The sequence below is a fragment of the Rhinoderma darwinii genome, chromosome 3 (assembly GCF_050947455.1).
Source record: "Rhinoderma darwinii isolate aRhiDar2 chromosome 3, aRhiDar2.hap1, whole genome shotgun sequence".
NCBI lineage: Eukaryota > Metazoa > Chordata > Amphibia > Anura > Rhinodermatidae > Rhinoderma > Rhinoderma darwinii.
This window is the reverse complement of record NC_134689.1, coordinates 130,288,500-130,432,678: the sequence shown is the minus strand read 5'-3', so window position 1 is coordinate 130,432,678 and position 144,179 is coordinate 130,288,500. Positions and strand designations below refer to the sequence as shown.

Sequence of the window (144,179 nt, the reverse complement as noted above, 5' to 3'; positions counted from 1 at the left end):
ACTTCTTTTGACGAGGCTGTAATTTTACGCGTCGTCTTTTGACAGCGACGCGTAAAATGACAGGTCGTCGGCACAGTACATCGGCAACCCCATTGAAAGTAATGGGCAGATGTTTGCCAACATATTGGAGCCGTCTTTTCAGGCGTAATCGAGGCGTAAAACGCCTCCATTACGCCTGAAAATAGGTCGTGTGAACCCAGCCTTACATTGTAAAGAATGAAATACGTTACAATTCTGCAACATAATTGGCATGCAGCTGATTTAAAAATCAGCAGCACGTCCTAAATTTTACACAATTTTTTTCTGATGCACGTGATGAGGTTTTGAAAACCCCATTCACATGAGATAGGGCTTATTCAGACTAACGTGTTAATCGTCTGTGTGAAGGACGTTTTTTTAACAACCGTCACACGGCTGCATGTATTTCTATGGGGCTATTTACACGGTCTTTGTTTTAACGGATCATGTGCAGGGCCTGTAAAAAAAAAGGACATGTCCTATTTTTGTCCATTTTCACAGATCCCTCAATAGACTCAAGTCTGAGGGATCTGTGAAAACGTGTCCCGCATGGGTGCAAATTGGCCGTGAAAAACGGCCATTATTCATGGCTGATTTCGCACACGTTCGTCTGAATATCGCCTTATATTGTAATTTGTAGTGAATTTTCAGTGCGCAATCCGCACCAAAAATAGGAGACAAGTAAGTGACCTTATTCAGACGTCAATGTTCAGTCTGTGATATACGGACCGTGTATCGGCCATATTTCCCAGACCGACCACAGTCCAGCCTGGTTTCTAGCATCACAGTTATCTATGATCATAGGAGTCCCTCCCTTCCCGTGGGAATACTGTCCCCGGTCCTGTACTGAAAGCATCATTACAGTACGGGACAGTATTCCCACGGAGCGGCAGGGACTCCTTTCGTCATAGATAACTATGATGCTAGGAGTCTGGATCCATGAATTGTGGTCGGCCTGAGAAATACGACTGATACACGCTCCGTATATCACGGACCGAACATGGCCGTCTGAATAAGGCCTTAGTTTAGTTACACAGTGCAGTCAAATCCCATTTTTTTGCCACAATTTTTGCAAAATCACGGCAAAAACGTGATTTGACCTCACTGTGAGAATATAGCCTAACAGTACTATTTTTTCATGTTTTGTATCCTTTTTTATGAAATTTTCGCAATCACGGCACAAATCACGCGGTTTTGCCGTAATTTGTTATATAATTGTGGCAAAAAACGCTAGGGAAACAAAAAATTAAAACATTTCAACATATTCTACAAGTGTGGTCAGTAGGAATGGGAAGTAGGATGGAGAGTGGGGAAAACTCACCGGCCTGCAGGGTCCAGTCGCCTGTGTGCATCTTCCCCTTCTGTAAGTCCTCCCAGGGCCCCAGCGATAGTTACTTCAGAGTAAAGAATGGGCCCTATTCCATTGCAGGGTCCGTTCCTTTCTCCAATTGACTAACGCTGGGGCCCTCATTCAAATGTTTAAAGCAGCTGAGAATCGGGGGTGGGCCCCTATTGTTTAATCATTGTGGCCGGGCTCCTAACGGCAGTACCAGTAGTACTGCCCTGATGGCGGCCCTGAGTTGCTTTCTAAGGGCTCATTTAGACGATGGAAATGGAAATCACGTGCAGCACACAGACCCATTGGTTTCAATGGGGCCATTCACACATGCAGATGTTTTCACGCAGCGAGAGTCCGTTGCGTGAAACTCACTGCATGTCCTATATTGGTGCATTTTCACACACCTATGCGCCCATTGAATTCAATATGTGTGTAAAAACCACGCACCGCACACGGATGCACATCCGTGTGCAGTGCGTGATTTGCGCATCAATTCAATTGAAAAAATAAAATAAAAAATAAGATGTGCTTTGCGAGTGCGTGAATAACGCATGCCACTCGCAAAGCACACTGATGCATGGTGTAATACACACGGACCAGATTCACGTGCGTTTTTCACGAGCGTGAATCTGATGCGCTCGTGTGAATGTAGCCTTATCTCATAACTTGTATTTTAAGTTCAGTGGGTCTTTAATTGTTCTTTCATCTTATATAAATAAAGTTTGTTGAGCTGGGCCGTACACACAAGTAGCGCCATAGCAAAACTCAGAGTGAGCACCGTATGGCCCTGTTCACACAGAGTTTTTTTTCAGGCAGAAAAAATCTGCCCCAGAATTCCTTCAGGAATTTTGAGGCAGATTTTGAACTGCCCGTGCTTTTTTGCCACGGGTTTCGCCCATGGCAATTGAAGCTAATGCTAGAACCGCGGGGAAAAACACGCTGCAAAAAATGCTCCGAAACAAGCGCCGCAGGCGGAACCGCGGCATGAAAGGACACCCGGGAAAAAAAACGCCTCTGCCTACCAATGAAATCAACGGAGGGCAATTTCGGACGTCTTTTGGCGCTGATTCAGAAGTGGTTTCTGCGTCAAAATCAGCGCCAAAAAACTCTGTGTGAACAGGGCCAATGTGCGCATATGTGTAATATATCTTACCTAGTAATTCATAGAAATCTGTGAACACGTACTGTACCTTGTCCTGGATGCATTTGAGCTATACAAATCAGCACTAGTGGATGCAGTCCCTAGAATTCAGACCATATTGCTATGGAAGATACAGGACATTTTACATTATAGTATAGTGTAGCATTATAAACCCTTTCGTGGCTGAGACAATTTTCACACTTTTGAGAAACACAAATAAAACCTAAATTATAAAATAAAATAAAAAAAACATATTATATCCTCATATGCATATTTTTTTGAAAGTAGACACATTGCACCTTGTGAGAATGCCATCACTTCACAATCAGGGGCACCTTAATGCAATTTTGCATCAAAGCATAAGGTTTCATAAAAGTTCAGGAATTTCATACATGTCACAAAACTAAAAAGACAAAAAAACTCAGTTATCAAGATGATGGGGAAAAAGAACTGCCCTAAATTTGTCAAACAGGGAACACATATCCTTCCTGATTGGTAAGTGGGGGCACTGGCGTAGCTATAGGGGTCGCAGCGGTCGCATTTGCGACCAGGCCCCGAAGCCAGGGGGGCCCACAGCCCCCCGCACCACATCAATAAAAAGTCACTATAGTAACTCGGGCCGTGGGCCCCTGTTACTATAGTAACATACTTTACTTACCTTCCTGGTTCCGGATAGCAGGCGCTGTGCGCAGCGCATGACGTCACAGCGCTATGCGCCGCGCACAGCATCGAGACGACAGAACTCCCGCCGCGGCCGAAGAGGAAGGTAAGGTTAGCCCTGACTGGCGGGGACCGACTCCCGGGACCCGCCAATCAGCTGTTTTGAAGGGGCCGCAGCACTCGTACGAGATCTGCTCCCCTTCATTCCCGTCACTTTATTCCGGTCACACTGTGAATCCGTGTCGGCGATTCACAGTGTGGGCGAGTAGTGAAATGAAGGGGAAGCAGCTCTCGTACGAGTGCTGCGGTCCCTTCAAAACAGCTGATTTGCGGGTCCCGGGCGACACATCAGCTATTGATGGCCTATCCTGTGGATAGGCCATCAATGTTTAGGGACTGTACAACCCCTAAGCCTACGATGTATCAGGCTTAGGGGGCCCATGAGAGAGGATCACAGATTGTGTGATCCTGTCTGCTGGGCCCTGTATCTAAGCCAATCACATGGTAGGCTTAGATACATCGCCCATGTGTGATCCTGTCTGCTGGGCCCTGTATATAAGCCTACCACACTGTAGGCTTAGATACATGGCCCATGCGTGATCCTGTCTGCTGGGCCCTGTATCTAAGCCAATCACATGGTAGGCTTAGATACATGGCCCATGTGTAATCCTGTCTGCTGGGCCCTGTATCTAAGCCTACCACACTGTAGGTTTAGATACAGGGCCCCAGCACACAGTAATCTTATACTGTATAAGATTACTGTCTGCTGGACCCTGTATCTAAGCCTACGTTGTGGTAGGCTTAGTTACAGGGTCCCACAGACAGTATCACACATGGGCCCTGTATCTAAGCCTAACACATGTGTTACTAATCATTTTTTATGTGTTTTCTTACAGGTTCGGTCGTTGGACTACGTCGGATTCCAGGACTACTTCGATGACAGCTTTTTTTTTATTATCAATAAAATGGTTAATGAGGGCTGTGTGGGTTTTTTTTTTTATTTCAATAAAATATTTTTCCTATGTCTTTGTGTTTTTTTTTAAAACTATATTACTACCGCCTTAGTAATGGCCGCCGGCTGATTGACGACGTCCATTGCTAAGGCGGGGCTTAGTGTTAGCCGGTGCAGAGGCGAACACTAAACCCCCTTTATTAACCCAGGGGTGCTGGGAAGAGCCGGGTACGATCCAGTACCTGACCATCTGTAGTGATGGTCGGCCACTGGGGTGGCCGCAGGCTGGTATTATCAGGAGGGGAAAGGCCAAAAACAGTGGCCCTTCCCACCCTGGTAATGCTAGGCTGCTGCTGCTTTATTGTATCTGGCTGGTTATAAAAAATGGGGGGGACCCCACGTCATTTAAAAAAAAAATAATAATAATTGGAAAGAACGATGTGGGGTCCCCCCCAATTTTCATAACCAGCCAGATACAACACAGCAGCAGCAGGCAGCATTGCCAGGGTGGTAGGTGCCACTATTTTTGGCCTTCCCCAGCCTAATACCAGCCTGCGGCCACCCCGGTGCCTGCCCGTCACTACAGATTGTCGGGTACTGGTTCGTACTCGGCTCTTCCCAGTACCCCTGGTGGCGGTGGGTACCGGGGTAATAATGGGGGTTAGTGTTAGCTTTTGCACCGGCTAATATTAAGCCTCGCCTTAGTAATGGAGGTTGTCAATCAGCCAGCGGCCATTACTAAGGCGGTGATAATAAAGTTTAAAAAGATACAAGCACATAGAAAAAATATTTTATTGAAATAAAAAAACACAACCTTCATTAACCATTTTATTGAGAATAAAAAAAACGCCATCATAGAAGTCCTCGTATCCGAAGTCCAACAACCGAACCTGTAAAAAAACACAAACACACAAAAATAATCAGTAACACATAAAGAAGCAAAATTATTATTCTTACCTGTCCTGGGTCCAGCGCTGGAGCCGCAATGTCAGCGAGCTGGGCCCTGTATCTAATCCAATCATGTGTGATACTGTCTGCTGAGCTGTGTATCTAATCCAATCATGTGTGATACTGTCTGCTGAGCTGTGTATCTAATCCAATCATGTGTGATACTGTCTGCTGGGCCCTGTATCTAATCGTATCTTGTGTGATACTGTCTGCTGAGCTGTGTATCTAATCCTATCATGTGTGATACTTCCTTCTGAGCCACTGTATCTAATCCTATCATGTGTGATACTGTCTGCTGGGCCACTGTATCTAATCCTCTCATGTGTGATACTGCCTTCTGAGCCACTTTATCTAATCCTATCATGTGTGATACTGTCTGCTGAGCCACTGTATCTAATCCTATCCATAGTTTATAGGGTCGTAGTGCTATAGATATGCTGTACACACACTTTTTTTTGGGCGGACACATATGTATTGGGGCTATTTCCCCTGACATTTTAAGCCCTGAGGGTATGTTCACACGGCAGCGTCTGTTACGGCTGTAATTTCAGCCGTAATGGCATGTACAGGCGTCTTTCGCTGCGTCCATTACGGACGTAATTGGAGCTGTTTTTCTATGGAGTCCATGGAAAACGGCTCCATTTACGTCTGAAGAAGTGACAGGCACTTCTTTGACGTGGGCGTCTTTTTTGCGCGCCTCCTTTTGACAGCGGCGCGTAAAAAAAAATGACCGTCGGCACAGAACATCGTAAGACCCATTCAAATGAATGGGCAGATGTTTGCCAACGCTTTTGAGCCGCATTTTCGGACGTAATTCAATACTAAAACGCCCGAATTACGTCCGTAAATAGGGTGTGTGAACCCAGCCATAGTGACGCCCCCGGCTGCTAGTGCTGTATTGTTGGGTCACTTAGGAGACCCAGCGATGCAGCTGAAAGCTGCGGACCGTCGGCCATGAGAAGTTTGCGGGGGGGGGGCCCAGTAAGAATTCTTGCATCGGGGCGCATGAGCCTTTAGCTACGCCCCTGAGTGGGGGTAATAACAGGAACAAAAGTTCCTATACCACCCCTCTGGAGTCACTGATGTCTGTTTAGGGGAGAGATGACCGTGACAAGTTGTGCTCTTTCTTGCTGCTGTCATTTCCAGCTTCCCTCTCCCACCCTTTCCTTACAAAGAATAAGGAAGTAAAACTTTTCATCCTGTTTCCCAACTTCAAACTAGTGCTGCTCCCCAAATATTATACCTAGAATATTGATCCTGGTATCATTTGGGACACTAAGTGACAGACTGCTGAGATCAGTGAGGGCAGCATAATGTGAATGACAGGTTCCCTTTAAATATCAGATGTATTATACTCACCCGTTGCATGTAGGTCACATTTTCCTAGGGGCAGATCAGAACAGTGAACTGTTACTAATGTATTGTAGTATATCGTGATTCTGACAGGTAACTATTAAGCGCTCAGGGGGTCGCTCCCCTCTTTCTAACGATTTAAATGCTGCGGTCGCTATTGACCGCAGCATTTAACGAGTTAAATGAGCGGGATCGCGCTCGAGCGCAATGCCGCTCGTTACTCTGAAGTGTCGGCTGTAACTCTGAAGTGTCGGCTGTAACATACAGCCGACATCGGCATCATATGGAGCGGGTTCACTCCGTGAGCCCGTTCCATACTTCCCCTACCCGACTTTGGTGTATGGATACGTCAAATGTCGGGAAGGGGTTACAGCACGGGCATCGGCTACATCCGCTGCTCTTTCTTCTGTTGTACATACAGAGCTAAAGAACCCATTTAATAACTCTGCCTTCTCTTGATCCCCTGTGACCAACTCCCCATTATCACTATCTAAGGGTCCTACATGTTCAGACCTTGGCTTTTTTGCATTTATATATACTTGAAGAATTTTTGGGGAGTTGTTTTACTATCCTTGGCCACCTGCCTTTCATTTTGTATTTTTGCTAATTTTATAAAATTTTTACAGATTTTTTTACGCGCTTAAAAAGGCTACAGATGTACCCTCAGATTTGTATTTTTCAAATAACTTTTTTTTGTCATATATTTCCCTTTTTACAGAAGGTGTAAGCCATGTGGGGTTTAATTTTAGTCGTTTATACTGGTTACCTATAGGAATAAATTTTGCACTATAATTACCCAAAGTAGATTTGAAAATCTCCCATTTATCATTTGTACCATTATTTAACATTAGTTCTTCCCAGTCTATATCCTGAATTGCAGCCCTCATCCTGGGGAAATTGGCCTTCTTAGGGTATGTTCACACGGCCTATATACGGACGTAATTCGGGCGTTTTAACCCCCGAATTACGTCCGAAATTACGGCTTGAAAGCGTTGACAAACATCTGCCCATTGAAAGCAATGGGCTGACGTTTGTCTGTTCACACGAGGCGTATATTTATGTGTCGCTGTCAAAAGACGGCACGTAAATAGACGCCCGCGCCAAAGAAGTGTCATGTCACTTCTTCAGACGTAAATGGAGCCGTTTTCCATGGACTCCATGGAAAACCAGCTCCAGTTACGTCCGTAATGGACGCGGCGTTCAAGCGCCTGCACATGCCGTTACGGCTGAAAAGACGGGGCTCTTTTCTCCTGAAAACAGCCCCGTAATTTCAGCCGTTATGGACGCTGCCGTGTGAACATACCCTTAAAATTAAGTGTTTTTGCCGTTCCAGCCAGTGTTTATTTTTTACAGTATAGGTAAAATATAACTATATTGTGATCAATGTTACCGAGATTTTCACGAACATTGACATTCCCAACAAGCTCTGCATTATTAGAAATGACCAGATCCAACAGAGCTTCACCTCTAGTCGGGTCTTCCACAAACTGGCCCATAAAATTTTCCTGCAACAGGTTGAGGAAATGTCTCCCCTTTGCAGTTGAAGCCGAACCATGACGCCAATTAATATCCCGGTAATTATAGTCTCCCATTATCACTACAGTACCCGCCTGTGCAGCCCGCCCCATCTGTTTATATAGCTGAACTTCCATCTCCTCAGTTATATTGGGGGGTTTATAGATTACACCAAAAGTAATTTTTCCAGTGTTTACCTCCCTTTGTAATTCCACCCACAAGGTTTCAGCCTCCTCACAATCTTTACCCTATAATGTCTCTTTCACACTCACCTTCATATCACTTCTCACATACAGACATACACCACCACCTTTCCTATTTGTCCTTTCTTTCCGAAACAGTGTAAAACCCTGTAGATTTAGCATGCTAGACTTCTGGCATTTGTGAACATACACTTTAACTTGCCTTTCAGTTTTTCACTTTCATTATCAGAAATGTGATTGTTTGACATTATTTGGGCATTTTTATTTTCATTTTCATTGCTGTTTTGTAACAAAAGAAACTCCCTATCCTGTTGTCTAGTCCTCTCCCCACAGTTTGTTTCTCCCCCCACCAATATAGTCTGACCCCTCTCTAACCTGACTAGCCCTTTATTTTCTGCATTGACCTCCCTCCCGAGCCCTAGTTTAAATACTCCGCCACCCCAGCTAGAATTCTCTCCCCCAGCACAGCGGACCCCCTTCCATTTAGGTGCAAATCATCTGCAGAATACAGTTTGTACCCAAAATGAATACCACATCTAACCCCCTACTTCCCCTGGTGACTGTTTTCCTTCCCTGGTCTATAACTTTCCCTTGATATTTAAAGAGGCTCTGTCACCAGATTTTGCAACCCCTATCTGCTATTGCAGCAGATAGGCGCTGCAATGTAGATTACAGTAACGTTTTTATTTTAAAAAAACGAGCATTTTTGGCCAAGTTATGACCATTTTTGTAGTTATGCAAATGAGGCTTGCAAAAGTCCAAGTGGGTGTGTTTAAAAGTAAAAGTCCAACTGGGCGTGTATTATGTGCGTACATCGGGGCGTTTTTAATACTTTTACTAGCTGGGCGTTCTGATGAGAAGTATCATCCACTTCTCTTCAGAACGCCCAGCTTCTGGCAGTGCAGACACAGCCGTGTTCTCGAGAGATCACGCTGTGTCGTCACTCACAGGTCCTGCATCGTGTCAGACGAGCGAGGACACATCGGCACCAGAGGCTACAGATGATTCTGCAGCAGCATCGGCGTTAGCAGGTAAGTCGATGTAGCTACTTACCTGCAAACGCTGATGCTGCTGCAGAATCAACTGTAGCCTCTGGTGCCGATGTGTCCGACACGATGCAGGACCTGTGAGTGACGTCACAGATCTGCACTGCCAGAAGCTGGGTGTTCTGAAGAGAAGTGGATGATACTTCTCATCAGAACGCCCAGCTAGTAAAAGTATTAAAAACGCCCCGATGTACGCACATAATACACGCCCAGTTGTACTTTTACTTTTAAACACACCCACTTGGACTTTTGCAAGCCTCATTTGCATAACTACAAAAATGGTCATAACTTGGCCAAAAATGCTCGTTTTTTAAAAATAAAAACGTTACTGTAATCTACATTGCAGCGCCTATCTGCTGCAATAGCAGATAGGGGTTGCAAAATCTGGTGACAGAGCCTCTTTAAGACATCATGCAGGCCTGCTACACTCACTCTACATGCCCTGGACAGCAACCCTTTTAGCTACAACACCCTTTGTCCTTCCTCTTTCCCTACAGACCCTTATTGTGTAGTTACAGTTATAGTTAGAGCCAGGTGGGGGAGAGTCTATACTTAGTGAGTGAGTGCATTGCATTGTATTGTATATGTATGTTTAGGTAAATGGATGGACTATTACTAATAGTCAATACATATTAAGTTATTCTGTGTATTGGAATACACTGATACTATACTGTGATTATTTACTGTGTTCTGTGTTTGGTGTATTTTATCTCTAAGGGTATGTTCACACGGCCTATTTACGGACGTAATTCGGGCGTTTTTGCCCCGAATTACGTCTGAAAATAGCGCCTCAATAGCGCTGACAAACATCTGCCCATTGAAAGCAATGGGCAGACGTTTGTCTGTTCACACGAGGCGTATATTTACGCGCCGCTGTCAAATGACGGCGCGTAAATAGACGCCCGCGTAGAAGAAGTGACCTGTCACTTCTTTGGCCGTAATTGGAGCCGCTATTCATTGACTCCAATGAATAGCAGCGCTAATTACGGCCGTAAGTGACGCGGCGTTCAAGCGCCTGCACATGACGGTACGGCTGAAATTACGGGGATGTTTTCAGGCTGAAACATCCCCGTAATTTCAGCCGTTACGGACCCCCGCCGTGTGAACATACCCTAAGAGTGATTACTGTTTGTATTAATAAATATTACCTTTATTTACTATACAGGCATAACCCTAGTGACCCTAATATAAAGGAGGTAGTAGTAGTGGGCAACACTAGCTGGTGAACACCGCTATTATTCTAGCCCTTTAAAATTATGGCGAGCCATTACCATGAACAAGGGAGGTTGAGGGGGTAAATACAGACTGACAAACAAACACTTCCACAAATGTCATTGTCGTGTTCCCAACAACAGGGGGATTTCTAAAGGGAAGTGTTCTTTATATTTATATCTATGTACATGTGAGTGCAGATATTCCTCCAGAGAGGGGGGGCGAAGACAGTGGAGCATTCGCACTGCCTGTGATACCTTGTTTATAATACCGTGCCACATGTAGTGTCATGTATTCAATACATATTAAATTGTTATGTGTATTGGGATACACTGATACTATACTGTGATTATTTACTGTGTTCTGTGTGTGGTGTTTTATATCGAAGTGTGATTACTCTTTGTATTATTAAATATTACCTTTATTTACTATACAGTTGTATATACTTACTTAGCAGCAAAGCAATTAGATTAGCGTTAATACAGGAAAAAGGCAGGGAAGCTAGGCATAACCCTAGTGACCCTTGATATAAAGGAGGTAGTAAGAGTGGGTGACACTAGTAAGTGAACCCCACGATAATACCAGCCCCATAACAGACTCATATTTCAGAATTTCAGCCTCTGTAGTAGGAAATTAATATATCAGCTTTGCTCTACTAAGGAATGAGTGGGATTTTTTTTATCATTATTTAGAAAAGGTGTGCTATAGGCCAAGGGTCAGCAACCTGTGGCCAAGGCCCCACAGCCGGCACGTGGAGCATGGCTTGCTGGCACACTTCCCTCTCCTGGTGTCCAGTGCCGTTGTGCATGGCGGTGCTGAACTGAGGAGAGAGAGCGGTGCTACACTATGCGATTGGCGGCACCGATCACCAGGATTGAGAGCACGGTTGTTCAGCTTAGCCAAGTACATAATGAAACGCTGCTCTCTCCTGGTAATCAGCAGTGCATGGGCCGAGTTCAGAACATGCTCTGTAAAAGAAAAAGTCAGCAAAAGTTGGCAGCTCTCTCTCCTATGTGCATCCCCCCCGCTTTTAAGTTGGTGTGTAGTAGTCATGGTCTCTCCTATGTGCATCCCCAAGTTGGTGTTCAGTAGCCGTTGTCTCTCCTATGTGCACCTCCCCAAGCTGGTGTTCAGTAGCCAAGGTCTCTCCTATGTGCACCCCGAAAATCTTGTTTTCAGTTGCCACAGGCTCTCCTATGTCCATCCCCCCAAACTGGTATTCAGTAGCCGCGGCCTCTCCTGTTTGCAGTTCCACCTAGCTGGTGTTCAGTAGCAGCAGTCTCTGCTATGTGCACCCCCCCCCCCCCCTCCTAGCTGGTGTACAGTAGCCTCATATGAACCACAGATGGATCATCTTTGCAAGGACGCTTAGGGACAAGAGTCACACTAAAATGTTTAATTAACTGATTAATTGACTTATGATACATACGTGGTAACAGTTTGTCCTATATGACTTATATGACGTTTGCGTGGCACAGTGAGTATTGTATCATGGATTATTTTTTTTATCATTAGAATTCTTTTTGTGGGGCACAGGACTTATGCTGACACAGGTAAACCAGGTATGATGTTAGAAGAAATTATTCAAAATCAAAGAGGCTGTAGTGTCATCCCAATTATCAGGATGGAGAAAGGTATTTTCTGAGAACAGCTCAGTATTATTAAACATGAATTTGTATTATAGTGAGAGGGTTATCTGAGTCATCTTTGGGTTTTACAGCCACATAAATAGATTTATCTCTTGGTTCGATTTATTTTGCCAAGATTACATATCAGCAGGGGTCATACTTAAGGTAGTATCAGACGGCCCGACATGGACCGTGTAAACGAGCGCCGATCGGGACAGCTCGTTGATCAGCGCTCGTTTGCTCCTATCGCATGTAGCAAGTATGGGGACAAGCGCTCGTTACTCCGATCGCTCGTCCCCATATAGTTCTATCGTGTCGGCAGCACATCAGGGAGATGTGCTGCCAACAAGGATAAAAGTTTATGCATTTAAAATGATGCAATCAGCCGATGAACCAGCGTTTACTCGTTCATCGGCTGATCGTTGCTCTATTTACAAAGGGCAATTATTGGTAACGAGCATTCTATGAACGCTCCTTTGCCCGATAATTGGCCAGTGTAAAAGGACCTTTAGACTCCCCAATCTCTTTGTTCAAGTTGAAATCCACGCTTAATTCTATTAAGGGAAACAGCGCAGGACGTGGATAGATTAACATTCGAGGTATATAGGAGGTATGAGGAAGTCTTGCTTACGATACTCTTGGGTGTCTTGAATGAATCCTACATGATGGGTGTCCTCCCGCAATCCATGTCCATAGCTGTCATTACTTTTATTCATTAAAAAAAAAAGCAAGAAGGTATAGGTCAGAGAATTATATCACCTCATATCTCTATTAAACTTCCTGCTAAATTATTTGTGAAAAGATTGGTGGCAGTGATCTATAGTATTGATGGCGAGGATCAAAATGAGTTTTATCCCAATAATGTTTTAAGACTATACGCTAATATAGTCCGTGAAGGAGTTTGACAGGGTAAAGTGGGATTTCCTATGGAAAGTTATGGAAAAATCGGGTATTGGTCTAAATTTTTATTTAATAGGTCAAGATGTTATATTATAATCCGTATGCTCGTATTCGCATAAACAGAGAATTGACAGACTCATTTTTTTTTATCAAGGGGAGCTCGTCAAAGGTGTTACCTCGCGCCTTTATTATTCTCTATTTTAATTGAATCTTTCGCAATAATGATAATAATGGATGCTAATATAGAAGGTTTTTGAAGTAGAGGAAGTGAAGATAAACTATATTTATAAGCGGATGATTTATCTTGAAACACAAAAGGAGAAAACTTTTTTTATGGCGGTTAGCGATCACATCTAAATTTATGAACTTAGATGTGATAGATATCAGGTGTATACTGCATGTCAGAGACCCGCTGTCACCGAAGCCCTCAGTCCCGCTGACCTGACGGATTCAGCTTTGACTGCAAGGTAAAGCAAGGATACATAGAAGCTGTATCTCAAAACGTAAAAAAAAAAAATTGATAAAAAACGACTACAAAGTTGTTTCAATTACCATGATACATTGTTTTATTTTTTTCAAAAAAAAGTATTCAATTGTTTACACAGTCTTAAAGAGGCTGTGTCACCAGATTCTCAAATCCCTACCTCCTATTGCATGTGATCGGCGCTGCAATGTAGATAACAGTAACGTTTTGTTTGTTTTTTAAACGTTCATTTTTGGCCAAGTTATGAGCTATTTTATATATATATGCAAATGAGCTTTGAAATGGACAACTGGGCGTTTTTTTTTCGTTATGTCCAACTGAGCGTGTATTGTGTTTTTAACTGGGCGTGTTTACGTGTATGACGCTGACCAATCAGTGACCAGTCAGCATCATACACTCCTCTACATTCATTTACACAGCAGCGATGTGCAGCCGCATACACAGAGATTAACGTTAATCAAGTGTCCTGATAATGAATACACATGAAATCCAGCCTGGACGTCATGTGTATTCAGAATCCTGACACTTCTGAATCTTTTCTGTGAGATTCCAGCAAGCCACGCGTAATCTCGCGAGATTACGGAGGTAAACGAGATTTTGTTTCCCTTGCTGGAATCTCACAGAAAAGATTCAGAAGTGTCAGAATTCTGAGTACACATGACGTCCAGGCTGGATTTCATGTGTATTCATTATCAGGACATTTGTGTATGTGGCTGCACATCGTTCTAGTAAGAACGTGATGCTGCTGTGTAAATGAATGGAGAGGAGTGTATGACGCTGACTGGTCACTGATTGGTCAGCGTCATACACGTAAACACGCCCAGTTAAAAACACAATACACGCCCAGTTGGACATAATGTAAAAAAAAAGCCCAGTTGTCTATTTCAAAGCTCATTTGCATATATATAAAATAGCTCATAACTTGGCCAAAAGTGAACGTTTTTTTAAAAAAAAAACACGTTACTGTTATCTACATTGCAGCGCCGATCACATGCAATAGGCGATAGGGATTTGAGAATCTGGTGACAGAGCCTCTTTAAGTTCAATACCTGGCTTAGGTTTCCCCTTTTCATAGCGGACAGGATTTCCTCTGTAAAAATGGTCATTTTGCCACAATTTTTCAGTTTTTTTGTTCAAGTCCAGTCTGGGTAGACTTTACATTTTTTAAAACTATTGAGATATTATTAAATTACATAATATGGGGCAGAAGAGTGCGCATGAAACACATTTTTCTACGCATCCTGGAGGAACAAGGGGGCTTTTGTCTTTTTGCCTAATATGGAGTTATATTATATTGTATCACAATTACAGTTCTTGGTGAACTGAAGTGAATTTAGTTATTTAACCCCTTCCCGCCGCAGCCCTTTTTCAGATTTAAATTTTATTTTTTTCCTCCCCACTTTCCAAAAGCCATACCTTTTTTATTTTTCCGTCGATATAGTCCTATGAGGGCTTGACTTTTGCGGGACGAGTTGTAGTTTTTCGTAGCATCATTTATTGTGCCATATAATGTACTAGAAAACGGGGAAAAAATTATTTGTGGGGTAGAAAATGAAAAAAAACAGCGATTCCTCCATTGTTTTTTGCGCGTCGTTTTTACAGAATTCACTGTGCAATTAAAACAACATGTTAACTTTATTCTGTGGGTCAATACGATTAGGGGGATATCAAATATATATCGTTTTTTCTATATTTTACTACTTTTACAAGTAAAAACCTAAGTGTAAAAAATTACATTTATTTTGTGTCGCCAAATTCCGAGAGCCATAACTTTTTTTATTTTTCCGTTGATTAAGTGGTATGAGGCTTATTTTTTACAGGATAAGCTGTAGTTGTTAATGATACCATTTTGGGGTACATGCAAAGTTTTGATCACTTTTTATTACATTTTTTGTGGGAGATGGTGACAAAAAATAGAGATTCTGGCGTCTACAATTTTTTTTTTACGGCGTTCACCGTGCCGGTTAATGATATATTGTAATAGTTCAAACTTTTACGGACGCGGCTATACCAATTGTGTTTATTTTTTTACTATGCTCTAGGGGGAAAATGGGAAAAGGGTTTTTTTTTTTGAACGTTTAATTTTTTTTTTACGTAAAAAACCCCACTTTATTTTACTCATTTTTATTTTTTCTATTAGTCCCCCTAGGGGACTTCAACCAGCGATCGTTAGATCGCTTGCACGATATACTGCAATACTAATGTATTGCAGTATATCATGATTCTGACAGGCATCTATTAAACCTTCATTAGGCCCCCAGGCAGCCATAGTAACCATCGCCCCCCTCTAACGATTTAGATGCTGCGGTCGCTATTGACCTCGGCCTTTAATGAGTTAAACAAGCGGGATCGCGTTCAAGCTCGTTACTCTGAAGTGTCAGCTGTAACATACAGCCGACACCGGCATCGTATGGTGCGGGTTCATTCCGTCAGCCCGTTCCATACTTCCCCTACCCGACTTTGGCGTATGGATACGTCAAATGTCGGGAAGGGGTTAAAGGCTATGCATACCTTTGAAAACAATTGTTTTTATATATATATAAAACTGTGTATCAGTGTGCTTGGTGCAACTTTGTAGTTACTTTTTATTAAAAATTATTTTAACTTTTTCAGATACAGCTGCTTTGTATCCTGGATACACAGCAGCTGTATCTTGCACTAAAACCTGTATCCAGCGGTACTGACGGGTTCAGTGACAGCAGGTCTTGCGTGTCTCTGACACAAAGTATCGAGCTATTATCGATCACATCTAAGTTCACAAGTTTTCATAGGTGTACATAGGGTTTAAAAAAATAAATTCACCCCTGTTTGCCATGAACTGTAATTGTGATGAATTTTAGCTTGACCCTTGCAGACATCAGACTCTGCAGGGACGGGATAACAGTTATCTCCACAACACCACGAGACTGATCCACTCTCTACATTGCTGTGAGCACTGGTGTGCACTCCTATTTCCTTACTCTTGGATCTGGTAAGTAAGGCTTCTCTTTCTAATTGTACAGTAACTGCTTTACTGTCAATACTTCACTAGCTTTCCTTTATGCAGGACCTGCTTACAAAAGTTCACCTAGTGGCTCTACTACTGCTCGCTGCATGGAAAACTAACTCACTGATTACCACTCACACCATTGTACTGTATTGAATTCCAGGATTTCCATCTCTTCACCGTTCTGAATACAACCTCTCCCCTATAAAATGTACCAATACTCCCAGCTTGCAGCTCTGTCTAACTCCTTGCGTCCTAACAATACCTCTGATTTTGCATCTCCTACACCCTCATCCATGACTAAACACAAGAATGTCTCTCCTCAAAAGGTGATGGCATTCATCCCTCAGGTGACAGCTGGAAGTGGCTTCGAGCTTCCATTGGGTCTTCAAAGAAGCGTGTTCTCCCATTGCTGAGGATCTTAAGCTTAGCCAGATAGAAAAGCTGTAATTTGATGGTTATCATGCAGGTGACGAAATATCTGTGCAAAAGCTTTAAATTTCAAGGTCACTGAAGCAGAGAAGTTTTGAATAATAAGGGCTGTTCAATTGCCAGTATGATTTCTATATTTGCTCTTTGATGAACCAGTTGAGGAACTTAGCAATGACTGGTCAGAAACAACCTTCTCCTTTGTTTTGCGGGGGATCAATACAATACGATGAGTTGGCTCTCTCAACCGGTAGTGGATTCAGCAAAATTGTCAGTTGGAGGGCATTCAGTATATCAGTATTCTGAAATGTAATTAGATTGTCCCCCAAAATGGTTTCAGGGACACCAACAAAGCATAAGTTATTTCTTCTATCTCGATTTTTTACAGTTTTTCTCCTTTCTGTGGCTGTCTGACGGTGATTAGGTCAAGGTAGAAATGAATAGCTCACAGCCAGCTAGTTCTCCAGTTCTGTTATTTTCTGTGCGTTAGCAGTCACTTGGGCCTCTATGGATATCAAAATGTGAAAGCAGCAGTTTAGAGACATCGTGAGCAACCATACTAGCTTTTGAGATGGCTAGGAGTTGGAGAGGCAGGAGGAGTATGGCAAGGTGACATGTTGGAGGGGGGGGGGGTTATGCCCCCACTAGTGAGAAGTTCTGGTGATGCCTTCAGTTGGAGGTGGAATTAAGGAAGGATTATCCTAAGTCGGGTTCCCGGGAGTCAGACCCCGACCCATCAGCTATTGATGGCCTATCCTGAAGATAGGCCATGAATTTTTAGCGACTGGCTAACCCCTTTAAGTGACTGAGACACAGTGTAGCAGTTTACTGATAAATTAGATGGCCCAATACAGGATAGGCCGTCAATTTTTAGCGACTAGATAACCCATTTAATGAGCTAAATTTTTTTTAACCAACATTCATTTTGCTTTGCTGATAAGATTTTATAATTTCTATAATTTTTTTTTTCAATTTTCAATACAATTCGTCCTGAAAAACACAAGCCATGAAGTGGCTATGTTAACGTAAAAATAAATGAAATGTGACCATGAAAAAAACAAACCCCGCGTCCTGAAGGACAAAATAGGCTGCGTAATTAAAGTGTAGCTAAACGTTCAACAAACTAAGTTTGGATTGGTGGGGGTCCGAGCACTGAGACCCCCACCAATCGCTAGAATGAAACAGCTGAAGTGCTCGCGTGAGCGCTCAGCCGCTTCGTGTCTGTTCGGATTTTTCTGGAAATAAACGTATCGGTGTACGGACTCAATACAAAGTCTATGAGCCCGTACTCCGATACATCGGCTTTGCGGAAAAAGCCGACCAGACATGAAGCGGCAGAGCCCTCACACGAGCACTTCAGCTGCTTCGTTCTAGCGATTGGTGGGGGTCTCAGTGCTCAGACCCCGAACCAATCCAAACTTCTGACATGTCAGATGTTTGTCGAACGTTTAGCTACACTTTAAAGGGATTAATATATTAAGGTCTCTGTGTATCTGGATGCTAAAATTTCTCTGAATGACTGACTTACTAGAGCATCATGTCTATAGCCTTGATAACAGTGCTCTCTGGTGGGGATAAAAGTATCTTCAGATATAGCCAAGTTTTAACTTGACTGATAACTTGCTACAGCGTGATATCACACAACAAAAGCCATTGAAAAATAATTGAAAAAGTCAAGTTAAAGTTTCTTGCCACTGTGCATTTAATGCGTTAAAAGTCAAGATAAAGATGGCTACACCTGTAGGTTGTCTATTTGTCAATTGAAAAGTTCACAATGTATTCTTTTAAATATATATATATGAAATGCTTTACACATGTCCCTCGGACTTAATCAATTAGATCAAAGGACAGTATCGTATTTGGACTTTTGTCCGCTTTGATGACATGCAGACTTGTTATAAATGGTTACCTATAGGAATGGCCCTCCTTTTCTAGTTGTTATACGTCATCTTGTTTGTAGAGGTTCGTCAAGATTCTCGCATGCCTGCGCAGTAAATAATGTGTCGTGTAGTTGCTACGCAACAGGATACTTCCGATATGACGACACAAGCATGCGCAGTACTGCTTGGAGGACGCCATGTAGTCAGACTCCATGAACACGGATTTTTGCCCCCCCTACTCATAGGGTCACATTTCTGATTATGATATGATAGGATAACGAGGTTACAATAAGCTTGTTTTTAAATGTACGTTTATATTTACACTGGATTTTATCACTGTACACATACTTTATAATTGTAGCATGTTTTTTTATATTACTTATATCTTGTACAATATTTTGTCTGTGCACTATGTGAATGATTCCTCATTATGGTAATGAGGCACATGCCTTATATACCTGCATGTATTGCTGTGTCACTATGCTTGAAAAAGGTCCCATAGCAGGGCGGAAACGTGAATAAATCACATACTTTTTGGAACCATCGGCGTGCTGTGGGATTTCTTTCATTTATATATATATATATATATATATATATATATATATATATATATATATATATATATATATATTATATATATTCTCTAAAGCAAAAAAAAGTTATAGTATACCTTTGTTAAATAGTGCCTACATACTTGCCTTTATGTAGACAGCATATCCCTATGTTTACATTGCATAATAGTATTGCCCATAGATGTGCCCTATTCTGCAGCACCTATCGGCTAACCATAGGCAGAAGATGGTGCTAGGTCACAGACTGACCTCTGCTGCATTAAATGACCCAGCAAATTCTCTTTGAACTTCTCTATCATCCTACCCCTCTCCATTGTATACATAACGGCAGGTTACGTTGTGCATGCTATGTGATTTGGCGACGTGACCTAGTGCCATGTTTTGTCCTGGGTTCTTCAAAAGACCCCCCCCCCCCCCCATCCAGACCAGATTTTTCTGTGACAAATTTTGAATCTCCATATTTTCTGCATGTATTGTCCTCATCTTTCAGAAGACACCCCCCCCCCCCCCTCACTGCAATTTGGAGTGGTTGCCTCACTGTAAATGCTGTAGAATAGGACACATCTATGGGCTATACCATTATACAGTGCAGATATAGGTGTGCGTTGTCTTTGTACAGACAACTTTGTGAGAAATATTTTATAAACTTTTATATATTACATTTTAAAACTGGCATCCTGTTTAATAAGCTTAGACTTCGCAGTTGCTTTCATTGGTAATTTTCTTCCAACTCATCTATACCGACAGCACTCAGTAGTCGGTCGGTTCCCCGGGACATTTCAACTTTACAATAACAAGGAAAAAAAAACATATGGACAGACCTGTTGGAAAGGTGCTATCCTATGACAATGCCACATTGAACGTCACTGAGCTCTTCAGTATGACCCAATCAACTGCCGATAATTGCTTATAGCCATTGCATTGCTGTATGCTTGCGCTTGTTCGTCGCTATTAGGGGAGTCCACAATGTAACATACATACGGCCTAGGTCAGGGGTACTAAACTTCTTAAAATTAAGCCCCATTTACCTGGGTCTGCCATTAGGTGAAGGTCCAAACCGAACACCAACAGTAAGGCTTTGTTCTATGGCAAATCAGACCCGCAGCAGAAGTTAGAGGCTTATCTGCTTTCTGTAGATAGTGCCAAATAGAAACAAACTCACCTGTACCCATTCCCAGTGACGCAGGCCAGGCCTCTTCTGTACATTGAGATACTGGAAACTTACCTTTATTTACTACAGTAGGCAAGAGGCATTAGACTGAAGAGAGATTTGTGCTGCCACTTCACACACTTTCTCTCTAAACCCCCCCCCCCCCCTTCTATAAAGTGTATAAAGTAGAACCCATTAAATAACTGGAAAAGAACACCGTCCAGAAGTACACAGCGGTATCTTTTTCTTTACGCCACCTACTATTTAGGGGTTTTGAACAGATTATTAAGTCCTTACTGAAATTCGTCGTAGATTCTAGAGTTAAACAGTAAGTTCAATACAGACGGTTTTACATGGATTTATTTTTGAAAAACACAAAACACTAAGGAGTGAAGTTAAAAAATAAATAAAATGATGCTTGATTATAAAAATAAAAGGGATAGCCGATTTTAGACGTCTGAAGCTGGAGAAAGGTTTCGAATTAATTAAGTTTAATTAACCACCTGTACTATACGCCTGGGAGGTTGAAGAGAATGGGCAATTATAGGGCAGTCTGCCTGAGGGGTCAGAAGTAAACAGTGGGGACAGTACATGTTTTGGTCCCGTCCCTCTCTTGGCAATTTGTGATAAGATAAGAGAAATCACTCAATTGAATCTTACTTTGGTCTAAGGCAGGGGTCTCAAACTCGGCCGGGTAAGTGGGCCGCATATAGAAAAAATGGGAAGTGGTCGGGCCGCATTACTTTCAAATTTGATACAATACAAAATTATTGTTAATCAATTAGTTATTTGAACTACTATAACACTATATTACTAGAATAATAATACTACATTACTATAATAATAGCACTAGGTTTAAAATTTGAGATATTTCTCCACGTGCTTATTTCAACAATCCAGCTTTCCAGTTTAAGTGTCGCTAAATGCAGTCCGGCGGCTCAGTTAGCACACACGTCAAGATTGGGCAGCCCCTTTTTAGATAGTGCCACAGTGCCCTCGGTGGATGCTGCCACAGTGCCCTCTGTAGATAATGCCAGTGTCCTTTTCAGATACTGCCACACACCCACTTGTAGAGGCTGCCACAGTGCCCTCTGTAGAGGTTGCCACAGTGCCCTCTGTACATGCTGCCACAGTGATGTCAGGGGCTTGCCCAGAGCTGGAGTCCTGGAGCAGAGCCGCTTCTGGCACTCTGCCTGGGATTCCAGCTCTGCACCTGACATCACTGTCCATATATGGACAGAGATGTCAGGGGCAACCCCAGAGCTGGAGTCCCAGGCAGAGCGCTAGTAGGCTCTTCCTGGGACTCCAGCTGTGCTCTGGGGAAGCCCCTGACATCATTGTCGATGTATGGACAGCGATGTCAGAGGCTTCCCCAGAGTCCCAGAGCAGAGCCGATAATAGCACTCTGCCCGGGACTCCGCTCTGGGGAAGCCCCAGACATCGCTGTTCATATGTGGACAGCGATGCAGGGAATTCCACAGAGTCCAGGAGCAGAGCAGACACCAGCACTCTGCTCCGCTCTGGGGAAGACCTTGACACACTGTCCATATATGGGCAGCGATGTCAGGGAATTCCACAGAGTCCCGGAGCAGAGCCTGTACTAGCGCTCTGCCCGGTACTCCGGCTCTGGGGAAGCCCCAGACATCGCTGTTCATATGTGGACAGCGATGTCAGGGAATTCCAGAGTCTCGGAGCAGAGCCGATACTAGCGGCTCTGTGTCCCGCGGGCCGCAGATGACAGCCCCAGGGGCCGCATGCTGCCCGCGTGCTTGAGACCCCTGGTCTAAGGGAATGTGTTCTGGAGGTAGAACTAGGCTTCAGTACAGCTTCTAATAAGGGTATGTTCACACGGCAGCGTCCGTAACGGCTGAAATTACGGGGCTGTTTTCAGGAGGAAACAGCCCCGTAATGGCATGTTGAGGCGCTATTTCGCTGCGTCCATTACGGACGTAAATGGAGCTATTTTTTTCCATGGAGTCAATGGAAAACGGCTCCATTTACGTCTGAAGAAGTGACAGGCACTTCTTTGACGTGGGCGTCTTTTTTACGCCCCGCCTTTTGACAGCGGGGCGTAAAAAAAAAAATGACCGTCTGCACAGAACATCGTAAGACCCATTCTAATGAATGGGCAGATGTTTGCCGACGCTTTGGAGACGCTATTTCGGACGTAATTCGGGGCAAAAACGCCCAAATTACGTCCGTAAATAGTGTGTGTGAACATACCCTAAGAATATTTTAATTGATAAACTATTGTTAAGCAGACTCATTGCTAGAAATTGGAAGGAAAAAAAAATAAAAAATAAAAAGACAAACCAAAAAAGGTAGAGGAATAGATTTTTTAATATAGATACAATTTATAAATAAGGAAAAATCGATACTTAAGCCAAGAAGACATTTTAAAAAATGTATGAAAATTTTGGGAATCATGTCTGGTCTTAAAGGGGTTTTCCAGGGCTAGAAAAATATGGCGGCTTCCTTCCAAAAATACCTGTCCACGGTTTTGTGTGGTATTGCAGCTCAGACTCATTTACTTAGCCGTTATGTTTTTGTAATCCTGGACAACCCCTTTAAAAAGGACAGACAAATCAGAACATTAGACTCAAAATATTATTTTACATTTATTTGGTTTCTCTTTCCCTCTCTGCCAGAGGGTGGTGGGTGGGAGCATCAGGGGGGTATTTAATAGTTGTTGAGAAGTGTAATATTTTGATAAGCACATAAAATGTATTAACCCCTTTGGAACATTTGACATATAGATAAATCATAGCCAGGTAGGGGAAAGTATGGAGCAGGCTCATTGGCTGAGCCCTCTCCATACAATGCGCATGTCGGCTGTATATTACAGCCAATACTTCACAGTAACGAGAAGGATCGCTTTGAGCGATATCCCGCTCATTTAACCCATTTAATGCCGTGGTAAATAGAGACCACGCCATTTAAATTGTTAGAAAAAGGGGGCAACCCCCTCTCTCATCGTACCCTCCGCAATGCAATCGCGGGGTGGCGATGGTTGAAATGGCAGCCTGAGGGCCTAATTGAAGGTCCCCAGGTCTACCATCTTTGTAATCCTATTAAGCACTAAATGTTAGAAAGATTATAAACGGCATAAGATTAGTATTGCAGTATACAGTGCAAGCGATCAACCGATAACTGGTTCAAAGTACCCTATGGTGACTAATAAATTTTAAAAAACAAAAAAACTTTATTCAACGGATTTTTACTTTTCGTATGTAAAAAAAAATTACCATAAAACATTGAACATTTTCCTCCTAAAGCATTGTAAAAACAATAAAACATAATTGGTATCGCCGCATCCGTAAAAGTCTGAACTATTACAATATATGATTAGTTAACCCACACGACGTGCACCGTAAAAAACAAAAAACAAAAACGCAAGAGTCACTATTTTTTGGTCACCTCATCTCCCAGAAAAAATGGAATAAAAAGGTGATTAAAACCTCACACGCACCCCAAAATGGTAGCATTAAAAACTGCAGCTTATTCTGCAAAAAATAAGCCCTTAAGTTATGGCTCTCGGAATTTGGCGACACAAAATACATTTTTCAGTTTGTTTCTTCCTTGTAATAGTAAGGCCTTATTTACACAAACGTGTGCGTTTTGCGCGCGTTGCAGTTCCGTGTGTCATCAGTGTTTGGTGCGTGTCTGCGTTATATTCGTACGTATGCCATCCTTATGTCATGCGCTTTTTTTTGACGTTTACAAAATGAAATGAAGGTCGTTTTCTTTTTCTCACCATTTCTGTAGGAACTGTTGCGTGAATCACGCACAGCACACGGATGTGCGCCCGTGTGCGGTCCGTGATTTTCACGCTCAAGTATAGGACATGGTGAGTTTCACGCAGCGGACACACGTGGCATGAAAAACACGGAATGTCTGAATGGCCCCATTGACTTGCATAGGTCCGTGCGACATGCGTGATTTTCACGCGCGGATGATGGACGTGAAATACGCTCGTGTAAATAAGGCCTAAAATATAGAAAAATATAAATTTGGCATCACCGTAATCGTATTGACCTGCAGAAATGTCGTTTTAATTATCATATGAATTCCTAAAAAACTAAGCGCAAAAAAAACAAATGGAGGAATCGCTAAAAAAATAAAAAAAAAGTTATGGCTTTTGGAAGGTGGAGAGGAAAAAATTAAATTGAAAATCAAAAACGGCTGTGACGGGAATGGTTAAAAACAAAGAATATGTAGTGTTATACAAGGTAAATTAAAAAAAAAAAAAAAATATATATATATATATATATATATATATATATATATATATAGATCTCATTTTGGGTTATAAAAATAGAGCACTTGTATGGCAAGTGAGGCCAGAGAAAATTGTTATAGACTCGCTCCAGTCAAGTAAGTCTTTAGCAATTTTTTTTTTTTTTTTTAAACCGTCTGAGCGATTTTAAAAATACCTACTTTTTGCCTTTATAGAGTAATATGGAAATCGCTCTGGGGAAAAAAAACAAATCAAACAAAATACTAAAGCAAAACTAAAAAGCTCGTTGAGGTTTGAAATACTCTATAGAAAAAAAAGTCTTAGGGTATGTGCACACACACTAATTACGTCCGTAATTGACGGACGTATTTCGGCCGCAAGTACCGGACCGACCACAGTGCAGGGAGCCGGGCTCCTAGCATCATAGTTATGTACGATGCTAGGAGTCCCTGCCTCTCTGCAGGACAACTGTTCCGTACTGAAAACATGATTACAGTACGGGACAGTTGTCCTGCAGCGAGGCAGGGACTCCTAGCGTCGTACATAACTATGATACTAGGAGCCCGGCTCCCTGCACTGTGTTCGGTCCGGGACTTGCGGCCAAAATACGTCCGTCAATTACGGACGTAATTAGTGTGTGTGCACATACCCTAATCGCAAAATGTCTCTGTGTGGGCCTAGCATTACAAATCCCATGTCCTTTTTGAAAGACCAAATTCAAACAGATCTTAGGGTAAGTTGGTGCCTGCATTAAAGACAGCTGTCTTACATGGTCACCTGTATAAAAGACTCCTGTCCACAGACTCAATTAATCAGTCTGACTCTAACCTCTACAACATGGGCAAGACCAAAGAGCTTTCTAAGGATGTCAGGGACAAGATCATAGACCTGCACAAGGATGGAATGGGCTACAAAACCATAAGTAAGACGCTGGGTGAGAAGGAGACAACTGTTGGTGCAATAGTAAGAAAATGGAAGACATACAAAATGACTGTCAATCGACATCGATCTGGGGCTCCATGCAAAATCTCACCTCGTGGGGTATCCTTGATCCTGAGGGAGGTGAGAGCTCAGCCGAAAACTACACGGGGGGAACTTGTTAATGATCTCAAGGCAGCTGGGACCACAGTCACCAAGAAAACCATTGGTAACACATTACGTCGTAATGGATTAAAATCCTGCAGTGCCCGCAAGGTCCCACTGCTCAAGAAGGCACATGTACAGGCCCGTCTGAAGTTTGCAAATGAACATCTGGATGATTCTGAGAGTGATTGGGAGAAGGTGCTGTGGTCAGATGAGACTAAAATTGAGCTCTTTGGCATTAACTCAATTCACCGTGTTTGGAGGAAGAGAAATGCTGCCTATGACCCAAAGAACACCGTCCCCACTGTCAAGCATGGAGGTGGAAACATTATGTTTTGGGGGCGTTTCTCTGCTAAGGGCACAGGACTACTTCACCGCATCAATGGGAGAATGGATGGAGCCATGTACCGTCAAATCCTGAGTGACAACCTCCTTTCCTCCACCAGGACATTAAAAATGGCTCGTGGCTGGGTCTTCCAGCACGCCAATGACCCGAAACATACAGCCAAGGCAACAAAGGAGTGGCTCAAAAAGAAGCACATTAAGGTCATGGAGTGGCCTAGCCAGTCTCCAGACCTTAATCCCATCGAAAACTTATGGAAGGAGCTGAAGATCCGAGTTGCCAAGCGATAGCCTCGAAATCTTAATGATTTACAGATGATCTGCAAAGAGGAGTGGGCCAAAATTCCATCTAACATGTGTGCAAACCTCATCATCAACTACAAAAAACGTCTGACTGCTGTGCTTGCCAACAAGGGTTTTGCCACCGAGTATTAAGTCTTGTTTGCCAAAGGGATCAAATACTTATTTCTCTGTGCACAATGCAAATAAATATATATAATTTTGACGTGATTTTCTGTTTTTTTTTTTAAATATAATCTATCTCTCACTGGTAAAATTAACCTAGCCTAAAAATTCTAGACTGTTCATGTCTTTGACAGTGGGCAAACTTACAAAATCAGCAAGGGATCAAATATTTCCTTCACTGTATATAGTAAGAAAACAACAACTGCACCACCACAACACTATGTGAACAAGGCTATGTTTAAACCGGGACTAATTTGCTTTAGGCCTGATTTACACGAGCGTGTGCGTTTTGCGCATGCAAAAAACGCTGCGTTTTGCGTGCGCAAAAGGCACTTAACAGCTGCGTGTGTCATCAGTGTTTGATGCGCGGCTGCGAGATTTTCTCGCAGCCGCCATCATTTTGACACTCCGTTTGGATGTTTGTAAACAGAAAAGCACGTGGTGCTTTTCTGTTTACGTTCAGAGAATGACAGCTGTTGCGCGAACCACGCAGTTCGCACGGAAGTGCTTCCATGCGACCAGCGTGGTTTTCACGCACCCATTGACTTCAATGGGTGCGTGATGCGCGAACAGCGCACAAAGAAAGGACATGTCGTGAGTTTTCCTAAACGCACTCGCGCTGCGCAAAACTCACGCACGGTCTGCACTGCCCCATAGCCGAATATAGGTGCGTACGACACGCGTGAAAAGCACACGCGTATATTACGCTCGTCTAAACGATGCCTTAAGGTCATGGTAAAATCTCTGCCCTGATATTACTGCAATTATTCCCACCGCCAGACCACCACTTGTAACCTATTTTTCCGCACCGTGATGGTCAGTCATAGAAGGAAAAGAAAAAAACCTGTTAATAAATATTGCACAAGTCAATTAAGACAGCTTTCAGGAATGTAAGGGGTAGTCTAGGACTTCACAAAATGAATGCCCTATCCTTGGGGTAGACAATCAATTTAAATCGGTGGGGTTCTGACTGCTAGGACCCCAACAAAAAGCAGAACTAAGAGGCCACTGCGCTTGATAAAGCATAGAGGATCATTTTTTGCAGTACTAAGACAGTGACTCTCATTCCATGCCATAGTCTGGTACTCCATACCTCTTGCATTGAATGAGCTGCAGTACCCAACACAGCTGCACGCACATGGACGCCACTAGGTCGGATACTGCAGTAAAGGGGCCACGGTGCCCCAGGAAGTGCAGCAACCTCTTAATTCTGCTGGAAGGGGTCCCATGGGTTCTACCCTGCCATTCATAGGCCATTAATATAGAAACTTGGAAGACCCCGTTGAGCCAGTTTCTTACATTGATACACGAGAACGTGTTTTTTCCATCCATGACCTAGTACACTATAATATATAGTGACATTTAAAATGAAAGCATTTCATCTCTAGAACTGGAACACTCTTCCATTCACTAAAAATACATAGTCTAGTAATGTATGAAAGCTCTCCTCAGGATTCATGTTTTAATAATACACTGAAAATCCATTGAAAAACATTTACCTCAGCCACTTGTCTGTACATTCAATATGCACAATTATACCGTTGTAGTCAGATATATACAAAAAAATTTACTTATACTGTATCATCTGAAGTATTAACCTTCTACTGTTAAAAAAAATAACCATGTTGATTCCAGCTACACACATACTCCATATCTTTCATATTACATGGGAAGAATAAGTGTTGCTCAAGCTTTTGAACAACACCGAGTCTCCATAAAGTAAACAAAACCTTATTAAAGGGAATGTGTTGCAAAAATTTTTAGTGTATTTTTTTTTCTTCCACAAGGTGGGAAATATTAAAAATTAAAATCATAAATTTGTCATGTTTTCATATGCTGGCCACCAGAGGGAGCACTTCCCATAATTACAGCAAAGTGAATCAGGCTACAGAGCATGCGCAGTTCAGTTAGAACGGCACCAGCATAGATCAGGTCGGCCCCTGTCCCTACTCTCTTATGCCCTGTATGAGCCACATAACATCTGTGTATGTGTTGTGAGGAGAAACATACACAGGTGCTAATAAAAATGTCAGACCAGAAAAAAAAAAAGTCTAAGTATTAATAAAATAAAAATAAAATTAGGGGACGGAAGCTAGATATATATATATATATATATATATATATATATATATATATATATATATGTAAAAAAGAGGCCATAACTCCTTTCCTTTAGCTGTAATATGTCTGCATATGCAGTTGTAACATCCATGTAACGTAAGTTGTGGGGCACCATTGTCCTAAAATGTCAGATGAAGACATCTTCTGAAACGTACTGTATATAAAGTCTGTATTGAAACTTACTACAAAATACATTTACATTAAAAAAAAAACATTGGTTGCGAAGGTGGACCTTCCCTTTAAACCTTTAAATTAAAGAGGTTGCCCGACAAAGACAACCAGAAGCTGACGCGGCAATCACCTGATCCAACTTCTCTGGCCCCTGGTGAATACCTGTTGAAGCTGAGAGAAGCCACATCTGGCTATACATTTCCCCTAAAGCAGAATGTCTGTCCAGAGAGTCTCTTAGCGCTGGATCCAGAGGGGGGGTTCCCGAATCATCGGACCACCCTCTTTGATGTTCATATGCTATAATCCATTTGCCCTCATTACAGCTGAGTGGTGGTAGCTGGTGTTTGGGTGTAAAGAAATTAAAATGGAACTGGTCACCAGAAAATACATGATTTGTAGAAAGACTACACTTAAAAAGGGAGAGTCGCTCAGAAAGGCAAGTAGGCACTTTCCCCCCCACCACCATTTGCATAAAGGACCGTGTATCGTAACAAGGACCTAAAGTCATTCCCAAATGCATGCATATACAGCACATTCTTGCATTGTTTTTAATTTATATTACATGTAATAAAATTATTATACAGCAATTCATAGGAGGACATTTCACATATTCAAAATGTGGAAGTAGTCATGGTCATGTTGGAAGTAATTAAAATGGTGCAAAGTGGTCATATTCAAGTTTCTGACAATGTAGTTGAATCCTGTGCTACAGTTTCATCAACCGGGCAATTTGATCCCTTCTCTTGCGTTCTCCTGCCCAGGATTTGCTTTTTGTACGGCATTTTAATAATTCTTGATGATAATCCTGGTGATGCATTGGGCAGTAGCTTTGAGGCTCACACAAAGTCTGGAAACAAGAAAATGAATGAATTACAGATAAAAGACCAATTAGTGTCCAAAACATCCGCTAAGTAGAATATACCGTAGTATAACTGATCGGAAAAAGAAAAAAAAACAAAAAAACAACAACAGTAGCAAAGCCACTGGAGTGCTCACCACACACTTTATCCTGGGATTTGTAGTTCCTCAACGGAGTGCAGTTGGAAGGGGGGCTTGCAGGCAAACAAGGAATGTAATATAAGAAAAAAAATGTAGAAAAGATCCTCAGCATGTCCAAATTGGAAGAGACATCTTCTCAATAGGGAAGCCTTTTGGATTCTCCAAATGTACACGCATTATCCTAAGGGGTTAAACTGGAGAGGAGCTCTCCTATACCTCTATTAACTAGATTTTCTGTAAAAGCTTTTTTTCCATACATTTTTGTTACTATTACCTCATTCTATTAACAAACTAATAGTAATGATCAATAATAAATAAAGATTTACTAAGGGTAATAGTATAGCTTCAACAGTGTAAGATTACATCTGCTTACTGTAAAGTTATAGTTTATTGCAATATTACAATTAAATTTCTTTTCCTGTATAATCTTTTTTTGGGAATTTCTTGTATCAGGCCATCCATCCTGCTTATTTTTCGTTCGATACAATTTTTGTGAAACGAAAAATATTCATGGTGCAATTCTAATGCAGTATCTTCTAGCACTATTTTTATAAATTTAGTTGCATATTTCTATCTTCTCCCAATTCAGTGTTATAGACCGTGATTTCTCTTGTATTTTCTTGGCATTTTTCATATTTGATTTATTTATTTTTTCTTAAAAAAGCAATGTATAATAAGTTGTGATTTGATACTCAATGCCTTAGACTTAACTCTATACACGTTTATTTACACTATGACTTCAGTGCACAACCGCTATTCTGTGGCCAGAGCGAACAGCTTCCAGCTTGTACGTCCGATGCACGGAGGCACCGGTCCAGCTGATCTGTGTGGGGCCCGGGTGTCGGACCCCCTCAGATGACCTATTCAGTGGATAGGTCATCAGTTGTCAGAAGCTGGAAAACCCCTTTAAGCCCATCCAACACTTTTGGGATGAATTGGAACATTGATTGCGAGCCAGCCCTTCTCATCCAACATCCTTGCATAAATGCGCTTTTGACTAAATGGGCAAAAGTCCCACAGAAACACTCCAAAATCTTGTGGAGATACTTCACAAAAAAAAGAGTGGAGGCTATCATAGTCGCAACACATATATATATATATATATATATAATGTTGCGACTATGATAGCACAAAGCAAAGGTTCATAAAGACATGGTTTGACAAGATTGGTGTGGAGGAACTCAAGTAGCCAGACCAATGTCCTGATCTTAAAGGGGTTGTTTTTACAGAAAATGATGTGGCCATTGTATTGTGTCAATTCCTGCAAGCTATTAAAAGTCCCAGTCCCGCCCCCCCCTCCACAAACACTTTTAGGACATTTTCACACGGCAGTTTTTTGCGGTTCGAAAAAAAACTGACCTTGTATTCTGGGAAAAACTCTTTGTACCCCCCTTTTAGTAGATAGACCTCTGGATAATAAAGACTTGGATAGTCATTCCTGGCGCGATCCTCTTCTCTCAAGAAACGACACCTTTCATACAAAACAAAAAGGCATACAGGTAATTTCTCTATTATTGACAGCTGTTAATGCACATGACAGGACAAGTAGTGGCCATACACATAGCATTTAAAAGGAGTAACCGCTCCTTTATTGGATTTATAAAGCATAACATGCGGACATTTGTGTTTCAAGCTTTAACATGCGGACATTTGTGTTTCAAGCTTTATACTCAAGTACAATAAAAAAGTGGGGGTTACTTAGAGATACTGGTTCTCCTGGAAATATTGTAACTTCTGAGGAATTCTGATCACCCATAGCTACAAGTGCGAGGAGAACGCGTGTGTGAGGAGGATGCAGAGCGCCGGAGCGGTGTGGACCAAGTTTGGAGGAGGCCCTGGATGCACATGAACGAAAGCAGTGAACGAGCTCCACAATTGTGTATTGTGAAGCATTGCTTCTAGGGGAGAATATCTCAAACATAGCCTGTGCACATGTGCATGGCGGTTATACGGCAACAAAAGGAGCCGTACAGGTTCCATGCCCTGCCACACGGGCTCCATGCCAGTGTGTATAAGATCATGGTAGATAATTATTGTAGTAGTTGTTGGTCTGATTCAGAAACACTGCTAACCTGACACCAGCCTCGTTTAGACTTGCCATATATTTCAGATATCTGTTGGCCGAATAAGAGGAATCCGGTGTATTCATGAACTGCAGATCCCCCTGCCGTTGATTCACGGCATTCCCCCTATTACTGTTCAAATCCGCCCATCAGCGGCTGGAGAAGCAGCAGCTCACGAATACACCAGACCCCTTTCTCACATCGCGCTGCAACAAATAAACTAAGTGCTAAAAAAAAAAAAAATCACAGCACATTCCCATGTGACAGACCCCTGACTTCATGCGGACCTCCTAGATGCCAGCATAAAGTCGCTAACAGGTTCCAAAATAAAAAGCGTCTAATATCAAGCATCCATAGGCAGTACTGAGGACCGCAGTCTCCAATCCACAAGATTGTGGCTAGGAGGAGTTTGAATGAAGAGCCAGTCAAGCACTCGCCTTGCCGCTCCATTCAACGTCGGTATCACGGATGAAAACAGCTGGGCGCTCTCCCCATTGTGGTTTTTATATCTCTCTCCAACGTTTAACTTTACCCGTGTCCTCAAACGCAGATGAAGTTGAAAACGGTGGCAGAGCTCAGGAGCCACAGACTCCAAGCCCCACCACATCACCAGTCCCCCTCTCACCCTATAACTGTTCTGTCAGTGTGAGCTAATCACACTGCGCAGCATGTATTCCCGCCCGTCTGCTCCTGCATCCTGCTGATCTGCCCTAGGAGGCTTGGTGTGATTAGGTGTACTTGGGTGGGAACTTGGATGTGTGGCACAAAAAAAATAACTTGGCACATGGTGTCCCCTTTTTTCCATTCATTAAAAAGTTGTGGGTAATGACTAAGGGGGTCACACTTAGGCCTTATTCACACAAACGTGTGCATTTTGCGCGCGCAGAAAATGCAGCGTTTTGCACATGTTGCACTTCCGTGTGTCATCCATGTTGGCTGCGTGATTTTCACGCATATGCAATGCTTATGACACGCAGTTTTGAATTTTAGAAAAAGAAATGAAGGAAGCGCTTTTATTTTTTCCTTTATTTCTTTATCTACGGTTGCGCGAATCACGGAAGTGCTTCCGTGTGCCGTGCGCGATTATTACGCACCGATTTACTTCAATGGGTGCGTGATGCACGAAAAACGGCCAAGTATAGGACATGTCGTTTGTTTTACGCAGCACACATACGCTACGTGAAAATCATGGACTGTCTGAATGGCCCCATTCACTAACATAGGGCCGTGCGATGCACGTGATTTTCACGCGTTTATCACGGACGTAAAACACGTCCGTGTGAATAAGGCCTTAGTGGCTACATCATGCCCACAAAATAATTGTACCACTATTACTGATTGCGTGCAATATCTACAGAGAAAAGTCAAAGTATGGATGAAGTGGTCATGACGCTGTGGGCCAAATATAGAAGATTAGGAAGGTGAATGACTACAATGAGAAAATATATGTCACCTGTGAGTCGTTGGCTGTACTTGTTGTGTACACTGCCGGACTGATCAGTGCTGTAATCTCCTGTATGTTCTGTAGCGCTGAATTTAAAGTAAGTAATATCCAGGGACAGTGTCTTTTAAGACCCCAGCCACCCTCTGATAACTTACACATCATTCCCCCCCTGGTCCGGTCACAACTCTGTACCAAGTAGATATCAAGACTCAAATTAGTATAGTAGATCTCCACCTCGCTAGGTTGCCTACCCTTGGTCTACTCTACACTAAACACAATTGTATCCAATTCTCAGCTGGGAGCAGGACTAGGTATGTTACTTTTTTTTCCAGCCTCTGGCTATAAGCAAGGATTTAATTCACGGACTGTAACCAAATATAACAAAAAATGTTGAAGAATTGAAATAAGGGATTTAAAAGTTGTATATCTTGATTTATACAGCGATTAAACTTATTTATGTAAAACCCCTTGGGCTACACTCCTTTCTTTCCCTTTAGTTGTAGAAGATGACAAAGCATGTAAATAAAACACTGCTTTACCGCTATAAGTAAATTAATTTCTTGTTTTGTTCAGTCAGAAGTATGAAGATGCTGAACACACTTCTCTTGTCCCAATCAGTTCTACTTTAACAATTTCGGCTGCCAGGGTTTTTTTTTTTTAGACATTTTGCACCTCTGGCAGTCAGGACAAATTTTCCCACTTGACATGTAAAAATAAAACCTAATTTAAAGAATAGCAAAATATACTAAACCTACTCAAATACCTACCGGTATATATTTTATGAAAGTAGACACTGGACATCTTCAAGCAATTATGTGTAATTATTCATTAAGAAAAAAAAAAGCATTAGGATTTTATATTTCTGGCTAAAAAAAGTGTTACCCAAGAATGTGCAGAGTTGATATATACCACTAATAACTAAGTTTACATGCACATATCTTCAGAAAAGTCACCAGAATTGAAAAGACCAAAAATCTGATTTCAAGCTGAAAGTTTAAAAATGAACCTAAAAAATACAGGTATTACACAATTTGAAAAGTGAGTGCACCCCCAAACCCTAATATTTCCTGACAGCATTCAACCGGATTGCGGTGGTCTTAACGTGCAGCTGGCACCCTCCCAATTTTCTGACACAATATTTTTATGATGCATTACAACATACATTTGCACCTAAAACTCACATACAAGCAGAGGTTTACACACAAAAGCAATGTGAAAATAGACAATGGTGTGCAAACACACACGCACCACATGTCTACAGCAACAAGAGGTTGTGCTCTCAAAAACGCTGAAAAACTGGCTATGTAATATTTGTGTCCATCTACAAATGTGTTAAAAATATATACTGCACTTGGCAAACAGCTACTATGCTACCAAAATCTACAATTTCAGAGAGCACAGCATCAGGTATATAAAATTACAGCTTAAAGGGGTTTTCCCACGAGGGACATTTCTGACATATCCACAGGATATGTCATAAATGTCAGATAGATGTGGGTCCCACACCTATCTCTAGAACCGGGCCCCTAAACCCTGTTCTACCTCTGTGTGTGTGTCGGCTGATTTCCGACCATGAAGGCGAAAACAGCCTAGCTCGCTGAGCTACGCTGTTTTCGTAAGCACCATATAACTGAATGGTAGTTACGCAGGTTTGCATCAGTGATAAGCAAAAATTCCATGAAAATTCAACGTTGTGACTAAAATGCACATCCAATTAGACCCCTTTAGCAGCTTAACCCCTTAGTGACCACTAATACGCCTTTTCACGTCGGTCACTAATGGGCTTTAGGCTAGGCTGACGCCTTTTCACGTCAGCCTAATCTAAGTCCTGCACGGGTCTCCCGTGCAGGCAGGAGCCGGGGCTCTGCTGTCTGATGACAGCTGAGCTCCTGCTCCAACGCCCGCGATCGAAGTTTACTTCGATTGCGGCCGTTTAACCCGTTAAATGCCGTCGTCAATAGCGACCGCGGCATTTAACTTTGTTTACAGAGGGAGTGCGCTCCCTCTGTCACCCATCGGCGGCCCGCGAATGAAATCGCGGGTCTCCGATGGGGTGTCATGGCAGCCGGGGGCCTGATAAAAGCCCCCAGGTCTGCCCTGGACATATTCCTGTTAGGACGCGCCGGAGGCACGTCCTAACAGATTGCCTGTCAGATTTACACTGACAGGCAATAATTCTTTTGTATGCTATGTATACCAAAGCATTATAGCAGCAATCTAAAGATCGCACAGTGAAGTCCTCTAGTGGGACTAAAAAAATAAGTAAGTAATGTGAATTTAAAATGATTAATAAAATTACAGTAAAAAAATAATTATTTTTTTTCCCCATAAAAAGTGGTTTTATTTAGTAAAAGTGTAAAACAATAAATAAAAGTACACATATATATAAATCGCGGGTCTCCGATGGGGTGTCATGGCAGCCGGGGGCCTGATAAAAGCCCCCAGGTCTGCCCTGGACATATTCCTGTTAGGACGCGCCGGAGGCACGTCCTAACAGATTGCCTGTCAGATTTACACTGACAGGCAATAATGCTCTGGTATACGAAGTATACCAGAGCATTATAGCAGCGATCGGAACATCGCACAGTAAAGTCCCCTAGTGGGACTAATAAAATCAGTCATCAAAGTGAAAGATTATTAATAAAAAGTACAGTAAAAAAATAAATAAAACCATTTTTTTCCATAAAAAGTGGTTTTATTTAGTAAAAGTGTAAAAAAAAAAAAAAGTACACATATATGGTATCGCCGCGACCGTAATGACTCCATTAATAAAGTTAATATGTAATTTAAACCGCAAAAAAAAAAACGCAAAAAACCATGGTGAAATTGCAATTTTTTTCCATTGCCCCCCAAAAAAGTCATAATAAAAATGAATCAATAAGTCCCACACACCCCAAAACAGTACCAATCAAAACTACGTCTTGTCCCGCAGAAAACAAGCCCAAAAAATCACTACATTGATGGAAAAATAAAAAAATTACGGCTCTTGGAAAGCGACGATGCAAAAGCAAATAATTTTAGTTCAAAAGTGTTTTTATTGTGCAAAAGTCGTAAAACATAAAAAAACCTCTACATATGTGGTATCGCCGTAATCGTACCAACCCATAGAATAAAGGTAACATGTTAATTACGTCGCACAGTGAACGGCGTCAATTTAAAAACGCATAGAACAATGGCGTAATTTCAGTTTTTTTTTATAATCCCCCCCAAAAAGGTTAATAAAAGTTAATATAAAAATTATATGTACCCAAAAATGGTGCTATTAAAAAGTATAATCCCGCAAAAAACAAGTCCTCATACAGCTATGTAGACTAAAAAATAAGAACGTTATAGCTCTTTGAATGCGACTATAGAAAAACGAATAAAATAGCTTGGTCATTAGGGCCTAAAATAGGCTGGTCACTAAGGGGTTAAAGGGGTTTTCCGGGCAGGGACCGGTTTTTCATACGGATGACCTATCTACAGGATAGGCCATTAGTATTTAATCGGTGGGGGTTCAACATCAGGAGCCCGCACGGATAAGCTGTTTCGGCTGCCTCCGCGAACCGGGAGTTATGCAGTGTTCAGTGTTGGAAGCAGAGGTCTCCATACACTGCATAGTCGCCGTGCTGCAGAACCGCAACTCTGCTCCTATTAACTTGAATAGGAGCAAAGTTGCAGCTCGGCCGCTATACTGTGACCGGAGTCATCTGCTTCTGGCACGGACTTCCGGTGCCGGGTATCAGAACCCCACTGATCATATACTAATGACTAGGGGAATTGCTAGGGTCTTAAATGATCAGGGGCACAGAGAAATATATTTAGGATTAGATATAGGGCCCAGCTGGCCGACATTGTGGCTGCAGCGCTGGACCTAGGAAAGGTAAGAATAATAATTGTTTTGCTTTGTGTTACTAATATTTTTGTGCGTCTTTTTTTACAGGTTCGATTACATCAGATTCAAGGACGGCTTTTTATTTTTCCAATAAAATATTTTTTTATGTCCTTCTGCAGAAGCTAACACTAACCACCATTACTACCCCGATACCCACCACCACCAGGGGTGCCGGGAACAGCTGGGTACAACCCAGTACACGATCACCTGTAGTGATGGTCGGTCAATTGTCAGCCACAGGCTGGTATAATTAGACTGGGAAAGGCCAAAAACAGTGGCCTTCCCAACCTGGTAGTGCTAGCCTGCTGCTGCTGCTATGTTGTATCTGGTCTTTTCCAATTATTTATTTAAACAATAAATACATTTTGGGGAAAAAAAAAAAAAAACACAATTATGTGGGTCCCCCCAATTTTCATAACAAGCCAGATACAATACAGCAGCAGGCTAGCATTACCAGAGTGGGAAGGGCCATGGTTTTTGGCCTTTCCCAATATAATACCAGCCTGCAGCCACCCCAATACACGACCATCACTACAGATGGTCGGGAACTGGATCGTAGTCGGCTCTTCCCAGTACCCCTGGTGGCGGTGGGTATCGGGGTAATAACGGGTGTTAGTGTTAGCCTCTGCACCGGCTAACACTAAGCCTTAGTAATGGACGCTGTCAATCAGCCAGCAGCCATTAGTAAAGCGATTGTATTTTTTTTAAACTTTATTACTAAGAAATAGATGAAATATTTTATTGAGATAAAAAAAAAAAAACACACAACCCTCATTAAAGAGGCTCTGTCACCAGATGATCAAATCCCTATCTCCTATTACATGTGATCGGCGCTGCAATGTAGATAACAGTAACATTTTTTGTTTTTTTTAAACGTTAATTTTTGGCCAAGTTATGATCAATTTTATATATATGCAAAAGAGGTTTGAAATGGACAACTGGGCGTGTTTTTTTTCGTATGTCCAACTGGGCGTGTATTGTGTTTTTAACTGGGCGTGTTTACTTGTTTTACGAACTGGGCGTTGTGAATAGAAGTGTATGATGCTGACGAATCAGTGACCAGTCATGCACTCCTCTCCATTCATTTACACAGCAGCATCACGTTCTTACTAGAACGATGTGCAGCCACATACACAAGTGTCCTGATAATGAATACACATGAACTCCAGCCTGGACGTCATGTGTATTCAGAATCCTGACACTTCTGAATCTTTTCTGTGAGATTTCCAGCAAGGGAAACGAAATCTCGTTTACCTCGCGAGATTACGCGTGGCTTGCTGGAATCTCACAGAAAAGATTCAGAAGTGTCAGGATTCTGAATACACATGATGTCCAGGCTGGAGGTCATGTGTATTCATTATCAGGACACGTGTATGTGGCTGCACATCGTTCTAGTAAGAACGTGATGCTGCTGTGTAAATGAATGGAGAGGAGTGCATGAAGCTGACTGGTCACTGATTCGTCAGCATCATACACTTCTATTCACAACACCCAGTTAGTAAAACAAGTAAACACGCCCAGCTAAAAACACAATACACGCCCTGTTGGACATACGAAAAAAAAAACACGCCCAGTTGTCCATTTCAAAGCTCATTTGGATATATAAAATTGCTCATAACTTGGCCAAAAATGAAAGTTTTTAAAAAAAAACAAAAAACTTTACTGTTATCTACATTGCAGCGCCGATCACATGCAATAGGAGATAGGGATTTGAGAATCTGGTGACAGAGCCTCTTTAACCATTTTATTGAAAATTAAAAAAAAGCCGACATTGAAGTAGTCCTTGAATCCGACGTAGTCCAACTACCGAACCTGTAAAAAAAAAACATTGTAACACTTGTGGTAGGCTTAGATACAGGGCCCATCAGACATGGGCCCTGTATCTAAGAATACCACGAGATAGGCTTAGATAGAGGGTCCATGTTTGACACGGTCCGTTAGACCCTTTATCTAAGCTTAGATACAGGAGCACAGCAGACAGTAATCTTATACTGTATGAGATTAGTCTCCTAGGCCCCTGTATCTAAGCCCAACGTGGAAGGCTTAGATACAGGGTCCATGTGTGATACTGTCTGTTAGGCCCTGTATCTAAGCCTACCACAAGGCAGGCTTAGATACAGGACCCCAGCAGACTGTAAAGTTACACTTACCTACTCTTTGGCTCTGGGTGCAGCGGTTGTCCAGACACCATCTAGCGTCGTTACATTATCCGTGACGCACAGCGAGAAGACGTCAGGACTTACGCTGCGCTCGGGAAGGAAGATGGGTATGTGTCGTTACTATAGTAACAGGGTCTCGTGTATTTTTTTTACATAGGTCCCAGTTAGTATAGTAACTTTTATAGATGTGGTACGGGAGGCCGCAGATTGGTCGCCATTGCGACCCGAATGTGGGGCACCGGGCCAAAGATCCGGGGATTGGGCCCCAAAGGACCAGTGCTAGCAACACCCCTGCTAATGACCTATCCTGTGGAGAGGTCATCTGTGGAAGTGGTCCGTACCCGGACAACCCCTTTAAAAACAGGTATGGACAGTATAGGGACAGTGACTTTTTATTGGTTTGTGTGTGGTGAAAGTGATTGGTGTGACCTATTTGACAGCGCAATCTGAATTCTGGCAAACATCTGGTTAGTGGAGTGAATCAACGGCTTAATTAGGCGCAGGGGGTTAATTAGATCAGCTACTCATTCCCTTTCATATATAAGAGTTCAATGGTGACGGATATTGTGCAAATGGTTTCAGTGTGTCTTAGTTGTGGAAGGGTTCTGTGGTTTTGATGGAATCAATACCGTAGTCGACTGCGCTATTCATAAGGTCAAAACGACGGAACCCTTGCACAACCGAGACAAAATGAAGCCATTTGCACCGGATCCATCCCTATTTATTTTAATGGTGACGCAAATGGAAACCTATGGTTTCCGTTTTAGTCAGGGTTCCATTCTGATGGAAAGCTCAGACGGAACGCCTGAACGGAGCCCTGACACAGATGTGAACGAAGCCTAAATATACCTCCCTTAGTGGAATTCTTTGATTTTTTTTTTTTTAGAAGTTAAAAAACACACACAAACGTATTGAAAAAAAAAAAAATAGCCATCTTTCGTTTGCCTACATTTTTGGACCTCTTTCTGATGAGAATTCGCAGTGAAACACCAATATAATTCGCTTTTCCGCCACGGATGGGACCAACGGACATTTGAGAAAATAATCCAACACATCTTCTTGTCGATGGAGATTCAAAGCTCCCTGTAGGATATCACAGAATCAATAATTAAGATTGTACAAACCAAAACAAAGACTATGTAGGTAGCAATGAAATGGGAAAGTAGAAGAAAGACCAGATGTGGAAACATTTTAAAAAAAAACACATTTAATTCTAATAAATGTATTCATGATAGCAGAAAAGAGCACTTGTAATTAATTTTACCTTCTTCATAAAAAAAAAAAAAAAAAAAGGATAACTGTTAAAAAAATAAAAAAAAATTAAAAAACTTTGTTTAAAACCCTCAATCTACAACACCGATTGCAAAACATTGTCAAGTAGGCATGTTTTTGTAATACAGCATCTAATTTTGTGGGTTCAATAATACCCACTTAACTGCTCTCCAGACTGAGATGTATGAAAAGTCCTTTGACTAGCCGGGAGCCATCACTATGATCACTTAACTAAACCCCTGTTCCATGGCTGGGCTCACACACTGAGTTTGGTGAGAATTTTAGGTGTATATTCCTAAAATATAACTTAAAGTGCAGCTAAATGTTCGACAAACTTCTGACATGTCATAGTGACATGCCAGAAGTTTGTATTGGTGGGGGTGCGAGCACGGAGACCCCCACCAATCGCTAGAACGAAGCAGCTGGATGGAGCACTCGTGTGAGCACTCCGCTGCTTCGTTTCTGTTCGGCTTTTTCCGGAAAGCCGATGTATCGGTGTACGGGCTCATAGACTTTATATTGAGTCCGTACACCGATACATTTATTTCCGGAAAAAGCCGAACATACACGAAGCAGATGAGCGCTTACACGAGGGCTTCAGCTGCTTCGTTCTAGCATTTGGTGGGGGTCTCCGTGCTCGGACCACCACCAATCCAAACTTCTGACATGTCACTATGACATGTCAGAAGTTTGTCGAACGTTTAGCTACACTTTAAATTCTATGCAAGTGAGTGGGGTCATTCCATCATGATGCAGAAAAAACGAGAACAGATTTTTAGGGCATTGTGTGAAAATTCAAAATCAGCAGCATGCCATGCCCCTTAGGCTGCAGCTACATGGAGACTTTGTAGTGCCCCTCCAATTTTAAAGGCTATGCAAACCTTTGAAAGTGATATATATATATATATATACACACACACACACACACACAGAATTTGATCAAAATGTGCGCGATTTAGTAGTAATGCATATTTAATTACATTTAGCGGCTTAGGTGACATTGGTGTTCACAGAGTGCGGTCGCCATTTTATGTGTGCTGTACAAATTTGCAGTCATAGGCGTTCTTGCACCTGTATACAAGTTTTGTTTCATTTTGTTGGAATGTGCTGATCAAACTTTTGTGTTTATGTGATCCATATATGTGGGGTTAGTGACTGCCTCCATTTTTGATCTTGCACTCCTCCCATTCTGCCCTGGGTGATTTTAATTAGTTTACTGCTGGTTCCTACCATCCCCAGGTATATATGTAGGCTTAGTCCCAGTTCTGGGTGTATGTGCAGAGCAGGTTCCCACCTATAGAGGACGCCTTGTCGTGGCAGGTGGGCAAACACAATTTGATCAAAATGTGCACCAAGAACCTCACTATTTTAAGTAGATTTAGCAGTAATGCATATTTATTTATATTTAGTGGCTTAGGTGACATTGGAGTTCGTAGTGTGCGGTTACCATTTTCTTGTGTGCTGTGTATATTATATATATATATATATATATATATATATATATATATATATCAATATCAATCAGTGTTATTAGTGCAACTTTCAAATTAGCTTTTATTAAAAATTCGACATTTGTTTTACGTTTTGAGATACAGCTGCTCTGTATCCTGTACACAGGGCAGCTGTATCGTTCGCCATTACCTGAATACATCAGTCCCGCAGACCTGACGGATACGGCATTTAGCGAACAAGACCGCTGCTCTGTATACAGGATACATAGCAGCTGTATCTCAAAAAGTTAAAATAATTTTTAATAAAAACTAATATAAAAGTTGCACCAAACACACGGATTTTTATTTTATTTTTTTTTAATAATAAAAAGGTCAATCACTTTCAAAGGTTTACATAGGCTTTAACTATCAAGCTCGATCTGCAGTCTAACAGAATACTTTGAGTTGCACACACAATGTGTTCGGAGCAGAACAGATGCTTTTCATGTCGATCAGTTTCTCTGTTGACTTGAATGGTAAAAACAATGAATACTCATGTTGCCATCCCACGGAAATGGGATATGTTTCTCTGCTTTATTCAGTTATATTCTCTTCTTTTTTTTTCACGAAAACGTAAAAAAAAAAAAGTTCGGTTGAAAAAAAACCTGTGTGTTACAGGACATCTGCCAGAACTTTAATAAATAGTGCAACATTGCTCACATTAAGAGACTTCAAATGCAGTGCTCAGTTACGACAAAAAAACCTGTATCACGACATTTGTAAAATGGAACTAAGAAATCTGTATAATTCACAACTGCAGAAGGACAGCTTCCTGAGTCGCAGCACCGTACCTGGATATGGCCCCCTTCATATTCATAAGGATAGCGGCAATCAATGATGTAGAACTTCTCCACAAGACTGTTCAATTCTCTGTTAATTAAGGCTGCCATCTAGTGTCAAAACAATGAACATCGTTTAATGTATTTCCTTCACTTTCAGCAACAAAAAGTGTAAAAAATAACAAAACTTATAGCGAAGCATGTTTCAGTAATTGACCCTCAGGGTATGTGCACACGATGAGAGGCTTTTACGTCTGAAAAGAGACTGTTTTCAGGAGAAAACAGCTGCGTCGTTTCAGATGTAAATGCTCCTCCTCGCATTTTGCGAGGCGTCTTTGACATTTGTAATCTTGAGCTGCTCTTCATTGACTTCAATGAAGAACGGCTCAAATTACGTTGCAAAGAAGTGTCCTGCACTTCTTTGCCGAGGCAGTCATTTTACGCGTCGTCGTTTGACAGATGTCAAACGACAACGCGTAAATGACAGGTCGTCGGCACAGTACGTCGGCAAACCCATTCAAATGAATGGGCAGATGTTTGCCGACGTATTGTAGCCCTATTTTCAGGCGTAAATCGAGGCATAATACGCCTCGTTTACATCTGAAAATAGGTCGTGTGAACCAAGCCTCAGTAGTGTGTACTGAAAAAAGAATGCAGGTGTAAGGCCCTGTCAGTTTTTTTTGACTAGTTTTTAGGATGCGGAAACCGCGTCAAAAGCCGCACCAAAAAAATAAAAATAAATCAATGGGAGGCGGAGACGGGAGAGAGCAGAGTCATCATGCCATTTCCATCTCTGACCCCATTGACATAAACAGAAGGGAGAGAATGTGGTTTTCGCAGAGTTTTTTTTTTTGCCAGTGGCGCTCAATGGCCACAGCCGAAATACACCCAAATAAACACAGCAAAGAGTGCAGGCAAGTCAAAATCCGCAAATTTTTCTGCCTGCAAAAAAAGCTGAACAGGACCTAACTTAGGATCAGTTTAAGATTAGATGAAATATATTTTGTAAAATAGCATTTACAGGTGAATATACACTTGGTAGTTTATCTCCTTCGACGACGAGTGAATGTACAGATTCTCTACCACAAACATATGCATTTCATTATATAAAAAAAACTATACTCACAGTCTCAGCTGAAACGTAGCGGAGATCCTGATGACGTCCGGTCACAGTAGGCAAAGCATAAACCTGCGGAAACGTGACGTACAATGAAAGCGAATACATACAGAATTCATTTGTTGGTTAGCAAATTCTGTAACAGAATTTCAGAAAACACTGCACGCTTCTGCTACAGATGGACAGTAGAGATGGGAAGCCTACTGTATCCCTTTATACCAGTGATGAGAACAATTCGACCTAGCTCCTCCGTGAATGCAGGGGTGTATGACAGCCACGAATACCCCTTATTGAAACGATACGCATGTTCTGCTACTGCCCGTTTTAAGCCAGCCGTTCATGGTACAATTTATCACTGACAACATGCTGATGTTCTTTATATTGTAACACTGGTAGGTAAGGGGTGTGCGCAGATTTCATTTGAGAGGATACTAATTTTATTGCTGCTAATATTGTGTGTGTACTTTGCTGCACAAGTATTTCTAGCACCATAACTAATAAAATAATACAAAGCCAATATTAAGGGCTCATTCAGAAGAACGTGAAATCACGCGCAGTACACGGACCCATTCATATCAATGGGGCTGTTCACACATGCAGGAGTTTTCACGCAGCGCATGTCCGTTGCGTAAAACTCACTGCATGTCCTACATTGGTGCGTTTTTGACGCAACTATCGCCCATTGACGTCAATGGGTGCGTGAAAATCACAAACAGCACACGGATGCACATCTGTGTGCGGTGCGTGATTTACGCATGAATTCATTTGAAAAATAAAAAACTACGTGCTTTGCAAGCGCCCCTCACGCAGCACACTGATGCATATTGGACCAGATTCACGCGCGCTTTTCACACGCGTGAATCTGATACACGTGAATGCAGCCTAAATCATTTTTGTGATTTAGAAGGATTTCTTTTCTTCTTTACCAGTATGAGAAAAGTCTAGCCAACAAGTGACATTTTGTGCAGGTCAGCGTTTCACTATTCGATTGAAACAGAACTTATTTTAACAGTGGAATTAACTTTTAAAGAAATAAGGGCACGCTTTCTGCTGTAGTCAGTTTGATTTTAGTGTACATGATCTCACTTTTGTGAAGTCACCAATTAACTGTCTGTGACTGTAATCCTCATCCAAAGCCTTCGTAATATCCACATCACATAGAGAAAGTGTCTTCTTTAGAGAGGTGCCCTAAAAAAATAATAAAATAAAAAAAAGTTAAATAAGTCACACAAGCAATATTATAACATTCTGCAGTCAACATTAGATTAGAAACAAATATCGCTGTATATTGGAAGAACATGACAATTTAATGAACAGAAAGGCAGGAAGTTGTAGAAAAAGAAAGATCAGAAAAAAGGGGTTAATTTTCCTTGATTTACTGTAGGATAACCAATGCCTAGAAATTGAGGGCAGAAGTTAAAGGCAAAATTCACTTTATGTACGAGCACAATGGCGTGTGTGTTTCCAATGCCGTGTGCATGTACATGGGTCCAGGGGCAAGTCCTGTGTATAGAGAATAGTTCTACCATACACAATAAAATGATATGATAGAATATATATTACACACACTGATTTTTGGAAATATATACAGAGTTCAGGATTTCCAGATTTCCTTACCCATCTTCTTGTTTGACTATTCTGATCCGCTTCAGCCTGGAGGGGGCTGCAAGCACTGCGTCTCTTTTTCACCCTAACCGGAGTTTCATTATCTTGCGGTCGCACGGTTCTTTTGAGCACAGGACGGTCTAGTTTCTCTGGCATAGATGGTGATCTGTAAAGGCGACTTCGGTTCAAAGACACCTGCACAAGGAAGGAATTAGGCTCAACCTTTTATCCAAACAAGACAGATTTAACCGCACACTAGTAATACAAGTCAAAATAGGGCTTGGCAATTTAAAAACGACAGAAAAAAACCCGAAATTCAGTGCAGATAACGGAGGTCATCTTGCGCATTTAGGTCAGATTAATCCTATAGTAGAGCAGGGTAGGTCAGTTCCCTGCTCTACTATTCACTCTATAATGATAGCCGCTCACTGCTCAGGGCAGACAGGCATGACGACATCAATGCCTCGCGCCTGTCTGTGCTGAGCGTGAGCGGCTCAGCCAAAAAGTTAGAGTGCGCTGCCATTCTCCCATATAATACAGTTTCAGGCAGCTTATTGGTCCACAGAGTCCTCAATGCCCACCCCATTTATTTCTTGCCAAGCCTTAATGCCCGCCCCAATGGTGTATATACACACAGATGATGGGGTCCCTGTATATAACCCCAATCATCCCTGTATATTACCCCCATCAAGGCTGTATACATGGATGATGAGTTATATACAGGAATGATGGGGGTTATATACAGGGACCCCACCATCACTGTATATACCAGTAAGCCATCATCCCCATATATAACACCCATCAGTGAATATACCATTGGGGCGGGCATTGTCCGCTCGCCGTGGCGCATGGGCATTGAGGCTAAACAAAAAGTAAATAGGGTGGGCATTGTGGAATCTGTGGACCAATAGGAAGCCTGAAACGCCGGTATATGCCAGAAGTGCAGCAGGGCCTGAAAATATGCGCAGAGCTACATGGGGATGCACGATGCATCGAAACTTCGATACGGTTTCGATACTCTGCATCCCCAAACGGTTCGATACCGTTATTTCATGTATTTCATGTTCTGTCCTCAGTGCCTGAACCGCCGCTCATTAGTGCAGCGCCGGCCGCATCTCCTCAGGCTGACCGCGCACACACTTCCTGTCAGGAGCGGGCCAATGACAGTATTACACAGCCGCAGCCCCGCTGGTGGAGATCAGAGAAACCTCTTATCTCCGCCGTTATTCCTGTGAATGCTGCGATCACAGCTGACTGCAGCATTCAGGGGAAAATGAGAAGGAGGATGGATCGCGTCACAGGGAATCCCTGTGATGCGATTGAGGGACATACCATATATGGGCAGACAGCCCAGGGTCCATTGAAGGACCCCAGGGCTGTCCTACCATATTTCCTGTTGGGACATACCTAAGTATGCCCTAACAACTGCTTGTGTACGATCATTACACAGGCTAATGTACTGTAATATAGATATATGCCTGTGTACTATCAGTATATAGATATATGCCAGTACATTAAAGTGTAAAAAATAAAGTAAAAACAAAGTACTATTAAATAAAAAAAATAAAAAAAATACACATACACCTTTTTTACAAAAAACATTAAAATAAGTCTCAACACAAAATATACACATTCAGTATTGGCGCGGCCGTAATAACTTTCACAACAATTCTTTTGCATCATTTATGATGTGTACGCTGTAATAAAAAAACAAACAAAAAAAACTGCTTTCTTTCACTTATTGTGGGGCACAAGGTGTGATGAATTTAAGCTCAATGTGCCTCACATTAATAGTAATTAACCCCATCATGTACTTTACACATTAACCCATTATGACTGAGAAACAGGATAGGTTTAATTACTATTAATGTGAGGCACATGGAGGTTAAATTCATCATCACACCACGCGCCTCACATCAGAAAATGGAAGAACTTTTTATTTTATTTTTTATTACTGTTGGAAAAGTATCGAATAGGTATCGAAAATCGTAATACTACACGAAATATCGGTATCGAAGCCCAAAATCTGGTATCGTGACATCCCTAGAGCTACACGGACTGGAGGAGCAGTATCTTCTCCACTCGTTGTTGGAATGGGTTAGGCGAGTATTTATTTTATTATTTTTATTGCCCATTATACGGTGTGGGGGCAGTAATAGGAGCATTACACTGTGTGAGGGGCAGTGTCAGGGGGTATATTATATACTGTACTATACAGCAGGCTTAGGGGATCCATATTAATTAAATGGCATGGAATGCAAATAGGGGTGCGGCTTAAAAATTGTTTGAACGTGTAACTTCGATTACGATTAATAAATCGTGATTTTGATTTAGGTCATAATCGCCCAGCCCCAATACAAAATATAATTTGCATTTCATACCCAATACATAGCGAGAAGAAAATCATGTTTTACTTACGTTACTGACATCAACATCCTGATTCAGGAAAGGTCCTGATAGCAAAACCGCCATTGATGAAGATAAATTAGCAGCTGCTGTGGAGGTATTCTTGAAAAATAAAAAATGAAATGCTGATTAGTATGAAAAAGGAACCATAAAAATGAAACAAGATTATAGACTTACAAAACAGAATAGGTAACGTACAATCCGTTTGAAGCTACTTGCACTTTTGCCAGATGTGTAGTATTGACTTGTATTGAACAGGGGGGTATGAAATAGGCAGAACTAAATGCTATTTTTATTATTTTGCAGAATTTATATTTGAGTGTAACATGCATATAATAGAGATTAGTACATAATCATGGTGACAGACAGCAGCCAAGTGTCACAAAGTAACTGTAATAACTTTAGGGGTGTTATTCAGAAAAGTCACCTGAATGGTTAGGTACGCTTTTAAAAAAGTAAGGGACCGTGTGTACATGAGAAAAAACAAAACACTATTTCTGGTCATTGTATAACTTGTATACTGCATTTTTTAACAGCTTTCCCCTCTGCAGTCTATATTTAATCCTTAGTGGTCTCTGAGCTAGTGGGTCAAACCTAACTGCTATCATGTCTTCTATACACTGCATACATAAAGAGAATTCTGCTCTCCTATATATATCTATGACATATATAGACGCAGCAGCAACATGGACGAGATTATACAGCAGTAATGAGCAGTGCAGCTGAAAATCTAGCACTGGGGTGATAAACACTTACCAGGAAGCTGCAGCACATCTGCCTGTGTCATTCTCACCCTGCCCATAGAAGTCTGTAGAGGGGGGGGGAGCAGGGAGCTCTCTCCTGTTCCTCCATAGAATTCTGTGGGCAGGCAGTGAAGAGACACAACCCCACTTGCTGCAGCCCATCAATTCTGCTTTATAGCTAGGGACAGATTTTTCACAACAAAGAGGGGGGGGGGGAGACGACAGCAGAATACAGGCAAAGAAAATGTGCATAGATAAAAAAAAAAAATTCGGTAAGTAAATGACAAGGTTTATATATAGAAAGCATACTACTAGATTAGTATAAAGTTATTTGAAAAGTTAGTGTCCATTTAAGCTTGCTGTGGAGTATATATCCTTCCATATCTAAGGCAGCTTTTTAGACTGGCAAAAAAGCACCCGTATTACGCCAAATACTTATTTGTAGAAGGAACTACTTAAAAACAGGGAAAGTGCTCTACTTCAGGACACAGTTCTCAATGATGTCAGCACATTAAGTGTATGATCGCACAGGGCAGATTTGCTGCGGATTGTCTATCCAGATTTCTGGACAGAAAAAACGCAGCTTATTACATTTGCAGCAAAGTGGATGAGATTTTAACCAGTTGCGGACCACTCAGACTATAAACATCCGGGCGGTTTACATTTAACTTTGCAAGGGCGTTCCAGAACATCCTTCAGATTAAGCATGTTTGTCGCTCCCCAGCGACATTTAGCTTCATGATACAACTATCTAGAAAGACAGCTGATTTCACAGAGATTCACCCAGAAAACAACCAGCGTGGTCTACGGGCATGTGACCGTTGTGACAGCCTGTCACAACGATCACAGAAACGTTAGTAAATAACAAAACTCTTCCATTAGTTGTATCTTTGCCCTCTCCTGGCCGACAGAGAGGGACAATAATAACGTAATGTAAAACAAACACTTTTTTTCAATAAACATATTTTTCTATCTATCTATCTCCTATCTACCTTTATATCTCATCAGATCTATCTATCTTATATATTGATATATAGTACAGTTTTAGGCCTCATACACACGACCGTATTTTTTCCCACCCGTAAACACTGGCGTAAATACGGGTCCGGTGTCACACGTATTCGACCCGTCTTGCACCAGTATTTACGGACCCATGCCCGTAAATACGGGTCCGGTATCACCCGTATTCAACCCGTATTTACGGGCACGTTTTCGATGCAAAATTGCACTGCACTAATCGGCAGCCCCTTCTCTCCATCAGTGCAGGATAGAGAGAAGGGGCAGCCCTGTCCGAGGTAAAAGTAAAATTCATACTTACCCGGCCGTTGCCTTGGTGAAGCGTCCCTCTCTTGACATCCACCCCGACCTCCCTGGATGACGCGGCAGTCCATGTGACCGCTGCAGCCAGTGATTGGCTGCAGCGGTCACATGGGCTGAAACGTCATCCAGGGGTGTCGGGCCGGATGTCGAGAGGGACGCGACACCAAGGCAACGGTCGGGAGACCAGACTGGAGGAAGCAGGAAGTTCTCGGTAAGTATGAATGTCTTTTTTTTTACATTGAGATACGGACCTTATGTCGGCCGAATTTCCGGGACTGAACACAATTCGTAACTATGTAATGCTAGAAGTCCCTGCATGTATCTACACCTGCATGGCAGCTGTCAATTGAGTGTCTTGTTCTGACTGAGGACACACTGGAGGAAAGAGACTGATCCTGATTGATGACCCCAATAGGGGTCCCTTGGATGGAACCTGACGGGGAGCTGGACTTGTTCCTGGCACTTCCCTTAGGTGATCTACTATGAGAGGTGGACGGGGTATTATCCAAGGGAGAAGTGGGGGGGTGGGGGGGGTTGAGTATGGGCATTAGGTTCAGATGCTACTTGGGAAGGCAAAGGCTCCCATGATGACAAGCATAACAACTGGGGTTTCTGCACGTGGCGCAATCCAAATGAATTCCAAAAGCTGTGCTTTAAGAAGCCAGATCCGTGGCAACCCCTTTATGCATGGCAGAGATTACACACAAAGATTGAGCTATCCACTATCATTTAAATTGGTGAAAGTAAAATCACAAAAACTGAAGGATTGACATTACACGATATACCAACTACTTGAATTATAGAGGTAGGATATACAAGTTGCATAGTAATAAAAATATGTTACTTTACATTACAATATTTTTAACCCTGGACTGGCTTCGTATTTCATAGAATAAAGCCTACACTTCGGATTCTCACCACAGCCTCCTCTTCATCATCCATGGCAAAAAATTCAGAGAACCCATCATGGTGTCCTTTGTCCTCATCTACACATGTTGCAGCAGTATTTATCGGTGAACCTAAGACTTGTAGCTCATTGTCATCCTGTGTAGAGAGGTCCACCTGCAGATATAAAAACGGGATATGGTCTTAATATTGGGTATTCAGAACAAACAAACAGAATCACCCCATCAGGGCTATGAACTATGCTGGTGTTGATTTCACTAAGGCAGAACTCTTTTTTTCCTTCCAGGTGTGGACAATTATATGGTCTTCAAATGTTGGTGGTCCAACGGTTTTATAAAAGTCATCTTTTCTCCCCTACCCACTCCAAGATCCTTTTATTCGAGGACTTAGGGGCAACATTGGATGCATTTAACAGTAATTTATTTCACTATATACAACTGAAGAACTGTGTTTCTTCCATTTTTAGCAATAAAAGTGTCAAACTGTCAGTTCGAGAGGATCTGTGAGACATGCTCCAATTCTAAGGAATTTATATATACACACTACAAATGGCTACTTAGCCACCCCTCACCTCCCACTGATTCATATAACAGTAAATGGCACCAAGATCTTGGAACCATTATTGAATTAGCACCTTGGTTTTCCATCTGGGAGGTGCTTTCACACTGCTCCATAAATACATAGACTATAGAGTCAGAATACAAAGTAATAATGCGGTGGTATTGGTTTCCCAGCCAGATCACTTATGCAATCCCCAGCAAACCTGTTTTCGTGGATTCTCGTCTATTGTGGACATTTATCACACAATGTGGTGGATCGATCTTAAACTTACGAGATTTCGGAACCGAGCCTTTGGCTTAATTCAGCGTTTGTCATAATCATATGTAAAAATCACAAATTAGCTCTACTACATCTTAAACCAACAAAACATACTAATTCTCAATTCAAAGTTATTCTCTTATATCCTATCGGCTGCGAAAATAATTAAAGTTCACTCTTGGAAGAAGCAAACAGTCACATTTAGGGATGTTAAATTACAAGTAGACCACATGTTCATTAATGAAAAATGTACTAGCATACTGCCTGATAGAAATGCAACGTTTGAGAAACTGTGGCGTCCCTGGATTAGTTACGCCGATCTACATTTCTGCTTCCTTAACTACAGAACTGTAATAATCTCAGACGCCGCCTTCTCCCTACACTTTCCATCTCTTAACCTGCCCCCCCTTTAAAGAGACTCTGTCACCAGATTATAACTTGACTATCTCCTACATAATCTGATTGGCGCTGTAATGTAGATAACAGCAGTGGTTTTTATTTTGAAAAACGATCATTTTTTAGCAAGTTATGAGCTAATTTAGATTTATGCTAATGAGTTTCTCAATGGACAACTGGGCGTGTTTTTACTTTTTACCAACTGGGCGTTGTACAGAGGAGTGTATGAGGCTGACCAATCAGGGACCAATCAGCGTTATACACTTCTCATTGTTCCAGCCCAGCATGATCCACAGCACAATGTGATTGTGCAGTGAAAGAAGCTGGGCTGGAACAATGACAAGTGTATGACGCTGATTGGTCACTGATAAAGGAAATCTATCAGATTGTAAGGGTATGTTCACACAATTAACCCAAAAAAAGTCTGAAAATACAGAGCTGTTTTCAAGGGAAAACAGCTCCTGATTTTCAGACTATTTTTTAACAACTCGCGTTTTTTACGGACGTTTTTGGAGCTTTTTTTCTATAGAGTCTATGAAAAACTGCTCCAAAAACGTCCCAAGAAGTGACCTGCACTTGTTTTTCACAGCCGTTTTTCAAAACGGCCACGTAAAAAAAAAAACAGCCCGTCGGAACAGAACGCCGTTTTTTTAAATCAATGGGCAGATGTTTGGAGAGGCAGGGACTCCTAGCGTCGTACATAACTATGATGCTAGGAGCCCGGCTCCCTGCAGTGTGTTCAGTCCGGGACTTGCGGCCGAAATACGTTCCGCCCTTTACGGACCGAACATGCTAGTGTGAATCCAGCCTTACAGCCTTCTCCCATTCACTTCAAATGGAAGAAAGCTGTAATACTGTGAACCACTGCTACAAGTATGTCGGTGATTCACAATATGAGCAGATAAGGAATGAACGGGAAGCAGTGCTTGTACGAAAACTGTGGCCCCTTCAAAAACAGCTGATCGGCGGGGGTTCCGGGAATCTGACGACTGATCAGATATTGATGGCCATTAATTCATAGGGACTGGATAACCCCTTTAACTTAAGGAAGCAAACAGATGTCCTAACAAAAACAAGCCATCGGATACTCGTGCATACCAAACTCCCAGTCAACCAATATGGATGCACTTCCTGTTGTCTGTCTCCAGGAAGTGCTACGTAGCTACTGCAACAAAAAAACTAAAAAAATGCAGATATCTATTAAAGTAAAAGAACAAAAAAAATGTGTCATTCTCTCAACTCTGGCTACTGTTTCAACTTTTGATTTTCTAATACATGGTTTTGTTTGGAAATGCTCTTTAATGATATTCTCTTGCACAGCAAATCACATCTCATTCCAAAAACTGGCATCAGTCATCAGGTGCGGTCAGCAACAGCTTGGTCAAAGAGTGGATTGCAGGGTGCATCTCTGTAAAGCAGCGGCTTCAAAAACTGCAGAAGTACCCTATCTGACTCCTGACATGGTATAGTCATTCCATATAAAAAAATATTTTTAAATTAATATGTCAATATAGTATACAAAGCAGGGTATTAAAACAGTATTCAGCTTATTCAAAAAAATATTTATGTTGCTCTGTTACAATGCAACTTTAAAGAGGCTCTGTCACCACATTATAAGTGGCCTATCTCCTACATAAGAAGATCGGCGCTATAATGTAGGTGACAGCAGTACTTTTTTTTTTTTAGAAAAACGATCTATTGTCACCACATTAGGAGCGATTTTAGCTTTATGCTAATTAGCTTCATAATGCCCAAGTGGGCGTGTTTTTACTTTAGACCAAGTGGGCGTTGTACAGAGGAGTGTATGACGCTGACCAATCAGTGTCATGCACTTCTCTCCATTCATTTAGACAGCGCATAGTGACACTGCGTAAAAATACGCCCACTTGGGCATTAAGAAGCTAATTAGCATAAAGTTAAAATCGCTCCTAATGTGGTGAAAATAGATAGTTTTATTAAATAAAAAGTATTACTGTCGGGGGCGTGGCCAGCTACTGATGTGAGAGGACGTGTGTGGCGATAGCTCCGGGCTGGCATCCTGCATTATATCCTCCTGACGGTACTGTAATCCGTGAAAGTTGCCAAAATTCCTTACCAGCTACGTCGGAAGGGAAGGACATCTTCCAAAAAAAAGATGAGCCCACCTAAAGCGATGAATGCGGCGGAAAAACTGAAATCCTATGCCCGCGTGGTAATCCAAGATGGCGCCGGCGAGTGTTCTGCTGGGCAGGCCGCGGCAATGGCAGGGACATCCACATCAGCTCCCTCTGAACGGGATGCGGGACTCACGTTGCAGGAGGCATCGGATAAGCTCCTGACAGCCATCCTTGAGACACGTACGACACTCACGGCGAAGATAGATGAGGTGAGAGTGGACGTGGGCCTATTGAGGCAGGACCTGCAAAATGTGCGGGAAAGAGTGACGGAGACAGAGGGCAGGATTTCGGCCTTGGAAGATCTCACTGCTAATATGCCGGCGGCTATACAGGATCTGCACCGTAAAGTGGATTTGTGGCGCCAGAAAGCCGACGATCTGGAAAATAGATCGCGCCGTAATAATCTCCGCATTGTGGGGCTGCCGGAGAGGGCAGAGGGGCAGAGATCGGGAGAGTTTGTGGAAAAATGGCTGAAGGAAATCTTTCCGGATGCACCATTCTCGCTGGCGTATGCGGTAGAAAGGGCGCACAGGGTCCCGGCACGATTACCACCTCCGGGTGCTCCCCCAAGACCTCTGCTTGCTCGGATGCTGAACTGTAAAGATCGGGATACGGTGCTGATGGAAGCGCGGAAGGCCGGAGGGATTCGATTTGGAAATGCTTCTGTGTCCATATATCCGGATTTTTCTCCTGATTTGCAGAGACAGAGGGCATCCTATGTCCCTATCAAGCGCCGACTACGAGACTTGCAGATTCCTTATTCGATGGCATATCCGGCTAGATTGCGGGTTGTGGATGGAGACAGAGCCATATTTTTTACGAATCCAAATGAGGCGGAAGAATGGATTACGAGAAAGCATAGGCAATCTCCCCGAAGATGAGTGCTGTGGCTGTGCAGGATGGAAGTTATGTCTGACATATGGAACTCATGGATACCCCATATTGCTTATAGTACAGACGTTCCAGCTGAAAGTATCCTTCTAAGATAATGATGTGATGATGTACTATATTATCTGCAAATTGTTATGGGGGGCATGAGGCCCATGTTATAAGGTTGGCAGTTCAAGCCCCATAGTAACATCCGTATATGTTCTAATTGGAAGATATGGGGGACTGATATTATACGTCAGGTATTAAGAATGTGTCTATAAGTACCTGGGGATGCTGGCTCGGGGGGGCGCTACACTCATACAGATAGTGTATTTGCGGCAGAAACACGCTAGCCGTAGAAACTACCCCCTAGAGTATAGGCTACAAAGGTTAGCTCCTGTTGAGCAATGTTTGTTTATGGAAATGTTATGGAGGATATTGAGTCAACTCACATAGCTACAGAACAAGGCTTTGATATTGCACACATACGAGACATGGAGGGGAATGCATACGGGAATGGGATAATTGTTACTCAGGGGTTGGTTGATAGAATCAAGGACAATGGGGCTTCAATGAGTGTTAACAACATGAAATGGCAGGATTACGGTTAATGTCCTGGAATGTCCGGGGAATGGGATCTGCTGAAAAGAGGCATATGATATTTGCTGCTGTTCGGGGACAACGTCCACATATAACGTGTCTACAGGAAACACACATGACACCGGACACTGTGGCGCAGTTGAATAAGCCCTGGGTACAATGGGCGGGTCATGCTTCGCACACTTCGCACTCCAGGGGGGTGGCCATCTTAGTACATGCAGAGCTTCGATGGAAATTGCTGCAATCCAATGTAGACCCGGAGGGGCGGTACATTTTTCTACATGCGGTTATGGATGAATGCCCATATGTGATTCTGGGGGTGTATAATCCTCCACCAGCCTCATTGGCAGTAATTCAGGAGGCAGTCCGATTTGTAGCAGCTTACCCGGGGGTTCGAGTGATCATGATGGGGGACCTCAACTTGGTTATGGACCCAGATATGGATAGACTGCAGGGGAATGGGAGTAGAGGCCCGTGTAGACCCACTCAGTTGAGCATGTTGGCAAAAGAAATGGGATGGATAGACCTATGGAGGGCGACACATGAAGGGGTTAGAGAATTTACATGTCACACCCTGCAGTACAATGCATTGTCCAGAATCGACTATATATTTGGATCACATGCGGTTTTCCTGGAGATAGAAACAGTGGATCATTTACCGAGGGGGATCTCGGATCATAGTCCGATCTTATTGACATTAAAAAGGCCGCAGGTGGGCAGAAGGGGAATGGGTAAGATACACCCGTTTTGGCTTCAGCTCATCCAACAGAATGATCGCATACCGGATCAGTTATCAATATTTATAGAAGCACATGCTCAGATGGAGAATCGGTCATTGGTGTGGGATACTCTTAAGGCCTATTTAAGGGGGTGTCTCCGATCCTCCATATCCTATGTAAAACGGGCAGCCGCCATGCAGGAGGAGAATATGGCATATCAATGTTCACAGGCGGAAGGGGTATTTGTTCAGGATCCCACGCCGGTTAACCGAAATGCTTGGCTGAATCTGGGTAGGCAATATTTACAGATCCTGAGGGATAAGACATCGCGTAGCTTATTTTTTAGCAAACAATCACATTTTGAATTGGGCAATCAGTCGGGTAAAATCCTGGCACAAATGGTACGGAACAGTTCTAGATCCCCCCCGGTGATGGGCATAGCGGGGCCTGGAGATGAGATGTACACCTCCCCGGGAGAGATTCTCGAGCAATTTACACAGTTTTATGATCAGCTGTATGCATCAAAAGTTGATTATAGAATGGAGGAGATGGAGAGATACTTGGATGGAACGAGGTTCCCCACATTGACAACGGAGGGGATGGCATCGCTTGAGGCTCCATTTACGTTAGATGAGATTATGGAAGGAATGGCTTCGTTGGCCAAGGGGAAGGCTTCAGGGCCGGATGGTATTCCTCTGGAGGTATATTTACAATATGGAGAGCTGCTGGCCCCCCAATTGCTGGCCCTGTTTGAACACAGCTATAGGAACTCCGCTCTCCCGGAGTCCATGTGTGACGCCACCATAATAGTGTTGCTAAAACCAGACAAAAAGCCGGAAGAATGTAGTTCATATAGACCGATCTCGCTGCTGACAGTAGATTACAAAATCTTGACTAAGATGTTAGCTAGTAGACTATGCAGAGTGATAAAAGAGATCATCCATTCAGACCAGTGCGGTTTTATACCTGGCAAGTCCACCTCAGAAAATATTAGGCGGGTACAGGTGGTGACGCAGATTGGATGGGAGGAGCAGCAGGACTGGGCGGTGGCATCTCTGGATGCGGCGAAAGCATTTGACTCGGTAGAATGGCCTTATCTGCTGGCAGTGTTGCGAAGATTTGGGTTTGGGGAGAGATTTATTAAATGGGTCTCCTTGTTGTATAAAGCTCCTCGAGCGCAGGTGTTGGTGAATGGGGCCCTGTCCCCTTCCTTTGGCCTCCATAGGGGCACGAGGCAGGGGTGCCCACTTTCACCACTTCTCTTCGCTTTGGCCATTGAGCCATTGGCTATTAACATCAGGAAGGATCCTGCATATATGGGAATTAGAATAGGAGACAGAGAGGACCGGATAGGATTATATGCGGACGATATGGCGTTGTTCATGGCGAACCCCAATGCAACCCTCCCCAGGGCTATTTCCCTCATTAACGATTTTGGAAGGTACTCAGGGCTACTAATTAACTGGTCTAAATCGTATCTGATGCCATTGAGACAGGATAATTGTGGATGGGGTACCCAGTTTGGCGGACTGCCGGTAAGATCAGAGTTCAAATACCTAGGGATTAATATTGCTAGAGATAGCTCTAAATCGTATGGGTTAAATGTAGCACCCTTGGTCACGTATCTAAGGGACAAACTACAGGTGTGGAAGGGCCTGCCTTTATCAGTAGCAGGGCGCGTTAATTTAATAAAAATGATAGTGATGCCAAAGTTCTTGTATGTGTTGGAGCACATGGATGTGTTGGTGCCTAAAAAGCTCTTTAAACTAATAAATTCAATGTTCGCGCCGTTTGTGTGGGGGGGGGGGGAGATCTAAGCTCAAGCTGTCGATTTTACAAAGACCTAAAGACGAGGCTGGGGCTGCGTTACCGGATGTTTTTCTATATTATTTGGCGGGGCAGCTCAGATACTTGATTTCATGGGTCTCCCCCCCCCTAGAGACTAATGCGGAGAATCATCTCGCTCGGGTACTGGGTTTGAAAAATCTGTGGCCGATACTGGAGCCGCATGATTTTAGACACCGCTCCCTGTTACCCTTACATAAGCTGGCGAGACGAGTCTGGCAACAGGCTAAAGATATACTGGGATATGTGGGGGTGGTGGCGGAGAGCCCGCTATGGGATAATCCGAGCTTTCCCCATTTGCACGGATTGGTAGGGAAGAGTTACTGGTCAGCTAGAGAGGTAGTCGCTCTATCACAATTGCTAACGGAAGAAGGGGTGGTAATGACGGTGAGTGAGATTCGGGCGGCATTTAATATACCGCCAGGGGATGAATTATACTGCATACAGCTGTACCATGCTCTATTAGCACAATTCCCAGTGAACTCCGTGACTCATTCCAGTTGTGACCTAGTGGTGAGGCTGAGCACGCCGTTTACAAGGGGCGTTGTCTCCCAAATTTATTCTTATCTAATGGAGGCTAAGATGCGAATGGAGCCCCTGGGGGTGGAGGATAAGTGGCGTGCGTTAATTCCACAACTCACAGCAGAGGAATGGAGGGAAGCGCAGGGCTCCCATCTGCTGGTTTCACCAGCTGCAAATAATAAACTAGTGCAACTGTACATCATACACCAATGTTATTTAACACCTGTAAAGCTGCATCGTATGGGAAGAATGGAGTCCTCACAATGTCATAGGTGTGGAGAGATGAGGGCAGACTTTATACACTTAATGTGGGGTTGTCATCGGATTCGTTGCTTTTGGGAGGAGGTGGTTACATTATTAATGGCAGTGATGGGGAGGACGATAACTTGCAGGCCTGAGATATGTTTACTGGGACTGTTAAATGAGGAGCAATGGTCATTATATGAGAAGATTTTCCTCAGAGAAACACTGTTTATGGCAAGAAAGGCGGTGGCCATGAGATGGATGGCGGATAGATCCCCGACAGTAGCGCAATGGCGCAAAATGGTTAATGACATGCTTCCATTTGAGAAAATAGTGTACAAACATCGGGGCAAGGCGGCCAAATTTAATTTGATCTGGGATGGTTGGTGCTCATCGAGTCTCACTCACTGCACAGTCCAAGGGCTGACAGCTGATCTGGCACAAGCGGGGGGTGGGAGAGGGTAAAAGACTAGGAAGAATGACATGTCCAGGTGCTCCAGGGTAGGAAATATAAGAAGATTGGAGCGAGGTGATAGAATATTGAAGTGTGGGAGTATTTCTATTCTCATGATGTAATGTAATAAAAGCCGGGTTGGTTGGAATTGAGAATCCTGTAGTATGTGTGAGTGGTCTGCGAACCATGGGTTATTATGATGAATACCTGCGAGTATTCCCTTTGTATAAATTGATTCTTCTGACATATGTACTATTGAATGTGTAATGTTCTACTGATGTATGTGATGGTTTGACTCTGACAGTTACTTTTAATAAAACGAGTTTAAAAAAAAAAAGTATTACTGTCACCTACATTATAGCACCGATCTCCTTATGTAGGAGATAGGGCACTTATAATGTGGTGACAGAGCCTCTTTAAAGGGGTTTTCCACGTTCGGACAACTGATGACCTATTCACCGGATAGGTCACCCGTATATGATCGGTGGATTAGTCATCAGATGTCAGAAAGTGGAAAACCCCTTTAACAATTATGAATATAGACATACATGACTAGACTACTCATGAGAATAAGACTAGGCATATTCCTATGCGAATCATTATTTGTTTATTAACCCCTTAATACCGAAGGTATTTTAAACCTTAATGACCGAGCAATTTTGTAAGTTTTTCCATCGTCGCATTCAAAGATCTATAACTTTTTTTTTTTTGTTGACATAGCTGTTTAAGGACTTTTTTTTTTTGCAGGACAAGTTGTATTTTATAATAGCACCATTTTGGGGTATATATAATTTATTGATTAACTTAATAAACTTTTTAGTGGTGTACTGGGAAAAACCCAGAAATTCCGCTATTTTTTTTGAGTCTTAATTTTACGCCGTTTACCGTGTGGTATAAATAACATAACTTTATTCAGCGGGTCGTTACAATTGCGGCAATACCAAATTTATACAGATTTTTTTTATGTTTTCCTACTTTTACACACCAACACATTTTTTTCAAAATTATTTACTTTAGTGTCGCCATATTTTAAGAGCCATAACTTTTATTTTTTGACCGATGCAGCTGTATGAGGGCATTTTTTTTGCGGGACGACTTGTAGTTTTTATGGATACCATTTTGGAGTAGATGCGACAACCCGATCACTTTTTATCAAATTCTTTTGAAGGCAGGATGAAAAGAAAACAGCAATTCTGGCGTTTTTTAATTATATTTTTACAGCGTTCACCATGTGGGTTAAATAACGTAATAGTTTTATAGTTGGGTTCGTTACAGACGCGTCGATACCAAATATGAGTAACTTTTTTTCATAAAGTATTTTGTAAGGGGAAAAAGTGGGGGGGGGGGGTTATTTATTTTTTTACTTTGGACATTTATTTCAAATTTAAACTTTTTTTTTTTTTACATTATTTTTAGTCCCACTGGGGGACTTCACTGTGAAAACTTTAGATCACTATTGCACTGCAAAACAGAAGTATTGCAGTGTATTGTATTATTGCTGGTCAGTATAAAACTGACAGGCACCTGTTAGACAATGCCAGAGGCATGACCTAACAGGCAATCACTAAAGGCAGACCTGGGGGCCTTTGTTAGGCCCCCAGGCTGCCATAGAACCCATCAGCACCCCGCAATGCCCGCGGGGATCCCAGTGGGATGAGAGAGGGAGCCCCCTCCCTCTAAAATCACTCAGATGCGGCGCTCGCTATCGAGCGTCGCATCCGAGGGGTTAAATATGATCGGAGACAACTGCTAGTGATCTCCGATCGTTGCCCCGAAGCCCGAGGCTGTTAGCAACAGCACGGGCTTCAGGAGAACCCCGCACGTTACGGGGAAAGTTCTTCAGAAGAACTACCCTGAACGACCGACGTAAAAACACTATAAGCCGGTCGTTAAGGGGTTAAGTAGAGCCTGATTCAAGCCAAAGATACCACACTCTATGAAATTCATCAGAAAATGCTCTATGTTGTTGAGCTACATTTTGTATTATTGTATTTGGCGATTTAATTTCCCCAGAAGGATATAGAAGGTAATTTGTCACCAATGCATTACTATCCAAAGTTATAGATAGTAGGGCAGATTTATTAAGACTGGCGTCTTATACGCCAATCTTAAGAAACAATTTGTGGGAGTAAATGCAACACATTTATTAAGAGGCAAACTCCTCCTAAAAAACGTGTTGCATATTTCCACAGACCATGCGCCACAATTGTGGCTGGGCGTATTAACCGCTCCTCATCCAGCCAGTCCGTACCTATGTGACGCAGCATGGATAGTGTTGAGCATTGTGTCGCATAGGTACCCATGTTGCTCAGCGTTAGTAGCTTGAATGACCCGTGGCACGGAGAGAGAACTGGAGGGAAAGCGGTGGGGAGAAGAGAAGAGGAGCAGCAAGGCAAGTATACATATATTAAAATTTTATTTTTATGTATCTGATGGTGAAGGGGAATGGCGTAGTCAGGCAGGAGGGGGTACGAGGCATGGCATGGGCCCCTACATTGCAACGCCCCACAGATTGAAATCTGCACTAGCTAGGAGTTGGCAAACTTTTTTGCTTTAATTTACGCCAGGTCTCTGGCATAAATAATAAATGTATTATTCCCACGGAGCTCCCGCCCCCTTCTGACACTTTCGGGAAGTATTGAGAAGAGTAAAAAAAGTCACAAATTTTAGTGCGACTAGGGCATGCGCTAAACTCGGCAACTTTAAGGCCATGAAACTGGCGTTAACCTTTTCATATTTCTCTCCCAGTGCTTATTTTAAAAATATGAACGTGTTGGGTGTCCATTGTTTCCAGTCCGATATGCAGGCAAGCCGAGTCGTTAATAAAGACAAAAGAACTATAAAAACATTGATCCAAGTTATTACCATCACATCAATTCAGATGCAATTACTCAAAAATATAAAAAGATTCTAGCGTGGAGCTAAATTTCACATCGATCTCACCCAAAAAAATCCTACAATATATAAACATTGAAACACTTCTAGTTCTATTCCACTCACCATGCCTCCAAATGTTGGAGATAACGGTGCATCAGCTGCTCCCCGGAGAAGCAGCATAGAGCATGGTTTACCTGGATTCTTACACGTCCCACTTTCCTAAAAATCGGAGAAAGGGACTGTCAACAAGCAAACACACACAAACAAAATCGGGGACAGGTATAAAAGTGCAGGAGCTTCAGCGGTGATAAAAACATTCCTCAACAACCAGGTTTTAAATTCAGTAGATTAGTATTGCCTTTACACTAGATGCAGTTGTTGGCTCCGTTTTTTGGAGCCAAGAACAGGAGTGGACTCAAAGGAAAGGAGATGAATCAGTCTTTTCCTTTTGGATCCACTTTTGGATTTGGCTGAAAAAAAAACCTGCCAAAAACGACATCAAAACGGTGTGTGTTCCTGGCCTTACTGTACAACAGGCTGTTAGGGGGCGAATAGTCATATTTTCCACAATAGCCGCACACGTGACAAGCCAACGCAATTAACCTTTTTGTATGAAAGTATCTCTCTATGCTACAAATACTTACATTTTCCTTATTACATGTGTGGATGTGATTTCCAAAAGATTTCTTAAAACTTGGGGTGCTGCAGAGAAGTCTTGGCTAATTGTGGAGAAAAAGGAAATCATAAACTGAATGTCAAATAGAAGAAATAATAATGGTATCTTGTTTCTTCAGTGCTATATACAAACCATTAGAAAAACTAAAATGTAGTGACCATTAAAAGGGTTGCCCCATGATTAATTTTAATACTAAAAGTCAAGAATGACAGTCATAGCTAATGTAAAAGAAATTCGCAGTATTTCTAGCATATAAAAATACCTTTCTAAGCTGTATTTTTTTTTGCTTCCCCGTATTTCCCTTTATGCTGCTGCTAAGGGTCTGGTCGCATCGGGTTTGTGATGTTCGTTTAGCGTGTATGTCAGGAGAGCTCGGGACTTATACAGTGCGGATTTCTTAACAAGGGAGCCTATGGGTGTTGTATGCCACTTTATGGCATACATCACATGCATTCATTTAACGAATTCGGCATGGGCTTTCCAATGTTTTTTTTTCGTTTTTAAACGTATGCCTAATATTCGTTAAACAGATACCATTATAGTCTATGGGCGATGGATACAACCAAGTCATGAACTCATGCCCTCAATTCATGAGTCTCTGTTTAACGGATACCATTAAAGTTTATGGTGACATATGCCACAGTTAGGCATTCGACATGAACTACATTTAACGTGCACGTCTCAAGCTTTTTCCCCGACGTATACGTTTAATATGACGCGAACGGGACCTAATAAAATCTGTGCTGCTGGAGAAGGGGCTGAAGGCAAAATCCGTCTACTTCCCCCTATGGCAACTGACAATATAATTCCTTCTTACTTTTACTGCAGATAGGTAACATGATCCAGAGTAGTTACGTATATACCGTGTGGCATCCACACCATGCACTCCCTCAGAAACCAATACAAATATAGTGAAAAACAGCAATAAAAGATTGAGTGTGCATGTACAGGGTTTATATCAATATGTCTGTCAAGATGCAGAGTTTTACAGTCCTAACAAGCTAAGGAGACTCCTCAGCTATACTTCCATATTACTGCAGAGGCTCTGCTCCTTTCCTGACAAGCGGGAAAGAAAGCAATTTCCATTGGCTACTCTGCAGTAAACACAGGATCACATTGGATTTGAACACAAGAACTGGCTGCAGGGAGCGTTACGGAGCATGCATGTCCACTAGAACTCAACTTCATCAGTGGGACGTGCACATTGCTATACACTTTGAACACCAGGTGGCACCATAGTATGTAAGTGAATGTCGTAATGTGTCACTTGATTATTGGCAATCTCTTTCTAACAAAGCTAGAACCAGCCCTGTATCTTACATGGATGCAGAGATCTCCCCATTTATTTCTCTTTTAGAATTTCTTCAGGCTGGCAGCTAAGGGGGTGTGTCCTTTCTGCTGCAGCTCCTCCCCTTTCCAGCCATATTTGTAGGCAGATCATTCGGTTTCACTGCCTCCTCTCTAGGAGAAGCTTGCAAATGCATTACATGTCTTTTTAGAGGGAGAGCCCAGTCCTATATAACCAAGACGACAAGCTGTGTTTCTGAAAAAAAGCTTCTTCTCTATTTCTTTACGGACAAGCAAAGAAGATATTTTCTATTGGCCGGTGGCAGTTTGAGAGTGGTACTGAAAATGTGCATCCTCCCTTAAAGAGGCTCTGTCACCAGATTTTGCAACCCATATCTGCTATTGCAGCAGATAGGCGCTGCAAATGTAGGTTACAGTAACGTTTTTATTTTTAAAAACGATCATTTTTTGCCAAGTTATGACCATTTTTGTATTTATGCAAATGAGGCTTGCAAAAGTCTAAGTGGGCGTGTATTATGTGCGTACATCGGGGCGTTTTTACTACTTTTACTAGCTGGGCGTTTGGACGAGAAGTATCATCCACTTCTCTTCAGAACGCCCAGCTTCTGGCAGTGCAGATCTGTGACGTCACTCACTTCCTGCCCCAGGTCCTGCATCGTGTCGGCCACATCGGCACCAGAGGCTACAGTTGATTCTGCAGCAGCATCAGCGTTTGCAGGTAAGTAGCTACATCGACTTACCTGCAAACGCTGATGCTGCTGCAGAATCAACTGTAGCCTCTGGTGCCGATGTGTCCTCGCTCGTCCGACACGATGCAGGACCTGTGAGTGACGTCACAGCTTGATCTCTCGAGAACACGGCTGTGTCTGCACTGCCAGAAGCTGGGCGTTCTGAAGAGAAGTGGATGATACTTCTCGTCAGAACGCCCAGCTAGTAAAAGTAGTAAAAACGCCCCGATGTACGCACATAATACATACCCAGTTGTACTTTTACTTTTCAACACGCCCAGTTGTACTTTTGCAAGCCTCATTTGCATAACTACAAAAATGGTCATAACTTGGCCAAAAATACTCGTTTTTTTTAAATAAAAACGTTACTGTAATCTACATTGCAGCGCCGATCTGCTGCAATAGCAGATAGGGGTTGCAAAATCTGGTGACAGAGCCTCTTTAAAAGGGTTGGAGGGGAAAAAAATGTTTTCTAAGAAGTGTCGTCCTCGTCCCCCCCCCCTACTTATTTTCTAACCAGTTTCTATCTGATCTCAATCGTCACTGCTGCTCTTGCTGTTTGTTTACATCCCTTGCTTCTGGTCCCGGCTGTTTCCTGTATTGTAACCATGGCCGCCATCAGGCAGTACTGCTGGTACTCGAGTCAGGGGCCCGGCAACAAGGATGAAAAGAAGGGGCCGGTCCGCTACTTTAAACATTTCGTTGAGGGCCCCAGACTTAGTTACTTGGAGAAAGGAACGGACCCTGCAATGTAAGGGCCTGTTCACATCAGCTTTGGCTTTCCGTTCCGGGGTTCCATCGGAGGTTGCCGTCGGGTGAGCCCTGCAACGGAAAGTCAAACTGAAACCACAGCTTCCGTTTCCGTCACCATTGAGATCAATGGTGACGGAAACATTGCTAATGGTTTCCGTTCGTCACCATTCCGGCAGGTTTCTGTTTTTCCGACTGAATCAATAGCGCAGTCGACAGGGGATTTTGTGTATAACGTTTTTGTGGGGAGGGTGGGACTTGGCTGTGAATGCTATGTGCGGGGGAAGGAATTCATTATGAATTTTTCTTGGGGGAGGGGGAACTTAACTGTTAGGCTGAGTTCACACGGGGTGGATACACTGCGTAAAAGCACGCAGTGTACCCGCCCTGTGCGCCGCAGGGAATTCCGGCCAAAAATCCACACCAAACTGTGGTGCAGTTTTTCAACCAGAATGTCCGCTGCTGAAACTACAGCATTTAGCTGGCCTGCCAGCAGTCACATGGGATGAAACATCATCCCAGGGGGCCGCGCCGGAGGGAGGAAGAAGTCCATACTCCTGTGTAACGAAGCTTTATTTATTTGTTAGTTGCATTTTTTTTTTTTTATTCAATGGGGAAAGCCTGCAAGAAATAAACAGCGATTCCGCAAATACAATTGACATGCTGCGGAATAAAATTACGCACCGCAAGTCAATTTATGAGCTTTTTTACCGCTCACTATTCAAGCAGCGTGTGGATGACATTTGTTCTATCTCATCCACTCTGCTGCTACTGTATTTGCTGCAGATTTTTGCAATGAATTCCGTTGCGCAAAAACTGCAGTATTTATGCTAAGAGTGAACTGACCCTAAGGCCTAATTCACATGACCGTCGGCCGAACACAGTACAGGGAGCCGGGCTTCTAGCATCATATTTACGTACGATGCCTGGTGTCCCTGCCTCCCCTGTCCCGTGCTGAAAACATGATTACAGTACAGGACAGTTTTCCCGCAGCGAGGTAGGGACTCCTGGCATCGTACATAACTAGGATGCTAGAAGCCTGGCTCCCTGCACGGTGTTCGGTTCGGGAAATGCGGCCGACATGCGGTTCGACATATCAGGGGATTCTGTTTAAAGGCTATGTAAACCTTTGAAAGACATTTTTATTTTAAAAACAAGTTATCAGTGTGTTTGGTGCAACTGCGCAATTACATTTTATTAAAAATAATTTTTGCTATTTGAGATACAGCTGCTTTATATCCTGTATACAGAGCAGCTGTATCTAGTTCTGAGACCCGAATCCGTTAGGTCAGTGGGACTGACATGTTCAGTGACATCGGTCGGATCAAGCGGGGTATTGATCACATCTTGGTCTATAATTTAGATGTGATCGGTAAGGCCGGGTTTCCACGTAGCTAAACGCTGCGGAATTTCCACAACGGAACTCTGTGCGGAAATTACGCAGTATTTACAGTAGCAGCAAAGAGGATGAGATTTTGTAAATCTCATGCCCACGCTGCGAAAAAAAACAAAACATAGCATAAACGTTAATAAATTGACCTGCGGTGCGGAATTTAAATCATGTCCTCCTGACGATACATCCCATGTAACTGCTGCAGTCAATCACATGCTGCAGCATCACGTGGCCTGCAGTGTCATCCAGGGAGGCTGGAGCGGACGTCAGAGGAGGGGGTAAGTATGAGCGCTTTTTTGTGCAGAGGAATTTCCGTGTGTTACCTCATCATCCGTGTGTTACCCCATCATTCCTGTATATAACCCCCATCATCCCTGTATTTATATAACCCCTGTAATAACTGTATATAACATCAAGGAGGTTGCCGCCGCCGGGCGGCTCCGCGAAGGGGGGGGGGGGGGGAGGTGGCGTGGGAAATGAGGAGACGGGAAGGCACTGCGGGTACAAGCAGAGACGATGTTCCGTGCGTCTGCTCAGCAGGTACTTCCTGCTGTGTAGACACGCGGCGCGTCATCAACTAGGTTTACAGGCGGCAGGACCAGAGGAAGCGAAGCTCTGAAGAGCTCATGAAACATACGCTCAGCCCACTGCCTGTAAATGTAGTTGATGATGCGCCGTGCCTTTCTCAGCCGGAAATGCTGTGGAGCAAAGACATGGAACGTCACAGGAAATTAAAAATTTACTCTCAGTGCGGTCACGTGACCGCAGATCAGAACAGGGTAACGCTGCCACATGTAAACAGACATTATATTAGAAATGTACTTAAAGATGACCAATTAAGTTCAAATATAAAATAAAATGTATTCCTGGACAGCCCCTTTATTCAGCTCAGCAGAAGGACATGCACATTACTATACAGATTCAACACCAGGTGGCGCCAAGGTAATGCAGTAAAGGGAACATCTCAGAATCGGAGCATTTTTGTAACAGAAGGTAAATAACAAAACAAAATCTAATAATGGGCCAACCCCTATAAACAATGTACATTAAAATAAAATTGCAGTTTAGTTAAAATCATGTATATTTAAAAAGGAGGTAGAGACATTACTATAATTCCCTATGGTTTATGAATCGTTGAAATAAAGGCACTCACCAATACGCTATTAACTTTTTTCTTAGGACAATCCCTGTGAGATAAAAAGGAATTAAGGAACATTCATTTTAATTATATCCAAAACATACGCACACATCCCTATCCACAGTTACTAATCAATGTATGTTGGACACCATCTGACAAAACCGGTTTATGAGGCTAGAAACTGGCTTAGGTTGTACAAAATATATTGGGGTTCATGTATCAATTGAACCATTTGTAAGAGGGGGTAAACATGGCTGGGATATCGGATTGTAGTCTGTGTAACCTGTACTGCTGTACTATGTGTATGCTGTAACTGTAGTTTGTTATTACGGTTATCTGTCTGGTTATATCTGCAGTAGGATTATTACTAAATGAGTCATTTGACAGACTATTAAATTTAAAACGATAACTTAAATGTATCAAAAACCGGCACCTACATGAAGTACAACTCATCCCACAAAAAAACAAAATGTCTCATACAGCTACGTCGTACACAAAAAAAATAAAAAATGATGAGCACCGGGATACAGAGGGGAATATAAAAAAAAAAAATAGTTCTATCCTCAAGGCAAAAATTTAGGCTGTAATCCTTATGTAGTAACATAGAAAAAGGCCATACTTACAAATGGACACAGCCAGGTCAGAAACGCTGATGGAGTGAGCAGGTGCTTCATTTATTATTTCTTACTACACATCCCATGCACCACTCCTCTCAAGACCAGTGGGAGTGGCTATTATTATTTAAAGCACCTGCTCACTCCATCAGCGTTTCTGACCTGGCTGTGTCCATTTGTAAGTATGACCTTTTTCTGTGTTTTCGTGTATGTCCCCTTGTTTTTATCGGTTCTGTTTGTGCATCAGGAACATTCTGTTCCATTTAGGAGTTAGGGACTCGCAAGTCTGAGGATCCTTGTCGTGGATTGCGAGCTTGCGTCCTTTTGGCCAAAATGATTACTAATACCCCAGGTATTTTTCATTACTACATATATTCGCTTCTCTTGGACACAGCCGGGTCTTTGATGCTGGGAGAGCATGGTGTGTTGTTGTTTGGCATAGCAAGCAGGGTAGCCCGCTCTATGAATTATCAAGGCGTCACAAATAGGCTTCTACCTGGCTATACACGTTGTGCCTCATGACGTACACACTATCCCTCCATGTTTCACACACTTGCACCCCATTATCCATTTATTTCTATTGAGGCACTTCACTCATTACTGCCCCCTATATTTCACTCATAGTATTACACTTGCACACACACTATTCATTTATTATTTCTTACTACACATCCCATGCACCACACACACCACTCCCCTCAAGACCAGTGGGAGTGGCTATTATTATTTAAAGCACCTGCTCACTCCATCAGCGTTTCTGACCTGGCTGTGTCCATTTGTAAGTATGGCCTTTTTCTGTGTTTTCGTATATGTCCCCTTGTTTTTATCGGTTCTGTTTATGTAGTAACATATGGCGTTAATACATATGTAGAAATATGAAGTAACATACGGCGTTAATACATATGTAGAAATATTACAACGGATTGGCGTTGACACCTTTTTTTAGAAGAAAGGCGAAGAAAGTTTAAACTTTTGGGGCTGTAGTCGCTAAAATACGGTACTGAACCCATATTCACATAGCTTTTTCATATTCACAATGATATAGGAGCCCATTTATTTTTCTATTCACAAGGACAAAAATAAAAAAAATGACCATGCTTTTAAAAGCATGGTGCTAGACGGGTTGTAATATTACTCACTTTGTTTTCTTTTCAGGTTCTGGGGTAAAACTAAAAAAAAAAACAAAAAAAACAGGTTATTCAGGTATAGCAGAGAATGCTGGACAAACAGTATTGTGGAAGGCCACATTAAAGTCAGACAATTATTATAAACTTATTTCGCACAAGACAGAAGAAAAGTACCCATCAAGGAATTGCTGTAAACCAGAAATAGCGGGTGCCTGGTGACCATCATACTCTGCTGCAAAGGACCCAAATGATCACCAAACCAACAACGTTCATTATTATAGTCACGTTTCTATTGACCTTACAAAAGGTGATGTTTTAGGTCATTAGATGGCTGAATGTGTACATGTTCAGCCGGTTTTACATCACAGATTAGTTATAAAAATGTTCCTGTCTCACCCTCAAAAAAATTATAAAAAATAAAAAGTTGTTGCATCAGACTTCCATTAGTTAAAAAAATAATAATAAATTAGCAAAAATATTAAAACCGCTTTTCAGACTGTGCCAATTATTAGACATTTCTCATCCTATTTGCAGCATTTGCCAAAATGTGGAAATATTCTATTGACATAAATGGGCAAAAATGCTAAAAGAAAAATATTGTAAAGCGAAATGACAAAGTGATAGAAGCCTACGGGTATGTGCACACGATAACTGGCTGAAATTACAGACTGTTGTCATGAGAAAACAGCTCAGTCGTTTCAGACGTAAATGCTCCACCTCGCATTTTGCGAGGTGTCATTGACGCCTGTAATCTTGAGCTGTTCTTCATTGAATTCAATGAAAAACGGCTCAAATTACGTTTCAAAAAGTGTCCTGCACCTTTGACGAGGCTGTCAAACGAAGACGCGTAAATGACAGGTCGTCGGCACAGTACGTCGGCAAACCCATTCAAATGAATGGGCAGATGTTTGGCGACGTATTGGAGCCGTATTTTCAGACGTAAAACGAGGCATAATACGCCTCGTTTACGTCTGAAAATAGGTCGTGTGAACCCAGCCTTAGGCTCCATTCATATCACGTTATTTTGCCCTACATTTATCATGTACGTTGGGAAATCTCCCGACGTACACGATGTGTTCACAGGGCTCCATTATTCCTTACAAGACCGAAAGAGTATCCTTTTGGTCCGCGCCAGGCTGGTATGCCTTTTTTTTTTTCCAAAGATGGAATTTATATAGTATATACCACACAATACATAAAAAAACATTCAACATGGGAGCCTATAAGTGACAGATGCCACTGTATGGAATCCGTCGCAGGTATACGTTAAGACATATTTTGGGTAACTCCCGATATCACTGCCTATATATGGACAGAGACGTCAAGGGATTCTCCAGAGCCGGAATCCCCAGCAAGAGCGTTGCAGATGATCTGGCCGGGGACTTCAGCTTTGCAAAGCTCTTGACATTATGGTCCACATATGGACAGTGACGTCAGGAGCAGTGACAGAGTACCCAGACATAGCGCTTTTAGATGCTCTCCACCGGGACTCTGGCCATGGGAAAGCTCCTGACGTCACTGTCCATATACGGACAAGCAACATAAGGAATTATTCCAGGGCAAGACACCAGGCGACGTATCCCACTGTATGCCATACAGTCGGATATGTTTAGGCCCATCGTTGGAGGCATACATCGGGAGTCTTCCTGGCGTATACCTCTGACAGAAGGCCAAAACGTGATGTGAATGGGATCTTATCCAGAAGTCATTATGCAGGATACATTGTATGATTACTTACAAGTCCCCAGGCTGGATACACAGGGAATTAATAGAGTCCCCCTTATCTGTATACAAAGACAAATGGGAAAAGAAAAAACTGTGACAATTCTTCAATGGTTAAACTAGCAAAACCAAATCCTGAGCTTCATCCCCAACAAGATTAAAATGGATTCTCAACCTTACTGCAACGAAGGAACCATTGCCAATCTCACTGGGGACCATCACTCCCATTGCACCCTTATAGAGCCACATCTGATCCAATCATCTTTATCTTAGCTTAGAGGTGTTGACCATTATGTCAAGCAGGCAGGCTGAAATCAGTTTTCCATCTATACTGTGACAGTATCTGTAAATTAACAGGTGCTGCTTTGTTTTGGGGGACCTCTCAATACGTTCTGAGAAACCCTGGAAGCGGGGAATGAGGCAATTGCGCCAACTACATTGAAAAGAATGTCCGTCATGCAAATTAAACATTCACCCGGTTTTCTTCCATTGAACTACACCGAAAACCTACATTGAATACCATTCATTTTGTTTTTCCCAGAAACAAAATCACAAGCAATTCCTTACAGAGAATATAATAATCAGACTTATACCTTTGGTTTCATGTCGTTTTAAAAATCAATTAAATTAAATCCTTCGTGGTCAACCAGTTTAATTCTCTTTTTGTTTTTTTAATCACCCACAAGATGGGTGATAGAGGTCTTCTCACTGGGGGCCTCACCTCTGGGACCACCCATGATCATTAGAACAGGGGTCCCTAGCCCCCTCCCCCCTGGATCCTCCTTTACTGCATAAGGAGTGCTGTACTTTAGCGGTTTCCAATATCGAAAAGAGCGACAGGGCGAATGCGTTCGCCACCTCTGTTTCCTTCAAACTCCTCCTCACTGTACAATTGCATGGGGGGGGGGGGGGGTCTACGAATTTTGCAAAGGGTTTGTAAAATACATAAAACAAGCTCCTACTTCAACTTATTTCCCCATGTCACTTGAAAATTATCTACTATGAATCAGTATAAATAATACCTCAAAAGGTCCATTCAATTTGCAACGTCCAAATAAAGGGACATTCTGCTAGAAAAGCCCTCATATAATGTAAGTGTGAAATACAGCTTCACTTTAATGATTGCTCTAGAAATGGAGTATGCAAACTTTAAAGAGAATAGAAATTAAAATATGTAGTAGACTTCTTACCATTTGGAATTTTAACAGGGGACACAAAATGTTGCAATCCAGGTTCATCTCCGCTGAGATCAGACAAATCCAAGCAACGTTTAGGAGTTTCACTGAAAAATAAGCATATTCATAAATACAGTAAGTTTTCTATCCATTCCTGAACACTGTAGAATTCTGTTCTAGTCCATCCAGTTAGAAAAAAAAAAAGAACCTATTATATAAGATGGAGTTTCTTGCAATATCCTCCCAGGCGATCATATCGTCATGCCATACATTGTAGGATCGCAGAAAGGCAAATATAGTGTTACATGCCAGCTATTTAAATAAATAGCAGACCACGTAATACATGGATGTGCCAGGCCTGTTAGATCGCAAACCACTCTCCCTTTCAGCCAAGTCCATGTGCCTTAAAATGGAAAAGCGAGGTCTTCGTGAGACACCCCTTTAATGGAATTCATAAGGATCGGGTTTAAAAACAGATCAGTCATAGCTCCTGTAAAGCGAAAATAAAAAAAAAAGTAATTATGCCAGTGTGACCACCACATTATTAACCATCCAATAAGAGCACTGTATCTGGGGAGTCACCTGAGACTTTGCCGCCCCCACCCCCCAAGTTGAGCTCCCCCTAATGGTAGTCACAGCAAGGTCCACCCATCGAATAGTAAAAATTGTGTCCCTCACACCAGGCTCCTCCCCCATGACAGCATCCAGAACGCAGACCAGGCTGATTTTATAGCCGCCATAAAAAACTTATTTTGTAGAGCCTTTCTTTACATCACAAGAAGAATATGTAAAAATATTGTACTAATTTTAGGTGAATATTATAGTTCATTTTTATTTGGTTGCATGTTTTAGATGTAGACTGCCCACGACTCAAATGATTGACTGCTCTTATTTTACGTCCTGCAAGGTCAATAGATATTCCTGCTCCCTCTCCTAACAGATGTGGTACATTGCTCATGCTGTGAACTGCAACATATGCAATTCCCTCAATCATCCTTCTCCTTTAAATTTACGGACAGCACTCAGGAAGCATAAACATCAGGCTATAGTCCAAGCAGCTATAAAGAATACACTCCATGACCGACATGCAATTATTTACCGATCAGTAACCAAAAGTGCAGTCTGAAGGTCAAATATAGCAAAAAAATAAAAAGACTGTAGGAATCAATTAGATTGCTCTCACATATGGATAAAAATAAAACATATAAATAACGTTGCTGAACTATTTAAAAAGTCTTCAACGGAAAACGCAAGACCTCATCACTGCCAGACCCATGACTCCAAAGATGTCCACAAGAGGTAACCTTTTTTAAAAAAAACATGTTCCTCATGCGTCTCACACACTTCTGCACTCAGGCAAGCTTCCACTTTTAATTTTCCCATTGGTCTGGAATATTTAAAACATGACTTTTGTGACAAATGCCTCACAATGTGGCACTGGATTAATTGTATGTGTTTGTACAATACAAACAGTTTAGACCAGGTCAAGAGGAAACCCGGTTGCCAGTTTCCCATGGTAATTAAAACATTGGCAACCAAAGTTCAGGTTTTGCTTTCTGCCCCTCATACTTCCATCCGGTGTTAAATGCGTGGACCTCAAAATTGGTCACGGACAGCATCAAAATCACACTCTTCTCAGAAGCGCGGGTGTTTGTGGGAGGTGGATACATAGAAGAGGGCAGGCGTCAAGTTTAACAGTTTCCTAAGGACAAGAAGTCACTAGTGGATGGGTAAGCTGCTGTGATCACGAGTGGTGATGTGTCTACTGGGTAAGTGGCAGCCTGCTCTGATGACTAGGAAAGAGGTAGGGGGAATAGGGTACACATTTTTTACTACTAGAGGGTAGGGTGGGCCCTGCTCTAACTACTATTAAGATGGAACTCAATTCTGACTACTGGGGGGGCGGGGGCCTCAAAGGATGTGTGTGGCCAGATTCGCTTATCCCCAGTGAATGGATGTTTTATGAAGAAAGAAGGGTGCACGAGCATTGTTGCTGCAGATTTCAATTTGGAGCTGGTTCCTGGACCTGTCCCAAGATTTTGTCCAGGAATGGCTAGGACAAATCTAGATGCACTTGCAAAATACTTACTCACTGAAGGTACTCAGGTTACTAAAGCCCATGGCAAGGTCAGTGACTGGTGTTACTACTTGCTCTGGAGAAAAATTTATAGAAGCATCTTTGTCCCTCAGGAGATTTAAAATCATTCGACAGCTTGTGCGAAAATGGAGACCAGAAGAGGACTTTATGCCATCCGTTGTTATGGAGTGATTGTCTGCCATGGCTTCACACGTCAACCCTCAAGTAACCTGGAGCGCTTGAGATCTAGAGAAAACAGAAAAGAACATATAGAAAGCTATGATTTAAAAAAAAACAAAAAACACACGTGTACACGATCACTTCCAAATTACAATAATATATTGACCTCCTAGACGCGCTATGTGATTAATAAGCGCTACTGGACCCTGAAATGCAAAAACAGCTTTATATTACTATGTGAAGTGGATATTATGATATGACTAGTGTTTTGGATATATGTTGGATATATTTTATTATTGTATATTTTAGTATAGCTATAGGATTTTGGGCAGTCCATTGGTGGTCTAAAGACTTGACTTGTACATTCAACGAGCTGGATTCTGGTTTGGGGTTCTGATAATTTTTAGGGCTTTGTTGTTCCTCTGCAACCTCTCCAGTCTATGTTCTCGCTAAACGTCAGCAGCAACTCACTATAAAAAGGTGGGAGATTTAAAGGGGTTGTCCACTACTGGACAACTGATGATCTATCCACCAGATAGATGTGCATCCTGTGCCCACAAGCCACCGGATTGGTGCAGGGTCCGGGTGTTGGACCTGCACTGATGATATACTGATGACCTATCCACCGAATAGGTCATCAGTTGTCTGGTAGTGGACAACCCCTTTAAGGGACTTTGAAAAGGGATAGGTGAAATCGGACTGGTTGCTATTAGTAAGTGCTTCACTTTACTCATGCACTATTTTTGATTAATCACCCCTTAGCCTTTGACTCAATTGTCCGTCACCAAAGTCGTTCCTTGTTGTACTGGTTAGGAACAACGGCAAACAAAACTAATTAAGATGTTGAAGAGGCATTACATAATTGCTAAACGACAGTGGAGAAGTAACACCAAAGTGCTCTTCTTGGAGCATAAGCATGCTTCACGTAGCGTCATATCAGGAAGTTCTATCATCTGCTGATCATACTTCTTCCCAATCAGAACTTCACAATCCCACAACACTGTATTAAACCAATTATTTTCTCCATCTTTGCCCTGTGGTTTTGGTAAACTCATTTTTCAATATGATTTATCAACGGAGAACTCTAATCGTTTGTCTCTTAATCTTGACTCCCTACTATCTTATGTCCCTGCTTGTCTCCTTCTTTCATAATACTTAAGGGAAGAATATTTTGTCTCATATATATTGAGTTCATTAGTCAGAAATAAGAGCAGCAGCCACATTTTTGGTAATTATGTTGCTATAACCCCTTTAGGACAAAGCTATTTTGGAGCTTCGAAGGTTGAACAAAAAAAAAAAAGGAACAGGTCTATCAAGTACAACCTTTCTCAATCAAATCAATATACACGACTTTTATTGCTAGAGGAGTTATAACCCTCAATGCCATTTGTCAGTGAATAAACAACTTGCCCTTTTTTTAAATGCGGTCGTAGTATCTGCCATTACTAGCTCTTGGGGTGGGGCGCATTCCATAGTTTGATTACTCTACTAATGACCAGGACATTCATTGCGTGTGGAAGAAAGGCATTTAAAATATCAATATAGGAAAGGGTTCTTTACAGTTAAAGTTCTTAGAACTAGCACATAATCTGTTCTTTCCTTGTATTGACCACACATCTACTTATACATGTTGAAGAAAAATCACCTAAAAAGGAGGTTTTTTTCCCCCAAACTAAACAAGAGCAATTTTTCTAGCCTTTCATTGTAAAAGAGACCACATTCAATTAAATAATCTAGTCGCATGCATTTGAACCCTCTCCAGCGCTCTTATTCTTTTTAGAATTAGGAGCTAAAAACAGAATTCCATTTTCAAGATGTGGCCTTACAAGAGAGTCATAATGCGGTAATATTACATTTGGATCATAGGTTTTTAAGATTTATCAAAATAGATATAAAAACCTAATTTGCTTTTGCAGCTGCTGCTTGACATTAAATACTGCTGCTTAGTTTACTTGTGACCAGAATAGCCAGGTCCTTCACCAGTTTTATTCCATTTAATGTATCAGCATTAACACTATCACTGCAGTTTATGTGCATTACTTTAAATTTATCAACATTGAAATTCATCTGTCATGTTCTTGCCCATGCTGCCAGTTTATCTGTCTTTCTGTAACATTTTATAAATCAAGGAGTTTTAAGTATCCTACAAAGTTTTGTATCACCAGAAAAAGCGGACACCTTACTAGCCATCCCATCCACAAGGTCATTAATAAAGAATTAATTATTGTGTGTCGATTTATCTGGCAATAACTCAACAATGGTTTTGTATATCCAAGTAAGGCCCCTTTATATAAGCGTATTGCCTTCTATCATAGATATATGTTGGGAGGATTCCCGACTTATACCTCTGACGGAAGCATGCAACGTATTCCTAGGTGTGGGATACATCGCCCAAACGCCTCCGGGGAGTGTGCCACCTAAAGCACTGTGCACGAGAAAGCTCCTGATGGGAGGTTTCTGTCCATATCGGGACAGGGATGTCAGGCTCAGTCCCTGGGAGGCTTTACAACGCCGAAGTCGCCAGACAGTAGGGATGCACGATGCATCAAAACTTTGATACTGTTTCGATACTGTGCGATACCGTTGTTTCACAGCTCAGTATTGTAATACATGAATGTATGAGAGCGGGGCTGCGGCTGTGTAATACAGCCATTGCCCCGCTCCGGAGTCCTGACAAGTGCGCGCCGTCAGGATGATGCGATGCGGCCAGCGCAGCACTAATGAGCGGCAGCACTGAAGACCGAACATGGCAGGCGCTTTGCAAAACACCCCCATGTTCTGTCTTCAGTGCCTGAACCGCCTCTTCATTAGTGCAGCGCCGGCCGCATCTCCTCAGGCTGACCGCGCGCGCACTTGTTGTCAGGTGCAGGGTAATGGCTGTATTACACAGCCGCAGCCCCGCTCTATAACGGCGGTGGTCAGAGAAACCGCTCATCTCCGCTGTTATTCCCGTGAATGCTGCGATCACAGCGGACTGCAGCATTCAGGAGAAAATGAGAAGGGGGGGGGGGGAGATACCCCTGGATCGCGTCACAGGGAATTCCTGTGACGAGATCGAGGGCCATACCATATATGGCCAGACAGCCCAGGGTTGTCTTACCTAAGTATGCCCTAACAGGAAATATGGTATGTCCTAACAACTGCCTGCGTACTATAAGTACACAGGCTAATGTACTGGCATATATCTGATATATGACAGTACATTAAAGTTTAAAAATAAAAAAGTAAAAACAAAGTAATATTAAATTTTTAAAAAAATACACATACACCTTTTTTACAATAAACATTAAAAATAAGTCTCAATACATAAAATACACATATTCAATAGTGGCATGGCCGTAATAACCTGCACAACAATTTTTTTGCGTAATTTATGATGTGTACACTGTAAAAAAAAAAAAAAATTCACTTATTAATGTGAGGCACGAGGAGTGATGAATTTAACCTCCATGTGCCTCACATTAAGCACCTATAATACCCCTTAGGTAGCACTATAGCCATAAGACAGTCTACAACTAAGAAAACCTATATACGTCTCACATAAATGTATACACAAAAAATTATCATTCAGACATATGTTAGTCCAAAAATATACATTTTATTGTTCCACAGATGGAATACCCTCCCAAAGATGCCCATAGAAAAGACATACAAAATTAAAACGGACTTAAAATCAAACAAGATCCGAGATAGTCAATTCACCACCATAGCCTATATGTTGTAGTGATGCATAGTAACAACAGGTAAATAGCAATACCAGGGAGGAATATAGAGTCTACAAACTAGTGCAGAATTATATAGTATCAATCTCCCACTACTTAAGTGCAAATCTATCACCGTTGTTATACTAGTTGCCATACATAATAACTAAGCATAATTGCATGGTTGCATATCATTTACCTGGGGCCAACATGATGGCTGTTGACAGTCTCAGATGAAACACCTCGACGCGCCTTTCGCACCCTTCGTCAGGAGTTCACATAGAACTGCGCGAATTAGTCAATAGCAACATTCTGAACCAAATGTAGAATATAAATAAATGTCTTGGGTACAATGAGTCAGACAGTCACAATGTGAATCAAAGGACTCATGTAAAGTGGTTAGATCAGAGTGCTGCAATGGTAGGTATGGAAGATATACTGAATGCATCACAATGGATACCCCACATCGAGCAGTCACCATACAAATGCGAACAGTGACGTGAACACTCCGAAGCTGGCACCTGGACTACAGCTAAAACCACCTGGAGTCTCAGAGGGACGAGAGCTGAAGTTATTTGGGCTCACGGTTTACTCAAGGTATATCTGCTGGACAACGGCTAGGTCAGTTTTTATAAAATAAAAATTAAAAAAAAAAAGAAAAAAAAAAAAAAAGTGTCAGCGGCAATAGAAATTGCCCATCGGGGAAATACGCTGTTTGTGTCAGCCAATTCACCGGCTTAGGTGTGACCTGAATTCTGTGGTAATGTTAATATCCTTCTGGAGGGACATATTAACCCATTTTGGGAGTTATAACTCAGAGTGGCTCCACTGCAATGGCAGTGCAAGAACAGGAGGTACACACTGGGGAAAAAGAAGATACCATATAAAACCTCTCACTTAGGCCTCATGCACACGAATGTAAAAACGCCCGTAATTACGAGCCCATAGACTTCTATTGGCCACGGGTACCTCCCCGTATGCTTACTGGAAGGTGCCCATGCCGTTGAAAAATATAGACCACGTCCTATTTCAGGCCGTAATAACGGCACGGGCAGGCCCATAGAAGTCTCCAAGACAATGGTACGTATGAACTTTTTACTTACAATCGTTGCGGAAACTATGCCTGAAAGAGCTGCCCCTTCTCTCTTTCCAGCACGGATAGAGAGAAGGGGCTACCGATTACGCAGAATGAGTGCAGAATGTGTCCTAATCTCGTTTGAAATGACAGGTTACATCGTAATCTCACGAGATTACACTTGCCTTGCTGGAATCTCACAGAAAAGATTCAGAAGTGTCAGGATTCTGAATAAACATCACGTCCAGGCTGGTAGTGGTGTATATTCATTGTCAGGACACTACAGTAAGGTTAGTGTTTGTGTATGCTACTGCACATAACGATATAACTATATCGCTAGTGCAGTGTAAATGAATGGAGAGGAGTGCATGACGCTGATTGGTCAGTGTCATACACTCCTCTGTACAACGCCCACTTGGTCCAACGTAAAAACACGCCCACTTGGGCATTAAGAAACTCACTAGCATAAAGCTAAAAATCGCTCATAAAGTGGTTTAAAATAGATCGTTTAAATAAAAAGCATTACTGTCACCTACATTACAGCGCCGATCTCCTTATGTAGGAAATGGGGCACTTATAATGTGGTTACAGAGCCTCTTTAAACAACTGTATTAAAGGCTCATTCCCATCTCAGACACATACAGCATATCCATAGGATATGCCACAAATTTCTGATAGATGCAAGTCCCAGCTCTGAGATGTCCGCTGCATCCAGGCGGGAAATCAGATTTTTCCGTAATTCCCATAGAAGTGAAAAGTTACAAAAAAAAATAAAAAAAACGTAGCACAGCGCTTTCCACTCAAACGCGCTGTCCCGCATAGAAACTCGCAGCAAATCTGATGACTGTATGCACTCCATGCGTGTGAATGGGGGTTTTGTCAAACTCTTCACACGCTAAAGAAAAATTGTGTGTGGATTTTTGTATGCAACGAAGAATACAAACCAGACATGGAAATTAGTAGCATGCTACTCATTTCTACGAATTCCGCACACAAAAAAAACAAACCGGGTCCGCTTCATGTCCGGGCTAAGCACGGATCTACTGCGGACGCCGTTCAGCAAAACGACGATGTGCGCAGCATACATAACACTGTGATGCTGAAAGGAGTCAGAGCTCAACACCGAGCCTGTACCCAGCTAAGGAGCGAGGTGGGAAAGTATACTGTAACCGTAGTAACAGGGGCCCATGCAGTTTGCTACATAGCCCCCATTCATTACAGTAGCGGTATATAGACTTGGTGCCCGGTCGCAATTGTGACCGCTGCGACACCTATAGCTACGCCACTGTTTTACAGACTCAAAATAATATATCCACATAATAGTACCATACAGAGCCCAAATTACACCATCATACACAGTGGTGGATTACCATAGGTGTGTTTTGAGTTGCCGCCCAGAGCCCGAAGAATCCTGGAGGGGGGGGGCCTTAGATGTCAAAACGTTAAAGAACACTGCCATATTGGCACAGGTTTTTTACAGCGAAGCGATGCAAAAAACACGGCTAAACTACTTTGTTCAGCATCTGCAGACGTAGGGTCACATAACCATGTGGACAGGTCCTGAAGTTGAGCAGAGACACTCCACAGAGAAAAGTGTAAGCGGATATAAGTATGGGGTTCGGGTTCTGTATTAGTTTAGGGGTTCTGTATTTAGGGATCAGGTATGGGGACTGTAATAGTTTAGGTGTCTGTGGTCTGACTTTATTTGTATTGCTACAGAGGCTGGGGATGGCTACAGAATCAAGGGGGCAAAGATGTCAGGGCAGAAAAATAACTGCAGTCAGGGCTTGTCCGGGATCTCAACACAGATCGAAGACGACAATCAAAGGTGGAGGACGGCTAAGATAACGGAGAACTACACACAAAACCGGTGAGTAAGAAATGTTATTCTTACTGTGCAATTCTTTCTTGTTTTAGCTGCCGTCCAGGTATTGTCTCTTTTGACTAATTGGGAAACATGAACTCCATTTGTCTATGAGATGTTGTATGTGTTGGAGGAATAGATGTGTAAGTAGACACGAATCTGTGAGTGAATCTCTGAGAGGCTGAGATATTGACCGTTTGTTTTCTGATCCCAAGACATACAGAAACAACCAAATACATAGAAAACACTCAAATGGCCTGTCCGAAGTGTTCCCTCCGGCCCCTGGGTTTAGTCTGTATTAAGATCAGGTTGCAAATTGATTCTTGCAGAAGTGACGGGTAACCATCCCCACCCAAGTGATTGTTAGGACTTTCGCGTATGCAGACTGTGACCCATAGGATGCGCACCTGTCCGGAAGTAAGAGTACGTATGTGGGCTAATTCTCGGATGCCCAATCTGAATGGGTTGCAGATTATTAACCCCTTAAGGACGCAGCCTAGTTTTGGCCTTAAGGCTCAGAGCCCATTTTTCAAATCTGACATATTTCACTTTATGTGGTAATAACGTCGGAATGCTTAAACCTACCCAAGCGATTCTGAGAGTGTTTTCTCGTGACACATTGGGCTTCATGTTCGTGGTAAAATTTGGTCGATATATTCAGTGTTTATTGGTGAAAAATTGCAAAATTTAGAGAAAATTTTGAAAAAAATTTCATTTTTCAGAATTTAAATGCATCTGCTTGTAAAACAGACGGTTATACCACCTAAAATAGTTACTAGTTCACATTTCCCATATGTCTACTTTAGATTGGCATCGTTTTTTGAACATTCTTTTATTTTTCTTGGACGTTACAAGGCTTAGAACATAAACAGCAATTTCTCATATTTTTAAGAAAATTTCAAAAGCCTTTTTTTAAAGGTACCTCTTGAGTTCTGAAGTGGCTTTGTGGGGCCTATGTATTAGAAACCCCCATAAAACACCCCATTTTAAAAACTAGACCCCTCAAAGTATTCAAAACAGCAGTTAGAAAGTTTTTTTAACCCTTCAGGCATTTCACAGGAATTAAAGCAAAGTGGAGGTGAAATTTGCAAATTTCATTTTTATTGCTGAATTTCAATTTTATTCATTTTTTTTTCTGTAACACAGAAGGTTTTACAAGAGAAACACTACTAAATATGTATTGTCCAGATTCTGCAGTTTTTAGAAATGTCCCACATATGGCTCTAGTGTGCTCGTGGACTAAAACACAAGCCCTAGAAGCAAAGAAGCACCTAATGCATTTTGAGTCCTCTTTTTTATTAGAATATATTTTAGGCAGCATGCCAGGTTTGAAGAGGTGTTGAGGTGTCAAAACAGTAGGAATACCCCAATAGTGACCCCATTTTGGAAACTACACCCCTCAAGGAATTCATTTAGGGTTGTTGTTACCATTTTGACCGCACTGTTTTTTCACAGGACGTATTTGAATTGGGCTCTGAAATGAAAAAAATTTCATTTTTTCCAATAAAATGTCATTTGTGATCAAAATTTCTTATTTTCACAGGGAACAAAATACCCCATTTTGTTGCCCAATTTGTCCTTAGTGTGGCAATACCCCATTTGTGGTGATAAACTGCCGTTTGGGCCCATGGGAGGGCTCAGAAGGAAAGGAGCGCTATGTGTTTGTTGGAGTCCAGATTTTGTTGGATTGGTTTTCGGGTGCCATGTCGCATTTGCAGAGCCTCAGAGGTATCAAAGCAATGGAAACCCACCAAAAGAGACCCCATTTTGGAAACTACACCCCTCAAGGAATTCATTTATGGTTGTTGTTAGCATTTTGACCACACAGTTTTTTCACAGCACCTATTTCAATTGGGCTGTGACATTAAAAAAATGACATTTTTTCCAATAAGATGTAATTTTTTACCAAAATTTCTTATTTTCACAGGGAACAAAATACTCAATTTTGTTGCCCAATTTCTCCTGAGTGCATCAATACCCCATTTGTGGCAATAAACTGCCGTTTGGGCCCATGGGAGGCCTCAGAAGGGAAGGAGCGCTGTGTGTTCTTTGGAGTACAGATTTTGCTGGTTTGGTTTTCGGGTGCCATGTCGCATTTGCATAGCCCCAGAGGTATCAAAGCAATGGAAACCCACCAGAAGTGACCCCATTTTGGAAACTACACCCCTCAAGGAATTCATTTATGGGTAATGTGACCATTTAGACTCCATAGTTTCTTCACAGAACTTATTTGAATTGGGCTGGGAATTCAAGAAATATATATTTTTTCCAATAATATGTCATTTTAGCTCAAAAATTCTTATTTTCACAAGAAATAAAATACTCCATTTTGTTGCCCAATTTGTCCTGAGTGCGGCAATACCCCTTTTGTGGTGATAAACTGCCGTTTGGGCCCATGGGAGGGCTCAGAAGGAAAGGAGCGCTGTGTGTTCTTTGGAGTCCAGATTTTGCTGGATTGGTTTTCGGGTGCCATGTCGCATTTGCAGAGCCCCAGAGGTATCAAAGCAATAGAAACCCACCACAAATTACCCCATTTTGGAAACTACACCCCTCAAGGAATTCATTTATGGGTGTTGACCATTTTGACCCCATAGTTTTTTCACAGAACTTATTTAAATTGGGCTGGGAATGAAAACAAAATTATTTTTTTCAAATAATATGTAGTTTTGGCTGAAAATTTCTTATTTTCACAAGAAACAAAATACCCCATTCTGTTGCGCAATTTGTTCTGAGTGTCGCAATACCCCATTTGTTGTGATAAACTGCCGTTTGGGCCCATGGGAGGGCTCTGAAGGAAAGGACCACCATTTGGCCTACTGGGGATTTTCTAGTGCGAAGTCATGTATGCAGAAGCCCCTGAGGTACCAGTACAGTTGAAACCCGCAAGAAGTGACCCCGTTTTAAAAACTACACCCTTAAGGCATTCATCTAGAGGCGTAGTGAGCATTTTGACCGGAGACCTACACCCCATAAACTGTAATGTGGGTTCTCCCGGGTATGGCAATACCCTACATGTGGCTGTTATCAGCTGCCTGGACACACAGCAGGGCCCAGAGGGGAAAGACGAGGGGGGATAAGCTGTGTGGAGTGCATCAGGGTAAGTAAAATTGGGGTAAATTATAAACCAAGGGATGTATGATAAATTTTAAAACACTCTTTCATACAGAGCTCTGGTTATTCGGGACACGTGTCACATTGATATATTGTGTCATCCATTATCGCCCTCTTATAGCAGACTTTGCACCTCTTTTGACTTTTTCCCTTCTTGCCAGTTTGGGGAACTTCTCCTGGAAAGTGTTGCCCTGGTACGATGCGTGTGGGCTCGCTTCCAGAAGTACTGGGTGCCCCCCCTTCTTGGTCCCTAAAGATTATGTTCTTGATAATCACCTCTTGAAATTCCAGGAAAGTTCCCGTCTGGCCTGCACATCGACGTAGCATGTACGCATTGTACAATGCCATCTGTATGATGTGCCCGGCCAGCTTCTTATACCACACCGCATGGCGCTGTAGGGCTTCAGGGCTTGATCTTACAAGTCCACCCCTCCCCATGTACCTATTGTAGTCCAGGATGCAGTCTGGTTTGGAGGTGGCCTTTCCTTCATATATCCTAAACCTGTAGGTATACTCTGATGCACTCTCACAGCTTATACATCTTCACGCCATACCTTGCCCTCTTACCCGGCAGGTACTCGCGGAATTGAACCCTCCCTTTAAAATGTACCCGGGACTCATCAATAGAAATACACTTCTCGGGGGTGTATGCTGGGGAAAACCGGGCACTGGAACGGTCTAATAGGGGTCTCCGTTTATACAAACGGTCAAAACTGGGGTCATCTCGGGGTGGGCACGGCTCATTATTAGTATAAAGTAAGAAGCGAAGTATTGCCTCATTTATTTATTTTTTTAGGTTACAGTTCAGTTCTGAAGTTGCTTTGAGGGGCCCATATATTAGAAACCCCTATCAAATACCCCATTTTAGAAACTAGACCCCTCAAAGTATTCACAACAGCATTTAGAAAGTTTATGAACCTTTAGGTGTTTCACAGAAATTTAGAGCAAAGTAGAGGTGAAATTTACATTTTTTTTTTGTCAGAAAATCCTCTTTATACCATTTTTTTTATAACACAAAAGGATTTATCAGAGAAACGCAACTTAATACGTATTGCCCAGATTCTGCAGTTTAGAGAAATATCCCACATGTGGCCCTCGGGCGGTAATGGACTGAAGTACCGGCCTTCGAAGCAAAAGGAGCACCTAGTGGATTTTGAAGCCTCTTTTTTATTAGGCAGCATGTCCGGTTTGAAGAGGTCTTGTGGTGCCAAAACATTGGGAACCCCCCAAAAGTGACCCCAATTTGGAAACTAGACCCCTTGAGGAATCCATTGTAGTTTTTTTGGGGTGCATGCGGCTTTTTGATCAGTTTTTATTCTATTTTTAGGTGGCGTGGTGACTAAAAAACAGCAATTCTACTATTGTTTTTTTATTCTTTTTTTTTTACAGCGTTCACCGTGCGCTATAAATGACATATTCACTTTATTCTGCGGGGCGATACGATTACGGCGATACCAGATGTTTATAGTTTTTTTTTATGTCTTATGGCGTTTGCACAATAAAATACGTTTTGTAAACAATCATTCACTTTTTGTGTTACCTTATTCTAAGAGCCATAACGTTTTTATTTTTCAATCAATAAAGCCGTGCGAGGACTTATTTTTTGCGTAACGAACTGTAGTTTCGATCAGTACCATTTTTAGGTACATGCAACTTTTTGATCTCTTTTTATTCCATTTTTTGGGAGGTGAAGTGACCAAAGAATTGTGATTGTGGTTCGGTTTATTATTATTTTATTTTACGGCGTTCACCGTGCGGGATAAATAATGAAATAATTTTGTAGTTCAGGCCGTTACGGACGCGGCAATACCAATTATGTATAGTTTATTTGTTTGTTTATATATTTTTATTAATAATAAAGGACTGATAAAAGTAAAAATCCCCCTTTTTCCCTTATTACTTTTAAATCTTTTATTTTCTTATTTTTACACATCTTTTTTTAACTTTTTTTTTACTGTATTACTTTGTCCCACTAGGGGACATGAGGGCAGGAGGCCCTGATCGCTATTCTAATACACTGCACTACATGCGTAGTGCAGTGTATTAGAACTGTCAGCTACTCACTGACAGCAAGCATAGTGGGTCCTGACGATGTCAGGACCCACTAAGCTTCCGTCTATGGCATAGCCGGACGCCATTGTTTGGTGTCCGATTGCCATAGTCACCATCGCCGGCCGCTATCGCGTAGCAGGCCGGCGATGGCAGCTTAACCCCTAAAAAGCCGCGATCTCTATAGAACGCGGCTTTTAAAGGGGTTAATCAGCGGGGACACAGCGATCGGTCCCCGCTGTAGGAGCTGTGACAGCTGCTGTACGAGACAGCAGCTGTCACAGCTCCTGTATGTGTCGGGAGGACGGCCGAAACGGCCGTTACTCCCGAGACGTACTATTACGGCATGGAGCGCGAACGATACAGCTGCCATGACGTAATAGTACGTCAAGGAGCGGGAAGGGGTTAAGTAACATCTCTGTAACTAGAAAGTTTATAGAATATCCATGGGCCCTTAAGATGGTTAGACAGTGATAAATCACACTCATCCCTTTAAATACAACATAAAGTAGGTTAAAGTATATTATACTGAGGGACTTGTGCTTGTTGACAAATAGTTATTTGGCTGCGGTTTAGGAAACAGATCAGATATACGTGGTTGCCCTACTGATCAGCAGAAGTGCATAGGGTAACTCCCATGACAAACTAAATATAGGCCGAAGGATTAAGTAAGCCAGGATTGAAATAGACTGAAGAGTTAGTGTGGATGTGGCCAGGTTTGGCGTGACATCACACCGCAAAAGCCATTGAGAAAATGTCAAGATAAGGGTGGCTACATTAGTAAGTCTGGGATTTAGCAGAGGGGCATGGGGAAAACCTGGATCGCAGTATGCCCAAGGTAAAGGGCTGGCCAGCCGGGAATTGGGGCATAACACCCAAGGTACAGGGTGTGGTAAAACAGCAGCAGATATTGTTAGAAAAGGTTTAGTTTAGAACCTAGAGAAAATTATTAAGGGAGAATGTCCAAGCAGGGGAATCCTCAGTTATACTAGATGGGATGGTTTGTTGAGAGATGATGGGTCCCAGATTAATAGACAGAGTTGCAGAGAACAGATAGAAGTGATTGAATGTACCAGAAATAATAAAATAAAAACCACAAGGAAACACAGTTGTCATTTAGACCATACAGTGTTAAAACCCTGATACATTGCTTCCGCAGAGTCCAACAGAGGAGGAAGAGTTAGGCTATGTTCACACGGAGTATTTTGGGGGAGGAATATCTGCCTCAAAATTCCGTTTGGAACTTTGAGGCAGATATTCCTCTCCCTGCACGCCGATTTTTCCCGCCGTTTTTCGCCCGCGGCCATTGAGCGCCGCGGGCATAAAACAGCGCGAAATACGCTTTCTCTGCCTCCCATTGAAGTCAATGGGAGGTCAGAGGCGGAAGCGCCCGAAGATAGGGCATGTCGCTTCTTTTTCCCGCGAGTCAGTTTTACTGCTCGCGGGAAAAAGACGCCGACGCCTCCCATTGAAATCAATGGGAGGCGTTCTTGGGCCGTTTCTGCCGAGTTTTGCGACGCGGTTTCCGCGTCAAAAAACTCGGCAAAATACCCCGTGTGAACATAGCCTTACATGGTCAATGGGAGACTTCAGAGGGAATGGGATAAGTCACAGGAAACAGCAGACCATGAATTTCCACCCTGGTGGGAAGTTGATTTCCCAGCACATTTGATTCCCCAGTACACAGATCATCAACATAATTATCTTGAATTAATGAAAATAGAGATGAAAACATTAGAAAATATAAGAGGATACAATATCTAATCCAGCTTTTGAGTTTTTTGTAGATGGTTCCAGGTACCACCATGAAGGAGGCTACAAGACTGGGTATATACTGTCACCACCGAAACAGAGGTAATAAAGAACCACTCCCATCCTCCATGTCAGCACAGGAGGTGAAGGTACTCGCTGAGGCGTGTAGACTGGCTGAAGGTAAAACCGCAAATGTATATATATACTGACTCTAGATATGCTTTTGGTATTGCACATGATTATGGCCCAATCTGGAGGAGAAGGGATTTTGTTGGATCCACGGGTAAACCCATAAAGAATGTTGAGAGAGTAAGAGAACTGTTTGAGGCTCTGACACTGCCAAAGCAGGTAGGTATACTCAAAGTGCAAGCCCACACTAGAGAAACTACCCCCGAAGCGAGGGGAAATAGACTTGCAGACGAGGCTGCGAAAGCTGCGTCTCATGTCCCTCAAAGAGGAGGACGTAGTATTCTTGACCAGCATTGCATCTGCTCCCATAGATACGACAGTATTAAGTAGACTACAAAGTCAAGCCACAAAAGAAGAAAAAGGACAGTGGCAGACAAAAGGTGCCAGTGAAGGGGAGGATGGAATATGGAAGGTGGGTAACAGGATGTGCCTACCCAGAGTCCTCTTCCCCATGATAACCCAACTAATGCACAGACCAACGCATGTGTCAAGAGAAGGAATGAGTGCAATGGTGACTAAATGGTGGGTACCCCCGGGGTTCAGCAAGTGCTGCTGCCAGATTTGTCCAGGGGTGCATGATATGTGCCTGCCATAACATAGACAAAACTGTGCGGGTTGCAAAAAGGCATATGATAAAGGCAGACTACTCATTTCAGCGATTGCAGATTGACTATATTCAGTTACCGAAGGTGGCACAGTATGAATATGTACTAGTTTGTGTAGATCTGTTCTCCGGGTGGCCTGAGGCATGGCCAGCAACGAGGGCCACAGCAAAAGTAACTGCTAAAAAACTGCTCTAAGAAGTGGTGTGTAGATATGGGGTCCCTGAGACCATAGAAAGCGATAGGGAAACTCACTTTACTGGAGAGGTATTCCAAGAAATCTTGCAGGCCCTGGGTATAGAACAGGCTTTTCACACCCCGTATCATCCCCAGAGCAGTGGGAAGGTTGAATGGGACTTTGAAGTCACAATTCTAGAAGGCCATGGCCGAAACCTATAAACCATGGACTGAATGTCTGCCCATTGCGCTCTACTCAGTAAGGAGTACCCCACAAAAGAGAACTGGATTGAGTCCTTTTGAAATACTGTTTGGACAAGCCCCTAGGACAGGACTTTACTTCAAACAAAAAGTCCAAACCTTGCACTCTGACCTCACTAGTTATGTAGGAGCTTTGCAGAAACAGCTTCCACAGATGCATAAATATGTTTATGATTCTATTCCAGATCCTAATTCAGAGGAAGGAGGACATTGTTTGCAGCCAGGGGACAGGGTGTGTTTAAAGAGACACCGTAAAGCAGTAGAGCCGAACTGTGAAGTCCGTACCAAGTCCAACTCACAACTTCCACATCCGTTACATTGGAAGGACAGAACTTGGACACACGCCAGTCACTGCTGGAAGGTCCTCAATCTCAATGCTGAACTATGGGTCTCGTCAAGCTCCAGCTGACCATCTTCTCTGTCATCTCTACTATTGTCTAAATGATGAGCTAGAAGAAGAGTTTAATGACAAGTTTATCAAACATCAAGTGATATCAGTATTGACTAAATTGCTGGAATGTTACATATGTATCCACTCCCCTCGTTCATCTACCTTCAGATCTTGCATAGTTTTTGAAGAAGTTATTGCCTTAGCCTTGCAGCCACATCTCTTTTCCCTAGCGCTTAACCCCAACTCTCCTTGAGTTGTTCCTCTTGTAATAGCAGCGTGGGCATTGGTTCCCTGTCTGTTTAACCGTGTAAGATATTCAAAGAGGGAAGCGCTGTGGAAAATAGATCTCAGGTCAGGAATACTGCCGTCCATGATTAGATGTTACCCCAATGATAGTGTGTGATGTGTAAACATGGGTCAGGTTAATAAAAATGACAAGTTGTTTGATGCTGTAAACCTCACCGGCTGTGAGGGAAGAGACACAGAATATGTATAGTCTGGGGATAAAAGCAACTGGCAGCTCCCAGTGCTCAGAGACAGCTAGAAAATGGATGACGCAGGGTCTAGAAGGTGCAATACGAGGTAATCTAACTAATAAAGGGGGTGGCATCGATGAATGCCACCGGATGAGACATGATCTTGTTCTCCTGGATTGCAGGTGTGTTTAATCACTCCAGGGATGTGCTTCAACCCAACATATACGTCATATATGTGGGTACGCCACCCAGGAGGCCAGGAGTATGCACCCTAGCCAGACCACAACCAACTACTTAGAAAGAGATATATTATGTTTAAACTTTTAACATGTTTGATTGCAAAAGTATCAGCCGTCAAGAAAACAGCACAGGATATTAAAGGAGCCATCTGTTAGTGACACTGAATGGTTCCATACCTGATAAAGCTATTTGTCAAGCCGTAGCACGACACCAAGATAGATGGTATTGCCCGAATTGTGAGACCTGTAATTCCCTAAATCTTCAGGTGTGCACAGTATGTAACACTGTACACTCACCTATTGCTAGACACGTATACGGAGTACCCATATCGCGGTGAATGGCAGAGATGCCCTGATTCAGGGGAGCTGATCAGAACGTAATTTCGGATGGGTATGGCTAAGCAAATTTATGTTCAAAAGAAGGGAATTGTCAAAACTATTTTTATATGTGTGAACCTAAATTGCTCAACATGGACGGACAGTTGTCACTAAAGCTCAAAGAACTGCTGACACAACAGCCTACAGGGGGGGATGGCTATTCTATTCTAAGTCGTTTGGTTTATGGCTTTGCATTCAGATGTTATAAAGGCAATGTGGCAAAACGTGATGACATTGTATTTCTTATGGCTAAAGACATATGGGGAGTTTGGATATTACCATATTTAGAATGTTTATGTTTGCAACTTAAAGGCTAACGCCTACTCTCATTTTCTTAAAAATAAAGATGGATCCGCCCCCTGTGTGTCATTGTCTCTCTGGCCGGCCACTCTCTAAACCTCCAAGAGAGAGAATATCAATTAATTTGGAACTGAAGACAAATGCAGAGAATGTCCAGTTAAATGACATAGCAAATTCTGCAGTGACAGGAGTAGTCACCACGGTGGTCCAGGTCAGATGGGGAAGAAAAGGAACATGAACTTCTACAAATCGGAGAAGACGTCACCTGTGAGACACTGGATTTATAGAGAAGCGGTCATCTCTCCTAACATCGTATCATAAGCCATGACTAAGGACCTGGAGAAGGTCAGAAACGCGTAGGCTACCGCCTATACTTCTTTTTCCCTCTGCTTTTGGACAATACCCACTTGTCACCTCAACTACTTCACGTAGTCTACCTACCACGATTTTAATGAAGACAAAATAAAACTTGGGAACAGATTCCCGTTTTAACTAGACATCGTATCTACAGCGCTGGACCCAACCCTCCTGTTTTTGAAGTATTTCTGACGTGTGCCGACACGAGGATCCGTGTGCTGAATTTCTTGTGACAAGGTGAGCTGGAGGATTTTTTCTACAATTTTTTCCTGTAGGGACACAGTCCTTTGACAAGAGGAATGTTAACACCCAGTTGTCAATGCTAGCACATAAACGAAGTGTAGACTATGAACAAGTCGTTGCAGGGCGGCGGTCGGGAAATGGCGCACCAAGTTTGGGGAAACGCCCAGGGCCTACTTAACCCAAATAAAGAGTTCATACAATGCCCAAACTGTACCGTAAGGGTATGTGCGCACACAAACTCAAAAACGTCTGAAAATATGGAGTTGTTTTCAAGGGAAAAAAAGCTCCCGATTATCAGACGTTTAAGCCACTCACGATTTTCACTGCATTTTTTAGGGCCGTTTTTCTATAGAGTCTATGAAAAAACGGCTCCAAAAACGGCTAAAGTGACATGCACTTTTTCTCGGCCGTTTTATTACACAACCTTTTTTAAAAACAGACGTGTAAAAAAACAGCCTCATCGGAACAGATAGCGTTTTACCCGTTGAAATCAATGGGCAGATGTTTGGAGGCGTTCTGTTTCTGATTTTTCGGCCATTTACGGGCCAAAAAACGGCTGTATGAACATGCCCTAAGAGTATATATTGACATGCGGCACATTTATTGGAGAGATTTCTGCACATTAAAGTCTATACCATACACATGATATTAAAGTGAGGTACTGTGACCAAATTATACCACTACAAAGGGATCATCATAAAATGAACAAATAAAATGAACTACAAAATAATAGAGAGCTCTATTTAAAGCAGTTGACCGGGATTGTCATGTGGCTGCATCATCCAGTATATCTGACACTTTATTGCTATAGCGTCAGATCTATTACTATTAGCGGCCAAATAACTAGGTGGATGAGTTATTCTCCATATAACATGTGGTGAGAGGGTGGAGTCCATGCGTGAGCAAAGGCACTGGACTGAGTGTACACCTGCAATGTTTATATGTGGACATCCAGGGAATTATAAATAAAATGTTTAATACAAAATAATTATAAAGTTATTTCATCTGCTACAACTTGCCAATTTGGACATGGTATGAAAACGTCTTGTTTAAGAAAGACCATGTAGGGATCCCTACTCTCTGGCTCATACATAGTTAATAATATTGTGATGCATGGACCATGAGGTCATTGTGATGGATGGACAGTGACATCACAAACTAGAATCTTTTTACATGTGAGGAGTCCTTGTCTTATTTCATTAGTTCACTGTCTCTGGAAGAAGTTTGTGTTCTGCGATTTTGCTTGAATCTCAAGTTCTCGAGAACACGGCTGTGTCTGCACTGCCAGAAGCTGGGCGTTCTGAAGAGAAGTGGATGATACTTCTCGTCAGAACGCCCAGCTAGTAAAAGTAGTAAACACGCCCCGATGTACACACATAATACACGCCCAGTTGTACTTTTACTTTTCAACACGCCCAGTTGTACTTTTGCAAGCCTCATTTGCATAAATACAAAAATGGTCATAACTTGGCCAAAAATGCTCGTTTTTTAAAAATAAAAACGTTACTGTAATCTACATTGCAGCGCCGATCTGCTGCAATAGCAGATAGGGGTTGCAAAATCTGGTGACAGAGCCTCTTTAATAATGTTATGCTGTTCACAGTGCGTGCGTGTGTGTATTCACTTTCACTGATAATAGACAGAGTAATATAAATTAGTTAGGGGCTAGTGTCATAGAAGCACACATACTATGAGGGACTGCTTAAAGAGGCTCTGTCACCACATTATAAGTCCCCTATCTCCTACATAAGGAGATGGGCGCTATAATGTAGGTGACCGCAGTACTTTTTTAAGAAAAAAAAAACACTATTTTACCACGTTAGGATCGATTTTAGCTTTATGCTAATTACTTTCTTAATGTCCAACTGGGCGTGTTTTTACTTTAGACCAAGTGGGCGTTGTACAGGAGTGTATGACGCTGACCAATCAGTGACCAATCAGCGTCATACACTTCTCCCCATTCATTTACTCCGCGCATAGTGACACTGCGTTGTTCACTATGTGCGCTCTTATACTGACATATTAACGTTACTGAAGTGTTTAGACAATGAATAGACATTCCGTCCAGCCAGGACGTGGTCTATTCACAATCCTGACATTTCGCTAATGTTTGTGTGGGATTTACAGCAGAGCCAGCGTGACCTCCCTGTAACCTGTCATTTACAGCGAGATCTCGCGAGATTACGCTTGCTCTGCTGTAAGTACCACAGAAACGTTACCGAAGTATCGGGATTGTGAATAAACATACCGTCCTGGCTGGAAGGAATGTCTAGTCACTCTCTAAACACTTAAGTAACGTTAATGTGTCAGTATAAGACAGCACATAGCAAACAACGCAGTGTCACTATGCACTGACTACATGAATGGGGAGAAGCGTATGACACTGGTTGGTCAGCGTCGCACACTCCTCTGTACAACGCCCACTTGGCCAAAAAGTAAAAATACGCCCATTTGGGCATTAAGAAACAAATTAGCATAAAGCTAAAATTGCTCCTAACAAGGTAAAAATAGATAGTTTTGCTAAATAAAAAGCACTGCTGTCACCTACATTACAGCGCTGATCACATTATGTAGCAGATAGGGCACTTATAATGTCGTGACAGAGCCTCTTTAAGGATTCATACTTCTTTTTTTTTTTGTTAGAGTTTCCCTTTTAGAAATAAGCGAAGTGTCATCCACCTCTCCAGATGATAAACATTTTGTGAATAAGAGATATCACTCAATCATTAGGGTGGGATTTTGCTAATAAGCGGGGACGTGGCTTTGTAAGGACATCTGCTGGGACTCTGTATAGCGGTCAGCCATAGTCCACTCCAATATCTCGCGCTGATCTCTGATTGGACACCTGCAGGTCTCTTTCTATCAGTGGACTAAAGGCAGCAGCACGGAAGAAAAAACACAAAGTATATTACAGGGGATATAATGCATACATTTATATTAGAGTTCTCACATAGTTAAAAGGAAACTCGTCCTCATCCGTGAAGATGACCCTCCGTCTCCATGGGCAAGCCGTAACCACCACTCAATACATGCCGCATAAAAGATTGTTCTCTCTGGGCCTACTGCCCCTCACATCGAACCAAGCACCGGAAACGCAAAGTAAATACCATAGAGCGAGCAGAAGCAAAGCGCTCGAGAAATTGAATTCTTCCGCCCCAAGCAGTAACCAATCAGCGGACACCATCGGGGTCAGAACGCTGAGATTGACCAATGAGGTAAAGAAAAGAAAAAGCAGCTCGGGCTACAAGGAGGCGTCGCCCGTTTTAAAACAAACTCTTATCTGATTGGTTAGTACAGTGACACGCTAGGACTGGTAGTCTGTAATTGGCTAATGATTATGAAGTCCGCCCTTCTTTACTATATTATTGCATCAAGGCCCCGCCCTGGATGACGTCACAGGACTTTTAAAGATCGAGAGGAAGGAGTAGCTTAGATCAGCTGTTTCTTGAGCCATGCAGCGGTAAAGAGTCTTGTAGCGATCAGTGATGCTGGAGCCCGCTTTCTTGTCTTTTAGTTAACATGGAGAAATGCACCTTAGGACTGTTGGGATGAGAGTTTGTCTCGCCCTCATTGGGTTTTTCCTGGTGTGATGTAGGAAGTATTTTTGCTTAGGATCAGGGGCGTAACTAGGAAAGACTGGGTCCCATAGCAAAATTTTGACTGGGGCCCCCCTCCGTTGGGTATCACACAATCCCCCCCCCCCCTTTGTAGATAGTGCCTCCCTATAGATTCCACGACACAGCGCCCCCCTATAGATTCCACCACACAGCGCCCCCCTATAGATAGCGCCATACAGGGTCCCCCCTGTAGATGACGCCATACAGGGTCCCCCCTGTAGATGACGCCATACAGAGTCCCCCCCTGTAGATGACGCCATACAGAGTCCCCCCCTGTAGATGACGCCATACAGAGTCCCCCCCTGTAGATGACGCCATACAGAGTCCCCCCCTGTAGATAACGCCATATAGCCCCCCCCCCCCCCCCCAAAAAAAAAAAAACGGGCTATAGTTTGTCCTACAAAAGAGATGTATCCCCTATCCACAGGATAGGGGATACATGTGTGATCGCTGGCAGCGATAAGGAGAACGGGGGACCAAAATTTCTCCATAACTAACCTCTGACTTCCGGAGTCTGCGCAGTTCAATAAAAATGAAAGGAGCGCTGGTCACGCATGCGCACAAGCGCAACCAGTGCACAATTCATTTCTATGGAGCTGCAGACAGACCCCGGAAGTCCGAGGTTTGTCATGGAGAACTTCGGGGGACTTTCGGTCCCCCGTTCTCCTTATCGCTGCCAGCGATCACACATGTATCCCCTGTCCTGTGGATAGGGGATACATCTCTTTTGTAGGAACAACCCCTTCAGTGGTGTCGCGATATAGCAGCCATAGCGGCTGCTAGCGGAGCCTCCGGCCAGAGGGGGCCCGTGCCGGCGTTGGCACGGGCCCCCTCGTGCTTGCGGGCCCCGTAGCAGCCGCTACGGCTGCTATAGCGGTAGTTACGCCACTGCTTAAGATATTACAGATTATTATATTCTGAGGTTAATGTTTTTATGTAGGAGAAGTACCAAGGAATGTGGTAAATCGGCAAATACACTTGCAGCATGTACATAAATGCATCTTTAGATATAGGGGAGACTTCTCAAAACTGCTGCAAGTGGAGAAAAATAAATCAAGTTGTCAATAGCAACCAGAGCCCGGATCATTATTCAGAGGCCCTGTGGGAAATGAAAGTAGTAACCGGATTGGTTAACTGGTCTACCCACCCCTTACTTTAGGGAAAGCTCTTATGAAGTCAGTGATGGCACAACTTTTATAGGGGGGGGGGCTCTACTAAGACTAAGCGTATCTGAGGGCAAGGTGGACGTTTGTAGCACGCTCCCGAGCACTGAACTATTAGGGCTTGTCCACACGTAGCGAAATTGCTGTGTATTTTCCGTCCGGAATAGCGGATGGAAAATACGCAGCAGACTAAGGGGGGATTCACACGAGCGTGATTTGGCAGCGTGTAGGCCGCGTGGTTTTCGCGCGGCACGCAATGCCCTATAGAAGTCTATGGGGCAGTACACACAGTCCGTGTATTTTGCGCAGCGTTTGTTCGCTGCGCAAAATACGCGTCAGGTTCAATAACTCTGCGTATTTCACGCATCACGCACCCATTGAAGTCAATGGGTGCGTGAAAACCAGGCAGGTCGCACGGAAGCATCCAAACGGAGTGTCTTTGCGAGGAGCGAACCCCGACAACCGAAGCTAACTTCACCGGGTTCGGCCAAACTCGTTTAGGCCGAACCCGGCAAAAAAAATTCCGGTCCGCGACGTCAGGAGACATTCACTGTGCATGGTGCTGAAAGAGTTAAACTGTTTCAGCACCATGGACAGTGACTTGCGATCCCAAAATACATGAACCTGTAAAAAAACCCGAAGTTCTAACTTACCGATTACTCCTGTCTCCTTCCTGCAGTCCGACCTCCCGGGATGACACTTCAGTTCAAGTGACAGCTCCAGCCAATCACAGGCTGCAGCCAATCACAGGCTGCAGCGGTCACTTGGACTGCCGCGTCATCCAGGGAGGTGGGGCCCGATGTCAAGAGAGGCGCGTCACCAAGGCAACGGCCGGGAAGTTCTCGGTAAGTAGGAACTTTATCTTTTTTCGCTGTTGTGTTCGGCATTCACTGTCGAGGGTCCTGAAAGATTTAGCTCTTTCAGCACCTTGGACAGTGACGGGCGTCGACAAGCCTCATCTCTATGATGCCGGCTGCGCGAAAATCACGCAGCCGCGCATCATACACGGATGACACACGCAGCTGTCAAATGGTTTTTGCGCTCGCAAAACGCCGCGTTGTTTGCGCGTGCAAAAAACGCAACGTTCGTGTGAATCTGCCCTAAGGTAGCAGCAAAGCAGGTGTAAAAATTCTGAGCAGAAATTAGTGCGTATTTTTCGTACCGCAGCATGTCAATCCCTGCTGCGGAAAGTCGACTGAATTGCAGTCAAAGACGCAGGAAATAGAGCGGTTTTGCCGCATTGGAAAGCCCGCTACTTTCACCAGAATTGCAGGAAGACTTCTGCAGCAATTCCATTACGTGTGGACAAGCCCTTATAGGTGTGCTATATGTGCCCGACAAACCATGCAATCTTAATTGGAAAAGCTATAGATGGTGTTCGTGATAGTACACATATTTTTTGTTTGTTTTTGCTTTCCCCCTTAACCCCTTTATACCCTATTCACACAGAGTTGTTTGACAAGTTTTTTGGCGCGGAAACCGCTCCGCAAAACATCAAAAACTGCCCGAAAATGCCTCGCAATTGAAAAACACAACTCATCCTGCAAAAAACAAGCCCTCATATGGCGATGTCGACAAACAAAAAAAATTAAGACTCTTATTCACACAGAGTTTAACGAGTTTTTTGGCGCGAAAATCGCTCCGCAAAACTCGTCAAAAACCGCCCGAAAATGCCTCTCACTGATTTCAATGGGAGATTGACGAGTTTTTTTACCGCGAGCAAAAAAAACGCGTCGTGGTAAAAAGAAGCGACATGACCCATCTTGAGGCGGTTTCCGCCTCCAAAGCCCCATTTCAATCAGTCAAAAAGGGTAAAAAAACACCTCGACGAGTGTTTTGACGAGTTTTTGTCAAACCACTGTGCAAAAAACGTCTGGAGCAGTTTTTGCAGGAGAAATTTTCCTCCTGCAAAAAACTCTGTGTGAACACAGCCTATTTTGGCCTTATTGACAAAGCATGTTTTCGTTTTTTATTTTACTTTCCACCTTCTGTGTTCACACAGAGTTTTTTGCAGGGGGAAAATACCTCCTGCAAAAACTGCTCCAGACGTTTTTTGCACAGTGGTTTGACAAAAACTCGTCAAAACACTCGTCGAGGTGTTTTTTTTTCCTCTTTCTGACTGATTGAAATGGGATTTTGGAGGCGGAAAACGCCTCAAGATGGGTCATGTCGCTTCTTTTTACCGCGACGCGTTTTTTTTGCTCGCGGTAAAAAAACTCGTCAATCTCCCATTGAAATCAGTGAGAGGCATTTTCGGGTGGTTTTTGACGAGTTTTGCGGAGCGATTTTCGCGCCAAAAAACTCGTTAAACTCTGTGTGAATAAGAGTCTTAATTTTTTTTGTTTGTCGACATCGCCATATGAGGGCTTGTTTTTTGCAGGATGAGTTGTGTTTTTCAATTGCACAGTTTTTGGATGTATATATTTATACTGCTTCACTATGCGATGTAAATAACATGTTCACTTTATTCTTTGGGTCAGTACGATCACGGACATACCAAATATGTATAGGTTTCTTATGGTTTTACTACTTTTGCACAATTAAAACCCTTTTCTTAAAAAAGTATTTGTTTTTGCATCGCCGCTTTCTAAGATCCATAACATTTCTATTTTGTCGGTCGGTGTAGCCATATAAGGGCTTGTTTTCATTGGTATCGTTTTGGGGTACATGGGACTTAATGATAGACTTATTTTATTTTTGGTTGGGAGAACGGAAAAAAAAAAGCATCTTCGTTTGTTTTTCTGTTCATCCGGCTGTTTGTGTTAACTTTATTATTCGGGATATTATGATCGCGGCGACGCCATATATGTATGTTTTTGTTTTTTAACACTTTTGTGGTAAATCCACTTTTTACAATAAAAAGAAAACCCATTTTTCCATAATCTTAAATACATTTTAATATACAGGGTGGGCCATTTATATGGATACACCTAAATAAAATGGGAATGGTTGGTGATATTAACTTCCTGTTTGTGGCACATTAGTATATGGGAGGGGGGAAACTTTTCAAGCTGGGTGTTGACCATGGCGGACATTTTGAAGTCGGCCATTTTGTATCCAACTTTAGTTTTTTCAATGGGAAGAGGGTCATGTGACATCAAACGTATCGAGAATTTCACAAGAAAAACAATGGTGCGCTTGGTTTTAACGTTACTTTATTCTTTCATGAGTTATTTACAAGTTTCTGACCACTTATAAAATGTGTTCAAAGTGCTGCCCATTGTGTTAGATTGTCAATGCAACCCTCTTCTCCCACTCTTCACACACTGATAGCAACACCGCAGAAGAAATGCTAGCACAGGCTTCCAGTATCCGTAGTTTCAGTTGCTGCACATCTCATATCTTCACAGCATACACAATTGCCTTCAGATGACCCCAAAGATAAAAGTCTAAGGGGGTCAGATCGGGAGATCTAGGGGGCCATTCAACTGCGGTGTTGCTATCAGTGTGTGAAGAGTGGGAGAAGAGGGTTGCATTGACACCCAGACCCTGTCGTGTGAATAGACCTTATGTTTTTATTCAATATCCAAAGCTTCCAAGAGGTTGTGGAGGTAATCTATGCCTTTTAAAACAGAAGTTCGTTCCATCAATCAGAATTGTTTGATGCTCAAGACGGAAATAAAATGGAACTATCTAGCTCACCACCAACTCTGGAGGTCTTGCTAAATAGGTTGATCATTTTAAAATGAATAGTATTGTAAAGTCTGGCCTGTTTTGCACATTTGTACTAACATGTTGTGTTTAATACAACTTCAGTATAACCATACTAATGTTTTATAGGCTACGTCCTCAGCTGAAAATGAACTACAATGACCCACAATTGCACAGGCTTTCCAAGTCTCCTCTTCCTGAACCCTGGATGTTGATCGATAACTTCACTGTCATGGAGGACATTTTTGGGTAACAAATAAAAATGATTCATCAATGAACCGGTTTGCTTGTATTTAGGATTGGTACTGCGTAAGAACTGCTGACCTTAGTTTACTAGTGTATACTGCTGCAAAGTTGTAACACAATTGTCTTCTAGTATAACCACTACGGTTTAGCCAATTCTGGACTGACTGCTGCTTTACAATGTTAATTTAGATGATGCCAGCACTTCTCCTGTTATGGACCTTGATACCCTGTATACTTTGTACCGTTTCTTTGTAAAAGGCAGGAGATGGTGCACTGGGCGCTCAGTGCATGGTGGGTTTTTAAAGTGTGCCCCCAGTTGTACTCTCCTGTCCAAACTGACATAGGGCGTGGAGAGGTACTGCGGCTTGATGGGCGGTACAATTGCTGTGGCAAACCTACGATGCCCAGAGAGTATTGTGCATGGCCCGGGTCCAATTTTTATTAATAGAGTAGCTTGTTTGAGTCCCGTGCCCTGTGGTTGCCATGGCAATTGTACCGCCCAGGTGCGCATCTCCACACTGCATGTCCGTTCGGGCAGAAGAGTCCAACAAAAGGTACACTTTAAGGTGTTTTTTATTTTTGATCTTGGCATAAAGTGAAACCGTAACACCGCCAAATACAGCTGGTCATTTTATGCAACCAGCCTGTTTTCTGTGTGGTCATACCCGTGCAACCAGAGGCCAAAAGAGGCTTGCACGTGGTGAGAAGCATAGCCATGTTCACTCTAGAATTCAGATAAAGACAGCCAGAGTCTTGAAAGAAGTTCCTCTATGGCACGTCTTACCTGTTACCAGACAGGTGTTTTTATGTCCAGGCATAATGTTGAATTTGAGGGCACAATTTTCCCAGTAAATGGTCGGGTTTTTTTTGCAGTCTAGAGTGAAGACTGTATAGCATGCTCCTGGCCTTTTTGCAACTTACTAATTTTGTTTTATTCAGAAAATTTGATATGGAGCAATTCTCAAGTGGATCGGCACAAGTAAATAGTCATACGTCGCTTCGCTATATATACTTATTGTAACATCACTGAAAAAAGCCATTGCTCATTTTTGTGATTTGTATATACTCCTTGTAGTATTTCATGGCTCCAATTTAAATGAATGGAGCAACATGAAATACACCAATGGCTTGAGCACACTTTGCAGCAATTTAATTCAGAGGTGGGCACAGGCAGGTGCCCCCCCCCCCTTTTCTATTGTCCATATATCTAATAGAATCAATGGCAAACGTCACATTTTGTTTACTGGATCGAACCGTTTAGGCCAGGTTCAAACTTGCATATTTTATCAGCATTTTTTTTTAATCTTTTTATTTTTTTAAAATCAGAAATGGATACATAAATGAGAAAGTATAAATGGTTCTATTATATTTTTCTCCGTGTTTTGGATCCACTCCTGAATACGCACTTGTGGATGAGCCTGCTTGTGTTTAGGACTATGTTCTGTATTTTCAGAGTGTTTTGAGCCTGGAAAAATACGTGATGCTGTGTAATGCAGGCTACTCAGTATTTACATCTCAGCAGAATTTGTTTTATTAGTAACTTCACTTTCATAAAACTTCTGATATGTTATAGAGACCTACCAGAAGGTTTGATGGGTGGGGGTCCAGGTGCTGAGACCCCCACCATTGCTGAAACAAAGCTGTGACTGCATCCCCTTCATGAGGCTGAAGACGGCTTGTAGACATTCTGTGTGAGCAGTCTTCAGAATACCAAGCTGGGCCGAGCACAGCCGACGGTGCAAAGCACCGATCCGAACTTCTGCTATGTCTCTAACATCAAAAGCTTTGTGAAAGTGCAGTCACTCTTTAAATATATTCTTGTCACACTGTATGGAGAAGGAGTACTTCTGCCTTTCTACAAACACCATTTGTGGTTCCATTATTTTGCAGTAGTTGAACCACGGTGACACACGGAGTGTGCCCTCAATGAGTTGGGATCTGTTCACACGAACATCAAGGCCTCCATTGACAATGGAGCCATGTAAGCTATGAAGGATTTCCATTTTCTTATATTTCTTTGGCAGCAAAAATAGTGTAGAAACCTGACTGGGGAAAAATGGATAATGTGAACAGTGCCTTAAATGTAAATGCCATTTTTATAACAATGGAAAGGAAAATATTGCTATCCTAAAATAATGCTGTAGTGTATTGGGCCACCCTCAATGTGGGCTTATGAACACTCCGTTGTCTTGTTCACACAGTTGTGTCCTGAAAGCTCTACCCTACCCAAGGCTTTCACTTTTCTGAAAGTGCCAGTTTGTTGCCAAAATCTTTATTTTCCGGTAGCCCATGTAAATTCAGCAGCACTTTGTGGGGGAAGAGAAAAAAATGAAAGATACATTAAAAAAAAATACTTACTCATGGTTATCTGATGGTAGATGATCATGTCTTATGTCCTTGACAGAATGCAAAGAAAACGTAACCTGACATGTATTTGGACAGGTGAACTAAGGGCATGTTCACATGTGGCAGATTCTTGCAGAAATTTCGGTGACTGTCCCATTCATTTTGATTGGAGTTTGTGAAAATGTATTCACATGCTGCAGAAACCACCCCATTCAGATGTATGGAACAGATTTTAAGTTGCAAAAAATCTACAGTGTAAACCTGCTGTAACTGGTCATTCTCGCTTGTGCACACCACAAATAACCAGCTGCCAATGTCGGAGATATCTTAGAACTTGTGCAAAGAAAAAGTGGACTAGTAGCTAATAACCAGATTCTCCCCCTCCTTTTTCAGGGGCCCTGTGTTAGATGAAAGCAGCTATTTGATTGGCTGCTATGGGTAACTGCACCACTTTTCCTTTACATCAATTGTGATGCATCTTCCCTAATATGTTGCAATTTTGATCTGTTGTGTTGGATTTTTATTTCTGTCCTGTTGACAATAACCTGAAGTTTAGTGGTATTGGAAATTATAAAGGATTGGTGTGATTTTGCGTTTTCTTACTGCATTTAGCTTTTTTTATTTCCTGGTTGTAAGTGTTCATAATTCCATTGGATAAAGTTAGTTTGACTACTGATCGGCCACGTGTCTGTCCTATGGCTTAGATTTCATGTCTATGGCCAGCTGTAGGGAGGAAAGGGATGGAAAATGAAGAAAAAGTATATAATTTTTTTTCTGTGTGGGTCCATTAAGTTCCTCTTTTTCTGGCCAGAATAGTGCAGAAGGCTCCGCCATACTGCCAATAAGGGGGAAACCATCCTAACAATGCTTCCGATGTGAACAGAGCCTTGACTTGTGTTACACAGGTGTGAATTGTCAGGTGAACATTGGATCAGCACAGTGAGGCTGGGTTTACGTGTTGGCGTAGCATGCCCTGTGGCCAAAAACCCTACGGGTGTGTTCACACGGCAGCGTCCGTAACGGATGAAATTACGTGGCTGTTTTCAGGAGAAAACAGCACCGTAATTTCAGCCGTAATGGCATGTTGAGGCGCTATTTCGCTGCGTCCATTACGGACGTAAATGGAGCTGTTTTTCCATGGAGTCAATGGAAAACGGCTCCATTTACATCTGAAGAATTAACAGGCACTTCTTTGACGCGTGTGCACAGAACGTCGTAAGACCCATTCTAATGAATGGGCAGATGTTTGCCAACGCTATCGAGGCGCATTTTCTGACATAAATTGAGGCGTAAAACGCCCGAATTACGTCCGTAAATAAGCCGTGGCAACATGCGTGGCAACGCAGTTATTGGCAACATGGTCTTTACAGAGGAAACTCCTCTAAAAACTTGTGGCAAAAGCAAGTGTTTTTTCACTACACGGCACGCTTCTGCAACGTGTGAACCCAGCCTGAAGGTGCTGCGGCCCCTTGATTGTTTAATCAGTCATCGCAGCTCGGGGGTCCCAGTGCTCAGACAGTTGAAGATTTTATGCCCTATTCCCTAAGGATAGGCAATCAGTTTTTTAACATCTGTATAACCCCCTTAAACATTTATCGCCTATCCTGTGTATAGGTAGTAGCTGTTAAAATGTGCTTTCCCGTTATAAGGTCGGATCTAATGCAGATGATTCCGCAACAAATCCGAACATGAATCTGAAGGGCAATCCACAACCGTGCTGATTTGCCGCAGTGTATTTTTCTGCATGTTTCCGCAAAACCCTCTACACTGAAAGGGGTGAAATCCACAGTACAAATCCGCAACAAAAATTAACATGCTGCGGATTTTAAAATTTGTTTCCGTTAGAAAATATTCTGCAGCATTTAGACGAGATTTGTTCAAATCTGATCCACATGGCTGATACTGTAATTCACTATGGATTTTCAGTTTAAAAATCTACAGCATTTTGGCTTCCAGTTTAGGTGTCTGTGGTCTGACTTTATTTGTATTGCTCCAGAGGCTGGGGATGGCTGCAGAATCGATGGGACAAAGATGTCTGGGCAGGAAAAACTGCAGTCAGGACTAGTCACCACGGTGGTCCAGGTCAGATGGAGAAGAAAATGAATGTGAACTTCTACAAATCGGAGAATACGTCACCTGTGAGACACTGGATTTATAGAGAAGCCATCACCTCTCCTAACCTAGTATCATATAGTCATTATATGGTAAAGACTTGAATTTCACAAAAATTCTCAGTACAGCCCAGACCTAATAGATTACTGGGTGTTACCATTCCTCTTGTTAGAAAGATTTGTCAGCAAATATGGGAGACTGTCAGTATGTAGGGACACAGTCCTTTGACAAGGGGAATGTTAACACCCAGTTGTCAATGCTAGCACATAAGTGGTGTCGACTAAAGAAAAGTCGTTGAAGGGCGGCGGTCGGGAAGTGGCGTACCAAATTTGGGGAAACGCCCAGGGCCTACGGTCTACTTAATCCCAAATAAAGAGTTCATACAATACCCAAACTGTACCGTAAGGGTACGTGCACACACAAACTCAAAAACGTCTGAAAACACAGAGCCGTTTTCCAGGGAAAACAGCTCCTGATTTTCAGACTTTTAAGCCACTCGCAATTTTCGCTACATTTTTTTACAGACATTTTTCTATAGAGTCCATGAAAAATGGATCCAAAAACGGCTGAAGAAGTGACATGCACTTCTTCGCGGTAGTTTTTTACGCGGCCGTTTTTAAAAACGGCCGCGTAAAAAAATAACCCGTCGGAACAGAATGCCGTTTTTCCCATTGAAACCAATGGGCAGATGTTTGGAGGCATTGTGCTCCCAATTTTTTTGGCCGTTTTTCGGCATTTACGGCCTGAAAGTAGGCCGTGGGAACATAGCCTAAGAGTATATATTGACATGCGGCACATTTGTTGGAGAAATTTCTGCAAATTAAAATCTATACCATACAGGTGATATTAAAGTGAGGTACTGTGACCAAATTATAGCACTACAAAGGGATCATAAAATGCACAAATAAAATTAACATACAAACTAGGTTTACTTTTTAATGAGAGCTCCATTTAAAGCAGTTGTCCGGGATTGTCATGTGGCTGCATCATCCAGTATATCTGACACTTTATTGCTATAGCGTCAGATCTATTATTATAAGGGTATGTTCACACGTGCACGTCCGTTACGGCTGAAACTACGCAGCTGTTTTCAGGCGAAAACACCTCCTGAATTTCAGACGTAATGGCATGTGCAGGCGTTTTTCGCAGCGTCCATTACGGACGTAATTGGAGCTGTTTTTCTATGGAGTCAATGGAAAACTGCTTCAATTACGTCCCAAGAAGTGACAGGCACTTCTTTGACGCGGGCATCTTTTTCACGCGCCATCTTTTGACAGCGGCGCGTAAAAAAAATGACCGTCTGCACAGTACATCGTAAAACCCATTCAAATGAATGGGCAGATGTTTGCCGACGCTTTCAAGCACTATTTTCGGCCATAATTCCAGGTGTAAAACGCCTGAATTACGTCCGTAAATAGTGCGTGTGAACTTACCCTTAGCGGTCAAATAACTAGGTGGATGAGTTATTCTCCATATAACATGTGGTGAGAGGGTGGAGTCCATGCGTGAGCGAAGGCATTGGACTGAGTGTACACCTGCAATGTTTATATGTGGACATCCAGGGAATTATAAATAAAATGTTTAATACAAAATAATTATAAAGTTATTTCATCTGCTACAACTTGGCAATTTGGACATTGTATGAAAACTACTTGTTTAAGAAAGACCATGTAGGGATCTCTACTCTCTGTCTCATACATAGTTAATAATATTGTGATGCATGGATCAGGAAGTCATTGTGATGGATGGACAGTGACATCACAAACTAGAATCTTTTGACATGGGAGGAGTCCTGGTCTTATTTCATTAGTTCACTGTCTCTGGAAGAAGTTTTAGTGTTCTGCGATTTTACTTGAATCTCAAATTTATTTCTTTAGCAATATCAAAGTTGAAGCCCCAATCCAGAAGGCCCAGGTCACAAAAAACCTGAACCTTGAGGGCCTCTTTTGGGGCACAGAACAGAGATGAATCTCCTGTTCAACTCCATATTAATCATCTTGCTTTTGGCAAGAAGCCTGGATGCCAGACCTGTAAAGATTGGCCACCGCACTCCACCACAGAAGGAACATCCAACGGAGTCAAGCACCATAGAAGACAAAAATCAGACTGTCTCATACAGAGGTGCCACAAAATCCTTCATGTCTGAATTGGTCAAGTGGCTATTAATCGCTCTGGGAATATTGGTTCTGTGCATTTGTGTCTGCCTGAGGTGTCTCCGTGACTTCATTAACAAGCACGGGGATAAGATACCAATAGGTAAAATCATGGCCTTATATACCAAGCCACAAGCACCAGAGGAGTAATCCCTTTGAAACCATAGTGTGGGGGTCCAGTTATGTCATCAAGGGCTATTTTACATCTGCCCTTACCTCCACACTGTTCCCTACCACAATGTTAGTGTTTTAGATTTATCCTCATTTTACAAATGTTCCTGTGACCTGCTGACCCATTTGACCCTTATTAATCTGACTGACCTGTAATATTGGCTATAACCTGCATTTACTACTCCTACATCTGCTACTATGTCTATGACTAAACATCATTCATTTTTCTGCTCTTAAGAGCAGCTAACACCAAGTTCTGCTCCTACAAGTACCACCACCAAGGTCTGCTCCTGCAACCACCACCACCACCAATGTCTGCTCCTGCAACCACCACCACCACCAGGGTCTGCTCCTGCAACCACCACCACCACCAAGGTCTGCTCCTTTAACCACCACCACCACCAAGGTCTGCTCCTGCAACCACCACCACCACCAAGGTCTGCTCCTGCAACCACCACCACCACCTACTCCTGCAACCACCACCATCAAGGTCTGCTCCTGCAACCACCACCTGCTCCTGCAACCACCACCACCACCAAGGTCTGTTCCTGCAACCACCACCTGCTCCTGCAACCACCACCACCAAGGTCTGCTCCTGCAACCACCACCACCACCAAGGTCTGCTCCTGCAACCACCACCACCAAGGTCTGCTCCTGCAACCACCACCACCACCAAGGTCTGCTCCTGCAACCACCTTCACCACCAAGGTCTGCTCCTACAACCACCACCACCACCAAGGTCTGCTCCTGCAACCACCACCACCACCAAGGTCTGCTCCTGCAACCACCACCACCAAGGTCTGCTCCTGCAACCACCACCACCAAGGTCTGCTCCTGCAACCACCGCCACCACCAAGGTCTGCTCCTGCAACCACCGCCACCACCAAGGTCTGCTCCTGCAACCACCGCCACCACCAAGGTCTGCTCCTGCAACCACCGCCACCACCAAGGTCTGCTCCTGCAACCACCGCCACCACAAAGGTCTGCTCCTGCAACCACCGCCACCACCAAGGTCTGCTCCTGCAACCACCGCCACCACCAAGGTCTGCTCCTGCAACCACCACCACCACCACCACCACCAAGGTCTGCTCCTGCCACTGCCACCACCAAGGTCTGCTCCTACCAATGCCACCACCAAGGTCTGCTCCTGCCACTGCCACCACCAAGGTCTGCTCCTGCCAATGCCACCACCAAGGTCTGCTCCTGCCACTGCCACCACCAAGGTCTGCTCCTGCCACTGCCACCACCAAGGTCTGCTCCTGCCACTGCCACCACCAAGGTCTGCTCCTGCCAATGCCACCACCAAGGTCTGCTCCTGCCACTGCCGCCACCAAGGTCTGCTCCTGCCACTGCCACCACGAAGTTCTGATCCTGCCACTGCCTCCACCAAGGTCTGCTCCTGCTCCTGCCACCACCAAGGTCTGCTCCTGCCACCACCAAGTTCTGCTCCTGCCACTGCCACCACCAGGTTCTGCGCCTACTACTGTGACCAACATTGCACTCAGAAATAGTCCATCACCCGTCTCCCAGAGAGGAAGCCCCATGTGCTGCTACCTATGAGTCCCTTCAGTGCAGTCCATGGCTCATCGCTTCCAGCATCACTCACGGAGGTGCCTGCGTTCCTGGCTGTCCACCGTTACAAGCCCGGTCTGCTTACCCTAATTTCATCAATTAAAGACAATGTTTACCCACAACCCGGACTTCTACTATTTCTATTTATTAGCGATTTATAATTAGCCTTTTTGTAGTAGGTTTGTGACAGTGTAAAATGGGTTTTCCCAACTTGAACATTTATGGCATATGCACAGGATATAGAAGTAGAACAGGGTTTAGGGAACCCATTCTAGAGATAGCTGCGGGTCCCAGAGGTGAGACTCGCATCTATCTGACATTTGTGGCATATCCCGTGGATATGCCATAAGTGTCCAAGACGGGAAAACCCCTTTAAGGCAGGATTCACAAGAGCGTGTTTGGTCCGTGATATACGGTCCGTATGTCGGCCACATTTCCTTGACTGAGCACCCTGCAGGGAGCCGGGCTCCTAACGTCATACTTCTCTATGACACTAGGAGTCACTGCCTCGCTGCGGGAAAACTGTCCCGTACTGTAATCATGCTTTCAGTACGGGACAGTAGTTCTGCAGAGAGGCAGGGACACCTAGCGTCATAGATAACGGATGCTAGGAGCACGGCACCCCGCAGTGCGTTCGGTTCAGGAGATGTGGCCGACATACGGACCGAACACGCTAGTCCTTATGTAGGGATTGATAAATAGGGATCAGTGGTTATCAAATCATCACATAGACTTAAAATGTTATGCTGTTCACAGTGTGTGTGTGTGTGTGTGTGTGTGTGTGTGTGTGTGTGTGTGTGTGTGTGTGTGTGTGTGTGTGTGTGTGTGGGTGTGTGTGTATTCACTTTCACTGATAATAGACAGAGTAATATAAATTAGTTAGGGGCTAGTGTCATATAAGCACACATACTATGAGGGACTGCTTAAAGAGGCTCTATCACCACATTATAAGTGGCCTATCGCCTACATAAGGAGATGGGTGCTGTAATGTAGGTGACAGCAGTACTTTTTATTTAAAAAAAAAAAACCAATCTATTTTTACCACGTTAGGAGCGATTTTAGCTTTATGGTTATTATTTTCTTAATGCCCAACTGGGCGTATTTTTACTTTAGACCAAGTGGGTGTACAGAGGAGTGTATGACACTGACCAATCATTAACCAATCAGCGTCATGCACTTCTCTCCATTCATTTACTCTGCGCATAGTGACACTGGGTTGTTCGCTATGTGCTGTCTTATACTGACATATTAACGTTACTGAAGTGTTTAGACCGTGACTAGCCATTCCTTCCAGCCAGGACGGGATGTCTATTCACAATCCCGACACTTCGTTAACGTTTCTGTGGGATTTACAGCAGAGCAAAGCGTAATCTTGCGAGATCACACTCTAAATTACAGGTTACAGGGAGATTACGCTTTGCTCTGCTGTAAGAACCACAGAAACGTTACCGAAGTGTCGGGTTTGCGAATAAACATACCGTCCTGGATGGAAGGAATGTCTAGTCACAGTCTAAACACTTCAGTAACGTTAATATGTGAGTATAAGGGTATGTTCACACGCTGAGAGGCAGTTACGTGTGAAAAGACAGACTGTTAACAGCTGCCTCGTTTCACACGTAAAAGCCCCTCCTTGTAATTTACGAGGCGTCTGAGACGCTCGTAAACCTTGAGCCGTGCTTCATTGATTTCAATGAAGAACGGCTCAAATTACGTGGCAAAGAAGTGCCCTGCACTTCTTTGCCGAGGCAGTAAATTTACGCGTCGTCGTTTGACAGCTGTCAAACGACGACGCGTAAATTACAGGTCGTCTGCACAGTACGTCGGCAAACCCATTCAAATGAATGGGCAGATGTTTGCCGACGTATTGCAGCCCTATTTTCAGACGTAAAACGAGGCATAATACGCCTCGTATACGTCTGAAATTTGGCCGTGTGAACATACCCTGAGACAGCACATAGCGAACAACCCAGTGTCACTATGCGCGGAGTAAATGAATGGGGAGAAGTGCATGACACTGATTGGTCAGCGTCACACACTCTTCTGTACAACGCTCACTTGGTCTAAAGTAAAAACACGCCCAGTTGGGCATTAAGAAAGTAATTAGCATAAAGCTAAAATTGCTCCTAACGTGGTAAAAATAGATCATTTTTCTAAATAAAAAGCACTGCTGTCGCCTACATTACAGCGCTGATCACATTATGTAGGAGATAGGGCACTTATAATGTCGTGACAGAGCCTCTTTAATGAATCATACTTTTTTTAAATTTATTTATAGAGTTCCCCTTTTAGAAATAAGCGAAGTGTCATCCACCTCTCCAGATGATAAACATTTTGTGAATAAGAGATATCACTCAATCGCTAGGTTGGGATTTTGCTAATAAGCAGGGGACCTTTAAGTGTTCGCACTGTAAGGACATCTGCTCGGACTCTGTATAGCGGTCAGCCATAGTCCACTCCAATATCTTGCGCTGATCTCTGATTGGACACCTGCAGGTCTCTTTCTATCAGTGGACTAAAGGCAGCAGTACGGAAAAAGAAAAAACACAAAGTATATTACAGGGGATATAATGCATACATTTATATTAGAGTTCTCACATAGTTAAAAGGAAACTCGTCCTCATCCGTGAAGGTGACCCTCCGTCTCCATGGGCAAGCCGTAACCACCACTCAATACATGCCGCATAAAAGATTGTTCTCTCTGGGCCTACTGCCCCTCACATCGAACCAAGCACCGGAAACGAAAAGTAAATACCATAGAGCGAGCAGAAGCAAAGCAGTCGAGAAATTGAATTCTTCCGTCCCAAGCAGTGACCAATCAGCAGACACCATCGGGGTCAAAACGTGGAGATTGACCAATGAGGTAAAGAAAAGAAAAAGTAGCTTGGGCTACAAGGAGGCGTCGCCTGTTTTTAAAACAAACTCTTATCTGATTGGTTAGTACAGTGACACGCTAGGACTGGTAGTCTGTAATTGGCTAATGATTATGAAGTCCGCCCTTCTTTACTATATTATTGCATTAAGGGCCCGCCCTGGATGACGTCGGCGGGACTTTTAAAGATCGGGAGGAAGGAGTAGCTTAGATCAGCTGTTTCTTGAGCCATGCAGCGGTAAAGAGTCTTGTTGCGATCAGTGATGCTGGAGCCCGCTTTCTTGTCTTCTAGTTAACATGGAGAAATGCACCTTTGGACTTTTGGAATAAGAGTTTGTCTCGCCCTCATTGGGTTTTTTCTGGTGTGATGTAGGAAGTATTTTTGCTTAGGATATTACAGATTATTATATTCTGAGGTTAATGTTTTTATGTATGAGAAGTACCAAGGAATGTGGTAAATCGGCAAATATACATGCAGCATGTACATAAATGCATCTTTAGATATAGGGGAGACTTCTCAAAACTGCTGCAAGTGGAGAAAAAAAAATCAAGTTGTCAATAGCAACCAGAGCCCGGATCATTATTCACAGGCCCTGTGGGAAATGAAAGTAGTAACCGGATTGGCTAACTTGTCTACCCTCCCCTTACCTTAGGGGAAGCTCTTATGAAGTCCGGGATGGCACAACTTTTATAGGGGGGGGGGCTCTACTAAGACTAAGCGTATCTGAGGGCAAGGTGGACGTTTGTAGCATGCTCCCGAGCACTGAACTATTAGGGCTTATCCACACGTAGCGAAATTGCTGTGTATTTTCCGTCCGGAATTGCCAATGGAAAATACGCAGCAGACTACGGTAGCAGCAAAGTAGGTGTAAAAATTCTGAGCAGAGATTAGTGCGTATTTTTGGTACCGCAGCATGTCAATTCCTGCTGCGGAAAGTCGACTGAATTGCAGTCAAAGACGCAGTAAATGGAGCGGTTTTTCCGCATTGGACAGCCCGCTACTTTCACCGGAATTGCAGGAGGACTTCTGCAGTAATTCCGTTACATGTGGACAAGCCCTTACAGATGTGCTATATGTGCCCGACAAACCATGCCATCTTAACCCCTTCCCGCCTTCAGATTTTCATTTTAGTTTTTTCCTCCCCTCCTTCCAAAAGTCATAAGTTCTTTATTTTGCCGTCGATATAGTCCTATGAGGGCTTGATTTTTGCGATACGAGTTGTAGTTTTTCGTAGCACCATTTATTTTGCCATATAATGTACTAGGAAACGGGAAAATTATTTGTGGGGTAGAAAATGAAGAAAACAGCGATTCCTCTATAGTTTTTAGCATGCCGTTTTTACGGAATTCACTGTGCAATTAAAACAACATGTTACCTTTATTCTGTGGGTCAATACGATTACGGCGATACCAAATATATATATATAGTTTTTTCTATATTTTACTACTTTTACAAGTAAAAACCTAAGTGTAAAAAAGAACATTTATTTTGTGTCGCCAAATTCCAAGAGCCATAACTTTTTTTATTTTTCCGTCAATTAAGTGGTATGAGGGCCTATTTTTTGCGGGATAAGCTGTAGTTTTTAATAATACCATTTTTGGTGTACATGCAACGTTTTGATCACTTTTTATTCCATTTTTTGTCGGAGATGAGGTGATCAAAAAATTTTTTTTTTTACGGCGTTCACCGTGCGGGTTAAATAATGATATATTGTAATAGTTCAGACTTTTACAGATGTGGTAATACCAATTATGTTTATTTATTTACTTTTTTACTATGCTCTAGGGGGAAAATGGGGGGGGGGGAATGTTTTTTTTTAACTTGTAATTTTTTTTATTTCATAACATGACTTTTATTTAACTAATTTTTACTTTTTTTTTTATTAGTCCCCCTAGGGGACTTCAACCAGCGATCGTTAGATCGCTTGCATGATATACTGCAATACTAATGTATTGCAGTATATCGTGATACTGACAGGCTTCTATTAAGCCTTGCCGGAGGCAGGGCTTATTATTTGCACAAAGATGGCGGACCTGGGGGACTTCATTAGACCCCCAGGCAGCCATAGCAACCATCGCACCCACCCCCCATTTAAATGCTGCGGTCTCTATTGACCGTGGCATTTAACGAGTTAAACGAGCGGGATCGTAACAAACAGCCGACACCGGCATCGTACGGAGCGGGTTCACTTCGTGAGCCCGTTCCATACTTCCCATAACCGACTTTGGCGTATTGATACGTCAAATATCGGGAAAGGGTTAATTGGAAAAGCTATAAATGGGGTTAGTGTTCGTAAACTGTTTTTTTGTTTGCCTTTTCTTTCCCCCTTTAGGGTCAGGCCTATTTTTGCTTTAATGATCAAGCATTTTGTCGTTTTTTATTTTCCTTTCTGCCTTCCAAAAGTCTTCATTTTTTTTTTAAGTCAACATAGCCATATGAGGGCTTGTTTTTTGCAGGATGAGTTGTGTTTTTCAATTGCACAGTGTTTGGGTGTATATTTTATACTGCTTAACTTTTTTTTTTTTTAGAGAAGGAATTGAAGAAAAACAGCTATTCCAGGATAGTTTTTCACGTTTTAAATTGAAGCTGTTCACTATGCGATGTAAATAACATGTTAATTTTATTCTCTGGGTCCATACAATCACGGAGATACTACATACAGTGAAGGAAATAAGTATTTGATCCCTTGCTGATTTTGTAAGTTTGCCCACTGTCAAAGACATGAACAGTCTATAATTTTTAGGCTAGGTTAATTTTACCAGTGAGAGATAGATTATATAAAAAAAAAAAACAGAAAATCACATTGTCAAAATTATATATATTTATTTGCATTGTGCACAGAGAAATAAGTATTTGATCCCTTTGGCAAACAAGACTTAATACTTGGTGGCAAAACCCTTCTTGGCAAGCACAGCAGTCAGACGTTTTTTGTAGTTGATGATGAGGTTTGCACACGTGTTAGATGGAATTTGGGCCCACTCCTCTTTGCAGATCATCTGTAAATCATTAAGATTTCGAGGCTGTCGCTTGGCAACTCGGATCTTCAGCTCCCTCCATAAGTTTTCGATGGGATTAAGGTCTGGAGACTGGCTAGGCCACTCCATGACCTTAATGTGCTTCTTTTTGAGCCACTCCTTTGTTGCCTTGGCTGTATGTTTCGGGTCATTGTCATGCTGGAAGACCCAGCCACGAGCCATTTTTAATGTCCTGGTGGAGGGAAGGAGGTTGTCACTCAGGATTTGACGGTACATGGCTCCATCCATTCTCCCATTGATGCGGTGAAGTAGTCCTGTGCCCTTAGCAGAGAAACACCCCCAAAACATAATGTTTCCACCTCCATGCTTGACAGTGGGGACAGTGTTCTTTGGGTCATAGGCAGCATTTCTCTTCCTCCAAACACGGCGAGTTGAGTTAATGCCAAAGAGCTCAATTTTAGTCTCATCTGACCACAGCACCTTCTCCCAATCACTCTCAGAATCATCCAGATGTTCATTTGCAAACTTCAGACGGGCCTGTACATGTGCCTTCTTGAGCAGGGCACTGCAGGATTTTAATTCATTACGGCGTAATGTGTTACCAATGGTTTTCTTGGTGACTGTGGTCCCAGCTGCCTTGAGATCATTAACAAGTTCCCCCCGTGTAGTTTTCGGCTGAGCTCTCACCTTCCTCAGGATCAAGGATACCCCACGAGGTGAGATTTTGCATGGAGCCCCAGATCGATGTCGATTGACAGTCATTTTGTATGTCTTCCATTTTCTTACTATTGCACCAACAGTTGTCTCCTTCTCACCCAGCGTCTTACTTATGGTTTTGAAGCCCATTCCAGCCTTTTGCAGGTCTATGATCTTGTCCCTGACATCCTTAGAAAGCTCTTTGGTCTTGCCCATGTTGTAGAGGTTAGAGTCAGACTTAATTGAGTCTGTGGACAGGAGTCTTTTATATAGGTGACCATGTAAGACAGCTGTCTTTAATGCAGGCACCAAGTTGATTTGGAGCGTGTTACTGGTCTGGAGGAGGCTGAACTCTTAATGGTTGGTAGGGGATCAAATACTTATTTCTCTGTGCACAATGCAAATAAATATATATAATTTTGACAATGTGATTTTCAGTTTTTTTTTAAATATAATCTATCTCTCACTGGTAAAATTAACCTAGCCTAAAAATTATAGACTGTTCATTGTATGTATAAGTTTCTTATGTTTTACTAGTTCTGCACAATTAAAACCCTTTTCTTAAAAAAAAATTATTTGTTTTTGCATCGCCGCTTTCTAAGATCCATAACGTTTTTATTTTGTCGGTCGGTGTAGCCATATAAGGGCTTGTTTTCATTGGTATCAATCAGTGACCAGTCAGCGTCATACACTTCTCTCTATTAATTTGCACTGCACTAGCGATATAGTTATATCACTATGTGCATCTACATACACATACACAAACACTAACATTACTGTAGTGTCCTGATAATGAATATACACCATTACCAGCCTAAACGTCATGTTTATTCAGAATCCTGACACTTCTGAATCTTTTCTGTGAGATTCCCGCAAGGCAAGCGTAATCTCGCGAGATTACAATGTAACCTGTCATTTCAAACGAGATTACGCTTGCCTTACTGTAAATCTCACAGAAAAGATTCAGAAGTGTCAGGATTCTGAATACACATGACATCCAGGCTGGTAATGGTGTATATTCATTATCAGGACACTACAGTAATGTTAGTGTTTGTGTATGAGGCTGCACATAGTGATACAACTATATCGCTAGTGCAGTGTAAATGAATGGAGAGAAGTGCATGACGCTGATTGGTCACTGATTGGTCAGCGTCATACACTCCTCTGTACAACGCCCACTTGGTCTAAAGTAAAAATACGCCCACTTGGGCATTAAGAAACTCATTAGAATAAAGCTAAAAATCGCTCAAAGTGGTTTAAAATAGATCGTTTTTCAAAATAAAAAGCACTGCTGTCACCTACATTACAGCGCCCATCTCCTTATGTAGGAGATAGGGAACTTATAATGTGGTGACAGCCTTTTTAAGATTGGTTACATAGTTACATAGTTAGTACGGCTGAAAAAAGACACATGTCCATCAAGTTCAACCAAGGGACGGGAAAAGGGAAGGAAAAATTTCTACACATAGGAGCTAATATTTTTTTGTTCTAGGAAATTATCTAACCCTTTATTAAAGCCATCTACTGTCCCTGCTGTGACCAGCTCCTGCGGTAGGCTATTCCATAGATTCACAGTTCTCACGGTAAAGAAGCCTTGTCGCCTCTACAGCTTGAACCTTTTTTTCTCCAGACGGAGGGAGTGCCCCCTTGTTTTTTGAGGGGGTTTTACAAGGAACAGGATTTCACCATATTTTTTGTATGTGCCATTAATATATTTATATAAGTTAATCATGTCCCCCCTTAGTCGTCTTTTTTCAAGGCTAAATAGGTTTAATTCTTTCAATCTTTCCTCATAACTTAGATTCTCCATGCCCCTAATTAGCTTCGTTGCTCTTCTTTGTATTTTTTCCAACTCCAGGGCATCCTTTCTATGAACTGGAGCCCAGAACTGGACTGCATATTCTAGATGAGGCCTCACTAATGCTTTGTAAAGTGGTAATATTACATCCCTGTCCCGTGAGTCCATGCCTCTTTTAATACACGACGATATCCTGCTGACCTTTGAAGCAGCTGATTGACACTGCATGCTGTTATTGAGTTTATGATTTACAAGAACACCCAGATCCTTCTCAACAAGTGAATCCGCCAGTGTAGCTCCCCCTAGGACATATGATGCATGCAGGTTGTTGGTACCCAGATGCATAACTTTACATTTATCTACATTAAACTTCATCTGCCAAGTGGACGCCCAAACACTTAGTTTGTTTAAATCTGCCTGCAATTCATGAACATCTTCCATAGACTGAACTATATTACATAGCTTGGTGTCATCTGCAAAAATAGAAATAGTGCTATTAATCCCATCTTCTATATCATTAATAAATAAGTTGAATAATAGTGGTCCCAGCACTGAACCCTGGGGTACACCACTTATAACCGGGGACCATTCAGAGAAGGAATCATTGACCACAACTCTCTGGATACGGTCCTTGAGCCAATTCTCAATCCAATTACAAACTATATTTTCTAAACCTATAGTCCTTAATTTACCCATTAGGCGTCTATGGGGGACAGTGTCAAATGCCTTTGCAAAGTCCACTACGTAAGAACTGCTGACCTTAGTTTACTAGTGTATACCGCTGCAAAGATGTAACACTATTGTCTTCTAGTATAACCACTACGGTTTAGCCAATTCTGGACTGACTGATGATTGACACAATGTTCATTTAGATGATGCCAACACTTCTCCTGTTATGGACCTTGATACCCTCTATACTTTGTACCGTTTCTTTGTAAAAGACCGGAGATGCTGCACTGGGCTCTCAGTGCATGGTGTATTTTTTAAAAGTGTGCCCCAGTTGTACTCTCCTGTCCGAACTGACATAGGGCGTGGCAACCGTACGAAGCCCAGAGAGTATTGTGCATGGCCCGGGTCCAATTTTGATAACTAGAGTAGTGTGTATGAGTCCTATGTGCCCTGTGGTTGCCATGGCAATTGTACCACCCACCGTGCAGGAGCGCATCTTCACACTGGATGTCCGTTCGGGCAGAAGAGTACAAAAAAATGTACACTTGTACACATTTTTTTTTTTTTTATCTTGGCATGAAGTGCCCCCACCCCACAAAATATAATGAATTAAAAGCAATCCTAATACACATGGCCCAAATAATACCACCGTGCATTTTCTAGAGAAATGGTGCCATATAGTTAGTAGTGAAACCGTAACACCGCCAAATACAACTGGTCATTTTATGCAACCAGCCTGTTTCCTGTGTGGTCATACCCGTGCAACCAGAGCCAAAAAGAGGCTTGCACATGGTGAGAAGCATAGCCATTTTTGCTCTAGAACATATGACAGTCATAAAACTCATCTGTTTTACTCCTACAGCTAAAAATGTACAGAATTCAGATAATGACAGCCAGTCTTGAAAGAAGTTCCTCTATGGCACGTCTTACCTGTTACCAGACAGGTGTTTTTATGTCCAGGCATAATGTTGAATTTGAGGGCACAATTTTCCCAGTAAATGGTCGGGTTTTTTTTGCAGTCTAGAGTGAAGACTGTATAGCATGCTCCTGGCCTTTTTGCAACTTACTAATTTTGTTTTGTTCAGAAAATTTGATATGGAGCAATTCTCAAGTGGATCGGCACAAGTAAATAGTCATACGTCGCTTCGCTATATATACTTATTGTAACATCACTGAAAAAAGCCATTGCTCATTTTTGTGATTTGTATATACTCCTTGTAGTATTTCATGGCTCCAATTTAAATGAATGGAGCAACATGAAATACACCAATGGCTTGAGCACACTTTGCAGCAATTTAATTCAGAGGTGGGCGCAGGCAGGTGCCCCCCCCCCTTTTCTATTGTCCATATATCCTAATAGAATCAATGGCAAACGTCACATTTTGTTTACTGGATCGAACCGTTTAGGCCAGGTTCACACTTGCATATTTTATCAGCATTTTTTTTAAATCTTTTTATTTTTTTAAAATCAGAAATGGATACATAAATGAGAAAGTATAAATGGTTCTATTATATTTTTCTCCGTGTTTTGGATCCACTCCTGAATACGCACTTGTGGATGAGCCCGCTTGTGTTTAGGACTATGTTCTGTATTTTCAGAGTGTTTTGAGCCTGGAAAAATACGTGATGCTGTGTAATGCAGGCTACTCAGTATTTACATCTCAGCAGAATTTGTTTTATTAGTAACTTCACTTTCATAAAACTTCTGATATGTTATAGAGACCTACCAGAAGGTTTGATGGGTGGGGGTCCAGGTGCTGAGACCCCCACCATTGCTGAAACAAAGCTGTGACTGCATCCCCTTCATGAGGCTGAAGACGGCTTGTAGACATTCTGTGTGAGCAGTCTTCAGAATACCAAGCTGGGCCGAGCACAGCCGACGGTGCAAAGCACCGATCCGAACTTCTGCTATGTCTCTAACATCAAAAGCTTTGTGAAAGTGCAGTCACTCTTTAAATATATTCTTGTCACACTGTATGGAGAAGGAGTACTTCTGCCTTTCTACAAACACCATTTGTGGTTCCATTATTTTGCAGTAGTTGAACCACGGTGACACACGGAGTGTGCCCTCAATGAGTTGGGATCTGTTCACACGAACATCAAGGCCTCCATTGACAATGGAGCCATGTAAGCTATGAAGGATTTCCATTTTCTTATATTTCTTTGGCAGCAAAAATAGTGTAGAAACCTGACTGGGGAAAAATGGATAATGTGAACAGTGCCTTAAATGTAAATGCCATTTTTATAACAATGGAAAGGAAAATATTGCTATCCTAAAATAATGCTGTAGTGTATTGGGCCACCCTCAATGTGGGCTTATGAACACTCCGTTGTCTTGTTCACACAGTTGTGTCCTGAAAGCTCTACCCTACCCAAGGCTTTCACTTTTCTGAAAGTGCCAGTTTGTTGCCAAAATCTTTATTTTCCGGTAGCCCATGTAAATTCAGCAGCACTTTGTGGGGGAAGAGAAAAAAATGAAAGATACATTAAAAAAAAATACTTACTCATGGTTATCTGATGGTAGATGATCATGTCTTATGTCCTTGACAGAATGCAAAGAAAACGTAACCTGACATGTATTTGGACAGGTGAACTAAGGGCATGTTCACATGTGGCAGATTCTTGCAGAAATTTCAGTGACTGTCCCATTCATTTTGATTGGAGTTTGTGAAAATGTATTCACATGCTGCAGAAACCACCCCATTCAGATGTATGGAACAGATTTTAAGTTGCAAAAAATCTACAGTGTAAACCTGCTGTAACTGGTCATTCTCGCTTTTGCACACCACAAATAACCAGCTGCCAATGTCGGAGATATCTTAGAACTTGTGCAAAGAAAAAGTGGACTAGTAGCTAATAACCAGATTCTCCCCCTCCTTTTTCAGGGGCCCTGTGTTAGATGAAAGCAGCTATTTGATTGGCTGCTATGGGTAACTGCACCACTTTTCCTTTACATCAATTGTGATGCATCTTCCCTAATATGTTGCAATTTTGATCTGTTGTGTTGGATTTTTATTTCTGTCCTGTTGACAATAACCTGAAGTTTAGTGGTATTGGAAATTATAAAGGATTGGTGTGATTTTGCGTTTTCTTACTGCATTTAGCTTTTTTTATTTCCTGGTTGTAAGTGTTCATAATTCCATTGGATAAAGTTAGTTTGACTACTGATCGGCCACGTGTCTGTCCTATGGCTTAGATTTCATGTCTATGGCCAGCTGTAGGGAGGAAAGGGATGGAAAATGAAGAAAAAGTATATAATTTTTTTTCTGTGTGGGTCCATTAAGTTCCTCTTTTTCTGGCCAGAATAGTGCAGAAGGCTCCGCCATACTGCCAATAAGGGGGAAACCATCCTAACAATGCTTCCGATGTGAACAGAGCCTTGACTTGTGTTACACAGGTGTGAATTGTCAGGTGAACATTGGATCAGCACAGTGAGGCTGGGTTTACGTGTTGGCGTAGCATGCCCTGTGGCCAAAAACCCTACGGGTATGTTCACACGGCAGCGTCCGTAACGGATGAAATTACGTGGCTGTTTTCAGGAGAAAACAGCACCGTAATTTCAGCCGTAATGGCATGTTGAGGCGCTATTTCGCTGCGTCCATTACGGACGTAAATGGAGCTGTTTTTCCATGGAGTCAATGGAAAACGGCTCCATTTACATCTGAAGAATTAACAGGCACTTCTTTGACGCGTGTGCACAGAACGTCGTAAGACCCATTCTAATGAATGGGCAGATGTTTGCCAACGCTATCGAGGCGCATTTTCTGACATAAATTGAGGCGTAAAACGCCCGAATTACGTCCGTAAATAAGCCGTGGCAACATGCGTGGCAACGCAGTTATTGGCAACATGGTCTTTACAGAGGAAACTCCTCTAAAAACTTGTGGCAAAAGCAAGTGTTTTTTCACTACACGGCACGCTTCTGCAACGTGTGAACCCAGCCTGAAGGTGCTGCGGCCCCTTGATTGTTTAATCAGTCATCGCAGCTCGGGGGTCCCAGTGCTCAGACAGATGAAGATTTTATGCCCTATTCCCTAAGGATAGGCGATCAGTTTTTTAACATCTGTATAACCCCCTTAAACATTTATCGCCTATCCTGTGTATAGGTAGTAGCTGTTAAAATGTGCTTTCCCGTTATAAGGTCGGATCTAATGCAGATGATTCCGCAACAAATCCGAACATGAATCTGAAGGGCAATCCACAACCGTGCTGATTTGCCGCAGTGTATTTTTCTGCATGTTTCCGCAAAACCCTCTACACTGAAAGGGGTGAAATCCACAGTACAAATCCGCAACAAAAATTAACATGCTGCGGATTTTAAAATTTGTTTCCGTTAGAAAATATTCTGCAGCATTTAGACGAGATTTGTTCAAATCTGATCCACATGGCTGATACTGTAATTCACTATGGATTTTCAGTTTAAAAATCTACAGCATTTTGGCTTCCAGTTTAGGTGTCTGTGGTCTGACTTTATTTGTATTGCTCCAGAGGCTGGGGATGGCTGCAGAATCGATGGGACAAAGATGTCTGGGCAGGAAAAACTGCAGTCAGGACTAGTCACCACGGTGGTCCAGGTCAGATGGAGAAGAAAATGAATGTGAACTTCTACAAATCGGAGAATACGTCACCTGTGAGACACTGGATTTATAGAGAAGCCATCACCTCTCCTAACCTAGTATCATATAGTCATTATATGGTAAAGACTTGAATTTCACAAAAATTCTCAGTACAGCCCAGACCTAATAGATTACTGGGTGTTACCATTCCTCTTGTTAGAAAGATTTGTCAGCAAATATGGGAGACTGTCAGTATGTAGGGACACAGTCCTTTGACAAGGGGAATGTTAACACCCAGTTGTCAATGCTAGCACATAAGTGGTGTCGACTAAAGAAAAGTCGTTGAAGGGCGGCGGTCGGGAAGTGGCGTACCAAATTTGGGGAAACGCCCAGGGCCTACGGTCTACTTAATCCCAAATAAAGAGTTCATACAATACCCAAACTGTACCGTAAGGGTACGTGCACACACAAACTCAAAAACGTCTGAAAACACAGAGCCGTTTTCCAGGGAAAACAGCTCCTGATTTTCAGACTTTTAAGCCACTCGCAATTTTCGCTACATTTTTTTACAGACATTTTTCTATAGAGTCCATGAAAAATGGATCCAAAAACGGCTGAAGAAGTGACATGCACTTCTTCGCGGTAGTTTTTTACGCGGCCGTTTTTAAAAACGGCCGCGTAAAAAAATAACCCGTCGGAACAGAATGCCGTTTTTCCCATTGAAACCAATGGGCAGATGTTTGGAGGCATTGTGCTCCCAATTTTTTTGGCCGTTTTTCGGCGTTTACGGCCTGAAAGTAGGCCGTGGGAACATAGCCTAAGAGTATATATTGACATGCGGCACATTTGTTGGAGAAATTTCTGCAAATTAAAATCTATACCATACAGGTGATATTAAAGTGAGGTACTGTGACCAAATTATAGCACTACAAAGGGATCATAAAATGCACAAATAAAATTAACATACAAACTAGGTTTACTTTTTAATGAGAGCTCCATTTAAAGCAGTTGTCCGGGATTGTCATGTGGCTGCATCATCCAGTATATCTGACACTTTATTGCTATAGCGTCAGATCTATTATTATAAGGGTATGTTCACATGTGCACGTCCGTTACGGCTGAAACTACGCAGCTGTTTTCAGGCGAAAACACCTCCTGAATTTCAGACGTAATGGCATGTGCAGGCGTTTTTCGCAGCGTCCATTACGGACGTAATTGGAGCTGTTTTTCTATGGAGTCAATGGAAAACTGCTTCAATTACGTCCCAAGAAGTGACAGGCACTTCTTTGACGCGGGCATCTTTTTCACGCGCCATCTTTTGACAGCGGCGCGTAAAAAAAATGACCGTCTGCACAGTACATCGTAAAACCCATTCAAATGAATGGGCAGATGTTTGCCGACGCTTTCAAGCACTATTTTCGGCCATAATTCCAGGTGTAAAACGCCTGAATTACGTCCGTAAATAGTGCGTGTGAACTTACCCTTAGCGGTCAAATAACTAGGTGGATGAGTTATTCTCCATATAACATGTGGTGAGAGGGTGGAGTCCATGCGTGAGCGAAGGCATTGGACTGAGTGTACACCTGCAATGTTTATATGTGGACATCCAGGGAATTATAAATAAAATGTTTAATACAAAATAATTATAAAGTTATTTCATCTGCTACAACTTGGCAATTTGGACATTGTATGAAAACTACTTGTTTAAGAAAGACCATGTAGGGATCTCTACTCTCTGTCTCATACATAGTTAATAATATTGTGATGCATGGATCAGGAAGTCATTGTGATGGATGGACAGTGACATCACAAACTAGAATCTTTTGACATGGGAGGAGTCCTGGTCTTATTTCATTAGTTCACTGTCTCTGGAAGAAGTTTTAGTGTTCTGCGATTTTACTTGAATCTCAAATTTATTTCTTTAGCAATATCAAAGTTGAAGCCCCAATCCAGAAGGCCCAGGTCACAAAAAACCTGAACCTTGAGGGCCTCTTTTGGGGCACAGAACAGAGATGAATCTCCTGTTCAACTCCATATTAATCATCTTGCTTTTGGCAAGAAGCCTGGATGCCAGACCTGTAAAGATTGGCCACCGCACTCCACCACAGAAGGAACATCCAACGGAGTCAAGCACCATAGAAGACAAAAATCAGACTGTCTCATACAGAGGTGCCACAAAATCCTTCATGTCTGAATTGGTCAAGTGGCTATTAATCGCTCTGGGAATATTGGTTCTGTGCATTTGTGTCTGCCTGAGGTGTCTCCGTGACTTCATTAACAAGCACGGGGATAAGATACCAATAGGTAAAATCATGGCCTTATATACCAAGCCACAAGCACCAGAGGAGTAATCCCTTTGAAACCATAGTGTGGGGGTCCAGTTATGTCATCAAGGGCTATTTTACATCTGCCCTTACCTCCACACTGTTCCCTACCACAATGTTAGTGTTTTAGATTTATCCTCATTTTACAAATGTTCCTGTGACCTGCTGACCCATTTGACCCTTATTAATCTGACTGACCTGTAATATTGGCTATAACCTGCATTTACTACTCCTACATCTGCTACTATGTCTATGACTAAACATCATTCATTTTTCTGCTCTTAAGAGCAGCTAACACCAAGTTCTGCTCCTACAAGTACCACCACCAAGGTCTGCTCCTGCAACCACCACCACCACCAATGTCTGCTCCTGCAACCACCACCACCACCAGGGTCTGCTCCTGCAACCACCACCACCACCAAGGTCTGCTCCTTTAACCACCACCACCACCAAGGTCTGCTCCTTTAACCACCACCAAAGTCTGCTCCTGCAACCACCACCACCACCACCACCAAGGTCTGCTCCTGCAACCACCACCACCACCACCACCACCAAGGTCTGCTCCTGCAACCACCACCACCAAGGTCTGCTCCTGCAACCACCACCACCAAGGTCTGCTCCTGCAACCACCACCAGGGTCTGCTCCTGCAACCACCACCACCACCTACTCCTGCAACCACCACCACCACCAAGGTCTGCTCCTGCAACCACCACCTGCTCCTGCAACCACCACCACCACCAAGGTCTGTTCCTGCAACCACCACCTGCTCCTGCAACCACCACCACCAAGGTCTGCTCCTGCAACCACCACCACCACCAAGGTCTGTTCCTGCAACCACCACCACCAAGGTCTGCTCCTGCAACCACCACCACCACCAAGGTCTGCTCCTGCAACCACCTTCACCACCAAGGTCTGCTCCTACAACCACCACCACCACCAAGGTCTGCTCCTGCAACCACCACCACCACCAAGGTCTGCTCCTGCAACCACCACCACCAAGGTCTGCTCCTGCAACCACCACCACCAAGGTCTGCTCCTGCAACCACCGCCACCACCAAGGTCTGCTCCTGCAACCACCGCCACCACCAAGGTCTGCTCCTGCAACCACCGCCACCACCAAGGTCTGCTCCTGCAACCACCGCCACCACCAAGGTCTGCTCCTGCAACCACCGCCACCACAAAGGTCTGCTCCTGCAACCACCGCCACCACCAAGGTCTGCTCCTGCAACCACCGCCACCACCAAGGTCTGCTCCTGCAACCACCACCACCACCACCAAGGTCTGCTCCTGCCACTGCCACCACCAAGGTCTGCTCCTACCAATGCCACCACCAAGGTCTGCTCCTGCCACTGCCACCACCAAGGTCTGCTCCTGCCACTGCCACCACCAAGGTCTGCTCCTGCCAATGCCACCACCAAGGTCTGCTCCTGCCACTGCCACCACCAAGGTCTGCTCCTGCCACTGCCACCACCAAGGTCTGCTCCTGCCACTGCCACCACCAAGGTCTGCTCCTGCCAATGCCACCACCAAGGTCTGCTCCTGCCACTGCCGCCACCAAGGTCTGCTCCTGCCACTGCCACCACGAAGTTCTGATCCTGCCACTGCCTCCACCAAGGTCTGCTCCTGCTCCTGCCACCACCAAGGTCTGCTCCTGCCACCACCAAGTTCTGCTCCTGCCACTGCCACCACCAGGTTCTGCGCCTACTACTGTGACCAACATTGCACTCAGAAATAGTCCATCACCCGTCTCCCAGAGAGGAAGCCCCATGTGCTGCTACCTATGAGTCCCTTCAGTGCAGTCCATGGCTCATCGCTTCCAGCATCACTCACGGAGGTGCCTGCGTTCCTGGCTGTCCACCGTTACAAGCCCGGTCTGCTTACCCTAATTTCATCAATTAAAGACAATGTTTACCCACAACCCGGACTTCTACTATTTCTATTTATTAGCGATTTATAATTAGCCTTTTTGTAGTAGGTTTGTGACAGTGTAAAATGGGTTTTCCCAACTTGAACATTTATGGCATATGCACAGGATATAGAAGTAGAACAGGGTTTAGGGAACCCATTCTAGAGATAGCTGCGGGTCCCAGAGGTGAGACTCGCATCTATCTGACATTTGTGGCATATCCCGTGGATATGCCATAAGTGTCCAAGACGGGAAAACCCCTTTAAGGCAGGATTCACAAGAGCGTGTTTGGTCCGTGATATACGGTCCGTATGTCGGCCACATTTCCTTGACTGAGCACCCTGCAGGGAGCCGGGCTCCTAACGTCATACTTCTCTATGACACTAGGAGTCACTGCCTCGCTGCGGGAAAACTGTCCCGTACTGTAATCATGCTTTCAGTACGGGACAGTAGTTCTGCAGAGAGGCAGGGACACCTAGCGTCATAGATAACGGATGCTAGGAGCACGGCACCCCGCAGTGCGTTCGGTTCAGGAGATGTGGCCGACATACGGACCGAACACGCTAGTCCTTATGTAGGGATTGATAAATAGGGATCAGTGGTTATCAAATCATCACATAGACTTAAAATGTTATGCTGTTCACAGTGTGTGTGTGTGTGTGTGTGTGTGTGTGTGTGTGTGTGTGTGGGTGTGTGTGTGTGTGTGTGTGTGTGTGTGTGTGTGTGTGTGTGTGTATTCACTTTCACTGATAATAGACAGAGTAATATAAATTAGTTAGGGGCTAGTGTCATATAAGCACACATACTATGAGGGACTGCTTAAAGAGGCTCTATCACCACATTATAAGTGGCCTATCGCCTACATAAGGAGATGGGTGCTGTAATGTAGGTGACAGCAGTACTTTTTATTTAAAAAAAAAAAAACAATCTATTTTTACCACGTTAGGAGCGATTTTAGCTTTATGGTTATTATTTTCTTAATGCCCAACTGGGCGTATTTTTACTTTAGACCAAGTGGGTGTACAGAGGAGTGTATGACACTGACCAATCATTAACCAATCAGCGTCATGCACTTCTCTCCATTCATTTACTCTGCGCATAGTGACACTGGGTTGTTCGCTATGTGCTGTCTTATACTGACATATTAACGTTACTGAAGTGTTTAGACCGTGACTAGCCATTCCTTCCAGCCAGGACGGGATGTCTATTCACAATCCCGACACTTCGTTAACGTTTCTGTGGGATTTACAGCAGAGCAAAGCGTAATCTTGCGAGATCACACTCTAAATTACAGGTTACAGGGAGATTACGCTTTGCTCTGCTGTAAGAACTACAGAAACGTTACCGAAGTGTCGGGTTTGCGAATAAACATACCGTCCTGGATGGAAGGAATGTCTAGTCACAGTCTAAACACTTCAGTAACGTTAATATGTGAGTATAAGGGTATGTTCACACGCTGAGAGGCAGTTACGTGTGAAAAGACAGACTGTTAACAGCTGCCTCGTTTCACACATAAAAGCCCCTCCTTGTAATTTACGAGGCGTCTGAGACGCTCGTAAACCTTGAGCCGTGCTTCATTGATTTCAATGAAGAACGGCTCAAATTACGTGGCAAAGAAGTGCCCTGCACTTCTTTGCCGAGGCAGTAAATTTACGCGTCGTCGTTTGACAGCTGTCAAACGACGACGCGTAAATTACAGGTCGTCTGCACAGTACGTCGGCAAACCCATTCAAATGAATGGGCAGATGTTTGCCGACGTATTGCAGCCCTATTTTCAGACGTAAAACGAGGCATAATACGCCTCGTATACGTCTGAAATTTGGCCGTGTGAACATACCCTGAGACAGCACATAGCGAACAACCCAGTGTCACTATGCGCGGAGTAAATGAATGGGGAGAAGTGCATGACACTGATTGGTCAGCGTCACACACTCTTCTGTACAACGCTCACTTGGTCTAAAGTAAAAACACGCCCAGTTGGGCATTAAGAAAGTAATTAGCATAAAGCTAAAATTGCTCCTAACGTGGTAAAAATAGATCATTTTTCTAAATAAAAAGCACTGCTGTCGCCTACATTACAGCGCTGATCACATTATGTAGGAGATAGGGCACTTATAATGTCGTGACAGAGCCTCTTTAATGAATCATACTTTTTTTAAATTTATTTATAGAGTTCCCCTTTTAGAAATAAGCGAAGTGTCATCCACCTCTCCAGATGATAAACATTTTGTGAATAAGAGATATCACTCAATCATTAGGGTGGGATTTTGCTAATAAGCAGGGGACCTTTAAGTGTTCGCACTGTAAGGACATCTGCTCGGACTCTGTATAGCGGTCAGCCATAGTCCACTCCAATATCTTGCGCTGATCTCTGATTGGACACCTGCAGGTCTCTTTCTATCAGTGGACTAAAGGCAGCAGTACGGAAAAAGAAAAAACACAAAGTATATTACAGGGGATATAATGCATACATTTATATTAGAGTTCTCACATAGTTAAAAGGAAACTCGTCCTCATCCGTGAAGGTGACCCTCCGTCTCCATGGGCAAGCCGTAACCACCACTCAATACATGCCGCATAAAAGATTGTTCTCTCTGGGCCTACTGCCCCTCACATCGAACCAAGCACCGGAAACGAAAAGTAAATACCATAGAGCGAGCAGAAGCAAAGCAGTCGAGAAATTGAATTCTTCCGTCCCAAGCAGTGACCAATCAACAGACACCATCGGGGTCAAAACGTGGAGATTGACCAATGAGGTAAAGAAAAGAAAAAGTAGCTTGGGCTACAAGGAGGCGTCGCCTGTTTTTAAAACAAACTCTTATCTGATTGGTTAGTACAGTGACACGCTAGGACTGGTAGTCTGTAATTGGCTAATGATTATGAAGTCCGCCCTTCTTTACTATATTATTGCATTAAGGGCCCGCCCTGGATGACGTCGGCGGCACTTTTAAAGATCGGGAGGAAAGAGTAGCTTAGATCAGCTGTTTCTTGAGCCATGCAGCGGTAAAGAGTCTTGTTGCGATCAGTGATGCTGGAGCCCGCTTTCTTGTCTTCTAGTTAACATGGAGAAATGCACCTTAGGACTTTTGGAATAAGAGTTTGTCTCGCCCTCATTGGGTTTTTTCTGGTGTGATGTAGGAAGTATTTTTGCTTAGGATATTACAGATTATTATATTCTGAGGTTAATGTTTTTATGTATGAGAAGTACCAAGGAATGTGGTAAATCGGCAAATATACATGCAGCATGTACATAAATGCATCTTTAGATATAGGGGAGACTTCTCAAAACTGCTGCAAGTGGAGAAAAAAAAATCAAGTTGTCAATAGTAACCAGAGCCCGGATCATTATTCACAGGCCCTGTGGGAAATGAAAGTAGTAACCGGATTGGCTAACTTGTCTACCCTCCCCTTACCTTAGGGGAAGCTCTTATGAAGTCCGGGATGGCACAACTTTTATAGGGGGGGGGCTCTACTAAGACTAAGCGTATCTGAGGGCAAGGTGGACGTTTGTAGCATGCTCCCGAGCACTGAACTATTAGGGCTTATCCACACGTAGCGAAATTGCTGTGTATTTTCCGTCCGGAATTGCCAATGGAAAATACGCAGCAGACTACGGTAGCAGCAAAGTAGGTGTAAAAATTCTGAGCAGAGATTAGTGCGTATTTTTGGTACCGCAGCATGTCAATTCCTGCTGCGGAAAGTCGACTGAATTGCAGTCAAAGACGCAGTAAATGGAGCGGTTTTTCCGCATTGGACAGCCCGCTACTTTCACCGGAATTGCAGGAGGACTTCTGCAGTAATTCCGTTACATGTGGACAAGCCCTTACAGATGTGCTATATGTGCCCGACAAACCATGCCATCTTAACCCCTTCCCGCCTTCAGATTTTCATTTTAGTTTTTTCCTCCCCTCCTTCCAAAAGTCATAAGTTCTTTATTTTGCCGTCGATATAGTCCTATGAGGGCTTGATTTTTGCGATACGAGTTGTAGTTTTTCGTAGCACCATTTATTTTGCCATATAATGTACTAGGAAACGGGAAAATTATTTGTGGGGTAGAAAATGAAGAAAACAGCGATTCCTCTATAGTTTTTAGCGTGCCGTTTTTACGGAATTCACTGTGCAATTAAAACAACATGTTACCTTTATTCTGTGGGTCAATACGATTACGGCGATACCAAATATATATATATAGTTTTTTCTATATTTTACTACTTTTACAAGTAAAAACCTAAGTGTAAAAAAGAACATTTATTTTGTGTCGCCAAATTCCAAGAGCCATAACTTTTTTTATTTTTCCGTCAATTAAGTGGTATGAGGGCCTATTTTTTGCGGGATAAGCTGTAGTTTTTAATAATACCATTTTTGGTGTACATGCAACGTTTTGATCACTTTTTATTCCATTTTTTGTCGGAGATAAGGTGATCAAAAAATTTTTTTTTTTACGGCGTTCACCGTGCGGGTTAAATAATGATATATTGTAATAGTTCAGACTTTTACAGATGTGGTAATACCAATTATGTTTATTTATTTACTTTTTTACTATGCTCTAGGGGGAAAATGGGGGGGGGGGAATGTTTTTTTTTAACTTGTAATTTTTTTTATTTCATAACATGACTTTTATTTAACTAATTTTTACTTTTTTTTTTATTAGTCCCCCTAGGGGACTTCAACCAGCGATCGTTAGATCGCTTGCATGATATACTGCAATACTAATGTATTGCAGTATATCGTGATACTGACAGGCTTCTATTAAGCCTTGCCGGAGGCAGGGCTTATTATTTGCACAAAGATGGCGGACCTGGGGGACTTCATTAGACCCCCAGGCAGCCATAGCAACCATCGCACCCACCCCCCATTTAAATGCTGCGGTCTCTATTGACCGTGGCATTTAACGAGTTAAACGAGCGGGATCGTAACAAACAGCCGACACCGGCATCGTACGGAGCGGGTTCACTTCGTGAGCCCGTTCCATACTTCCCATAACCGACTTTGGCGTATTGATACGTCAAATATCGGGAAAGGGTTAATTGGAAAAGCTATAAATGGGGTTAGTGTTCGTAAACTGTTTTTTTGTTTGCCTTTTCTTTCCCCCTTTAGGGTCAGGCCTATTTTTGCTTTAATGATCAAGCATTTTGTCGTTTTTTATTTTCCTTTCTGCCTTCCAAAAGTCTTCATTTTTTTTTTAAGTCAACATAGCCATATGAGGGCTTGTTTTTTGCAGGATGAGTTGTGTTTTTCAATTGCACAGTGTTTGGGTGTATATTTTATACTGCTTAACTTTTTTTTTTTTTAGAGAAGGAATTGAAGAAAAACAGCTATTCCAGGATAGTTTTTCACGTTTTAAATTGAAGCTGTTCACTATGCGATGTAAATAACATGTTAATTTTATTCTCTGGGTCCATACAATCACGGAGATACTACATACAGTGAAGGAAATAAGTATTTGATCCCTTGCTGATTTTGTAAGTTTGCCCACTGTCAAAGACATGAACAGTCTATAATTTTTAGGCTAGGTTAATTTTACCAGTGAGAGATAGATTATATAAAAAAAAAAAACAGAAAATCACATTGTCAAAATTATATATATTTATTTGCATTGTGCACAGAGAAATAAGTATTTGATCCCTTTGGCAAACAAGACTTAATACTTGGTGGCAAAACCCTTCTTGGCAAGCACAGCAGTCAGACGTTTTTTGTAGTTGATGATGAGGTTTGCACACGTGTTAGATGGAATTTGGGCCCACTCCTCTTTGCAGATCATCTGTAAATCATTAAGATTTCGAGGCTGTCGCTTGGCAACTCGGATCTTCAGCTCCCTCCATAAGTTTTCGATGGGATTAAGGTCTGGAGACTGGCTAGGCCACTCCATGACCTTAATGTGCTTCTTTTTGAGCCACTCCTTTGTTGCCTTGGCTGTATGTTTCGGGTCATTGTCATGCTGGAAGACCCAGCCACGAGCCATTTTTAATGTCCTGGTGGAGGGAAGGAGGTTGTCACTCAGGATTTGACGGTACATGGCTCCATCCATTCTCCCATTGATGCGGTGAAGTAGTCCTGTGCCCTTAGCAGAGAAACACCCCCAAAACATAATGTTTCCACCTCCATGCTTGACAGTGGGGACAGTGTTCTTTGGGTCATAGGCAGCATTTCTCTTCCTCCAAACATGGCGAGTTGAGTTAATGCCAAAGAGCTCAATTTTAGTCTCATCTGACCACAGCACCTTCTCCCAATCACTCTCAGAATCATCCAGATGTTCATTTGCAAACTTCAGACGGGCCTGTACATGTGCCTTCTTGAGCAGGGCACTGCAGGATTTTAATTCATTACGGCGTAATGTGTTACCAATGGTTTTCTTGGTGACTGTGGTCCCAGCTGCCTTGAGATCATTAACAAGTTCCCCCCGTGTAGTTTTCGGCTGAGCTCTCACCTTCCTCAGGATCAAGGATACCCCACGAGGTGAGATTTTGCATGGAGCCCCAGATCGATGTCGATTGACAGTCATTTTGTATGTCTTCCATTTTCTTACTATTGCACCAACAGTTGTCTCCTTCTCACCCAGCGTCTTACTTATGGTTTTGAAGCCCATTCCAGCCTTTTGCAGGTCTATGATCTTGTCCCTGACATCCTTAGAAAGCTCTTTGGTCTTGCCCATGTTGTAGAGGTTAGAGTCAGACTTAATTGAGTCTGTGGACAGGAGTCTTTTATATAGGTGACCATGTAAGACAGCTGTCTTTAATGCAGGCACCAAGTTGATTTGGAGCGTGTTACTGGTCTGGAGGAGGCTGAACTCTTAATGGTTGGTAGGGGATCAAATACTTATTTCTCTGTGCACAATGCAAATAAATATATATAATTTTGACAATGTGATTTTCAGTTTTTTTTTAAATATAATCTATCTCTCACTGGTAAAATTAACCTAGCCTAAAAATTATAGACTGTTCATTGTATGTATAAGTTTCTTATGTTTTACTAGTTCTGCACAATTAAAACCCTTTTCTTAAAAAAAAATTATTTGTTTTTGCATCGCCGCTTTCTAAGATCCATAACGTTTTTATTTTGTCAGTCAGTGTAGCCATATAAGGGCTTGTTTTCATTGGTATCAATCAGTGACCAGTCAGCGTCATACACTTCTCTCTATTAATTTGCACTGCACTAGCGATATAGTTATATCACTATGTGCAGCTACATACACATACACAAACACTAACATTACTGTAGTGTCCTGATAATGAATATACACCATTACCAGCCTAAACGTCATGTTTATTCAGAATCCTGACACTTCTGAATCTTTTCTGTGAGATTCCCGCAAGGCAAGCGTAATCTCGCGAGATTACAATGTAACCTGTCATTTCAAACGAGATTACGCTTGCCTTACTGTAAATCTCACAGAAAAGATTCAGAAGTGTCAGGATTCTGAATACACATGACATCCAGGCTGGTAATGGTGTATATTCATTATCAGGACACTACAGTAATGTTAGTGTTTGTGTATGAGGCTGCACATAGTGATACAACTATATCGCTAGTGCAGTGTAAATGAATGGAGAGAAGTGCATGACGCTGATTGGTCACTGATTGGTCAGCGTCATACACTCCTCTGTACAACGCCCACTTGGTCTAAAGTAAAAATACGCCCACTTGGGCATTAAGAAACTCATTAGAATAAAGCTAAAAATCGCTCAAAGTGGTTTAAAATAGATCGTTTTTCAAAATAAAAAGCACTGCTGTCACCTACATTACAGCGCCCATCTCCTTATGTAGGAGATAGGGAACTTATAATGTGGTGACAGCCTTTTTAAGATTGGTTACATAGTTACATAGTTAGTACGGCTGAAAAAAGACACATGTCCATCAAGTTCAACCAAGGGACGGGAAAAGGGAAGGAAAAATTTCTACACATAGGAGCTAATATTTTTTTGTTCTAGGAAATTATCTAACCCTTTATTAAAGCCATCTACTGTCCCTGCTGTGACCAGCTCCTGCGGTAGGCTATTCCATAGATTCACAGTTCTCACGGTAAAGAAGCCTTGTCGCCTCTACAGCTTGAACCTTTTTTTCTCCAGACGGAGGGAGTGCCCCCTTGTTTTTTGAGGGGGTTTTACAAGGAACAGGATTTCACCATATTTTTTGTATGTGCCATTAATATATTTATATAAGTTAATCATGTCCCCCCTTAGTCGTCTTTTTTCAAGGCTAAATAGGTTTAATTCTTTCAATCTTTCCTCATAACTTAGATTCTCCATGCCCCTAATTAGCTTCGTTGCTCTTCTTTGTATTTTTTCCAACTCCAGGGCATCCTTTCTATGAACTGGAGCCCAGAACTGGACTGCATATTCTAGATGAGGCCTCACTAATGCTTTGTAAAGTGGTAATATTACATCCCTGTCCCGTGAGTCCATGCCTCTTTTAATACACGACGATATCCTGCTGACCTTTGAAGCAGCTGATTGACACTGCATGCTGTTATTGAGTTTATGATTTACAAGAACACCCAGATCCTTCTCAACAAGTGAATCCGCCAGTGTAGCTCCCCCTAGGACATATGATGCATGCAGGTTGTTGGTACCCAGATGCATAACTTTACATTTATCTACATTAAACTTCATCTGCCAAGTGGACGCCCAAACACTTAGTTTGTTTAAATCTGCCTGCAATTCATGAACATCTTCCATAGACTGAACTATATTACATAGCTTGGTGTCATCTGCAAAAATAGAAATAGTGCTATTAATCCCATCTTCTATATCATTAATAAATAAGTTGAATAATAGTGGTCCCAGCACTGAACCCTGGGGTACACCACTTATAACCGGGGACCATTCAGAGAAGGAATCATTGACCACAACTCTCTGGATACGGTCCTTGAGCCAATTCTCAATCCAATTACAAACTATATTTTCTAAACCTATAGTCCTTAATTTACCCATTAGGCGTCTATGGGGGACAGTGTCAAATGCCTTTGCAAAGTCCACTACGTAAGAACTGCTGACCTTAGTTTACTAGTGTATACCGCTGCAAAGATGTAACACTATTGTCTTCTAGTATAACCACTACGGTTTAGCCAATTCTGGACTGACTGATGATTGACACAATGTTCATTTAGATGATGCCAACACTTCTCCTGTTATGGACCTTGATACCCTCTATACTTTGTACCGTTTCTTTGTAAAAGACCGGAGATGCTGCACTGGGCTCTCAGTGCATGGTGTATTTTTTAAAAGTGTGCCCCAGTTGTACTCTCCTGTCCGAACTGACATAGGGCGTGGCAACCGTACGAAGCCCAGAGAGTATTGTGCATGGCCCGGGTCCAATTTTGATAACTAGAGTAGTGTGTATGAGTCCTATGTGCCCTGTGGTTGCCATGGAAATTGTACCACCCACCGTGCAGGAGCGCATCTTCACACTGGATGTCCGTTCGGGCAGAAGAGTACAAAAAAATGTACACTTGTACACATTTTTTTTTTTTTTATCTTGGCATGAAGTGCCCCCACCCCACAAAATATAATGAATTAAAAGCAATCCTAATACACATGGCCCAAATAATACCACCGTGCATTTTCTAGAGAAATGGTGCCATATATTTAGTAGTGAAACCGTAACACCGCCAAATACAACTGGTCATTTTATGCAACCAGCCTGTTTCCTGTGTGGTCATACCCGTGCAACCAGAGCCAAAAAGAGGCTTGCACATGGTGAGAAGCATAGCCATTTTTGCTCTAGAACATATGACCGTCATAAAACTCATCTGTTTTACTCCTACAGCTAAAAATGTACAGAATTCAGATAATGACAGCCAGAGTCTTGAAAGAAGTTCCTCTATGGCACGTCTTACCTGTTACCAGACAGGTGTTTTTATGTCCAGGCATAATGTTGACTTTGAGGGCACAATTTTCCCAGTAAATGGTCGGGTTTTTTTTGCAGTCTAGAGTGAAGACTGTATAGCATGCTCCTGGCCTTTTTGCAACTTACTAATTTTGTTTTGTTCAGAAAATTTGATATGGAGCAATTCTCAAGTGGATCGGCACAAGTAAATAGTCATACGTCGCTTCGCTATATATACTTATTGTAACATCACTGAAAAAAGCCATTGCTCATTTTTGTGATTTGTATATACTCCTTGTAGTATTTCATGGCTCCAATTTAAATGAATGGAGCAACATGAAATACACCAATGGCTTGAGCACACTTTGCAGCAATTTAATTCAGAGGTGGGCGCAGGCAGGTGCCCCCCCCCCCCCTTTTCTATTGTCCATATATCCTAATAGAATCAATGGCAAACGTCACATTTTGTTTACTGGATCGAACCGTTTAGGCCAGGTTCACACTTGCATATTTTATCGGCATTTTTTTAAAATCAGAAATGGATACATAAATGAGAAAGTATAAATGGTTCTATTATATTTTTCTCCGTGTTTTGGATCCACTCCTGAATACGCACTTGTGGATGAGCCCGCTTGTGTTTAGGACTATGTTCTGTATTTTCAGAGTGTTTTGAGCCTGGAAAAATACGTGATGCTGTGTAATGCAGGCTACTCAGTATTTACATCTCAGCAGAATTTATTTTATTAGTAACTTCACTTTCATAAAACTTCTGATATGTTATAGAGACCTACCAGAAGGTTTGATGGGTGGGGGTCCAGGTGCTGAGACCCCCACCATTGCTGAAACAAAGCTGTGACTGCATCCCCTTCATGAGGCTGAAGACGGCTTGTAGACATTCTGTGTGAGCAGTCTTCAGAATACCAAGCTGGGCCGAGCACAGCCGACGGTGCAAAGCACCGATCCGAACTTCTGCTATGTCTCTAACATCAAAAGCTTTGTGAAAGTGCAGTCACTCTTTAAATATATTCTTGTCACACTGTATGGAGAAGGAGTACTTCTGCCTTTCTACAAACACCATTTGTGGTTCCATTATTTTGCAGTAGTTGAACCACGGTGACACACGGAGTGTGCCCTCAATGAGTTGGGATCTGTTCACGCGAACATCAAGGCCTCCATTGACAATGGAGCCATGTAAGCTATGAAGGATTTCCATTTTCTTATATTTCTTTGGCAGCAAAAATAGTGTAGAAACCTGACTGGGGAAAAATGGATAATGTGAACAGTGCCTTAAATGTAAATGCCATTTTTATAACAATGGAAAGGAAAATATTGCTATCCTAAAATAATGCTGTAGTGTATTGGGCCACCCTCAATGTGGGCTTATGAACACTCCGTTGTCTTGTTCACACAGTTGTGTCCTGAAAGCTCTACCCTACCCAAGGCTTTCACTTTTCTGAAAGTGCCAGTTTGTTGCCAAAATCTTTCTTTTCCGGTAGCCCATGTAAATTCAGCAGCACTTTGTGGGGGAAGAGAAAAAAATGAAAGATACATTAAAAAAAAATACTTACTCATGGTTATCTGATGGTAGATGATCATGTCTTATGTCCTTGACAGAATGCAAAGAAAACGTAACCTGACATGTATTTGGACAGGTGAACTAAGGGCATGTTCACATGTGGCAGATTCTTGCAGAAATTTTGGTGACTGTCCCATTCATTTTGATTGGAGTTTGTGAAAATGTATTCACATGCTGCAGAAACCACCCCATTCAGATGTATGGAACAGATTTTAAGTTGCAAAAAATCTACAGTGTAAACCTGCTGTAACTGGTCATTCTCGCTTGTGCACACCACAAATAACCAGCTGCCAATGTCGGAGATATCTTAGAACTTGTGCAAAGAAAAAGTGGACTAGTAGCTAATAACCAGATTCTCCCCCTCCTTTTTCAGGGGCCCTGTGTTAGATGAAAGCAGCTATTTGATTGGCTGCTATGGGTAACTGCACCACTTTTCCTTTACATCAATTGTGATGCATCTTCCCTAATATGTTGCAATTTTGATCTGTTGTGTTGGATTTTTATTTCTGTCCTGTTGACAATAACCTGAAGTTTAGTGGTATTGGAAATTATAAAGGATTGGTGTGATTTTGCGTTTTCTTACTGCATTTAGCTTTTTTTATTTCCTGGTTGTAAGTGTTCATAATTCCATTGGATAAAGTTAGTTTGACTACTGATCGGCCACGTGTCTGTCCTATGGCTTAGATTTCATGTCTATGGCCAGCTGTAGGGAGGAAAGGGATGGAAAATGAAGAAAAAGTATATAATTTTTTTTCTGTGTGGGTCCATTAAGTTCCTCTTTTTCTGGCCAGAATAGTGCAGAAGGCTCCGCCATACTGCCAATAAGGGGGAAACCATCCTAACAATGCTTCCGATGTGAACAGAGCCTTGACTTGTGTTACACAGGTGTGAATTGTCAGGTGAACATTGGATCAGCACAGTGAGGCTGGGTTTACGTGTTGGCGTAGCATGCCCTGTGGCCAAAAACCCTACGGGTATGTTCACACGGCAGCGTCCGTAACGGATGAAATTACGTGGCTGTTTTCAGGAGAAAACAGCACCGTAATTTCAGCCGTAATGGCATGTTGAGGCGCTATTTCGCTGCGTCCATTACGGACGTAAATGGAGCTGTTTTTCCATGGAGTCAATGGAAAACGGCTCCATTTACATCTGAAGAATTAACAGGCACTTCTTTGACGCGTGTGCACAGAACGTCGTAAGACCCATTCTAATGAATGGGCAGATGTTTGCCAACGCTATCGAGGCGCATTTTCTGACATAAATTGAGGCGTAAAACGCCCGAATTACGTCCGTAAATAAGCCGTGGCAACATGCGTGGCAACGCAGTTATTGGCAACATGGTCTTTACAGAGGAAACTCCTCTAAAAACTTGTGGCAAAAGCAAGTGTTTTTTCACTACACGGCACGCTTCTGCAACGTGTGAACCCAGCCTGAAGGTGCTGCGGCCCCTTGATTGTTTAATCAGTCATCGCAGCTCGGGGGTCCCAGTGCTCAGACAGATGAAGATTTTATGCCCTATTCCCTAAGGATAGGCGATCAGTTTTTTAACATCTGTATAACCCCCTTAAACATTTATCGCCTATCCTGTGTATAGGTAGTAGCTGTTAAAATGTGCTTTCCCGTTATAAGGTCGGATCTAATGCAGATGATTCCGCAACAAATCCGAACATGAATCTGAAGGGCAATCCACAACCGTGCTGATTTGCCGCAGTGTATTTTTCTGCATGTTTCCGCAAAACCCTCTACACTGAAAGGGGTGAAATCCACAGTACAAATCCGCAACAAAAATTAACATGCTGCGGATTTTAAAATTTGTTTCCGTTAGAAAATATTCTGCAGCATTTAGACGAGATTTGTTCAAATCTGATCCACATGGCTGATACTGTAATTCACTATGGATTTTCAGTTTAAAAATCTACAGCATTTTGGCTTCCAGTTTAGGTGTCTGTGGTCTGACTTTATTTGTATTGCTCCAGAGGCTGGGGATGGCTGCAGAATCGATGGGACAAAGATGTCTGGGCAGGAAAAACTGCAGTCAGGACTAGTCACCACGGTGGTCCAGGTCAGATGGAGAAGAAAATGAATGTGAACTTCTACAAATCGGAGAATACGTCACCTGTGAGACACTGGATTTATAGAGAAGCCATCATCTCTCCTAACCTAGTATCATATAGTCATTATATGGTAAAGACTTGAATTTCACAAAAATTCTCAGTACAGCCCAGACCTAATAGATTACTGGGTGTTACCATTCCTCTTGTTAGAAAGATTTGTCAGCAAATATGGGAGACTGTCAGTATGTAGGGACACAGTCCTTTGACAAGGGGAATGTTAACACCCAGTTGTCAATGCTAGCACATAAGTGGTGTCGACTAAAGAAAAGTCGTTGAAGGGCGGCGGTCGGGAAGTGGCGTACCAAATTTGGGGAAACGCCCAGGGCCTACGGTCTACTTAATCCCAAATAAAGAGTTCATACAATACCCAAACTGTACCGTAAGGGTACGTGCACACACAAACTCAAAAACGTCTGAAAACACAGAGCCGTTTTCCAGGGAAAACAGCTCCTGATTTTCAGACTTTTAAGCCACTCGCAATTTTCGCTACATTTTTTTACAGACATTTTTCTATAGAGTCCATGAAAAATGGATCCAAAAACGGCTGAAGAAGTGACATGCACTTCTTCGCGGTAGTTTTTTACGCGGCCGTTTTTAAAAACGGCCGCGTAAAAAAATAACCCGTCGGAACAGAATGCCGTTTTTCCCATTGAAACCAATGGGCAGATGTTTGGAGGCATTGTGCTCCCAATTTTTTTGGCCGTTTTTCGGCGTTTACGGCCTGAAAGTAGGCCGTGGGAACATAGCCTAAGAGTATATATTGACATGCGGCACATTTGTTGGAGAAATTTCTGCAAATTAAAATCTATACCATACAGGTGATATTAAAGTGAGGTACTGTGACCAAATTATAGCACTACAAAGGGATCATAAAATGCACAAATAAAATTAACATACAAACTAGGTTTACTTTTTAATGAGAGCTCCATTTAAAGCAGTTGTCCGGGATTGTCATGTGGCTGCATCATCCAGTATATCTGACACTTTATTGCTATAGCGTCAGATCTATTATTATAAGGGTATGTTCACATGTGCACGTCCGTTACGGCTGAAACTACGCAGCTGTTTTCAGGCGAAAACACCTCCTGAATTTCAGACGTAATGGCATGTGCAGGCGTTTTTCGCAGCGTCCATTACGGACGTAATTGGAGCTGTTTTTCTATGGAGTCAATGGAAAACTGCTTCAATTACGTCCCAAGAAGTGACAGGCACTTCTTTGACGCGGGCATCTTTTTCACGCGCCATCTTTTGACAGCGGCGCGTAAAAAAAATGACCGTCTGCACAGTACATCGTAAAACCCATTCAAATGAATGGGCAGATGTTTGCCGACGCTTTCAAGCACTATTTTCGGCCATAATTCCAGGTGTAAAACGCCTGAATTACGTCCGTAAATAGTGCGTGTGAACTTACCCTTAGCGGTCAAATAACTAGGTGGATGAGTTATTCTCCATATAACATGTGGTGAGAGGGTGGAGTCCATGCGTGAGCGAAGGCATTGGACTGAGTGTACACCTGCAATGTTTATATGTGGACATCCAGGGAATTATAAATAAAATGTTTAATACAAAATAATTATAAAGTTATTTCATCTGCTACAACTTGGCAATTTGGACATTGTATGAAAACTACTTGTTTAAGAAAGACCATGTAGGGATCTCTACTCTCTGTCTCATACATAGTTAATAATATTGTGATGCATGGATCAGGAAGTCATTGTGATGGATGGACAGTGACATCACAAACTAGAATCTTTTGACATGGGAGGAGTCCTGGTCTTATTTCATTAGTTCACTGTCTCTGGAAGAAGTTTTAGTGTTCTGCGATTTTACTTGAATCTCAAATTTATTTCTTTAGCAATATCAAAGTTGAAGCCCCAATCCAGAAGGCCCAGGTCACAAAAAACCTGAACCTTGAGGGCCTCTTTTGGGGCACAGAACAGAGATGAATCTCCTGTTCAACTCCATATTAATCATCTTGCTTTTGGCAAGAAGCCTGGATGCCAGACCTGTAAAGATTGGCCACCGCACTCCACCACAGAAGGAACATCCAACGGAGTCAAGCACCATAGAAGACAAAAATCAGACTGTCTCATACAGAGGTGCCACAAAATCCTTCATGTCTGAATTGGTCAAGTGGCTATTAATCGCTCTGGGAATATTGGTTCTGTGCATTTGTGTCTGCCTGAGGTGTCTCCGTGACTTCATTAACAAGCACGGGGATAAGATACCAATAGGTAAAATCATGGCCTTATATACCAAGCCACAAGCACCAGAGGAGTAATCCCTTTGAAACCATAGTGTGGGGGTCCAGTTATGTCATCAAGGGCTATTTTACATCTGCCCTTACCTCCACACTGTTCCCTACTCCAATGTTAGTGTTTTAGATTTATCCTCATTTTACAAATGTTCCTGTGACCTGCTGACCCATTTGACCCTTATTAATCTGACTGACCTGTAATATTGGCTATAACCTGCATTTACTACTCCTACATCTGCTACTATGTCTATGACTAAACATCATTCATTTTTCTGCTCTTAAGAGCAGCTAACACCAAGTTCTGCTCCTACAAGTACCACCACCAAGGTCTGCTCCTGCAACCACCACCAACACCAATGTCTGCTCCTGCAACCACCACCACCACCAAGGTCTGCTCCTGCAACCACCACCACCACCAAGGTCTGCTCCTTTAACCACCACCACCACCAAGGTCTGCTCCTTTAACCACCACCAAAGTCTGCTCCTGCAACCACCACCACCACCACCACCAAGGTCTGCTCCTGCAACCACCACCACCACCACCACCACCAAGGTCTGCTCCTGCAACCACCACCACCAAGGTCTGCTCCTGCAACCACCACCACCAAGGTCTGCTCCTGCAACCACCACCAGGGTCTGCTCCTGCAACCACCACCACCACCTACTCCTGCAACCACCACCACCACCAAGGTCTGCTCCTGCAACCACCACCTGCTCCTGCAACCACCACCACCACCAAGGTCTGTTCCTGCAACCACCACCTGCTCCTGCAACCACCACCACCAAGGTCTGCTCCTGCAACCACCACCACCACCAAGGTCTGCTCCTGCAACCACCACCACCAAGGTCTGCTCCTGCAACCACCACCACCACCAAGGTCTGCTCCTGCAACCACCTTCACCACCAAGGTCTGCTCCTACAACCACCACCACCACCAAGGTCTGCTCCTGCAACCACCACCACCACCAAGGTCTGCTCCTGCAACCACCACCACCAAGGTCTGCTCCTGCAACCA

At 42.7% G+C, this 144,179-nt stretch overlaps 1 protein-coding gene across 4 annotated transcripts; it reads right to left on the bottom strand.

Annotated features, from left to right (window-relative positions):
* Positions 1 to 28,035: 28,035 nt before the first annotated feature.
* Positions 28,036 to 112,395, bottom strand: CDC25C (cell division cycle 25C). Of its 4 annotated transcripts, none has more exons than XM_075856741.1 (18): positions 112,193 to 112,395; positions 75,234 to 75,467; positions 73,160 to 73,251; positions 71,986 to 72,031; positions 70,260 to 70,289; positions 68,522 to 68,555; positions 64,007 to 64,078; positions 63,158 to 63,232; positions 62,637 to 62,732; positions 51,025 to 51,168; positions 48,056 to 48,145; positions 45,650 to 45,832; positions 45,119 to 45,220; positions 44,042 to 44,104; positions 42,928 to 43,026; positions 40,324 to 40,457; positions 31,194 to 31,305; positions 28,036 to 29,682 (listed from the first exon to the last, which is right to left on the bottom strand). In XM_075856741.1, the coding sequence occupies exons 2-18, from the start codon at positions 75,422 to 75,424 to the stop codon at positions 29,542 to 29,544; spliced, it is 1,704 nt and encodes a 567-aa protein (XP_075712856.1). In that variant the 5' UTR covers positions 75,425 to 75,467; positions 112,193 to 112,395; the 3' UTR covers positions 28,036 to 29,541. The 4 variants fall into 4 exon arrangements, with proteins under 4 accessions (XP_075712856.1, XP_075712857.1, XP_075712855.1 ...); XM_075856742.1 differs by lacking the exon at positions 112,193 to 112,395 and adding an exon at positions 95,497 to 95,750; XM_075856740.1 differs by lacking the exon at positions 112,193 to 112,395 and adding an exon at positions 95,517 to 95,750.
* Between the last annotated feature and the right edge of the window lie 31,784 nt (positions 112,396 to 144,179).

What these genes read in the sequence shown, in the direction of transcription:
- CDC25C (XM_075856741.1), bottom strand. Translation starts at nt 75,424, where the DNA reads ATGGCAGACAATCACTCCATAACAACGGATGGCATAAAGTCCTCTTCT. An exon ending in CTCCAACATTTGGAGGCATG is followed by an intron (nt 51,169 to 62,636) that starts GTGAGTGGAATA and finishes TTATATCTGCAG; the next exon opens with GTGGACCTCTCTACACAGGA. An exon ending in ATAGTCAAACAAGAAGATGG is followed by an intron (nt 45,221 to 45,649) that starts GTAAGGAAATCT and finishes TTATTTTTTTAG; the next exon opens with GGCACCTCTCTAAAGAAGAC.